General features: G+C 43.0%; 2 protein-coding genes across 2 annotated transcripts in view; both read left to right on the top strand.

The window, feature by feature from the left end:
* The window catches only part of ITGB6 (integrin subunit beta 6), a 59,674-nt gene extending 15,619 nt beyond the window's left edge, over positions 1-44,055 (top strand). Inside the window, exons 4-15 of the mRNA XM_084811585.1 lie at positions 2,149-2,395; positions 4,197-4,362; positions 6,145-6,306; positions 8,342-8,437; positions 10,755-10,844; positions 15,766-15,900; positions 19,508-19,928; positions 20,891-21,113; positions 26,747-26,844; positions 35,024-35,143; positions 36,599-36,765; positions 42,791-44,055. Coding sequence (XP_084667711.1) covers positions 2,149-2,395; positions 4,197-4,362; positions 6,145-6,306; positions 8,342-8,437; positions 10,755-10,844; positions 15,766-15,900; positions 19,508-19,928; positions 20,891-21,113; positions 26,747-26,844; positions 35,024-35,143; positions 36,599-36,765; positions 42,791-42,889 — 2,024 coding nt within the window. The 3' untranslated portion in view covers positions 42,890-44,055. The remainder of the gene's footprint in view (positions 1-2,148; positions 2,396-4,196; positions 4,363-6,144; positions 6,307-8,341; positions 8,438-10,754; positions 10,845-15,765; positions 15,901-19,507; positions 19,929-20,890; positions 21,114-26,746; positions 26,845-35,023; positions 35,144-36,598; positions 36,766-42,790) is intronic.
* Positions 44,056-64,006: 19,951 nt separating this feature from the next.
* Positions 64,007-141,664, top strand: PLA2R1 (phospholipase A2 receptor 1). Its single transcript, XM_084811573.1, has 30 exons — positions 64,007-64,321; positions 67,815-68,198; positions 71,923-72,096; positions 73,867-74,040; positions 75,700-75,813; positions 77,474-77,617; positions 78,756-78,944; positions 79,468-79,625; positions 80,586-80,693; positions 92,020-92,129; positions 96,561-96,730; positions 99,223-99,437; positions 100,501-100,646; positions 101,564-101,648; positions 102,719-102,851; positions 105,741-105,776; positions 107,619-107,776; positions 109,660-109,724; positions 110,536-110,639; positions 112,313-112,455; positions 117,128-117,245; positions 120,085-120,215; positions 121,857-122,001; positions 124,283-124,521; positions 127,151-127,319; positions 131,466-131,606; positions 134,479-134,595; positions 136,278-136,454; positions 138,848-138,880; positions 138,989-141,664. Exons 1-30 carry the CDS (start codon positions 64,141-64,143, stop codon positions 139,201-139,203), a joined length of 4,476 nt encoding a protein of 1,491 aa, XP_084667699.1. The 5' UTR covers positions 64,007-64,140; the 3' UTR covers positions 139,204-141,664.
* The last annotated feature ends 2,515 nt before the right edge of the window (positions 141,665-144,179 follow it).

Raw genomic sequence — 144,179 nt, 5'->3', positions numbered from 1 at the left:
TACATAAAAGCACACAGACAACATACACAAACAACATATAACTAAAAACATTTTTTTTAAAAATCCAGCAATAAAACAACACAGCTTAAAACAACACAGCTTAAAAACAGTATACAAAGGTCAGCAAAAGGAACAAGAGTTCTAAAAAGGGAAGGCCTGCCGGAATAATAGCATCTTTAACTCCTGCTTAAAAACCTTCAACGAGGTCAGCAGGCGCATTGCAACCGGCAGGTCGTTCCACAACTGAGGCTCGGCAAAGGAAGAGGTTCTCTTGTGTGTGGCTGCCAGTCTCACGTTAGGCAGCCGCAGCAGAGGGCCCTCAGAGGACCTTAGGTGGCGGACCGGGACGTACGGGAGAAGGTGCTCCCTAAGGTACCTTGGACCTAGACCATGTAAGGCTTTAAAGGTAAGAACCAGCACTTTATCTTTTGCCCAGAAACAAATTAGCAGCCAGTGTAAAGGTTTTAAAACTGGTGTAATATGGTCTCCACAGGATGTCCCAGAGACCAACCTGGCTGCCATATTTTGTACCAGTTGAAGTTTCAGAACTAAATACGTATAAAGGCAGCCCCAACTACAGTGCATTGCAGAAATCAAGCCTAGAGGTTACCAGGACATGCACCACCATTACCAGTTCCACACGTTCCAGGAATAGGCGTAGCTGACGTATCAGCCGAAGTTGATAATAGGCACTTCTCACCGTTGCCTCCACCTGGGGTGCCAGGAGCAGGGTCGGGTCAAGAAGCACCCCCAAGCTACGGACTTGCTTCAGGGGGAGCGCAACCCCATCCAGAACTGGTTGACATACCTCAATATCTGAATTTGGACCCTTCACAATGAGCACATCTGTCTTGCCTGGATTCACCTTCAGCTTGTTTGATCATAGTGTCTGTGTAGGGTCAGGTTGCAGAGGTGCTCCATCAGGTATTTAAATAAGGTATGCACTACACGTGTGCCTTGTTTTAAAGTAAAATAATTTTTCTCACTGCTGCCACTGTGGTACAGGTTTGGCTGTGGAGGAAGGCTGCAAAATGGCCAGGGAGAGTCACGTGCTATTTGTAGGCCACATGTAACTCACCCCTTCTCTAACCCTTCTAAAGCTAATCTTGTAAATGTCCTTTTACACTGTTAGCATTAACACCTGTTGGTGTTAACAGACAGTATCTTCTGGCTTAGTGTTGTATTCAGCACAACACTTTGGGCACAATATTAGCTGATATGGGTAGAAAAGAATAAGGAACTGAGGGTATGCAGCACACAATAAGCTTTGCCCATCCTCTAAATGCCTGAAAGTGTCTTGCACTCAAAACAAGCATTGGGCCAGATGCAATCCTACACCATCTCCTACAGGACTCTTTCCTGAAAGCGTGGATATATGATTTGGAGTGGCAAAAGCTTATTGTGGGGTGCACAACCCTTGTTCCCCGTTGCTGTTATTGGCATGGGGGCACTGTGCATGATAATATCTTGCACAAAAACAAAGCACTGGGATAGAAGCTATTCTATGCGATCTTGTGGAGGACACCTTCCTGGAGGTGTGGGTGTATGATCTGTGGTGGCTCAAAGCTTACTGTGAAGTGCACACCTTCAGTTCTTTGCTCATTTCTATCTACATTGGCTGTTCTTGGCATGGAGACGCCTTGCTTGACAGTGTTTTGTGCTATCGGTGGGTCACTTCCTGTTTGACTGGAGTAGAGTCCCTGACCTTCCTAGAGCCTGGGAAGAGGCCTCAACAACCACATGGGGCTTTTGAAGACCACACAGGAGGGTGGCCTATGGTGCCCAAAGTGGTTACCCTGTCTGCCCTGTAATAAGACTAGCCTGACAACTGAGGATTAAAACCCCCAATTTGCAATGAGCCAGACATTTCAACACTAAGTATGTTGTTTCTTATGCTAGTCTGTTGTCTCAAGCAAATTATTTTGCAATTATTTTAACTTTTGCATGTATTTTTCATTATCTTCACTGGACTATTAGTCTAGTATATTGAAAGGGCTGGTAATACAGCTGAGGTCTACTTTGATCTCAAAAATAATCTGGTGTAGCATCAGGAATAAACAGATTCAGTCAATAGTGCATTTCCATTGTTCATTCCCTAACCACAGCTGTTTGTTCATTTGTTTTCTATTTTCCCTACGGCTTCACAAGGAAATGAAGAAACAATACAGATCAATGTTCGTCAGACTGAAGATTATCCAGTTGACCTCTACTACCTCATGGATCTTTCCGCTTCCATGATTGACGATCTGAATACTATAAAGGAATTGGGTTCTACCCTGTCAAAAGAAATGTCTAAACTTACAAGTAACTTTCAGCTGGGTTTTGGCTCTTTTGTAGAAAAACCAGTTTCACCATTCGTCCATACTATGACAGAAGCAATAAAGAATCCTTGCCGGTTCGTAGCAAAAGCATCCAGTTGGGGTCAAATTTCTTCTTCCTTCTCTCTCGAAGCGTTTCCACTGAATATAAGTGGAATTTTCTACCTTAACATAGTTAGATAGGTTTGTTTCATTGCTTTAATGCAGGGGTGTGGAGCATTTCTCACCCAAGGGGCCTCACTGACTCTGGGAAAGCATGTGGGTAGGGCCATCTCTCTCTTAACACACATGCACACTGCCAGCGCAGCTCCCTCTTTGCCACTGTTCCAGTGGTGATGCTGCCATTTCAAGGCATTCCTGGCATCCTCAGGCAGTGATTCCTGATTGAGCCAGCTTTGTAGGAATGGTCAGGGGCACGTGGAGTCTTTGGGAACCACCATTTCAGTATGCTCCAGAGGCCTTGAGGTGGTGGCTCTTAACGCAGCTGCCGTCACTTGCTCCTTGCCTTTCCCAGTGGCAGGTCCCAGTGGAGACAGCTTCTCTCACCCTTCTCCAACGGTCAGGGGCTTCAGAGAGGTGCCGTGGCAAGGACCTCAGTGGGCCAGTTGGGGAGGCCTGGAGGGCTGAATGCTACCCATAGCCCGGAGGCTCCCCACCCCTGCTTTACCAGTTTGGGCCCTTTTCTACTGGCTACTTATAATCTCCTCTTGTCTGTATTTGATAGAATCTGGTTGAGGTCTCAAAGAACTATCATGGAAGCGCCAACTATCTCTGCGGGGATGGCATTAATTACCAAGGCATGAGTCATTAAGGGAACAATTCTGTTCTCCCTGGGAGGGTGGCTGGGGGGGCCATTGGATGTTGTGGCCCTGCATCTCTACAGGCAGAGGCCTTTCTGGTGAGGTGGTGGAAAGTTCCACCGCCTTCACAACTCTGATAGCGGCGGTGCCAGCGTTCTCAGCTTGTGTCAGGGGAGGCTATGGGTCCGCAGGGTCGGATATCCCATTGTTCCCATGACACAGCCAAAACCAGGGTCAGGAACTACAGCAGCCATGGAGCTGGGTTAGTTAATTTCCCTCCCATTGGTGTCAAGAGGAGGGAAACAAAGAAAAAACACCCTGTGTATGAACCTCTTCTTTGAGAGCTTTGAACCAATCCCTTGGAAGGGATTGGTTCAAATCCCACTTCAGCTGTGGAAAACTGAGTAGTCCTGAGCGGAGTCTGTAACAGTCTGTTAAAAAGGTAAAGGTGTCCCCAACCAGTCGTGTCCGACTCTAGGGTGTGGTGCTCATCTCCATTTCTAAGCTGAAGAGCCAGCGCTGTCCGAAGACGCTTCCGTGGTCATGTGGCCGGCATGACTGAACACCGAGGTGCACGGAATGCTGTTACCTTTCCCGCCGAAGCGGTACCTATTTATCTACTTGCAATTTCTTGCTTTCGAACTGCTAGGTTGGCAGAAGCTGGGACTGAAGACGGGAGCTCACTCCGTCACGCAGCACTCGGGTCTTGAACTGCTGTCCTGCCGACCTTCCGGTCTGCAGTTCAGCGTATTAACCACTAAGCCACCGCGTCTGTTACACCCTGCTTTATGCTGTCAATATGAATTTTCCTTGTGAGCAAATAGTCACCATAATAACATTTAGAATATTTCAGTCACATAGCTAGATTTTAGCAGCAGAAAACACCTCTAGACTATAAAGCTTCCCAGGGCTATGAATGGGCCTCTGCCAGTCTTTAAGCATTCAGAGGGAAATAAATATGCACTGGAAATAGTTAAGTGCCTGTGGTATGTATCTTTAATTCTGAAGCTTTTTCATGTGATCTGCACCATTATATATATATATATATATATATATATATGCGCAATTTGTTTTACAGAAGTGCCCTATACAATTGCTCACCAACATTTGGATACAAGCACATTCTATCATTGACAAATGATGCTGAAAGATTCAATGAAATCGTGAAAAAACAGAAAATTAGTGGTAATATAGATAATCCAGAAGGAGGATTTGATGCAATTATGCAGGCAGCTGTTTGTAAGGTAAGGAGATAATACGTACTTAATATCCTATCGCCAGCTTACAGAAGCTTATAGCACATTGCTTGTTGAGTTAATGAGATACCCACGAGCAGCAGATATCTGAGAAAATCATGTACTTCATGTTCATGTTCATCAACAGATCTAGGTCATAGTAAGTCTCAGCCTTCCAGAGTCTTCCAGATTTACTCTAAAACTATATTGCACAGCTCAGTGCACAGTTAGGTGGAGGACTCTAGAAATTCAGACCAACTAGCATTAAAACCTAATCAAGGAACATGTAGTATCAGCAATCAGAAAGGGGTGTATCATTAAGTTTAAGAATATAACAGAAAATAAGTTCTTACTTTGCAAATTGTTCTGGCTCTGATAATTACTTTAGCATAGAACATTATTATCATGAACAGTGCCAATTATAGATTTTCAAACAACATAACTAGGCTAATTTGGGACAGAAAGCAAGCTTCACTTCTGCCTCAAGGAGAGAGGCTAACAGTTTCTCATTGCAAGGCGCATCTATTCTGACCACTTCAGATACAAATTAAATCCCATCTCAAAAGAAGCCAATGGATCCAGCACCAACCTCTTTCTATAACAAGCTAATAATCAGAGAATTCTGACATCGTACATCCTGTTTACTCTCCATCACTGTTAATGTCCATGGATCTTAAAGGTGGTTCCATGCATTGCAGGATCCCTTCTGTCCCCAGAAGACTTCTTCTGTAAAGAGAACATTTAGATCCAACCTATACATTTTGATATAGCCAATGCCCAGTTCGCACACAACTGGCCCAATTCACATGCAACAATAACCCAGGATTTTTTATAGATCTGAGTTATCGGGAACAAGGCAGCTAAACAAATTCTGGACCTTCCATCCTTGGTTTGGGTAGTGTTACATGTGAACCAGGTACTCTAGCTTGTCTCTCCCCTGAGAAGACAGAGAAATAAGCTGCAGTTTGTTCTTGGGCTATTTCTTGAGGCACCAGCATGCTGCTTCATTCCCAATAACTCAGATCTATAAAAAAAAAATATGGGTTATTGTTGCATGTCGATCTCGCCAGTATCAACACACTGCTTTTTGGAATCATATGGGCTAAAGTTGATTAGGCATATGAATGCTTCTGGTGGTGCAATCCTATGCATGTTTAGACAGAAAAAGTCCTGTAACTCCCAGCATGCCCCTGCCAACATGGAATGCTGGGAGTTGTAGGACTTTTTCTGTCTAAACATGCATAGGATTGCACCCTAACTTAGTGAAACTACATAATATGTTTACATTTGGAGGCCTAGCAGTGATAGATTTTTCAAGAAGCAAAAAGCTGTTTATAACTTCTAGTCTTGCCCATGAAAAGCCATGTAATGCTTAGTACACAGAATGATGTGAAAGGAAAGAAAACAGTATAAAAGACCTAACAAAAGAATACTATTGATTTCAAATTCACATTCCTTCAGTGAAAAAGCACCTGCTTTGCAGGCAGAAGGTCCCAGGTTCAATCCCCACCATCTCCAGACAGGGCTAGAACAAACTCCTGCCTGAAACCTTGAAAAGCCTCTGCCAGTCAGCAATACTGAGCTAGTTGGACCAACAGAATTATTTTGTATAAGGCCATTACCTATGTTGCTATCTACTAGTAATTGTCTTCCTTTAAACTGAACTTGGGCACAGTAGAAGACGGTGTAGTTTTGCTCACATAAGCAAGACTAATAATATGTCTTAGAAATATTATATACCCAGGTTTGTGCCATACCCTTTATAATCATCCATTTACATTTTTATTTCAGGAAAAAATTGGTTGGAGGAATGATTCATTACATCTGTTGGTGTTTGTGAGTGATGATGAATCCCATTTTGGAATGGATAGTAAACTGGCAGGAATTGTTATTCCAAACGATGGAGAATGCCATTTGGATGATAATAATGAATACTCCATGTCAACTGTTTTGGTAATATGCTTCATATTTTACACAATTATTTCCATTATAGCCTTTTAAAGCGTTCTAACTGTAAGGATACACAATTTCTATGGGGCTGTTATCCACTAAATTAGAATAAAAGTGTTTGATTACTGGAGATATCTATGTCATAGTGGCCAAAAAAAAAATCCCATCTGCAAGCTGAATATCCCACTCTCCTTTTCAAGAGTGTGTGGAAGGCAACTGCCTCTCTTTCCATCACAGGGGCATTACGTTCCTGTTAACTATGTGGAATGCCAGACAACATTTCATTGTTTCCAATAGGGAAGCCCTGTAGCTCCACTCCTCGGATGTTAAGAAGCTCTACCTAAGGTTAGGGTTATCATGTGTTTTATTACCAGCCCTATTTGTGTGGCTTTATCTGTACTTCAACACAGAGACCCTTGCATCCATACCTTGTAAAGATACAAGGCTCATGTTTGCTGCGGTTTTAAAGAGCAATGATTTTATGTAAACTTAAGGGACCTGCAATGAGCAAATAGCCTAACATAAATAACTGCCCCCCTCCAGTGCAGATGCCCTATCAGGCTGTGATAGAGGTGCTTCCCTTCTTCTACCCTGATGTTTTTGGGCAAGCTCCGCAGGCTCAAGGCCAATGGCTTGCCTTCCACCTACTCAAGGCCTCTCACAACCCACCCCTTAAAATGTGGAAGAGGGCCTGCCTGCTCCACTCCAACCCCCCAGGCCTTGTGGCTTTGTGTGGCTGAATCAGGGACACCACAAGTGGCCCGGTGCTTCCCCCTCCTGGCACCTCAGTGTTGAACTGTGCAGATCTGAGGAAACCTCCCTTCATGTTAATAGCTGCCTCATGGTGTTCACTGAATGGTTAATTTAGGTGTTGCTTCCCTTAAAGGTGTTATGGCACCTGCCATAAGAGTGAACTAGCTTCTGTTTTGTCCTGGCGCCACCAACGTTTTCCTCCTGCTAAGCTGAAACGATGAAAGAGGAGGCATAAACTGCACTTTGAACTGTGCCGCACCACTCCCTCTGCGCCCGACACACTGGTCTTCACAGCTGGTCCTCTCCTAGCTCTCCCCAGGGGCTGGTGCAAAATGGAGGGCAAGACCGGATGCAGGGAAATCGGCGGCCTTAGCAGATGAAGCGTCTTAATGCATGGAGATCAGTGGTGGGGAAACTTCATCAGATAAATCAAGGTGGCAGCAGGGCTGGCTCAAGACATTTTGCTGCCTGAGGTAAAAGACAAGATAGTGCCCCCCATTCCATGTACCGATGCTGATCGGACTGGCAGTTGAATCTTAGTTTGTCACTAGTGCAGGCACAATCGTCTTCTGAGGGCAGCAGACTAACTTATGGGATATATAGGGCAGGTCACGTAGGTCATATTGCTTTGTCCTCCAACACCTTGCTGCCCTCTTCTGCTGCCTGAAGTGGCTACCTCATTCTGCCGAATTCAGGGGTTAGGTAACCTTTTGGAGCCCATGGGCACATTTGGCAAGTTGAGAAACTGTCTTGGGCACCACCACAAAATGGTTGCACTGCAGATGAAAGCTTTGGCCTGCAGCCACCCGCCATCTTCATTTCCTAAGAATGACCCTGAGCCACACGTGTGGCCCAGAGGCACTCAAGGGAGAAGAAGATGGGAGCTACTTTGCTTTAAGGCGATCCCAGCTCCAGTAAGAAATTGTGTTACTTCAAATAAATAAAAATAAGAAGTAGGAAGGGTAGGAGACCTCAGTGGGTGCCAAGAAAGATGTCCAAAAGATGTCATGTTGCCGACCTCTGGCCTAATGGTAAGGCCAGCTGTGGTGCTGAGCTGGTGTGAAATGGCCAGGAAAAGGGCCAGGAAAAAAAGCTTACAACTTTTCACCAGACCCAGATATAAAAGATATTCCAAGTAGTTCCAACCAACGCACACAAAGCTTTTATTTCCAGGTTTCTGTGTGTGGTGAGCTTGTCTTGACAAGTCAGAACACAATATGCACTATTTTTTATTGAAAGTTTTAACTGTCCCAATTTGAATTGATCGACTGATTTTTGTCTTCAGGAATATCCAACCTTGGGACAATTAATAGACAAGATTGTACAAAACAATATTTTATTAATTTTTGCAGTAACAGAGAAACAGTTTCATTTATATGAGGTAAGAGACATAAATCTTATTTGCTTTAATGTTCCTTCCTTTGAATGCTTATTAAGATGAGGTATCAGTATGAAAAGCACAGTAAATAGGATGCAGCATCCTCTAATTAAGAATCTTCATCTTTTTAAAGTGGGAGACATTCAGCACACGTAGGTACTCAGTCTAATTCAGCACTGCAAATATGGAACTAAAGAGTTATTTAGCAGAACAACTGCTTGCTGTACGAGACAGGCAAAAGTAGAGGCAGTGTTTTAGGCAAGAGTGGAACAAAAATGCCATAGAAGGTATAACAGAATGGGGGTTTTCTACATTATAAAACTTAGTATTATGTTCCTGGAGAACAAATGAAGTCACCTGAGAACTCTGATGGGAGGATAAAACTGACCAACAGATACTGAAACATAATGCTTTCTATAACAGTAGAATTCCAAAGGAAAGTGTGATTTTGCAGTCCTTGAGAGGTGAGTGTTTCAGGATGAATGATACTTCACAGACTGAACAGAAGCCAGAAACTCTTTATCTGAGAACTTATCCAGCGAAGATGTTGCTTTTTAGATTTTACTTTGTTCTATTTTATTACTATTTTATTGTGATTGATATATCATATTTTAAATTCACCTTACATGTACACCACCCAGAGAACTTTGGTTATTGGGCAGTCTAAAAGTGTAATTAACAAATAATGTCTGAACTGGGTAAATAATGACTTTCTTCTTCTGGTACTCTCAGTAACTTCCATTTGAAATTAACAGGACTTACTAACATGTAAGTCTGTTTAGAATGGGGATGTTTCTTTCTAATTTTAAAGCACATTCACTAGTAATTGTCAGGATGGACCCTGAGCCCATAGAATCCCAGAGTACTTCTGATTCTGAGGAAGAGCAGTCGCTCCTGGGAGAGGAGCGCACTCATCCTTCCCAGGGCCAACAGCTGGCAGAGATTCCTCTCACCGGCATTCCTGGCATAGATAGCAGTCCTGGGAGTGAGAGAGCGCGGGAAGAAGACTTGCTGGATGTGTGATGCCGATGCAGGGAGCGGCGCCAGATGGAGGGTGCGGAAAGGAGGCGTAGTGCCCGGTTGGCGCGCAAACAACAGTTGCGCCCAGAGGATCCAAGGGAAAAGGGGAGGGACTCTCCGTAGCCCATAACTTCAGGGTCTGCCAGTGATTCTCCTTCAAACAAGGACCAACTGTTCCCACTTAGGGCATAGCTAGTTGCTCATAGCTAGTTGCTAACAGAGTTGTTAAGCTGTAAAAGAGGAATAAAGCTTTGAAAAGAATCCCTTTGTCTGTGTCTGGACTTGGCTACTGGATTAGACTGAAAGAGGCCGCCAAGGAGCCCTTGATAGTAATTATGTTTTAATTTTTTTAAGTAAGGTCTGAAATTTAAATAATGATGTTTCTGTTTAGGAGGGTAAGTGTTTGTAAATGTTGAGGCACAAGGGTATTGAAGGGAATATGGAAAAAATGTACCAATAAGTAAAGGAGCATTTCTTCAGCTGTGAAGTTTGGGTGAGGAGGAGAGTTCAGAGTGTGCAGGAATAGAACAGGATGCACACAAGTTAATAAGAGGCTGAGCCAGGAGATGGAGAATAAGTGGTCTAGAGAAAGCCTTCAGAAGTACAAATGTGTTAGAGAGGTAAAACATCCCCTTCTAACATGCTCATAAGCACATTCTCTTTCCATGCATCTGACACAAATTAGTTCAGAGCTATAGGACAAGCTGAAAATAAGCTTCCCCATGATAATCATTTGAACCTAAACAAAAAGAGAGAGTGGCAGCTTGGAAACAGTAGTTTTATACCATCTCTCATTCTCCATTCCAACCACCATGTCTGATAATGTGGAGATTATTGGTTTATAGTCTGAGTTTGTTATAAAGATCTTAGAATCATAGAATAGTAGGGTTGGAAGGGGCCTACAAGACCATCAAATCCAACCCCCTGCTCAATGCAGGAATCCAAGTCAGAAACCAAACTCTGCTGAAGTCATCCCAGCTGTGTGGGAGGAGGAGAAGGAAGGGGGAGCACAGGAACCCAAGACCCATAGCAGTTCTTTCCTGCTCATTCTTGTAGCACTACATCATGGTTTAGTGTTGCATGAGAAAGCAGCCAATACGACTGCAGGAAATCAATATAGTTTCAGTGGTATTGTGTTGTGGGAATTACAGAACAATCTGAGAGAAGTGACTACTTATAGAATCGAATTATTCTATACAGCAATAGAATTATCTTTACTGGAGTTCAAGGAATATATTTATTTTTCTCCATTTTTAGTTCATTACCTGATAATTTTCTTTTATCATAATTGCATTTTCAGAAATATGCTGACCTTATTCCTGGAGCTACTGTTGGGCAAGTCCAGAAGGATTCTGGAAATATCCTCCAGTTGATTATTGATGCATATAAGGTTAATAATAATAATAATAATAATATATTGAGTTTTGTGATTTGGTTTAAAGGAATGAATTTAGTCATACTCTTTTTTGTATATGAAGTGTTTGTTGTGCACAGATGTCAAGTAAAGAAACCATGCAGAGAAAAGTTCAACAATGGAGGAAAAACTAATAGAAAAATTCAACGACTGTTGTTGATGAACAGTTTTCCCTGTTTTAGCTACATCATGACGATGCCCCAAAGAGAATATTATGTAGAGCAATAATCTTTGTTTGTTGAGAAGCCCAACTGAGCTCAATAGGAATTACTCCCAAGTATGAGTATATCGGTTGCAGCCTTAGATTGCAATCCTGTGCACACTTACTGAGAGTAGATGAACAGACTGGTGGTTACTTCTGAATAAACATACAGAGAGCTGCATTGCATATCTCTTTAATAAGCAGCATGTAGGCACACAATGAGGATTTTGACAGTATTTATTTGGATTATTCCAGAAAAAGATCAGAAGGCAACTGGAAATATGAAAATGGTACTACTTTTCAAGAATCTTTGCTTGTACTATACAGTTTATTTCACATGGTCTTTTAGAGCTTTTCTACATGAGGCATTTATTGTGTGATCATGATTCCTCACTCACAGTAGTTTGCTTTACAAGTCATTGTCATCCTCCTGGGCCTCTCCTGTTCTTTGCAACCATTTCTGCACTTTTTTTTTTAATCGACAAAAATCTGGTATTATCCGGAAATGGCGGGATGAAACTCTAGCGTAGTTGTGAAATTCTGCTATACCACAGCACCACCTAGTGGTTGTGTAATTGAACATATAGAAAGGCAGAGAAAGAAAAACCCCGGAAAAAAAATCTTAAAGGATAGAGTCCACGCTGGAGCCCCTTCTAGTTCTGAGGCACTGCTGTGGCAGTATTTTTTTTTCCTCACGCAATTGGTGCTCTAAGGTCACACATTCATAAATACAGCACGTATACAGGACAGCACAATAGGGAGGCATTTTTCTCCTTCTCTCATAATAGTAGAACCTGGGGTCATCCCATGACACTGATTGGGGGGAGATTCAGAACAAATAAAAGGAAATACTTGTTCACACAGCACATAGTTAAACTATGGAATTCACTTCCACAAGATGTAGTCATAGAATCATAGAATAGTAGGGTTGGAAGGGGCCTATAAGACCATCGAGTCCAACCCCCTGATCAATGCAGGAATACAAGTCAAAGCATCCCTGACAGATGGCTGTCATATCTCCCCTCAGTCTTCTCTTCTCAAGGCTAAACATGCCCAGTTCTTTCAGTCTGTCCTCACAGGGCTTTGTTTCCAGTCCCCTGATCATCTTCACTGCCCTCCTCTGAACCCTCTCCAGTTTGTCTGCATCCTTCTTATATACTCTTCTCTGGCCAAATTTTTTTAAAGGCTTCCCCTTGCCAGGTTGGTTTAGTCCTCCACAACTCCTGGCAAAATTGTGTGTGACACATCCCAGAGGCCTGGAGGTAAGTAGTGGTGACTTGATAAATGTGAGCACTAGGAATTATCGAGACACACCGACTTTTATATAAGATTATAGTTTGTAATGCTATTTAGGCAATGCTGTTCTGTATTCCAGATTTGTCTTATGACTGCTTCAGGTTAACCTTTTTTTTTTATAAGACATTTTTAGAAAAAAAATGCAACCAGGTTTGGGGTTGACTGTGGTTAGTGAAAATGCTGGTGCTGTAGGGTGGCCATTTATTCATCATCAAAAAAGAGGAAATGTATCACCAAAAAAAGAGAACAAAAGATGACCTGTATATGCAAATTTTTGTGTATGGGTGCAAATTTTGGAATAATAATTTAAAATAGGAATAAAGTGCATCTCACCATAGTGGAGAAGACTGACCAGGTGACCTGTGTGCCTGGTCAATCTGCTATCAAGGTGCCAACTGTGGATGAAGAGCTTCAAGGCCCATGTTCCCCCTCCTTATGGTTCTTTGACTTGCACTGGACACCTCTTCATAGAGGACTGTCTTCTACCACCTCTCCAAAATACAGGACTGTCCTCTAAAGTAGGCCATCCTATGGTGCTGACATAACACGAATCATAGTCAGCTCTGAACCTGAAAGGCGAGACAAAATGCCCACATGGAAAGAAAGACAAGGTGTAGCCTATGAGAAGCTCCTGGTTACCTTACTGTGGTTAGCAGGTTGGGCAGTGGTCCATTCACCACAGGCCAATATATTCCCATTCACTTCACCATGGTCCAAATTTAAATCCTGCTACAAAAATATTGTGGCTCTTCCCCATTCCCTACTACCCCACATTGCTGGCAGCACTGTGCAATTCAGTAATTCAGTCATTTGCCCTCAGAACAATAATCATGCTGAAGTTTCTTAAGTCCTCAGGGCTTTCACTTGAAAATTGTGGCGGAAATCCAAGTTGTTATTATTCACAGATGTGTTGGCTTTTAAATTCTTCAGAGGAAGGAAGCGTATGAGGGAACTCTGAGCTGTCAAAATATTTGTTGTAAGGTGTTCTTATATTCCCTTGCAACGTGAGTCACAGCCTTCAGCAAGCATGTCAGTACGTGCCTTGAGAGGTTAAAAACTGTAAAAACTCTAAACTAATGTTTTCTGTCTTCAAAGACTTCATTTTGGTCAAAGTCTATGCAAAATCAAGAATGGTAGAATGCAAATTTATTCAATAAGGGCAGGAGGAGATCCCTTCACAGGCAGTTAAGACCCTTCAACAGTTAACATGTACTGTATAAGACTGAGGGAGAATAAGTTAAAACACAAGTTTTGCATATTGTTTCATTCAGCAAACCATTCAGCTATAAATATGCCCACAGGAATGTTGTAAGGCTCACAATGCAAATATACAGGAAGCCAGAGGAATTCTGGCACTTGAGGGGAAGTCAATCCCCTAAGATCAATCAGGAACAACAGATTTAAATTCAAACTAAATTCAGTGTGGTGTTCTCTGGCCTTTCTCACAGTAAGGCCAATTAAATTACCTCCAGCGGTTGACTTTGCCCACCTCAAGCATTAGTAATGTGACCAGGGCTAGAAGGAAACTTAGTGGGTTGGATCCAAATTTAGACACATGCAACTGGGCTGGCAGAAATGGGCTTCATGCCCCTTTCCTCCCCATAGGAGCCCCTCCAGCCCCCATGAAACAAATGGTTCGGGGACCCTGTTGAATGAAGAGCTCTGGTTTGTGTGTGGGGAGGTAATGGAGGGATCCCCCAAATTGGTCAGCGATGCCTTCTATGAGCAGAGTGCTTCCACACACAGAAGGCAGATCCTGGGTTCAACCTTTTTATAAAGACAAAGGGAAAACAAAAAAACCCTAATAGATCAGGATGTAGTTAATATCAGCCATATTTCAGATACTGAAAAAAAAATACTGCCGGTGTTTGTTTCTCAAATGAAAGATGTCAGTGCTGATCTCTAGCCTTCCTCAAAGTCACATTACCCTAATTGAAAGAAAGCTCTTTATCCAAAGCTCTTTTCAGGCATTCATCCATACTGAATCACCATGTGGGGTGGCAACAGCATCGCCCCACCTTGCATGTACATTTGAACACCTGTAGGCAATCCCTGTGGGTACAGCTGTCCATGTTGGGGTTCCCTACAAATACTTAAATGAATGTACATATGTCAGGGCTGGAGCCTACCTACCACTGTAACCACACACACATACACACGCGCGTGCACATTCATTCATTCTACATGAATGAGCATCTGAAAAGGATGTTTCTAAGGTTTTGTAGAAATGAAATCAATCAATCAATCAATCAATTCTAATGGTTCTGAGTAGGGATGTTAGATGCAATGGATTCAAATGAGTTCAGATTTCTATGAACCTGACCTGCGGATTCTGTGGTGGACTGGCTTTTCTGAGTAATGCGAATTTCACAGACTTGCAGATCGATTTCTTTTACTTGGGGGGATTTGCGCAAATTCACACTATTTATTTATTCATTCATTCATTTCATTTCTACACTGCCCAATAGCTAAAGCTGTCTGGGCGGTTCACAAAAACTAGTGCCAGTGTGCATTTGCGCAAGTGTGAATTTGCGCTAATGCACATTTTGTGCAAGTGGAACAAAATTCTCGTAGATCCTTAAAAAAACACACCTGATTCTGGCAATGAGTGAACAATGGAACAAAACACGTCTGACAGTCTGTGAAACACAGACAGAATGGATTTAACTAAAAGGCATGATTGTAGTTTTACAGACTCCAGAATATATGAAGTATTAGCAGTGTTCTTCTCCAGTGCTCATATTCCATTGCAGGATAAATGGTGAAGAGGGTAGGTCTGTTTTATCATTTAAAAAAATAATGTTAACAGTATTTATAGGCTGCCCTATAACAAAGTTCTCAGGGCAGCTGTCAACAAGGAATAAAACCAGTTAAAATCCAATAAAAAAACAGTAAAACTATAATATGGTATAAAAACCCAAATTGCAGAATGTAAAAACAGCTTAAAGCTGACAAATCTAAAAGGCCTGGGAAAATCTAAAAGGCCTTTGCCTAGTGCTGAAGTGACACCAAACTTGGTGCCAAGTGAGGCTTTCTTGGGCAGGGATTCCACAGCCAGGCCACCACCACTGAAAAAGCTCTGTGTCTCATGGCCACTCCCCACACCTCACTCGGCAGGGGCACTCAGAGAAAGGCCTCTAAACAACATCTCCCGGTAGGTACATTATCTGTCACACAACTGTTAGTCATTACTTACCCAATGACATTGTGGCCAATAATATTGTTTACCAGTTGCTGGGAAACATGCGCAGGGGTGCTATTGTGCTCATGTCCTACTTGTAGGTTTCTCATGGGCAGCTGGTTGGCCACTGTGTAAACAGAATGCTGGACCAGATGGGCCCTTGTCCTGATCCAGCATGGCTCTTCTTATGTTCTTATGCCAACCATTTTGTATTTAAGGTGCTCCGGTCCGAAATTGAGCTGGAGGTGTTTGGAAACACGGATGGACTGAACCTTGCTTTCACTGCCATCTGTAACAACGGCACTGCCTTTCCACGCCAGAAGAAATGCTCTCACATTAAAGTGGGAGAAATGGTAAGTAGATTATGAATTCACAGTAAGTGAAATTTCTTACTGTGAAACTAATTACAGCCTGATGCTATAAATGTGTATCCTACAAATGCGAATAGTTAGGTGGACCGGTAGGGAAATGAGTCAAATGACTAAGAAAAAGCCAAGGTGTATAGCAGGGTTAGGGAAACTTTTTCCCATCTAGGCTGCAGTCCCTTGGGGTAATCTGTTAGTGGTTGCATTCAGGTGGGGCATGGCCAGTACCCCACTTTGCCCCTTCCACACACATGCAAACACATGCACTGAAAGTCCTTCTCTACACCCACTCAAACACACCCTCACTCCCCTCACTCTGTTACTCACTGACATATACACAACCCCCTCCACATACACTGCTCAGCTGATCAGCATGAAAAGAGGGCAGGATTGCAGATTCCCTACTGCTTAGCTTTTTCATGCCAGCCAGATGAGCAGCACTGGGAAGCCATTTTAATCAAGATCACAGTGAAAGGGGAGCCACAATCCTGATGAAAACCACTTCTCAGCTGATCAGCAGGGAACAGCAAAGCAGTAGAGAGAAGGGGGTGGGGCTGTAGATAAACTTTATCTGAAGCCCTGCCCCCTTTCCCCCTGCTGCTCAGCTGTTCCCCACTGATCACCTGATTGGCGGAACACCAAGGCCACATGGGATGAGGCCATGAGCTGCAGGTTCCCACCACTGGTGCGTAGGGTTGTACTGATCTGCCTCTTTCCATTGGTCTGAAAAGCATTTATGATGGCATATGAGTGCTGAACCAGGCTCTTGCTCCATCTCATCTCTTCTTCACACCCACAGTACTATGCAAGTGCTCTTTCATGGCACACCTGCCACGTATTATTATTCATTAATAATAATGAATAATAATACATCGCACCTCACCTTTTCACCCAGAAATGGCACTAACGAATGGTGGCTAACAATCATAGGAACTAAAACATTCAAATTAAATCTTGGTTAAAGCAATCATAAAACAAATACATTCAAAACACAAAGACACAACAGTAACAAAATAAAAAACAGCACCCCTACCCAACAGACCAGCTTACATGCCAAAGGCCTCCTTGAAGAAAAACGTCTTTGCCTGCTAGCGGAAGGACAACAGAGAAAGCACCAACCTAGCCTCCCTCGTAGGGATGGGTGGAACTCCTACCTTTTGTTCAGGGGGGGTTCAGCGGGGGGGAGGTGATCCGTCCCTCCCCCTGGAATCTTCTTAGGCTGGCACCGCTCCATGACGATTCCACAGAGCTGGCCACCAGCTCCATATCACCAGCGATATGGGCGGCCATCATTGCCGTGCCGTATCAGGCTGACTCCGGACGCAAATGGCGTGCATTTAAATGGCTGCATTTAGCTGAAATGGCTGAATTTAGCTAAAACTAAGGGCTTTACGGCTGCAAATGGCGTAGTGGACGCCATTTGTGTCTGTGGTTTTTCACGCGATAGGCTAGTGGACGCCATTTGCATCCAGAGTCAGCCTCAGCCAGTGATATGGCATGGCAATGGTGGCTGTATCCCTGGTGCTCCGGAGCCGCCAATGGGGAGGATCCAGTCAGGGAGGATTCCACGGGGAGGTGGAGGTAAGGGATCCTTTACACCACGGACTCCGGATTCTTTTGAATGCGGCCTCATTGGGGTCCGTGGCGGAATTCTCCGACATCCCAGTTCCCTCGGCAGGGAGTTCCACAGGTCAAAGCTGAATGAGGTGGTGCCTTGAGGGAGGGATATATGAACAAAGGAATTGGCGTCTGAATTATGCAGCTAGACTTTTTAAAGTGTTGTCCCTAGGCATGAGGAGGCACCTTTTGGGCTCCACTTCAGGCAACAAAATGTCTTGTGTTGGCACTGTTCTGGGACAAGAGAATGAAGCCATTTGTGGTGCAGGACCATCAACTAAGGGTTCTGAGAGAGCGCCTCCTTCCTTACCAATCTTCCCAGTCACTGAGGTCATCAGAAGGCATGTTCCTGGTGGCTCTACATGGACCCATGGCCCAGTTGGAGTCCACCAGGAAAAGGGCCTTCAGTGTGGTGGCCCCCTTCCTGTGGAATTCCCTGCCTTTAGAGGTCAGGCAGGCGCCAACATTGTGTTCCTTCCGGCACCTCCTGAAGATGTTGTTATTTCAAGAGGCCTTCCTTGCACGACCAGCTGTGGTTTGTTAAATTCCAGTTTGTTGGGGTTTGTCTTTTTTTAAAAATGTTTTAACTCTTTTAATCTGTTGTTTTATTCTTTTACCATGTTGTTCACTGCTCAGAAATCCTCTGATGCGGAGCGGGGTGTGTGTGTGTGTGTGTATGTATGTGTGTGTGTGTATATGTGTGTGTGTGTATATATATATATATATATATATATATATATATTTGTTTGCACCACTGCTCAGTCAGGGTGGAGGCTGAGGGCCAAGCTAGATGGGACAATGGAGAACCATGGGTGCTTCCAGGCAGAGGGGGGTCGTACTGCTAACCATTAGAAGGTATTGTGCAGCTTTTCTGTCTTTTCTTTCTTACTGGATTTTTCGTGATAAGAGAGAAGATGGAGGAAGTAGCAGGAAAACATGGGAGAATTACAAGTGGAAGATTATGGGCTTTTCTACATGAGGCATTTATCATGCACTTGTCATTTCCTGGTTGTTTACAGGTACAAAATTGGTGACCCTCCAATTTTGCTTCTGTGCCTAACCAGTACTGTCAGCAAGTTTTTTTAGAGCAAGGAAAATGCGGCATTTAATTGTGAAAGCGAAGGAAAGCGCAATATTCTCTTGTGTATTTGTGCTCTTCTACCACAGCACAGTGTCACCTAGAGTTTATGTAGCAGGAAAGCAGGAAAGGAACCGCTGCTCGTGTAGCGCTCAGATCTCAGTTCTGCAACAAAAACCAAATGTAGATACAGCGGATTGATAGCCTTGTGTAGAAAAGCTCAATATCTTCTGGACACCCCTGCCCCCGCCCCAGTAGAATGGCACCATAATAGCCTTGCCTGGAAGCACCACAGGTTTGTTGCAGGATGTAAGGATTGAGGATAACATTTGTCTCCTCCCTCCCAGCTGTGCTTTAAATCCTCTCCTGCACTGTACAGATTCAACACAATTTGCATAGGGTCTTGCCATGTCAAAACTAGTTTTCAGCCTAATACAGGCACAACAGGAAAAAGGAAAACCTATATAGATTTTCCTATATAGGTGATGATCACCGAATATACAACAAAAGGTATATAAAATATATCAGCCTATTACCAAAAAGTATGTAACACAAAAAGATAGAAATGTAAACCTAAGGGTAGTATCCAATGTTAGTCCTACGTAGAGTAGACCTACTGAAATGAATGAGGCTTAAGTTAGTCACAAGCAAAATTAAGTCTCATTCATTTCAATGGGTCTATTTTATGTAGGACTAACTTTGGATACTACCCTCACACTCCAATGCGCAAGGAGGCTCCCACTGTCACAAATCAAACATCTCAGTTCAATGTATGCTATTACTTTAAACTTATTACATGCAAAATAAATCAGTATTGTTCGTTTTTGTTTTCAAAATTTACTTCGTAATTTTGCATTTTGTAAGGAAAGCAAACTGTTATTCCCACCCACCCCTCCCTAGGTCACTTTCAATGTGACTTTAAGCCTATCTGCTTGTGAGAAGAGTGGAAGGAATATCATCATAAAGCCTTTGGGTTTGAATGAAGCTCTGGAAATTGATATCCAGCCAGAATGTAGCTGCAATTGTCAGAAGGAAGCAGAGGTGAACAGCTCCAAGTGCAACAACGGGAATGGTTCTTTCGAGTGTGGCGTGTGTGCTTGCAACCCTGGCTACATGGGTCCTCATTGTGAATGTGGTGAAAAAGACTCACTGAGTGCAGATTCCTGTAAAAGTTACCCGGAGTTATCTTCTTGCAGTGGAAGAGGTGACTGTTATTGTGGACAGTGTATTTGCCACCTGTCAGCTTATGGAAATATTTATGGGCCAAACTGTGAATGTGACAATTTCTCTTGTGTGAGATTTAGAGGACTGCTGTGTGGAGGTAGGTCCACCTTAAATTGTAATCTGTTGTTGTTGTTTTTAAAAATCACATAATAAAATTATAGAAAACAAACTGGGAATAGCATACCAAAGAATTATATGCTAGGGGTGCCATTTAAAAACTTAATTAAGGGCCAATCCTATGTATGTTTAGACAGAAAAAGCCCCCATGCTGGCTAAGGAATGCTGGGAGTTGTAGGACTTTTTCTATCTAAAGATGCATAGGACTGGCCCTAAGTCCTTTTCCTTTGCTGCCCCTCAGTTGTGGAATGATCTGCTGGTGGAAATATGCCTGCTGACCTCTTCGAAGGTTTTTAAGTGGGTATTAAAGACTCTATTATTCTAGCAGGCATTCCCTTTTTAGAATTCCCTCTTTGTTGACTCACTGTTTCTATGCTGTATTGTTTTCATTCTTGGGTGTTTTGTTAAATTGTTTTTAACTTTGTACACCACCTACAGTATTTTGTATATAGGCAGGTTATAAATTGAATAAATAATAAGAATTAATAATTTTAAAAGTCTGTGTAAAATTGTAATGCAAAAAAGAGGGAAAAAGCAAGTATTTCATTTTAATCTGTTATTCACCATCTTAACACTGATGTACATCCCAGATGGGGCTCCTGTCATGCTCTCTACCAATAATATTTTTTCTTTCTCAAATATTTTTTGTATAATATTGACCTGGGAGTTGTGTGAAACAACAAAAGCTAGTTCACTGCTTTGTGATTTTAGTTGGTCCTAAAAAGTACTGTGATTCTGTACCTGTCAATTTATTTAAATTATATAACCTCTTGAAAAAATAACTTTAAAACTTCATAGCTGATCACTGAGGCGTTACAGAGATTAGGAGAGAAAGGTAACGATAAAGATCTGAGGGTTGAATGAATTATTTTGGGCATTGAAATCTTGGAATGGTATCGGATAGAAATCAAAAGAATAACTAACTCCCATGATTTTTCTCAGGCAATGGAGACTGTGACTGTAGTCAATGCCTCTGCCACAATGGCTGGACAGGTGAATACTGTAACTGTAGCACTGAGACTGATAGTTGCATTTCTGAAGATGGCACAATCTGCAGTGGGAGAGGCAAATGCATTTGTGGGAAATGTGTGTGCGCAAATCCTGGGGTTTCAGGTAGCACCTGTGAAAAATACCTTACCTATAGTGATCCTTGCAGTTCTAAACGGTAAGTTAATATTCTTATGTATGCTTAGAAACGTCTGTTTCTGTCACATGTCTAAAAGTACAGTAATATTTCAGAGGTGAGTTTTGTTTGCCACACTTGCTGGTTTTTACGCACTTCTGATGCAGTTAAATTCTAAGATGTTTTTGTCACTTTCACGTGCTATCTGTATTAACGGTATATATCTTGTACCATTTCTTTTATGTCTCTGATCACTTCCTGGTGTGGGTCAGGCTAACAGAGACCTTTCTGCTCTACCGGGGTGGTGGATCTATGAGGCTGGTCTACCCCTGGGACGCTAATGAGATCTGAGCAAGTCCTGTAAGATTGGTCAGTGTTATTACCCTCATATTGCCGATGGCATGCTGAGGCTGAGAGAAAGTTGATATCCTAAAGGAAGGGCAGGCAGAGCACAGATTGGGATTGACTGGTAGATGTCTAGGTGGTTTGCAGGAGATCTCCAAGACTTTAAGCAGAGCAAGGGAATATTAATACAACAGCAGCAGCAGGAGCAACAAATCTTGGCCTTAGGATGACCTGGTCTCCTACTTTAAAGAGGACAGTCCTCTTTTTGAAGGGCTGTCAGAGGACAGTCCTCTGTTTGGTGAGCTGCCCAGTCCAAGTCTGGTTTAAAGTCAAAGAACCATAAGAAAGGAGAGCAGGTGCCTTAAAGTTGCCCATCAAGAGTTGACACCTGGACAGCAGATCGAGCAAGCACACAGGTCATCTGGTCAGCCTTCCTTACTATGGTAAGATGTATTGTCTTTCTATTTAAATTATAGTTCATTATTTCTAAATTTGCATGTGTTCATATAGATTGGCATATGCATATATTATGCATATTGGTATTCTCTTTTGTCCTCTTTTTGGGTGATATGCATTTCAAAAAAAGTGGAAATGTTAAGTGGCCACCCTACTTGTGCTAATTGCTTATCTCTCAGCCTTAGTGTTCCTCAACTGTAAAACAGGAGTACTAATTGGTTGCTTTTGACAGTTCTGCTGGCCAGTTTTAGAGTGATATGTTAGAATCCCTGTTTTATGGTAATTCACATATAGATAGGGTGGACACTTACTGCCGAAACAGAGGGCATGCATCATCAAAAAAGAGGACAAAGGAGGGCAATGATTTGTATAAAATGTGCATATATTAATTCATGCATATAGATGAAAATTTAAAAATTATTAATTCAATAGAAATAGAAATACAATTCATGTCACCGTGACCAGGTGACCTTTGTGCCTGCTCAGTGTGTTTTCCAAGTGCTATCTGTCAATGGGCAATGTCAAGGCACCCTGCTTTCCATCTTTATGGTTCTTTATCTTTAAACCCAATTTGGACTGGGCAGCCTTTCAAATAAAGCATGCCTTCAAATAGAGGACTGCCCTCTGTAAAGTAGGTCACAAGTCTGACATCTAGAGCATCTAGAGCCACGGCAGGGCTAAGGTTTAAATTGGGGGACTTCCTGATTCATAGTTCAGTCTCCTAACCAATTGCTACATCAGCTCTTAGAAAAAATCATATTTATTTATTTATTTACATCTGTATACCACTCCCCATCTAAACAGATTCTGGAGCAGTGAACAACAAGAGACAAAATGAACAAAAGATAAGAAGAGTGAAACATGATATTAAAATTATTCTTTAAAAAAACAGAATGCCAATAAAACCGAGGCTGATCAACCAAGGAAGGCTTCCTGGAAAAGAGCTGTTTTCAGGAGGCACCAAAAACAACCCAGTGTTGGCACCTGCCTGACTTCCAGAGACAGGGAGTTCCCTAGGAAGGGAGCCACCACACTGAAGGCTCTTCTCCGGGTGGACTCCAGTCGGGCCATAGGTTCATGCGGAACCACCAGGAGCAAGTCCACTTGCCAACAACAAAATAATCAAAAAAGGGCAGCTCACCATCTTAAAAGCATTTGCATTTCAAATTCTGAGTTAAAAATAACAAGATGCAAATGTTGCCTCAAATGTCTAATTTAAAAATCTGGACTGCGGAATTGGAAAATTTGCCAAATATATTTGCAGCTATTTGTTTCAGCTCTAGCTGCAAGGAAGGAGCTGATAACTGTCTGTGACAGAATGCAATTGTACATTCTTGTACATCAACTGTACATCTTGTACAACAATTGTACATCAGCAAATGTACATCAAGCAGACAAATGTAAATGAATGATTTTGGATATTTACAAAGGGCACAGTCTTATGAGTTGTGCTCTCGTGAGGTAGAAGCCTTGCAACTTGCGGGGTTGGTGAGCAACAGAGGTGATGTTTTGCATTATTCTTTAGACGGGCCTCTGAGCTGAGCCCATCTGGAGAGGGCATGTCGGTGGGGGCAGAACTGGGGATGGAAAGACCATAGGATTCCTCATATCCTGGCCTCACCTCCCCCTTCCTCACCCACTAGCATGCCCCCTTTCTGAGCTCTCCAAGGATGCTTTTACGACCTCAGAAAGTAGCGGCCATGTTTCTTTCTGTGGCAGCTCTGAGAGGGAGGGGGCTGGGGGGAGGGATTGGATGCCGGAGTCTCCTTTTCCAGGTCATGACAGCGTCTACAGCTTTGGAGAGGAGACTCCAAAGAATCCTGTGGTCCCTGGGACTCTCTCCCAGGTCCATAGGATTGCTCTCCCCATTGCTAAAAATTAGCCAATACTGCTGCAATGCCATGGTCTGGCTTGTCATGTCACAGATCGTGATGTTTTTCAGGCGAAGTAGTTCCTTGGGCCACAAATGAAATACACGTTTGCTGCACAATTGCTCATAGGACCAAGCTGCACTCCTTGTTAGTTAAAATTATTGTTAGATTAGTCATTTTTTTCTGGTAGGTTGCATGAAATTAACTTTTACATTAATGTCATTAATTATTTTCTTCAACCAGGAAGCTCAAACCTGGCTCCAATCTCAGTTGAATCATTAGTAACCTTTCTACAAACTTCTGTGGGTGTTAGATTGATTCAGAGATTCTTTTTTCTATTATTTGTGCTTAAAGGTTTTAGCCATTGTACAGTGAATTAATTTAAGCTATTTCTAAATCACTTAATCAACAAACCCAGTTTATTTTAACTAATATATACATGAGTGCCTCCTAAGATATGTGAGTAATATCCTAGCGACTTCTGTTAAGAGAACCAAACAAGACTTATTTTTCTTTCTTTTTAATTGAAATGTTATACTTGGGGAAAACACCTGTTAGGTATTCAGAAGGGTATCCAGTAGCAAAAGAGGACAAGGCTCCTGCACTTTTAATAGTTGTGTAGAGCCAGGGTGGACAGAAGGTAGATTGGAATCTACTAGTACAGTCTTCCCCAACTTGGTGCCCCGCAGATGTTTTGGACTACAACTGCCATCATTCCTGACCATTGGCCATGTAAGCTAGGCCTGATGGGAGTTGAAGTCCAAAACATCTGGAGGGTGCCAGATTGGGGAAGTCTGTCCTAGTAGATCTCTGGGTGATTTGCAGATGACTTTTCAATCTAACAATAGCAACAACCAAAAAGCTTTTTTCCTCCTAATTTAGATTGCTGAAAAAGAATGATTGGGGGGGAAACCAGGAGTGGATTTTTCTGTGAAGGGACTTGTGAACTTGGTTCTGGTATTAATCACAAATTTCTGGGCTGGGCATGTGCTCAAAGACATCCTGTCCCTTAATTCTTAGTGCATGTCCACCCACCTGAGCCACTATTTTGCATTTATTAACTTACTTACTTACAGCATTTCTATACCACTCCACATCTAAACAGATTCCAGAGCAATAAAAGATAAAAAGGATAACAGAAATAAAACACTGTATTAAAATTTTTTATTTTTAAAAACAGAGTACCGATAAAAAGCGTGGCTGGTCAGTCAAGGAAGGCTTCCTGGAATAAAGCTGTTTTCTGGAGGCCCTGGAAGCAGCACAGTGTTGGCGCCTGCCTAACTTCCAAGGGCAGGGAGTTCCAAAGAAAGGGGGCCACCACACTGAAGGTTCTTCCAGGTGAACTCCAATGAGGCCATAGGTCCATGCGGAACCACCAGGAGCATGCCTTCTGATGACCTCAGTGACTGGGCAGGTGGATAGGGGAGAAGGCGCTCTCTCAGGTATCCTGGTCCCAAGTTGTTTAGGGCTTTGTACACTAGTACCAAAACCTTAAACTTGGCCTAGTAGTGAATAGTCAGCCAGTGCAGTTCCCTCAGCAAAGGAGTTGCATGCTGAAAAGGGGCAGCTCCTAACAACAGCTGAGCTGCTGCATTCTGTACTAGCTCCAGCTTCCAAAGCAACCTTAAGGGCAGCCCCACATAGAGCGCATTGCAGTAATCCTGTCTTGAGGTTACTAGCGCCTCTACCACTGTGGCCAAGCTATCCCTCTCCAGGAGAGGCCGTAGCTGCCGAAACAGCCAAAGCTAGTAGAAGGCATATGGCTAGTTTTGTATGTGGTTCCGGTTGGTGGATCCAAGGGTTCCTTTTTTAAAAAAACAAGGCATATTCTACAAGCGTGAAGTCTGCACACCACTGGGGTAGAAGAGGGAATTTCAGCAGGTGTCACTTGTCACGCAAGCCGCACCTGCTGAAATTTCCTCTTCTACACAACTATTAAAGGTTCTGGAGCCCTGTCTTCTTTTGCATCTGGCCACCCTGGTACCCTGGTTTGATGCTGAATATAGTCTAAAGTCATAGGCCATGACCCCACGCAAAGTCAGGTGCACTTAAGTCCCTTTGATTTAATGGGGTTAAAGTGGGCGTAATTGTGAACTAGATTGTATCTACAGCCTTTATCTATATATAAAGTATATTGTGTTTGTTTTCTTATGGCCACTGGTTATATTTTAGTTATGTTGTATATTTATATTTTATATTATGGTTTTAATCTTGTACACTGCCTGGATGTTTTACATGACAGGTGGTATAAAATATTTTAAAATCAATAAAGTAAAATGAATCTATATACAAAGTAGATTTGGGGAGACGGATACCCTGCTTCCTCTATAATAACCTTCTGTTCTGTAACAGTCTGTATAAATATGGTAATAATGTAAAAACATAATGGCAATTAGTGTGTGTGTGTGTGTGTGTGTTAACTGAAGCTAGATATGCAGAACCACATGCATGAATAATGTTGTCCTGTTCTGTTTTATATCTTATTTATTTATTTATTTATTTATTGAGATTTATTAGCCGCTCATCTGGCCGGCTGCCAGCCACTCTAGGCAGCATACAATACAAGTAACAACAAATGTGCATAATCAACGGAACAAAACAACATTGCTAAAAAAAAACAAAACCCTAACCCACCCTAAACGCCCACCTGAACAGCCAGGTTTTCAAAGCCCGGTGGAAGCTCATCAAAGAGGGGGCATGGCAAGGTCACTAGGGAGGGAATTCCACAGAGTGGGGGCCACCACAGAAAGGACCCTCTCCCTAGTTCTCACCAGCCTAGCTGTCCTGAATGCTTGAAGGGAAAGAAAGTTGAGGGAGTACTTTAACCATGCAACATTTATTCTGTTTTTAAATGCAGTACATATAAAATTACTGAGAACTACTTATTGAGCCCCACAGACCTTTTGTAAGATACTTTTTCAGATGACTGCATATATATTTCCTTTTGTTCCTGATGCCTTGCAAGTGATAGAGACTGAGGAGTTGTTGAATCATTTTTCTCAGGAGCTGCGTGGAATGTTACTTAGCTTCTCATGATCAGTCACAGGAAGATTGCATTGAAAACTGTAAACTGGTTGGTGCAACTGTCAGTAGCGAAGAAGGTCTGTTCCTTTATTTAATTTCTTTCTTTGGCATTATTAGTTGTGGCATTAGGGCTAATTACGTGCTGTTGCTTGTATTATTCAAGTCATGTTATTGTTTGATAGCAGCCCTCACAACCTGGTGCCTTCCAGATGTGTTGACCACAACTCGTATTATCCCCAGCAAGCATGCTGTGGATGATAGGTATTGTAGTCACCACATCTGGAAATAACCTGGTTGAGGAAGGCTGTTTTATTGGGTTTTATGTTTTTAATTGTTAATCTGGATTTGACTGTTTTAGGCTGCAATCCTATACATACTTAACTGGGTGTAAATCACGGTGGCACTTACTTCTGAGTAGACATGAATAGCATTGCACTGCTGTTTTATTGTGCCTTGCTCTGAGCATTAGTTTTGGTCTAGATTAAATGACTCATACATCTTATAAACAAATAATAGAAATGTAATCTTTTGAACATTGGATAATTTGTTGTTCAGTCATTCAGTCGCGTCCGACTCTTCGTGACCCCATGGACCATAGCACGCCAGGCCTTCCTGTCCTGCGCTCTCTCCCAGAGTGTGCTCAAGTTCATATTCATTGCATCGGAGATGCTATCTAGCCATCTCATCCTCTGTCGTCCCCTTCTCCTTTTGCCTTCAGTCTTTCCCAGCATCAGGGTCGTTTCCAGAGAGTTTTCTCTTCGCATTAGGTGGCCAAAATATTTGAGCTTCAGCTTCAGTATCTGTCCTTCCAATAAGCAGTCAGGGTTGATTTCCATTAGGATGGACAGATTTGACCTCCTTGCAGTCCAGGGGACTCGTAAGAGTCTTCTCCAGCACCACAGTTCGAAAGCATCAATTCTTCGGCGCTCAGCCTTCCTTATAGTCCAGCTCTCACAGCCATACGTTGCTACTGGGAAAACCATAGCTTTGATTAGACGGACCTTTGTCAGCAAGGTGATGTCTCTGCTTCTTACTATGCTGTCTAGGTTGGCCATAGCTTTCCTCCCAAGGAGCAAGCGTCTTTTAATTTCATGACTACAGTCACTGTCTGCGGTGATCTTGGAGCCCAAGAAAGTAAAATCTGTTACTGCTTCCATTTCTTCCCCTTCTATATGCCAGGAAGTGATGGGGCCAGATGCCATGATCTTAGTTTTTTTAATGTTGAGTTTCAAACCAGCTTTTGCACTCTCCTCTTTCACCCTCAACAAGAGGCTCTTTAGATCCTCTTCGCTTTCTGCCATTAGGGTGGTATCATCTGCATATCGGAGGTTGTTGATAATTCTCCCAGCAATCTTAATTCCGACCTGTGATTCATCCAACCCGGCATTTCTCATGATGTACTCTGCATATAAATTAAATAAGTAGGGCGACAATACGCAGCCTTGTCGTACTCCTTTCCCAATTTTGAACCACTCGGTTGTTCCATGTCTGGTTCTTACTGTTGCTTCTTGACCCTCGTACAGGTTTCTCAGGAGACAGGTAAGATGGTCTGGTACTCCCATCACTTTCAGAATTTGCCACAGTTTGTTGTGATCCACACAATCAAAGGCTTTAGCGTAGTCAATGAAGCAGAAATAGACGTTTTTCTGGAATTCTCTTGCTTTCTCCATGATCCAGCGAATGTTGGCGATTTGATCTCTAGTTTCTCTGCCTCTTCTAAACCCAGCTTGTACTTCCGGTAGTTCTCGGTTCGCATACTGCTGAAGCCTAGCTTGTAGGATTTTGAGCATCACCTTGCTGGCATGTGAAATGAGCGCAATTGTGCGGTAGTTTGAACACTCTTTGGCGTTGCCCTTCTTTGGAATTGGAATGTAAACTGACCTTTTCCAGTCTTGCGGCCATTGTTGAGTGTTCCAAATTTGTTGGCATATTGAATGCAGCACTTTAACAGCATCATCTTTTAGGATTTTAAATAGCTCAGCTGGAATACTGTCATTTCTGCTAGCTTTGTTGTTACTAATGCTTCCTAAGGCCCACTTGACTTCACTCTCGAGGATGTCCGGCTCAAGTTCAGTGACTGCACTATCATGGCTATCAGGGACATTATGATCTTTCCTGTATAGTTCTTCAGTGTATTCTTTCCATCTCTTCTTAATCTCATCTGCTTCTGTTAGGTCCCTGCCTTCTTTGTCCTTTATCATGCCCATCTTTGCACAAAACGTTCCCTTGAGATCTCCAATTTTCTTGAAGAGATCTCTAGTCTTTCCCATTCTGTTGTTTTCCTCGATTTCTTTGCATTGTTCATTTAAGAAGGCCTTCTTGTCTCTCCTTGCTATTCTCTGGAACTCTGCATTCAGTTGGATATATCTTCCCATTTCTCCCTTGCTTTTCGCTTCCCTTCTTTCCTCAGCTATTTGTAAAGCCTCATCAGACAGCCACTTGGCTTTCTTGCATTTCTTTTTCTTTGGGATGGATTGAGTTGCTGCCTCCTGAACAATGTTACGGACCTTCGTCCATAGTTCCTCAGGCACTCTGTCTATCAGGTCTAATCCCTGAAATCTATTCCTCACCTCCACTGTATATTCATAAGGGATATGATTTAGGTCATACCTGAATGGTTTGGTGGTTTTCCCTACATTCTTCAATTTAAGCCGAAATTTTGCAAGAAGCAGCTCATGATCTGAGCCACAGTCAGCTCCAGGTCTTGTTTTTACTGACTGTATAGAGCTTCTCCATCTTTGACTGCAAAGGACATAATCAATCTGATTTCGATATTGACCATCTGGTGATGTCCATGTGTAGAGTTGTCTCTTGTGCTGTTGGAAAAGAGTGTTTGCTATGATCAGCATGTTCTCTTGGCAAAACTCTATTAGCTTTTGTCCTGCTTCATTTTGTACACCAAGGCCATGCCTGTCTGTTATCCCGGTGATTTCTTGACTTCTTACTTTAGCATTCCAATCCCCTATGATGAAGAGGACATCTTTTTTTGGTGTTAGTTCTAGAAGGTGTTGTAGGTCTTCATAGAACCGATCAACCTCAGCTTCTTCGGCCTCAGTGGTTGGGGCATAGACTTGAATTACTGTGAAGTTGAATGGTTTGCCTTGGGTTCGTACTGAGATCATTCTATCATTTTTAAGATTGTACCCCAGTACTGCTTTTCCCACCCTTTTGTTGACTATGAGTGCTACTCCATTTCTTCTAAGGGATTCTTGCCCACAATAGTAGATATGATGGTCACCTGAATTAAATTCGCCCATGCCTGTCCATTTTAGTTTGCTGATTCCCAAGATGTCAATGTTCAATCTTGCCATCTCATGTTTGACCACCACCAGCTTACCTTGATTCATTGATCTTACATTCCAGGTTCCTAAACAATACTGTTCTTTACAGCATCGGATTTTCTTTTCACCACCAGACACATCCACAGCTGAGTGTCCTTTCGGCTTTGGCCCAGCCGCTTCACTCTTTCTGGCGCTACTTGGAAATACCCTCTGCTCTTCCCCAGTAGTATGTTGGACCCCTTCCGTCCTGAGCGGCTAATCTTCCGGCGTCATCTCTTTTAGCCTTGTGATACATTCCATGGGGTTTTCTTGGCAAGAATACTGGAGTGGGTTGCCATTTCCTTCTCCAGTGGATAATACATTGGTCATATACGCGGTGTTCTAGCTAACTAGTTTACATGGCAATCCCTTACATGTCTACTATGATAGAGATCCCATTGACTTCAGTGGGGCTTACTCCCAGGAAAGTGGGTAAAGAGTTGTAGCCTTACTGAGCAATGTGTAATTCCCCGACTACCTTTATGCTATAAAATCCGTTATGCTGAAAACAGAACCAATTATCTCATTCTACAGCAATTTGAATGAATGTGAATGGTGAGGAAAAGAATAAATGTTTCAGGGCTTTGTTTAAAAATAAATAAATCTTAGAATACATGAGCATCCTAGGCTGATACTAGGTGCCACAGGCCTCACATCAACCCACAAGGCTTTATTTTCACATTTTAAACACTAAATGGTTTCCACAGGAGCATATGATTAGCCAGAGCCCCTCTGGATACAAAGTCACATAAATAAGAAATAAAAGAAAAAAAGAGCAATTTTTCATTCCTCTGGTTATCTTATTTTATTTTATGGTTTTATTTTATTTATTAACCACATTTCTATACTGCCCAATACCTCAAGCCCTCTGGATGGTTCACAAAATAGTTATTTCTTAGGGTGCAATCCTATGCATGTTTAGACAGAAAAAAGCCTACAACTTCCCATGCTGGCTGAGGAATGCTGAGAGTTTAGGACTGTTTCCTGTGTAAACATGCATAGTATTTGCACCCTTACTTATTTACTTACTTACTTGTACTTTGAAACTACCCAATAAGCAAAATATTCTGGGCAATGCACAATGCATTAAAAAAAAGATAAAATACAAACATTAAAACAAGTAATAAAAACAGTACAGAATAAAACCAAGAATAGAGGTTAGAACCATAAAATGCTAGAGTATAACAATAAAAGCTAAAACAAATTAAAATAGCCACAGAATACAATCAAAGTAAACCAACAGCAAAGGACAACAGCACTGCAACGATCTAAAAAGCACTAACACAGGGTTGCTGTTGTTTTTTAATGAAGGACTAAAAAGTCTGGGAGAATAAAAGGGTCTTCACCTGGTGCTGAACAGAATACACGTTCTGTATCACAATGATGGTGCGAGAAGAGTCACCCCGGCCCCGTCTACACAGAGATGCTTTCCAACGTGATTCAGTTTAAAACTGTGGTTTCATCAAAACGGATTTGCTCCTCCCATGGCACATGCAGCCAACTAAAGTGTTGTATACAAAAAAAAAAGAACCACTTTTGCGTGGCAGGCTGCATGAGAAAAGGCATTAGTTCAGGCATACGTGGGTGGAGTCTCACGGCATCAACAAGCTTCCTTTAAAAAAAAAAAGTCATTAAACATATGTGAAGGTCTGTTCTTCTGGAAAAGAGAGTAGACATGTTTAGTGGACTGTTTTCAGAACGGAAGTAGAGATTTCAAAAGAACAAAAGTCATCTCACAGCCACATGCTGACTTTAAGGCTCTTTGGGGGAAAAACAAAGCATGATCATGCACAGGTCTGTTCCTCCAGAGTTTCCCTTCCTCTTATCAGCTTTGCACTGCCCCGCTCCCCCCCCCCGCCCCAGTGCCGAGGCCAGTTCCGCTAGCTGAGGTCACACAGACTCCGAATCCTCACTGAAGCCGGCACAACAGGAAAATCCATCACAAAACGACTTTGCAAAATTACAAGTTCTACGGCATGAAAACCCACAGTTGCTGCGGAGAGGGGAGAATGACATGTGCCCTGACAGTGTGTGAGGTGCAGTAGCACCGGAGTAAATCCCCTATATAGATGGCGCCTAGGACACCACTACTGAAAAGGCCTTCTTCCTAGTGGCTACCCAACTGAACTCCCTAGCGGGTCAGCCAGGCAAGGGCCTCTGAAGATCTTAGGGTGTGGGAAAGTATATACAAGAGGAAGAGGCTGTCCCACTTCCATGCCCACAGCCTTCCTTAATTTCTCATGGACTCAAGGCTCTTCCAGATATCCCATGGTTCCAGTCTGGCGCTGTAGTGCCCAAGTGACAAGTGCCTTTTCCTTTTATGTCATGAAGCCACTGCATTTACCGGGAGGGTGCACGGAGATCCAAGTACTACTTCTGCTAAAGAGTAGCTTTGCTAAGGTGGCCCTATGGTATCTTCTTAGAAACTGCTCCCTCCATTGTACTTGCAATAGGTGGGTATACTGAGAAATGTTTAGTGGGTGCCTTCTAAATTAGACATTTTTCCCGCTATTGAGAATCTGTAACAACTCCCAAAGCATTTCATGTTCTACAGACTAAATTCTTCCCCCAAAAGCTAATGTAATAATATCACTGAAGTCAATAAGCACTCCCACTGGGAGAACTGGCTGACCAAGAAATGCACCTTCTCTAAATGGAGTAGGGAAAAGAAGGGTTTTTCTTTTCATCTACTATACAAAGTTATCTGTTAACAACTCTACTCCCAATGGCAACAGAGATGAAGACCAGACATAACTGTAGTTCTTGAAATCAAATAAGACCATCAAGGTTGCTATCAACACTCCACAGACATGACCTCACTTTTAGATCAGACAGATATAATAATTAAGTCAAAAACCCAAATTAGGTGTTTTTAGTTGATCCTCATCTTGAAGTCGGTTGCCCCAAATTGATGAGAGCATATCAAAGGCTTCACAAATGAAAACAATCCTGGGATGCTTATATTCTCTTCCAACAACAGAAAAGTATAAATAAAAAGTGAAGCAATGTATTTCTTGGGAGCCTGAGAATACTCAGGTGAAGGAGAGGAAAGCAACTCTCCCAAGTGTAAAATGATCCCTATGTATGTGGACGTTCATGCACAGGGGATTTCTTTTGTATACTTCTTTTTAAAAGCAGTATTTTGATAGGCTGATTCAAGTACATTAGTTTCTAATTCATAAATAGAAAAAACAAGTGGGAATCTGAATGCAGAGGGAGAAGAGAGCAGGTGGGCCAAAGAACTTAGTCTCTTCCCCCAGAGACTGCTGCAAGAAGGAAGGGAAGGCTTAGTGCAGGGGTATCAAACTTTTTTCAGATCAGGGTCCAAATTCAGTTTCAAAGAAGCTCTCAGGAGCCACATTCCACTTGTGGGTGGGGCTGAAGGCAAACTGTGTGGAGTTACCAACATATTTCGACTTAAAGTAACTTGTACTGCCAGTAACTAAGCCTTAGGAGAGGCATTTCAGTCTTTCAGGATGGAAGAAAACTGAGCAAAACCCTGGAAACCTCCAAACAATCAGTGGTAAAGGAGGCATGGCCATCTCAGGAATTCCAGAAGGCCATATTGAGACCCCAAGTGGGGCCAGATTTGGCCTGCACGTCTGAGGTTCAACACCCTGGCTTAGCGGATCACTGGGTGGGCAGGAGCCAGCAGGTACAATGGCTTGGGATCTGGCACTATGGCCCAAGTGCTTTCAGATAAGATGACAACCTCCCCAGAATCAACCTGCTTGTTCAGTGACCATTTTGGATCCACTAAAAAGGCTGATCTGGTTCAGCCCTTTTCCCAGAGAAATGTCATTTTCAAGAACCCATCTGGCAAAGTCCTCCAAAAATACACTGGGGCATTTAAGCTTTGAGAAATTATAATGTGAATAGCTTTGGTGAAATCTTGTCTAGTCAAAATATATAATACAAGGAATAAGAGCACTAACATACCTGAAAGACGATATTTTCTGAGGGCAAAGTGTTTGTATAATATTACAGTTCACAAACGCTTTACTTGGAATTACCCCAATGTGGTACTTTTTCCTAGGGTGGCTATAGATTTCAGAGGAACTTCAATAAGGGTTACTATTACTATTTTTAAAAAGCAGTTTGTCAATTGTAGACAAGACATTGTGCTTCTGGTATTGTTGGCATTAGAGCCTGCAGTTTGAGATTCCATTCTTCTTTCTTTTTGTAGTCTTGTCACATTTCCCAAACACATACTGCATTCCTTCTAGGGCCTCTTGAATGAGCATCAAAGGTTTCCCTATTTGAGAAAATTAAGGTGAAAACATTACTTGCAGAACTGGGAAGATCTTAGGTTCATCTTAGGGTTCTTTTTCATCCACATTTCACTGAATAGCATTAGACTTATCCAGCAGCTTCAAGTATTTTTCTTATGATTCCCATTTAATCGTTCTGACAATGCATGTCACGTTAATTTTTATAACAGCATTCTGGAAGCAATAAATGGCATCCCCTTTGAAAAGGATCAGTATCCTTTTGGTACGAGAATATGCTGCACATTGAAACACAGTCTAGACATAATAGCAGGAGCAAAAAGACAAAGAGAACATATTGTTTACTTTGTACTGTAAGCAGGGCTATTATATTCCCTTAGATAGCTATGGCAACTCCCTTGGAAGTATTTCCAATTCACTGAATTTCAAATTACAGCAGACTTGATGGGTGCTCTTGATGGTCAACACAGATTGACAACACCTGGACCTTCTCATCTGAAACCTAAGTGCAAAATGTAACAAAACCTACGAGGGTAAAAACCTTTTAGTGGTAGAAGTATTGTGTTAAATTCTTCTAGAAATTTTAGCTTTCTTCCTTCCTTTCGTGCATGTTGAACATGGCCTGATGTTATAAATCTTTCAGCCCTCATAGAAACCGCTTGATGAATTGGTCTTGACTTGAAAAATGGGTTTTCCCTCCTTCACAGATATCATGGAAGATAAATTTGTTCCTTGTTTGTTACGAGGAGAAAATGAATGCGTTATCACATTTCTCATGGCAACTGATGAACAGGGAAAAACAACCCTTCACAGCATAAAGCAAAAAGGTAAGGTGCTTGGGCTTGGTAAATCACTTATATACACTGCGAATATGTCCGCATTTTTAAAGAAGGCATTGGCTTGAATCCTGAGAAGAGGAAGGACCAGGGCTGGAGTCAAGGCTGGTTGGTTACCCGCCATGGGCCCACACCCCAGCAAGGACCCTCTGACAAGAGCCCCCTGGAGTCGCTCCTCTCTTCGTCATTACAACTTGCTTGTTCACCTGCCTCTCACTCTGGCCCAGACAACAGTGGTGAGGAGAAAAGAGGAGCAGTAGATGCCACTGCCTGCTTGCTCACTGGGTCTCTGCTTGTCAAGCAAGGAAATTATCGCAATGATGAGGAGCAATAGCAGCTGGTGACAATGGTGGTGAGAAGGTAGACTCACTGAGGGAGGGGGCCCATGGAGGTGTCCTTGCTCAAGGGCCCTCTAAACTCTGGAGTGGGCAGTGGAAAGGACACCCACAGAAGGAAACATCCCCATTCCCTCCTCTTCCCTGCAGTCCCCTACACCCTGTGAAAACCCTCTCCAGAGGGTGAGGAGACTCTCCTGAACAGCAGGGTGGGTGGGGGCTATAAAGGATGGAATTAGCCAAAATTGGATGGAGACACCTTGTGCGAACAGCACCACCCTTGATTTTGGATGGTTTCTCCATCCCACTGCAGCCCCGAATGCCCCATCCCACACAGCTTTTCAAAGGCACAGCAGGCTGCAGGGGGGAGAATGGCATAGGAAAGTGCCCTTCTGCAGACTGCCTTCCGCTTTTGATTCTAAGGGCATTTATACATGAGGCTTTTATTGCGCACTCGTGATTGGTCACTCATGGAAGTTTTCAGGTCTTTTACATGACGTCATCAACTGCCACGGCATCTCGTCTGCTTTCTGACTTTTATCATGGTTTTTAAAAGATCAGGGATAATGCGGTAATAAACATTTATCTGCTTTAATGGCCGTGTGTGATTGCTCAGTTTTGCTATACCATACCGCCATCTAGTGGCTGTATAATGAAACATGTAGAACTTGCAGACAAAGAAAGTCCCCAGAAAAAAAGCCTGTGTCAGTCCATGTAAGAAGCCAATCTTAATCTCACAAAGAATTCAGAAGCAGAAGCCCAGGTAAGTTGTGGGATAAAAAGCCTGGTGTGGAGAAGTCCTCAGCTCCAAGCCAATACGTTTTAGACACTATCCTGCAATGAGCTAGGCATGTGCTCCTAAAATATTTGTTCCTTGTGGTCATTCATAAAAAGCAGTATGGAAAAGAAATGCTGGAGATTATGACCCAGTAGACAATTTTGAGTTTATTTTCAGTTATTGCCATCGGATTCTAGTGATTTACTATAGGTGCTCCAAAAACCTGGCCCATTTATGGTATGGAAGGTGTATAGAACTAAACATTCTATAGCTTCTTTCAAAGTTGGAACTGCACCTGTAACCATTTTCACAGATTTTCCTTCCTTTCTACAGAATGTCCACAACCTGCAAAAATTACAATGATTGTGATGGGTGTTTCGATTGCAGTCGTCCTCACTGGGGTTGTCTTGCTTTGTATGTGGAAATTGTTCATTTCATTTCACGACCGGAAAGAAGTTGCGAAATTTGAAGCAGAGCGATCAAAGGCCAAATGGCAAACAGTATGTAAAAGTTCATAATGGAGGGTTTTTTAAATTATTCTATTGCAAGATGGCAACTGTTGCCATCTATATAGTGGAGATTTTATATTTCAGACAATATCTAAATTGCACAGTAATCCACACCCATGATAGTAGCATTATGGTGGCAATGTATGAGAAGGATCAGTCAGTTCTGGATTTCCAGCATTCAGTGTCAAAAAATAATAATATTAAAAACAGGCTAGGGAATGTTGAGTTCTTTCCTGAAAATGCCTAATGTATATATGAAAAAATATTAATAACTCTATCAATGTGCCCCAGACTGAGCATACAAATATATGTCAATATGGCAAACAGCTGATCCCTTGAAAAATATTTGGAATTTCCTTAAGCGACCACAGCTTGCAGTAATGTTGATGCTCACAGTAGTAAACGTATCTTAGGGCACAATCCTACGGGGATAGGTGGCGTCCTTCAAACTCGGAGGCGACTGCCTATCCAATGCAGGGCAGGAAAAGCATGGAGGGTATCGTCCCCTTTGCATTTCAACCACCCTGCATTCGCGGCTAGACAGCCCATTTTGGCTGTCTAGCCATGGGACCTCAGAGCATGGGAAGCGGCACCTGGGTGACACATACGATGTGTCGTACCGGCATTTCTGACTTCCCCACCCTGACACACCCCAAGGAACACCCCGTTTTTGCCGCTCCGCAATCCTCTTCGGCAGCGTGGGAGGGTGCAGAGGTCAGTTCTCAGGGAACCGGCCTCGGAGAGTGGGCTCTGAGGTTGGCTCCCAGGAACCAACCTATCCAATGGCAGGCTTAATTATTATTTTTTTCCTTTTAAAAAAAATTCTTGGCTGCCTTTCAGAGCAGAAGCCCTCCCAAGGCAGCTCACAGCAATAAAATAATAAAACCTTAAAGCAAGCATTTAATTACAGTCAGGTGTAAATCCTTGTAATATGTTCTTAAAATTTTGTTACAATAAATTGGGAAGTGAGATTAGATGGAGAAGAGTTCTTTGTTTTAAAAAACTTAAGCAGGCAAAGTATATTGCAACATTGTCGTCATTTTCAAAAGAATCTGCAAACATTGAGGCTTCTTTCAGACATCGTTTTCAAATTTTCAGATCGCCATCTTCCTCCAATGGCAGCTTGCTGCATTTTTGTGCTGAGCACTGAGACTGGGAAGCACCTTCCTCAGCACTTAGGACAGAAGCCAAGTGAGCTGCTGATGCAGAAAAGATCATGTGTTTTTTTCCTCCATCCGCAGCTCACTGGGCATTCTCCCACCAAAGTTTACCTTTCAGGTTTACCTTCTTAACTGCAGTTCAGCTTTCTAGCAAAGTTAAAAAAACAAAAAACAAACCCTGGGATGGAGAATAAACAATGGAAAACACAGAAATTAGGGTGGACAATATACTGCAACAGAAACGCAATGGAAACGTGGCCCAATCTCTTTTGTAAGGGGAATAAGAAAGGTATCTTTTGCTCCTTGCCCCCATCTAAGCATTGGCTGGGCTCAGGGTCCCAGGTCAAGGTAGTCAGAATGTGCAGTTGCTGTCATTGGTTGCCAAAGGACGTCTATTTACATTTCTGAATACATTCTTTTAATGTATGTCTATTTAATGTTTAAAACAACCAATCACACTATGGAGAGGACATTCAGCCCCCACAAGCAGCTTGGCCCAGGGCAATCTGATTCCCCAGGCTTACAAGTATGGGGTCTGCCTTACAGCGTCCTTCTCATGCAGGGTGTCCCAGGCTGCTTGTCGTGCTAACTTGCTTCTGGGTAGAAATCAAGGTTTAAAGCCAGCATTTATCAGCAGCACAACCAGGCTAGAGGGTTCAGTAGCCAGGCCACCAGGAACCAGCGGTATGGAAGAGGAATCTGAGATAGAGGTGGCACTTGGTCATCTAGGTCTTCCACCACCCCAAATCCCTGCTCCATCATACCATCCCATCTCTTACCTCTGAGCACCATTTTAGGGACATCCTCCCCTCTCTTTCACTCTCCCTCCCACCCAGAAACATCCTTGCTCATAAACATTCAACACTAAGCAGCACAATGCAACCCTCTTCTGCTATGAAACAGACAACATTAATTCAAAACAATGGCAGATGTAAATCAGGTCAGCCAAGATCCACTAATGAAGGCCAAGGTTGCAGGTTAGGGCAATAAAATAAAATGGGGTCAATAAAGATAAACACACCCTACCCCCTGCTAGTTACTGGTTTAACTATCCACTGAACTTCAGCCCCTGACTCTCACTCAGGGGGACGCCACTCACCACAGCTTCCCCCACCCAGGCTCTCACCCCAGGCCAGGATCACAGGCCTGTCTCTCACATAAGCCTGGCCACCCTTCCCAGATAACAGGAGGTGTGCTCCCATAACTCCTGCCTGCATCCCGGCCAATTCTTATCCGCCTCCTTCTGGTGATGTTCCAACCACAGACGAGGCTCCAGTCTGTTCCCAGCCACAACAATTAGTTCCCGGCTACAGGCAGTCATCAGGCTGTCCACAAAGTCAAAACAAAAAGAGACAACGAAGTGAAAATAAAAGTGGACTTGCTGGCAGACACTAATGAACCAAGTCGGGGCTAGATGTGTGCCTTCAGCCTGTCTCTGCCCTGTTGTTTCTTCTGCATTGCTCCCTCTAGAATCTAGAATGCCTGGGAGAAGAGGAATGCCTTTGGCTGGCTGGTGCCAAAATGATCTATGTCGTATGGTCTATGAGAGAGGTTATCTCTAGTGATGCTAAGCATGGCTTTTTTTAGTTCAAAGAAATAATGCACATATAGAACATATTGATGGGCATGTCAAAACGTGTTCCACCAGAAAGAAACATATTTGTATTCATCTCACATTAAATTGTCATTAATAGGCAGAGCATGTAATTAGTTTATTCTTTGAAGTTCTGGGAAACAGCAATTAGGTGCAGGAGAAATGAGCTACTGGACACCATGGTCCCTGTCAATGGAGTTATGTTGGTTTATAGAGGAGCAAATTTAGTTGCAGGTTATTCTTAACACAAACCAACTAATGCAGTGTACTACTAATGCTACATGAAATGGATCAATGTTTCAATTATGCTTCTGCAGAATAGAACATCTCCTATGCTATAAGAAATACCTGCCCAAACATAACATTTATTTTTACACACCTTTATTAAAGCAGCTTAAACTAAAGGGTCCAGTTTGCAGCTCAATATAAGAACCACTGTGAGTTAAACAACGTAACACACACGCGTACACACACCCCACCACCACCACCACCACCAGTAGAGTAAGTCATTGCTACAAATTGCCACAGGCAACCCAGGATGTGCTATGGCATTAGGATACAGGAACATCAAGGTCAAAAGAACTAATTTTTACATGCTTCCCTCATCAGCGTAGTTCAGCTGAAGATTGGCCTCAAGGTTCAAAATGTGACCCAGGTTCCTGTGTGGGTGGTAAAACTGTGGACAGTATCTAATGGGGATGCTCCACCTCTGGTGGTTCTGTTGCGCTTGCAGGACCCACCACTTGCACAACAGGGCCTTGGCGTCACTAAAAGAAACCCTGGAAACAAACAGAAACACTTGTTTACAGATTGGGACAGGTCAGTGGCACTCCCTTCTGCAAGCTTTGCTGACCTGCCCCATTCCAGAAACAAGCATTTGCACTCATTTCAGTTTATTTTTAGGAATGCAAAAGCCCTGTTGCGCAAGCAGTGGGTCCCACAAGCATATGGGCACGATAGGATATTATCCTACATGGTTTAAACAAAAATGCTACCTTATAGTCATTCATGAACTAGTTATCACTGAAGTAGTATACCTGTGTTTGGGCTGTAACCCCTTAGACTGCAGGTCGAGTTCACAGTACTCAATATTCTTCCATAAAAACAAACAAACAAACAAATAAATAACTTTTGTCATAGAGAACACCTGTTTGACAGAAGGGAAGCCTATCCTTCTAACATTTCTGGAGAGTAATTAATACCTGTAAGATACATTTTTCATTGGTCTTCTTTTACATACTTCTTCCCCAAATACATGAACACAATGCATACTTTACTTCAAATTTGAAGACACAAACTGGAAAAGAGTCAGTCAGTAGATGTGTCTGATCCAATGTTGGTTCCAGATCCCTGGAGATGAAATCAGATCAGTCACCTTTACCAGTTACATCTTCAGTTCCATGGATCAGCCTTGTGGCTTACCAAAGAAGACCAAGAAGTTGACAACCAAACCCAGATATATATTTTTCATATCTGGCAAAATGTGTAGCCAGGTCTGGACTGGGGCTTCAGATATTACCTGGAACAAGTGTGTGTGTGTGTGTGTATATACACACACACACATGCTGATCTTGTTTGCTCAAAACGAATTACTGGCCCCTCACCCTGAACACAAACAAGGCCAGCTCCAGATGTTTTGCTACATGAGGCAAAGGTCAAAATGATTCCTCCACCCCTTCACAATTCCAACTACAGAAGCAAACTGGACTGGCAGTTGAACTTTATGTCAACACTGGCAATGTACAGTTTCCTCCACCATATCTGAGGGCAACAGGCTAGTGTAGGGGTGCGAGGCAGGCCGTGAAGCACATACAGCTCCGTCCTTCACCAGAGGGGCATGGCCGGGGTGTTGCCACTGCTGCCTCCAACATCTGCCGTCTGAGGCAGTTAACTCATTCTCTGCCTGCTCGAACCTCCTAATGTGTTTTTCAACATGTGATTGGTCAAGGAGTCATGCTGACTTGGCACAGTGTGGAAGAACTCTACGCAAATACATAAGTATGCATGTACAGCTCCTGAACTCAGAGCTGGCGGGAGGCATGGCCAGTGTGTGTCTCTATGGCAGGCAGCCAGGATAGCCAATATGACTCCTTCACACTTTAAAATACCATGTGAGGGGGGTTTAAGTGAAGCCCCTAGTGTCCCTGACTGTCAGGCTGTAAGTGTTGAGGCATATGTTCCCCTGAAGACAGATGGTACAATGTCTCCAGCTGTGTCCAGGTAAACAGATGTAAGAATACACCGTGGCCATGTCCGAGGGACCTGCTAGCTGTTCACAGCTTTCCAGAGATTGTCGACAGTGACATTTTATATCAAGGGTGCAGAACCTCTTTCAGTTCGAGGGCCGCATTCCATTTCAGTGACGTTCTCAGGGGCTGCATTCCAGTGCTGTGTGGTGCCAAAGACAAAAGGGGTGGGGCCAAAAATCCCAGGATACTTAGCTTAAAGCTCTTACTGCCAATAGCTAATCCTTAGGAGAGGCATTCAACTTTTTAGAGTGGGGAGAGGGGAAAAATTCACAAAAGCCAGGAAACTACCAAATGATCGGTGATCAGAGGAAAGGGGGCGAGGCATGAGGGAGGGAGTGTGGGCATCTGAGGCACCCCAGAGGGAAGGATTGGGACCCCAGGACGGCTGGATTTGGCCCCTGGGTCTGAGATTCTACACCCCATCTTTATATCATATCTGCCATTTGCTTCAAAAAAACTTCAGTGTAGCTTATCATATTCATAATGGTAAAACTTATACACATGGCAAGAGTGAATAGGACCACAGTGATCCATCTATAGGACAAGTTATTTCTAGAGAAAATAACAATCCTTTGTTTTAGATGTTTAGGTTTTGTAAATTTGCAGACAGCTTCAATTTTTGCCTGTTTGTGTACTTGATCATCAAATAAAATAAGTTATTAATCATACATTGTATCAACTGAATAGTTAGGTTGCATCTGTGTCCATATTATAGTCCTGTTTTAATAAGTATTTTGGGGATTAATAGTATGTGTTTGTGATTATTGTGAAAGACTTCATTTTTAGTGGTTCTTGTTTTGCTGTTTTTCAAGGTCTTCGAATGTTTCTATGATCTTTCTCATTTGGAGACATTTATTCAACATTTATTCAACATATTATGAGTGGGTTTTGTTACAAAATAGTTACCAAAGGTAGAACAGTATTATGAAAACTACCGTGTTAAATACATCAACTTACACGACGGAATCAGATATGACATATTTATTTAATATTCCCCCCCCCCTCCTTTCTAGGGAACAAACCCTCTGTACAGAGGCTCAACAACAACATTCAAAAATGTGACGTACAAGCAAAAAGAAAGGCAACCAGGATCTGCTGCAGATATTTATTAGTCCTCCAAATATTATGGAACAGACGTTCGTTTTGGAAATACTAAAAAGCAACATTTACTACATTTGTTCTAAATTTATTCTTTAAATCGAAGCTTGTTAACATACTATAGTGCAGAGGTGGGGGATGTCTTTTAATCAGGCACCAGATTCAATATTGGAGAAGCTCCTGGGGGCTGCTTTCCAGAGGTGGGTGGGGTGAAAGGCCAAAGGGGTGGACCCAAAAATACAAAAGCACTAGCATATTGTACTTTAAAACTCTCACTGCCAGTAACTAATTTTTAGAAAAGGCATTTCAACCTTTAGAATTGGGAAAATTCCTGGGTAAAAGCCACTAAACCACCAAATGACTGGTGGCTGGGAGGAAAGGACATGGGGCAGGAGAAAGGGGTGTGCCCATCTGAGGAACCCAGGAGGACTGGATTGGGATCCTGGCCCTGAGGTTCCCCACCCCCGCTGTAGTGGTACAATAGTTTGGGTTGAGGGAATACATGTTTTTCATGATGGGAGGCTTTGGGGTTAATGAATTAATTTGCCAGGCTCTGGAGCATTAGAGGATGTCAAGTAATAACAGTGGAAAAGAGCATCTGAACATTTTACCCCTATGTTGCAGGCCAGCAGCAGCAGCACCTGGAAAGCTCAGGCAACTGTCAAGACCCCATAGGGAGGGGGAGCAGCACACAGGGACTCCTCCCCATGCCTTCTCCCCAAGGACGTAGTAGCCTCCAGGCAGGGGATGGGGCATAGGGAAAGGAAGGGGCCTGGGGAGTACAAGGCGGGGCCTGTGGAGGGAGCCCAAGTGTTTGCCCATAAACTGCAGGTTCTTCACTCCTACTCAAAACACTACTGTTTAGCTAGATTTCTGTGTGTGTCTGTGTGTGTGATTTACCATAAAGGTGTATTTTGGTGAGGGGGGTTCTGTCCAAACTGTCACTATAAATTACTCATACTATGAATGTACTGTGTATTTGACAGACACTGGAAATGTCTTAGCTACTTTTATTGAAATAGTTTTGACCCAAGGCTGGACCTTAAATAAGGCCAAAACATTATCAGTAAACATTATTACTCCTTGGAGGCTCTTGGGCATTTTGGGGTGTGTGGTTTTTTTCCTATGTGTAAATGTATGTGTGAACGCATGCATTAAATTTTTTAAAACCCTGAAATTTTAAGTAGTTTTCTTTTTGTTCAAAAAACGTTTATTTCTTTATGTATTTGATTTGTACCCCTGCTTTTCCACCAAGAAAATGGTGCCTAAGGCAGCTAACAATCACAGGAACTTTAAAAAACAAATAGATAAAACTTGGCTAAAAACAATAATAATACATTAAAAACATAGACAAAACACAACAGTTACAGAATAAAAATAGCCCCAACCCAACAGACCAGCTTACATGCCCAAAGCCTGGTTCAACAGAAACATCTTTGCCTGTCGGTACGAGGATAGCGGAGAGGGAGCCAACCTCAGCAGGGCGTTCCATAACCTGGGAGCACCCAGTAAGAAAGCCCTCTCTTGCGTCTCCACCAAACGCACCCCTGAAGGCCACTGTTCCAAGAGAAGCCCTCCCCCACACACCACCTGAAGAATTTAAAACCTGGGTAGGCTCATATGGGAAAAGGTGGTTTTTCAGGTAGCGTGGTCCCAAGCCATAAAGGTCTTTGAACAGCATAACCAGCACTTTAAATTGTGCCTGGAAATGGTCACATGTTCCCTGTAACCAATCAATAGTCTGGCCGCAGCATTCTGGACCAGCTGAGATTTCCAAACAGTTTTCAATGGCAGCCCCACATAAACTGTATTACAATAGTCCAAACGGGATGTACCTTAGGCATGCACGACTATGCCCTGATCAGAACAGGCACAGTTGGCACACTAGCCTCAGCTGCGAGAACTCCCACCGAGCCACTGCCAAAACCTAGGCATCCAGGTTCAGGGCCGAGTCCAGCAATACACCCAGACTGCAAGCCTGAGACACTAGGGGGAGTGTAAGCCCAAGCACAAGTTGAGTCCCTCCCTCCCTATTCCCTGATCTGCCTTTCAGCTAACTAGGAGGAGCACTTCTGTCTCCTGGACTAAGCTTCAATTTGTTCACCCTCATCCAGTCCCATTACTGACATTTAGAATTAGAACAGCTTCCTTGGATTTAGATGGAAAGGAAAGATAGAGTAGGGTGTCATCAGCGTACTGGTGGCACAGAACCCCAAAACTCTGGACAATCTCTCCCATTGGTTTCATGTATATTTTATTTGTTTGTTTGTTTATATGTTCAATTGCATGGGGGATAAGTTGGAACTCTGAGGGACACCACAAGCCAACGTCCATGGCATCAAACAGGAATCCCCCAGCACCCCCTTCTGAAATTGCTCCTTCAAGAAGGACCGGAGCCACTGTATAGCAGTGCTTCCCAGTCCCATCTCAGACAGTTGCCCCGGAAGAATACCATGGAACTAATTCCAACTCCCCTGCAAGGTTGTTGTTGTTCAGTCGTTCAGTCGTGTCCGACTCTTCGTGACCCCATGGACCATAGCACGCCAGGCCTTCCTGTCCTGCGCTCTCTCCCGGAGCATGCTCAAGTTCATATTCATTGCATCCGTGATGCTATCTAGCCATCTCATCCTCTGCCGTCCCCTTCTCCTTTTGCCTTCAGTCTTTCCCAGCATCAAGGTCTTTTCCAGGGAGTTTTCTCTTCGCATTAGGTGGCCAAAATACTGGAGCTTCAGCTTCATTATCTGTCCTTCCAATGAGCACTCAGGGTTGATTTCCTTTAGGATGGACTGATTTGACCTCCTTGCAGTCCAGGGGACTCGTAAGAGTCTTCTCCAGCACCACAGTTCGAAAGCATCAATTCTTCGGCGCTCAGCCTTCCTTATAGTCCAGCTCTCACAGCCATACATTACTACTGGGAAAACCATAGCTTTGATTAGACGGACCTTTGTCAGCAAGGTGATGTCTCTGCTTCTGACTATGCTGTCTAGGTTTGCCATAGCTTTCCTCCCAAGGAGCAAGCGTCTTTTAATTTCATGGCTACAGTCACCATCTGCGGTGATCTTGGAGCCCAAGAAAGTAAAATCTGTTACTGCTTCCATTTCTTCCCCTTCTCTATGCCAGGAAGTGATGGGGCCAGATGCCATGATCTTAGTTTTTTTAATGTTGAGTTTCAAACCAGCTTTTGCACTCTCCTCTTTCACCCTCAACAAGAGGCTCTTTAGATCCTCTTCGCTTTCTGCCATTAGGGTGGTATCATCTGCATATCTGAGGTCGTTGATAATTCTCCCAGCAATCTTAATTCCGATTTGTGATTCATCCAACCCGGACAGGCCAAACCTGGCCTCAGGTCCCCAAGAAATACCCAATATCCACCCTCACTGGCCAAGAGGCACTGAAATTAGCACTGAGGTTACACAGAAAAATCCACACCAACCTTACGTTGGGTAAATGTTTATTAAGGTAAAAGGGGGTAGAGGAAAAGGGAAGGATGGAGGGAGTAAATTGTACCAAGGGGTACAAAGCTGAAATACTAAAACAAAAGAATCAGGTTACATGGAGAGCCTTTTAACCACACACTCAAGCAAAAACAACAAAACTGGCTAGCCTGTCTTTGTACATATCAAAGGGAGGGCCTCCCGGGATAGGGTCCAGCCATCAAGCTAGGTCCAGGAACCACCATAACAAAGAGAGACAACCACACCTCGGCTTCAGCATCTTTTAAGGCCAGCCCTGGCAACCCAGGGCAGATTTTCCTTCAGCAGATCACCAGCTCTCCCCGGGGTGGACCACCCCCACCCCAAAAGAGGCACGATCTCCCCAGCTGGCCCAGCTGTTATCGCTTTTCAATTAACGAAAACAAAGCCTGGCCTTGAGCAGTAGTGCCAAGGAGCTTCCCTGATAACACACTCCCCAGTGGTTGCATCAGCTGTAAAAGCAGGGCCCCGCTTCCTGGTGGAAAAGCAGGCCACTATTCTTACCAGCCCCTTCATGGATCACTGCCTTGTTGTGGCGAAGGGGCTTGCGTAACTCAGTGAAGCCATAAGCTATGCCATGCAGGGCCACCCAAGACGGACAGGTCATGGCGGAGAGTTCTGACAAAATGTGGTCCACTGGAGAAGGAAAGGGCAACCCACTCCAGTCTTCTTGCCAAGAAAACCCCATGGAACGTATCACAAGGCTAAAAGATATGACGCCGGAAGATGAGCCCCTCAGGTCGGAAGGTGTCCAATATATTACTGGGGAAGAGCAGAGGGTATTTCCAATTAGCGCCAGAAAGAGTGAAGCGGCTGGGCCAAAGCCAAAAGGACACTCAGCTGTGGATGTGTCTGGTGGTGAAAAGAAAATCTGATGCTGTAAAGAACAATATTGTTTAGGAACCTGGAATGTAAGGTCAATGAATCAAGGTAAGCTGGAGGTGGTCAAACATGAGATGGCAAGATTGAACATCGACATCTTGGGAATCAGCGAACTAAAATGGACAGGCGTGGGCGAATTTAATTCAGGTGACCATCATATCTACTATTGTGGGCAAGAATCCCTTAGAAGAAATGGAGTAGCACTCATAGTCAACAAAAGGGTGGGAAAAGCAGTACTGGGGTACAATCTCTAAAACAATAGAATGATCTCAGTACAAATCCAAGGCAAACCATTCAACATCACAGTAATCCAACCACTGAGGGCAAAGAAGCTGAGGTTGATCAGTTCTATGAAGACCTACAACACCTTCTAGAACTAACACCAAAAAAAGATGTCCTTTTCATCATAGGGGATTGGAATGCCAAAGTAGGAAGTCAAGAAATCACCGGGATAACAGGCAGGCATGGCCTTGGTGTACAAAATGAAGCAGGACAAAGGCTAATAGAGTTTTGCCAAGAGAACACGCTGATCATAGCAAACACTCTTTTCCAACAGCACAAGAGGCAACTCTACACATGGACATCACCAGATGGTCAATATCGAAATCAGATTGATTATGTCCTTTGCAGCCAAAGATGGAGAAGCTCTATACAGTCAGTAAAAACAAGACCTGGAGCTGACTGTGGCTCAGATCATGAGCTGCTTCTTGCAAAATTTCGGCTTAAATTGAAGAACGTAAGGAAAACCACCAAACCATTCAGGTATGACCTAAATCATATCCCTTATGAATATACAGTGGAGGTGAGGAATAGATTTCAGGGATTAGACCTGATAGACAGAGTGCCTGAGGAACTACGGACGGAGGTCCGTAACATTGTTCAGGAGGCAGCAACTAAATTCATCCCAAAGAAAAAGAAATGCAAGAAAGCCAAGTGGCTGTCTGATGAGGCTTTACAAGTAGCTGAGGAAAGAAGGGAAGCAAAAAGCAAGGGAGAAAGGGGAAGATATATCCAACTGAATGCAGATTTCCAGAGAATAGCAAAGAGAGACACAAGGCCTTCTTAAATGAACAATGCAAAGAAATAGAGGAAAACAATACAATGGGAATGACTAGAGATCTCTTCAAGAAAACCAGAGATCTCAAGGGAACATTTTGTGCAAAGATGGGCATGATAAAGGACAAAGAAGGCAGGGACCTAACAGAAGCAGATGAGATTAAGAAGAGGTGGAAAGAATACACAGAAGAACTATACAGGAAAGATCTGACTATCCCTGATAGCCATGATAGTGCAGTCACTGAACTTGAGCCGGACATCCTAGTAGGGGTGCACGAAAGTCACTTACCTGGTCTCGCAGCTTGCTTCGCGGTGGAGGGGAGGCGCTTCGCTGCTCCCCCCGAAGTTCAGGCCGGGGTGGGAGGCTTCCCTCCTCGCCCGGCTGAAATTCAGGCCGGGGGGGAGGCTTTCCGCCTCGCCCGGCCGAAATTCAGGCTGGGGAGGAGGCGACTCGCCTCGCCCGGCCGCGAAATAAAAAGTTAAAAACAAAACAAAACACACCCCCGTGATAGGCTACGTGATGATTAACGTAGCCTATCACGGCTAGATTTGCAAAGTCAGCCGTGATAGGCTACGTTAATCGTCACGTAGCCTATCACGGGTGACTTAAAAAAAAAAAAAAGCGCGTACTCAAATGGCGGCCCCCATAGGGAGCCGCCATTCGCGTTCCTTATTTGGTCGCTGTAGGCTACGTAAATCTTTACGTAGACTACAGCGACCAAATAAGGAACGCGAATGGCGGCTCCCTATGGGGGCCGCCATTAGCCATACGCGTTGTTGTTGTTTTTTTTAAGTCACCCGTGATAGGCTATGTGACGATTTACGTAGCCTATCACGGCTGACTTTGCAAATCTAGCCGTGATAGGCTATGTTAATCATCACGTAGCCTATCACAGGGGCGTGGGGTTTTTTTTACTTTTCTTGGAATGGTGGCGGCGGCAGCCGGTCGAAAGACCGGCTGCCGCCCCTGCCCCTGTCGAAGCCCTGCCAAACCGCCGCTGCGACCTGTCACCGGGAGCGACATTCGGGAAAGGTAAGTCCCATCCCGGGGGGGGGCGGGGGGCAGGGGGTCGGAGAATTTCTCCCCGAAACTACTTCGGGGGGCCGAATACGTTGGCACTCAGCCCCCCGAAGTTTGGGGGAGAAATTATCCCCCATCCCTACATCCTAGAGAGTGAAGTCAAGTGGGCCTTAGGAAGCATTACTAACAACAAAGCTAGCAGAGATGACAGTATTCCAGCTGAGCTATTTAAAATCCTAAAAGATGATGCTGTTAAAGTGCTGCACTCAATATGTCAACAAATTTGGAACACTCAACAGTGGCCACAAGACTGGAAAAGGTCAGTTTACATTCCAATTCCAAAGAAGGGCAATGCCAAAGAGTGTTCAAACTACCGTACAATTGCTCTCATTTCACATGCCAGCAAGGTTATGCTCAAAATCCTACAAGCTAGGCTTCAGCAGTATGTGAACCGAGAACTACCGGAAGTACAAGCTGGGTTCCGAAGAGGGAGAGGAACTAGAGATCAAATCGCCAACATTCGCTGGATCATGGAGAAAGCAAGAGAATTCCAGAAAAACGTCTATTTCTGCTTCATTGACTATGCTAAAGCCTTTGATTGTGTGGATCACAACAAACTCTGGCAAATTCTTAAAGAGATGGGACTACCAGACCACCTTACCTGTCTCCTGAGAAACCTGTACGAGGGTCAGGAAGCAACAGTAAGAACCAGACATGGAACAACCGAGTGGTTCAAAATTGGGAAAGGAGTACGACAAGGCTGCATATTGTCGCCCTGCTTATTTAAGTTATATGCAAAGTACATCATGAGAAATGCCAGGTTGGATGAATCAGAGGTCGGAATTAAGATTGCTGGGAGAATTATCAACAACCTCAGATACGCAGATGATACCACCCTAATTGCAGAAAGTAAAGAGGATCTAAAGAGCTTCTTGTTGAGGGTGAAAGAGGAGAGTGCAAAAGCTGGTTTGAAACTCAACATTAAAAAATCTAAGATCATGGCATCTGGCCCCATCACTTTCTGGCATAGAGAAGGGGAAGAAATGGAAGCAGTGACAGATTATACTTTCTTGGGCTCCAAGATCACCGCAGACGGTGACTGTAGCCATGAAATTAAAAGACACTTGCTCCTTGGGAGGAAAGCTATGGCAAACCTAGACAGCATAGTCAGAAGCAGAGACATCACCTTGCTGACAAAGGTCCGTCTAATCAAAGCTATGGTTTTCCCAGTAGTAATGTATGGCTGTGAGAGCTGGACTATAAGGAAGGCTGAGTGCCAAAGAATTGATGCTTTCGAACTGTGGTGCTGGAGAAGACTTACGAGTCCCCTGGACTGCAAGGAGGTCAAATCAGTCAATCCTAAAGGAAATCAACCCTGAGTGCTCATCGGAAGGACAGATACTGAAGCTGAAGCTCAAATATTTTGGCTACCTAATGCGAAGAGAAAACTCTCTGGAAAAGACCCTGATGCTGGGAAAGATTGAAGGCAAAAGGAGAAGAGGGCAGCAGAGGATGAGATGGCTAGATAGCATCAGTGATGCCATGAATATGAACTTGAGCACGCTCCAGGAGAGAGCGGAGGACAGGAAGGCCTGGCGTGCTATGGTCCATGGGGTCATGAAGAGTCGGACACGACTCAACGACTGAACAACAACAAAAATTCTTACCAGCCTCTCTCTGTGAAACAGGGTGCTGGATTGGACAGCAGGAGATCCAGCAGGGCTCTTTTAACATTCTTATGCTTTATACCATGGGAAGTCTGTAACATGTACCCTGTCTTCCACTCCTTTGAATCTAAAGATTTGACATAGATCTGGTTCACGTGTGCAAACCAGCACACTTATTTTCTCTACATAATCCCTTCCATGTTGGAAACCACACAGAGAAAACTCTCAAGTAAAGAGGGCTGTACAGCTAACAGAGCCTGCAGCAATAATTTCCACAAATTGCAACTGTGGGAGAAGTGATGTTGCAATATCATGTACGTCACTGTTAACTACTGCAGGCTATGCAGTTCACACTAAAGGTTTCCCCATGCAAGCATACAGACAGGAAGATTCACATAAATAAGTAGCTGAAACGCTCCAAATGATTTCGGATACTTCCTGCGTGCCAACAGTCTGGGTGGAACAAAATGCCACGCCTACCATTAGGAAGAGTGAAGTAGCTTGCCTCAGATGACAAGATTTAAGGTTCCATGAAAGGGCCACAAGTTGTCAATTTATTTAATTCATGCTTTTATACTTGTGAGTTATGCTATTTGTTTTTTCCTCCCTTGGGAACATGGATCAAGATCTACGCTGGATAAATTGCACTGATGGACATGGCCATCCCTGCCCCCTCCTTCCCATGGCAGACCCTACAGCCCTCTGAAAATGCTACACAGAGTCCAGAGACCCTGGTGAATGGGGTGAGCTGTAGTGTGTGGGGAAAGGGCCCCTAAAAAGTCGGGCGGAGGGACCTTCCGTGAGTGGCACCTCTTGTCTCAGGGAAGATCCCTTCCTCTTGCAGAAGGCAGCTCCTGGATCCAACCCCTGGGTCATCTTTATGGAAGAGTGAGCATGTACCCCTTCACTCTGCAATGCATAGGATGAAGCTGTTCTGCCCAGAGCCCGGTACATGGAGCCAAGAGATTTGCATTATACTCACAATGGAGCAGGGGTGGAGGAAGATGACGCAAATCAGGCGTTCAGGCATATAGGTCCAGCAAGGAACGCCCATATCATGTGTTACATTGATGGGGTTTGCATGATCACAGAGGGAAAATAGGCCACTGTGGTTTATTTTCCCTCCCCATGCATGCTTGTTGAGAGCTGCCTAATTAGCATAATTATCTTTGTTGGGCGCAGGTTGTCATGATATCTGAACTTGGCAAGGGTCGGGGACTGGGGTGGTTTACAAACCACCCTGAAACCCACGGCTTGTTCTAGGGTTGATGGGTGGTTTGTAAACCACCCCAGCCCTCCACATGTGCGTGGCAAAGGTAATTATGCCAATTAGACGGCTCGCAACTGGCACACATGGGGACGGCAAATAAGCCACCATGGCTTATTTTCCCTCCATAATCGTGCCTTTGTGATGGTCGCATACCTGTTCCTCCATCACACAAAGAAGGTCACAGCCCAGTTTGTCTAGTCCAGAGCAGAATTTCTGCAACACAAGCATAACATCAAAAGTTTGCATTGGATTCCAGTTAGATCTCAACTCCCTTTCAGGATATAAGCCACTCCCTCTGGGTTGTAACCGATAGTGGCTTTGCACTAGTGGAAAGCACTTCCGTTTGCACAAGGCAAGGCAGTCAATTTTCACTGATCCCCCACCACTTGCTACTGCAGCTTGTTGCTCTATTGTCCCATACTGGTATAGAGGGGTAAAGATGGTTGCACTGTGCAGTTAGGTGGAGTTGGGTGCATCCCACCTTGTGCAAAGAAAGTGCTTTCCCTTAGCGCAAAGCCACCATTAGATACAACCCTCTGTATTTTCTTACCAGCAGGGAGTTATGTACCATTTTATGAAGACTGAAGCTTGTATTGTCTTACAATGCCTAGCCTTTCTACAGCAATATGCAGTGCTGGCCCAGCATTCGCACTAGTGACATTGTGCTAGCCTAAAGCAACTAGAGTGCTATGACATTAGCGCTTGCTAGGCAAAGGGAAAAAACAGTGATTTGCCAATGGATTGCGGCAATGCAGTATGCCACTGAATTTCAGGGGCAAGCTGCCTCTTTTTCCCTTTGCCTAGCAAGCGCTAATGATGTTGAATTAGCTCTGCTTTATGCTACCGCAATGTCATTAGCACTAGCAATGTGACAGTACTGGAAACTACCCATTGTCAATTTTGGCAGTCCTCAAATTGCTTCAAAGAGTTTCATTATTTCTAGCAATCCCTTCACGCTTCCACTGGTTGCTTTCCTACAATGTATTGCTTTCCTTTTCTCACTCCATCCCATCCATTTTGTACAACAGCTATTGATTACTTCGGGCAATATCAAAAGTAATATCTGTGTAAATCTAAACTCAACATTTGGGGCTGAGTCCCCAAATTCTCCAGAAGTGACAGAAGATCTAAACCAAAGGCCACTCAGAGAGACAAAGGGAAAAGTGCCAAGGTAAGATAATGAAGAAGGGTATGGTGGATTAATTTGTGGTTCAACTAGCCAAAACCCATGAAGTACATTGTCATAAGGGAGACAGGGGTGTCCCCTGTTTAATAACTCTACTATTGCTGCTCATTTTTATTGCTTTATGAAGGAATTTCAAATAAAGTGGGCTTTTGTAATCAACTTGCTTTTCCAAGTTATTAGACAATTATGTGTAATTGCTGGTTGGAGAAGACGATGGATTATAATTACCTTTTCTACACTGTTGTAAAATATTGGAGAAATTATGGAGTTTTTCCCCTCTCTATGTTGGTTCTCATTTTTCTTCTTTAATATAAATTCATATATATTGTTATCTTTCTTGCTAATATCTTGCTGTGATGAGGAGCACGTTCCTTCTCTGTCTTTGACAGGGGCTATATTGCCACTCGATCATACTTCTCAAGCACACCATGAGAATGTCTGCTTATATTTCACAGTGGGATACGAAAGCTGAAATTGATTTGGCTCTATAGTGGGTATCTGTAGTGTGTAATTTATAGCAGATCCTGCCTACAATCAACCTCTCTGTAAATCTTCATTTTCTGCGTTGCCAGAAAATGGTCCATACTTCGGAAACTCTTCACTGTCTTTACATTTTGTCACCAATGGGTAAAGATAGATAGATATCTACAAAAGAGCCATGATTATACACGTCAAGCATGATGAAAAAGCATAAGCTTGCCAAATACTTTCACAAATTTGGAACTTCTCAGCTGTAAAGTATACTCTGATACAAATTTTTGTCTGTAAAGATGAAACATAACCCACATAGATCAAGGATTCTTCCCTTCCTGCACAGTGTAGTCAGAGTTAGAAAAAGATTGCCTATAATCTTCCTTTCCCTCTCTCTTCTAATAGTCCCAGTGCCAACAGAATCTCACATCACCACTGATAGTAGTAGATCTTAAGAACAAGGTACACATAACACACAAACATGCAACTTTAAAAAAAAAATGAAAAGCAGCATTGGGAAGCTATGGTTTTGAGTGAAGAAGTGGTAGGAGAGTAGAGGTGCTCAGTCCTGTCTTGGTTAGTGTTTTTTCTGGTTTTCAAAATCACACACCCCCAGCTGTTTTCTCCCTTAAAGGGTTCCAGATGCAGGAAACATGTACAGGGAGTTTTTAATCAGGGAAATATTAAATCATTTGACTCATGCCATGCCCCACCTGTAGTCTAATGTGGTGCAATTCAGGAATTGTTTTATTATGTGATACGCCCTTTGTCTAGACAGCCTGTCAGATATTAGGCAGAGATTCCATTGTGGGAAATGACTTTCAACTTTTTTTTCCACAGGCAGCCTATAACACATGAACACTTACGGCCTGATCCAGCCTTCCCTAACCTGGTGTCCTCCAGATGTGTTGGATGGCATTAGGTTGGTGAAAGCTGGCTTCATCCTATAGAGTGGCAACCACGTGATTATCACGTGGGAAGGAAGCATGTCATTGGGTTGTAGCCAATGTTATTCCTACTTAGTGTAGAACCACTGAAATGAATGAGACTTAAGTTAGTCATGACTAACATAATTCCCATTTATTTCAATGGGTCTATTGTAAGTAGGAATAATATTGGATACAACCCAGTGCATGAACCTGTATAGATTATTCCTAAGAATTTCTAGAGGGGGACTCTTACACCACTGTATGCAAGTGTGAATCATCCCTAACTATTAACTGATACCACAATTTTGGCTCAATTGATCACCACATCACAGAGGACCGTAATAAATTCTGTAAATTATGTTTATTAATATTTTTAAAGAAATCAGGATCCACTAGTCCAGGAGTGCAGAACCTCTTGAAGCCCAAGGGCTGAATCCCATTTTGAAGAAGCTTTCAGGGGGCGCATTCCAGTGGCAGGTGGGGTTGAAGCCAAAAGGGAACAGAGCCAAAGGGAAAGGATGCAAAGCCCCAAATACCAGTATATTTTAGCCTAAAGTTCTTACTGCAAATAACTACGCCTTAGGGAAGGCACTTAAACCTTTTAGAGTGGACAGAAAACAGCACAAAATCCAGGAAACTACCAAATGATCAGTGCTTGGGAGAAGACTGGGGTGGGGTGGGGCTGGGACTGGGGGGGGGCATCTGGGGAACCCCAGAGGGCCGCATTTGGCTCCTGGACATGAGGTTCTACACCCCTGCACTAGTCAAATGACATTGGTAGTAATAAACTACTATTATTTATATTAAAGGCCCTTGCTACACTAAGTCATATTTAGAGCATCTATTCAATTTTTTAAAATAAACAATACTTTTTATGGTATTGCCACTATGTTTTTAAATGATATATGTGGACTGGTGCTAGTTCCTCACACTGCTCACAGTGACTTGTGGTCAGCAAATTCTACTAGCAGGAATATATCCAGTTTCCTTTCCAACAATGTGGTCCAATTTGCTAAGGAATACTCTTCTTCTCTTAAGTGTAAGGATCAATGTAAGCAGATGGGTCTGGTATATGAATCAAATGAAATCCATCCCAGTACAACCTGCCCAGTAAGGAATGCTGCTTTAACTGATGTGGCACAAACTACAGTATAGGTTGCCTGGCTGTGATTGATACCATACCAACAAGGAAAACTTAATACACACTTTATCATTTTTACTTTCCACTACCTAGCTCTCAAATATCATCTGGAGTGAAGACAGCAATAGATTTTTCTGTAATTTCTCTGGCTTCTTTGAATGTCCTGCTTATTTCTTGCTGCCCAGTCCTATGCGGGTTTCCTTAGAAGCTCTGTTAAAGTCAATGAACTAGCCCGTGTTACCGAAACCTGGCTGGATGAACAGGGAGGAGTCGATCTCTCCCCAGTGTATCCACCAGGGTTTCACATGCAGCACCAAGCTCGACTAGAGGGGCAGGGAGGGGGCGTAGCCTCGGTCAGATTCCCTAACAGTCAGCCAGTTTTGAGTGTCTGTATCTGGTGTTGGGCACCCGAGACAGGATAGGGATTCTGTTGGTGTACCGCCCACCCCACTACCCAACAGTCTCCCTGCCTGAGCTGGTCTAGAACGTGACGTTGAGGATCCCAAGGCTTCTATCCTTGGGGGACTTCAGTATTCATGCTGAGGGTAATTTGTCAGGAATGGCTCAAGATTTCATGGCTACCATGTCAAACGTGGGCCTGTCTCAAATAATATCTTGCCCAACACATGTGGCAGGACACACTTTGGCAGGACACAGCCATAGGATTGTTTGGTTTCCGGGAACTGGCTTCCGAACCCGTGCTCCGAGGTCAGTTCCCGGAAAACCGTCTCCCCCACCACCTCATAGATGGCGCAGATCATCCCTGAACTCTGTGCTTGGATGAGCAGCAGGGCAAAAGGGGGCATTTCCGGGGGCGTGGTGTGGAGATGCCAGTACAATGCTTCCTTTGCATCACCCGGCCTCCCCCAGACCCCACTTCAAAGTCCTGCACCTAGACAGCCAAAACTGGCCATCTAGCTGTGAATGTAGGGCAGCTGGAGTGCAGAGGAGAAGATCCCCTCCGCACTCCACCTGCCCTGCATTGGATAGGCGGTTGCCTCCAAGTTTGGAGGTGGCCACCTATCCCGATAGGATTGCTCCCTTTGGACCTGGTTTCTGTGCTGGATTGGGAGAAAATTATCTGAGGGTGGGGGAGCCAGTAGTGACTCCTTTGTCATGGAGAGCTCATTATCTGGTCAGTTTTGACCTTCAGGCCACCTGTAACTTCTGCAGGGGTGGGGAACCAAATTTGATGGTCCATCCCGGAGGTGGGTGAATCCGGATGGATTTTTTCAGTCTCTTGGGGATTTTCCTGCAGAAGTCCTGCCAGAAGTCCTGCCAAGGTCGTGGTCATTGCTTGGAATTAGATGATATGGGCTATGATTGCTCCCAAACGTTCTCAACCCAGTTGTAGAACCATGTCAGTGCCTTGGTATTCCAAGGAGGGCAATGAAATAACTGTGTCAACAATTAGAGCGCAAACGGCAGAAGACTCGAAACGAATATGATCAAACACGGGTAAGAATCCATTTGCGACCTTATTCTGTGGTAGTGATGGCAGCATATAAATCCTACTTCACCACCACCACTGCATCTGGTCAGTGTCGTCCAGCGGCACTCTTTCATGTGGTTACGAGAGTCTTGGGTGTAGGCCCTGGAACACAACAATTCAAACCCTCAAAGGCCCGCTGTGAACAATTTGCCAGATACTTTGCAGACAAAATCCCTCGTATTTATGCTGACTTGGATGCCATTGTTTTGACAGAGTCTGATATGGATGAGGCTGGGGCACCATCTAGTCATGTTATAGATACCTTTCAGCTTGTGCAACCTGAGGATGTGGACAAATTGCTTGGAGGACTGAAGCCTACTACTTGCCCTTCAGACCCTTGTCCATCCTGGCTTGTGAAATCTGCCAGAGCTGGGATGGATATCTGGACCTCCGAGAAAATGCCTCCTTGAGGGACAGCGAGGTCCCTGCAGCTTCAAAACAAGCTGTGGTGAGGCTCTTGTTGAAGAAACCAAATTTAGATCCTATGGTTTCAGATAACTACTGCCCTGCGTCAAATGTGCCATTCTTGGACAATGTGCTGGTGCGTGTGGTGGCCTCACAACTCCAAGTTGTTTTGGATGCAACTGATCACCTAGATCCATTCCAATCAGGTTTCAGGCCTGGTTATGGGACAGAAACAGCCTTGGTCACCCTGGTTGATAAGTTACGCCAGGGAATGGATGGGGGGAGTGCAACCGTTGGTTCTTCCAGACCTCTCAGTAGCTTTCGATACCATCGACCATGGTATCCTTCTGGATCGTTTATCTGGATTGGGCTTGGGAGGCACAGTTTTAAAGTGGTTCCAGTCATTTCTGGAGGAGCACTCTCAGAAGGTGGTGCTGGGGGACTTCTGTTCCACCCCACGTCTGTTAGTCTGTGGGGTGCCGCAAGGTTCTATCTTGTCGCCCATGCTTTTTAACATCTACATGAAACTGCTGGGGGAGTCAACTGCTGGGGTTTGGGCTGAAATGTAATCAGTACGCTCTACCTCTCATTTCCATCTGCACATCCCAGGGAGGCTGTGGAACTCTTGAACCAGTGTCTGGAGGCTGTTTTGGGATGGATGAGGGTGAACAAGCTGAAACGTAATCCAGACAAGACAGAGGTACTGTGGGTTGGGAAACCAAGTACTTCGGATGGAGGTTTACAACTGGTCTTAGATGGGGTTGCATTTCTCCTAAAAGACCAAGTGCCCAGTCTGGGAGTCCTCCTGGACTCTAAGCTAACTGGGGAAGCCCAGGTGGCTGCAGTGTCCAGGAGTACATTTTACCAGTTTAGGCTGGTACACCAGCTCCAGCCCTATCTGGAGAGGACGGACCTGCCTGTTGTCCACGCACTAGTCATGTCCAGGCTGCACTACTGTAATGCACTGTATGTGGGGCTGCCTTTGAAGATGGCTCAGAAACTTCAGCTGGTGCAGAATGCAGCTGCCCAGGTATTGGTGGGGGTGAAGCGATTTGATCACATAATGCCTATACTGCACCAGCTGCACTGATTACCAATATGTTTCCAAGCCCAATCTAAAGAGCTGGTTTTGACTTTTAAATCCTTAAATGGTTTGGAACCAAGTTACTTGAAGGACTGCCTTCACCCGTATCAGCCCACCCACACTTTAAGATCAGAAAAGAGGCTCTTCTCATTTGCCCACCCATGACAGTAGTTAGGTGGGTGACCACACATGAGAGGGCCTTCTCTGCAGTGGCCCCATACCTTTGGAACAAGTTGCCATCAGAGGTCTGCCCTGCTCTGTCATTGCAAGCTTTTAAGGTCTTGAAAACATATTATTTTACAGTGGCCTTCTCTTGATAGGACTGCTGTTGTTGCTGTGGTTGTTGGTTTTATTGTCGGCTTTTATTGTTGCTTTTATTGCTATTTTATTGTGTATGTTTTAATCGCTTTTACCACTAACTGTGTTTATGTATTTTATTGTTGTGAGCCACCTTGGGAGGGCTGCTACCCTGAAAGGCGGCCAGTATTTTTTAAAAATAAAAATTAAAAACTGAGACTTACAGTCAGGGCCAGAAATATTGGAACAAGGATAACTGTTTTGGCAGTTGGCCTCTGTACACCACCACATTGAAGTTGAAAGGAAACATCTAGATGGGAGCAAAGTCAGGTGTAATTCAAGGGGTTTGACAAAAGTGGGGCACTAACCATTCAGGAAGGACAGCCAGTGGCAGACACACACACCCATCGTTGGTGGCTCATAAGTAATTGAACAAATGGCTGACAAGCAGCTGCATGGCCAGGTGGGGCCTGTTTCCTGAGTACCCCATTCCAATCAAGCAGATAAAAGGCCTGGAGACAGTTCTGAGTGTTACATTTGCATTTGGTAGCTGTTCACTGGAACCCCCAAGATGAGGCCCAAAAATATGTCCATGTGAGTGAAGGAGGCCATCATTAGGCTGAGGAAACAAAATAAACCCATCAGAGAGATAGCAAAAACAGTGGGAGTGGCCAACACAACAGTTTGGAACATCCTGAAAAAGAAGGAATTAACTGGCAAGCTCAGCAACAGCAAAAGGCCTGGAAGACCATGGAAGACAACTCAAGCGGATGACCGCAGAATTCTGCTCATGGTGAAGAGCAACCCTTTCACAACATCTTGCCAGGTCAAGAATGCTCTTGAGGAGGTAGGCATGTCATTGTCAACATCTACAGTCAAGAGACGGCTTTATGAATGTAAATACAGAGGCTTCACAACAAAGTGCAAACCACTGGTAATGCTCAAGAACTGAAAGGCCAGATTAGCCTTTGCCAGCAAACACCTAAAAAAGCCTGCCCAGTTCTGGCATAAGATTCTTTGGACTGAGGAAACCAAGATTAACTTGTACCAGAATGATGGGAAGAGAAAAGTATGGAGAAGGAAAGGAACAGCTCATGATCCAAAGCATACCACATCATCTGTCAAACATGGTGGAGGCAGTGTTATGGCATGGGCATGTATGGCTGCCAATGGAGCCGGGTCACCGGTGTTTATTGATGACCTGACTGCTGATAAAAGCAGCAGGATGAATTCTGAAGTGTATAGGGCTATACTTTCTGCTCAGATTCCGCCGAATGCTGCCAAACTGATAGGACGCTGCTTCATATTGCAGATGGATAATGACCCAAAACATACAGCAAAAGCTTCCCAAGAGTTTCTCAAGGCAAAGAAGTGGGATGTTCTTCCATGGCCAAGTCAGTCACCTGATCTCAACCCAATAGAGCATGCTTGTCACTTACCGAAGACCAGACTGAAGGCAGAAAGACCCACAAACAAGCAGCAGCTGAAGGCAGCTGCAGTAAAGGCCTGGCAAAGCATCTCGAGGGAGGAAACTCAGCATTTGGTCATGTCCCTGGGTTCCAGACTTCAGGCATTTATTGACTGCAAAGGATTTTCATCCAGGTATTAAAGGCGATCCTCAAGACTGAAATGATGTTGGTTTGTTCCATTACTTATGAGCCACCAACGATGGGTGTGTGTGTATGCCACTGGCTGTCCTTCCTGAATGGTTAGTGCCCCACTTTTGTCAAACCCCTTGAATTACAGCTGGAAGTCCTGACTTCGCTCCCATCTGGGTGTGTTTCTTTTCAACTTCAATGTGGTGGTGTACAGAGGCCAACTGCCAAAACAGTTATCCTCGTTCCAATATTTCTGGCCTTGACTGTATTTCTCAAGTAACTGTGCATACAGCCCCATTGTCAGAGGTTTATTACGAATTGTTATTATAATAATATAATATGATAAACAACAATAGAATATGCTAGAATAATTAAAATCCTGCAGGAAAGGTCTCAATGAGATGCTGAACAATTGTCCATAATTTTCTGGGAGCCCCCTGGTAAAAAATAAATGGAACTACTGCCTCTAATACCTTGCATATCTATGTCTTGCCACTGTGTCTCTCCCACTTATGGTCAATGAAACAGCAAAGAGAAAACTGGCCATTTTTAGACATGAGATCAAAAATATAAAAAATATGTCCCTATGTAAATCAGTAGTGCATCATCCGTTTCTTGCATGATGCTCTGTTCACATAATCTATTCAAAAGGTACAGAATACAATTCATGGAGAAAACAGAGGTAAAAAATATGTAATATGTTCCCTATCTTGAGAGACACCCCCTGCCCCAGCTAAAACAGCATGTGGCTGATGCACATATATAATCATGACTACATTTGGAATTGCAGAAACGTGTTTACAGTTGCTTATCTGAAATTAATAAAACAGGATGGACTTGACCACTAGAAGTCTACCATTAAATAGTATAAAACTGCTCTAAAATCACAGTCAATTTGGCTTGGTAGTAAGAACATGGGTTGAACAATTTCGTGCAGAACTTGGATCTCTTCTCAGAACCACCTCTTCTTTCATAGCCACTGCAGGCATTTACTTCTAGGTGCTATGTATGTTACATGACAGCCAGAGCCACGCACAAACCTGTGCTTGTAACATGCTTAATGATTTTTAACCTTAAAAAATCTCTTGCAGAAACACTTGCAAAAAACAAATGTGAACAGCGGTTTGATATATTGACAATTCTATTCCCCTGGACACTCACCAAAACCAAAGCCATCATCTTCCAGAAGTGGTGCAAGATGTTTTTATTCAAATTAGGGTTTGATAGTCAGAAGGAGGGAGGGAAAGGATAAGAAATAAATAATTACCCACTCAGGCCCTTGAGATGGGGCAGGTAGTAAAATCTGCCAGATAAGTAAACAAATTCTGCTTCTCCATTTGGCACCAAAGGATAGAATTTAGCAGGAGCTGCAGCAATTACCAACCCAGAGAGAAGGTGCGGAGACAGAATACACCTTCAGGCCTGCAGCTGTCAAATACTAATTTCTCTCACTCAACCTGCATTCATTTAATCAGCCCGGAACTGCAGCAAGTGGGTCGAATAGCAATGCAATAGGTGGTCTTGAATTGTTAACACTGCCACTTTTGCTCCATACCAAACTGCAGATTCATGCGACCGGCATTCTCTCAGCATACCAGCAGTCAGTTGAGTTGCCGTTTGGTTTACTTCCTTGCCGAAGTAGCAAAGAATCCTGACGCGCAATTCATTGCTTTCAGGCAGCTTTGTGCGTGTATTTGATGCGAAACAATTAACTCAAGCCCCATTAATTTCAATGGGCCTACTCTATGTATCCAGTCCTTAGAGTCAAACTACACATTACGTCAATCGTGGCTGAGGCTTATCCTTTACTCTTGCGTAAGCATGCAGAGACCAAATTCGGTTCAGGAGCACCTCTCCCACACACATACCGTTTGCTTCCTGGACCCCCCCCCCCATTTAACAAAGGGGGGGCCATTGATAACAATGTTAACTCTCCCGCGCGCGCGCACCCCGCACACAGCGGGGGGGCGGGTTCGGGAAGCAAACGGTGTGGGGGCGGAATCCCGATCCGAACTGGGACGTATGTGCTTACACTACAGTAAATAAGATAAGCCTCAGCTTCTGCCTCGGCTCCTAAGGCTGCAATTCAATGCACTCTTGCCTAGGAGTAATTCCCATTGAGCTCAATAGGGCTTACTCCTGTACAGACATGTCTAGGATTGCACTGTTACTAGGTGAGTAAGCGCCTCTGAACTGGTTTTCTTCAGAGTAAGCATGCCTAGTTAGGATCGCACTGTATATTGCAATTGTGTTTTTTTATATATAACGGGAACTATAGGGCCCAAACAAACATTACTTGAAATGTGGCTAGCCGCTACGTCCCCCACGCTATCTTTAGAATGGGCGCAGGGCCCCTGATCCAGATCAGGACCCTAGCCTGGGAGGGTAAGGGGGTACTTTTAAGATCCGGATAAGCCCCCTTGCGCCTGCGCTGGAGTCACTATTTGAAGATGTAGTTGTTAGAAAAAGACTGTCCTCTTATTCTTTGGCTGTCAGCTCTTTGCTAGACCTTTGAGCTATTAGTCATAAGTATGAGCCCACCGGACACATGTCCAGTGGCAGTGTACATCTGTTAAAAAGGGGAAGTCTGGTGAGACAGTCACATAAGCATAATCAGAAATAAACATGTTGACACAGTCGTGCTCTAAGGAGTCAGCTAACGGCTCAGTCAGTTGACATGTCTTGTGGCTAACAGAAAATTGTAAAGGGGAGGGGGTATAAAAAGACTTATGCTTGCTTAGCTCGGGGTCCAGACTGCTGACTGCTCTGCACCCGTTTTGCAAAACGTTCAATAAAATAGTGTTGGATCCACTGCTGCCTGTCTGGCATCCTTTCTTTCAACCAGAAGCAAGAACTTTTTACCTAACATAGTTGCACAATTAGACACACATTTAGAGCCGTGGCTGTTTTGGCGATTGCCCTCTTCCCTAAATGGCACCCCTGATGCAGTCACACGGCGAGGGCGACCTGCCCCGCGTTTCTTTTCCACGTTCCAGCTGCCTGCGCAATGTTTGGCGTCAGGGGAGCTCTTCCCCCCCCCCCCCGCACCCGCTGGCTTCCCATCCTCCTCTCCTCCCAGCACCACGGTGGGATTGCTCCATTTCTCCCCCGCCGCCGCCGCCTTTTTCAGGCGAGGGATGGCGGGAAACGCCTCTCTCCTTCCGCAGATAGCAACAGAGGAGGGTTGCCTGTCTCCTCAAGCCTCTTTCCTTCCCTACCCGCCCAGCAGTCCCAGAGAAACAGCTGCTGCTTTTGCCCCCCCCCGTCACTTCGGATCAGTCATCCTCTCCCTGATGGGTGCTGTTATTCTTCTGCTGCCAGCTCTCCGGGAAGGTTTTCGGCTCAAGAGCGCTGCGGAAATGTTTCGTGTGAAGTTCCTCCAAGTCCTCGCTTGCTCCGTGCTGATAGTTTGTTCCAGCTTGGCTAAAGGGGAGCTCTCAGGTTTGACGAGGGACCAAGTGCCCTACTTTTTGAGTAAGTCCGTCAGCTGGACTGAGCAACCGTTTGGGTTTCCGAAAAGCGCAGCTGCTTTGGACCAGCTGAGTGGAATGTCGCGTCTTTCTTTCTTTCTTTCTTTCTTTCTTTCTTTCTTTCTTTCTTCCATCCTCTCTCTCTCCTCTCCTCCCCGTTCTTCTTGTGCTCTGATTTGGTTTCCTTTTCATTTCATGCCATTCCTGCTATTATGAGGTTATATAATATAATATAATCAGTCTCAGAGCCACCCATTGGGGTGGATGTTATACACACCAGCATGGCTTCTGCTCCAAAAATGACCTGGGCCGCACTCCTGAACACACTTAGGGTGCAGTCCTATGCATGTTTAGACAGAAAAAAAGTCCTACACCTCCCAGCATCCTCCAGCCAGCCATGTTGGCTGAGGAATGCTGAAAGTTGTAGGACTTTTTTCTGTCTAAACATGCATAGGACTGCACCTTTACAGTGCAAATCTGTGCATGTCTCCTGAAAAGTATTACTCCCAGGTAAGCATGTTTTGCAGCACTAAGTAAGCCCCATTGAGTGCAATGGGACTTCCTTCTGAGTAAACGTAGTTAGGACTGCAGTTAGGTACTCCTTGGAGGACCTTTCCAGTCAATCATTTTATTATGCAATAGATGCACAATTACCTCAACATCTTTGCCTTAGGATCTAAGGCTTAGGTAGTGTGCATGTTACAGCAAAATAGCATTTTCCTTGTATTACGCCACAGCGTTTGGAGACTAGGAGGGACAACCCAACCAACAACCCCTTGAAGTTTGAAGCTATGTGTGCTGTGGTTGTATGAGCGTCATGGGCACCTATTGGCTAGCACTTACGGCATTTGTGGTGATGCATGATGTTAATTCCCTAATACGTTGACAATTTGAAAACTCTTAAATTTTAAAATGTATTTATCTAATTCTTTCAGAGGCTGAGCGCTCTACCAGGAGTGTTTGTTTTGTAGCATTTAAAACAGGCAAACCTCAACATGCCTAAACTCCTCCCATATTGCGCATCTTTACAATCTTTTAAAATTATTTGCTGGTATTGAGCTACAAAACCCTTAAAGGTACCTCATGACCATACTTCTGTGCTGTAAGGGTTGTCTTCATTCTCTGTACTGCACTGCCATCAGTTCATAGGTGTTGAATTTAAAAAAAAAAAAAGCAAATAATAAACCACCAGCACATCTAGCTGCCCTCACACTGCATGGGCACTGGATATCGGGCTGGCTAGATTTTCACTCTAAGAAATAAAAGTTCAGGTTTTCCTGTTGCTTGGAAAAGCCACAACAAAATAAATCCCAACCATTGCATCCTGCTTTTTAGATTACAAAGACTATTTTTACTCATACAAAATCCTTACAGTACGTTGTCTGCTTTACTGATTAGAAATGGTGCAGCAGTAACCAGAGCCTCTTCGGTCATGGCACCCTGGTTGTAGAATGCCCTCCTCATAGAGGCTTGCCTAGCTCCTGCATTATGGTCTTTTCAGTACCAAGTGAAGACCTTTTTATTCTTCCAGATATTTTATTCCTTCTGTCTTTGTTGTTTTAAAATGTGAGATTATATTTTTAGCTCTTTACACTGCTGCTGACTTTGATTTTGGTTTTATATTGTAGTTTTAAACTTTTATGTTTTGCCATTTTTAATTTTTTTAATGATTTTAACTTTTGTGACCTTCCCAGACAGCTTTGGCTATTGGGCAATATAGAACTGATATAACAGATAAATTATTATTCTGCCCCTTGGCAGTTATGCTATGAGGTTCCTCAGGGCTCTGTTTATCCCTCTTGCTGTTTAACATCTATATGAAACCACTAGTAGAAGTCATCGGGAGATATGGATTGTGGTGTTATCAGAATGCAGATGATACCCAGCTCTCGCTCTCTCTTTTTCATTAATCCAGGTGAGGCAGTGGTAATAAACTGGGCATGGTAATAAACTGGATTAGAGCCAATAAACAGAGGGTTAAGCCATTCATGCAGTAAGGGAGCAATTCTATGGCCCCTAGACATTGTCTGAGGGCCGTAGGATACTGGGAATCCCCACCTCTGAGATTGGAGACTGCACTCCAGCCTCAGAAGGGGAAGTCGGTGATCTATCCCCTACCACCTAGCAGCCACTGTGGAAAGTACTGTGCTGGCTGCCCTCCGAGGTCAGAAAATTGGCCTCAGAGGGGGGAAAGGGGGGGTGTTCCAGTGGGTGGGAAGGAGAAGAGACCGGAGAGGCCAGGATATGAGTTATCCTGAGTCTCTCCCGGCCTCCTTCCCTCCTCCTCTGAAGCACCCTTGCTAGACAGGCTGAAAAGTCCATCTAGCAAAATATGAAGGGTGAGAGGACAGGGAAGCGATTATTGCCACCACCGTTCTCCTGCCCTGCATTGAATAATCGGAAGCCCCCAAGTTCGGGGGCTTCCAATTACTGAGAGTGCACTGGATAGGATTGTGCCCTAAGGGCGCAATACTATCCAGATAGGCGGCTGCCTCCGAACTCTGAGGCGGCCGCCTATCCAAAGCAGGGCAGGAGCTCCCTGCGCGCTTCTCCTGCCCGGCATTTTTGACTAGACAGCCGATTGTGGCTGTCTGGCCATGGGAACAAGGAACAGGGAAGGAGGCTGCTGTACGTCACATAGGATGTGTTGTACAGGCATTTCCACCCACCCCAGAACGCCCCCAGCCATGCCCCTTTTTGGCTGCTCCACACTCTTCTTGCAAATGCGGAGGATGGGACTGTTCCGTGCTGCCTCCGAGGCAGCACAGAAGTGTGGGAGGTCAGTTTTCCGGGAACCGACTTTGGAGCACGGCTGCCGAGGTCAGTACCCAGATAACACCATATCCTATGGCTGTCTAGCGTCCATAGGATTGCTCCCTCCGGGTAATATCCAACTTTAGGCCTATGTAGAGTAGACCTATTGAAATGAATGGGAGTTAAGTTAAGCATGACTAACTTAAGTTTCATTCATTTCATTGGGTCTACTCTACGTAGAACTAACATTAGATAGTACCCTATATGTCCTACGTATATTGGCTGGTAAACTACATGCTATATTAAATGGATAGCGTGTAGCTGATTATAACTTTTTTTTACCTTAGTGTAAGTGTTCAGGGGCCCAATCTGGACTGAGACCACCATACGTGGGTAGGAGGTTAAATTCCCCCCCCCCCAGCTGCTTTTCCTCCCTAAACTTGTCTCTCCACATGGGGACTGAAGAAAGAACAAACTGCATTGGTTTTTCCCCTTTCTTTAGCCCCCACATGAGTGGAGAGAGAATTTGGGGAGGGTGGGCTTGGGTAGGAAGGTTTAACCCCCCGCCCCCGACCCATGCACAGTGGTCCTGATCTGGATCAGGGCACTGTGAGCTTACACTAAAAGAAAAATATTAGGATCAGCTACACGCTACGCAGTTAATGTAGCATGTTGTTTAGCCTTATGATTGACAATAATCCAGTAATACGAATGAACTGATATGGAAGTTTTTTTTGTTCTAGAAAAGGGGATCTTTATTATCCAAAGTGACTACCTCAGCACATGCATTAAAGCTGACACATCCAAGCTCATCCTTGAAGACTGCACTCAGTTTTCCAAATACATGTTATGGAAATGGGGTTCTAAGCAGCAGCTTTTCAACATAGGCAGAAGTGCTTGCCTAGGACTGAACATCAGCAACAAAGAGCAGCCATTAATCTTGTCTCAATGCGATTCAATTCAACATTCACTATGGTGGAACTGCCACGGAAAGGGATTGATTGGAGAATCACAATATAAATTAGCAGTTGAAAGTGGAAAATTTATTGTGGCAAATAGAACTACCAACTATGGATGGAAACCATTCATGTCACATGATGAAGATCTTTGCGAACATGCATTTGAAGGTAAAATAAATACGTTTTCTGTCCATTGTTCCATTAATATTACCTCCGTGTGTGTTAGTTAATTCAGTATTGTATGGCAAACATTTAAACAGATGTCTTTTGCTACTGTAGCTGACTGCTCATTTTGATAAGGGCACATATTTTGACCATCACAGATTAGAAAGTGTTACAGCGAAGAAGTAATGTTAGCTTTCTTTAGAAGTAATCCCAATTTTCAGATAGGTTCCTGTATTTATAGCCATCTGCCAGTTAGCAAAAAAATTACTAACCAAAAAGTCACAATTTTGTAATGATATTTGCAAGATGAATGTTTCAAACATGGTTAAAGAATGGTGACTATTTTGTTGGGATTGTTTTTGTTTTTCTAACTGGTGGATAGCTAGAAATATAGGAACCTATCTATTATCTTAATACCTTGGTAGTTAAGAACACAAGAAGAGCCATGCTGGATCAGACAAAGGTTCCATCTAGTCCAGCATTCTGTTCACACAGTGGCCAACCAGCTCTCGACCAGGAACCCACAAGTAGGGCATGAGTGTGACAGTGCCCTCCCACCCATGTTCCCCAGCAACTGGTGTACATAGGCTCATTGCCTCTGGTACTGGAGGTAGCATCAAGACAAGTAGCCATTGATAGCCTTTTCCTCCAGGAATTTGTCCAACTCCCTTTTAAAGCCATCCAAATTGGTGGCCATTGCTACATCCTGTGTTAGAGATTCCATAGTTTAACTATGCGCTGTGTGAAGAAGTCCTTCCTTTTATCTGACCTGAATCCCCCACCGATCAGCTTCCTAGGATGACCCCGGGTTCTAGTATTTTGAGAGAGGGAGAAAAATGTCTCCCTATCCACATTCTCCACACTATGTGTAATTTTGTAGACCTCTGTGATGTCTCTGCTTACCTGCTTTTTTCCAAGCTAAACAATCCTAGCTGTTGTAACCTTCTCTCATAGGGGAGATGCTCCAGCCCCTTGATCATTTTAGTTGCCCATAGTATAAACATGTAAAGTCAAATCCACAAATGTTCTGCACTTCACTGTTACATGGATGGAGACATCAGCACAGGTATCCAGGGCCTAGAGAACCTAGTGCAAACCCATAGAGCCATGTACCACAGACAGACTATACCTGCCTGAGAGACATTGGCCACATTCACATGTAACACTAAACCCTGCTTAGCACTATGTGCATGAGCAGAAAGGAGCCCACGCAAAGTCTTGGGCTTCTACAGTCCTCCCTCCTCTCCCTTCCCCTCTTCTCCTGCATGACTTGGGAGGAGCAATAAACCAGAATTCAGTTTCATTTTAACAGGTTCCAGGCCTGTCATTAAGTGCACTGTAAACTAGGAATTGTGGCTGAAAATAAATTCTACTCAATTGCTAAACAAGCCAGCAACAAAGCCTGGATTGTTTTGCTGGCTTGTTTAACAAGCTAGGGTTTATTTTAAACCACAATTCCTGGTTTGCGTGTAATGACAAATAAGGAATCTGCTAAAGCAAAACTGAATGTTGGCATATTCCTCCTCCTGGGCATGTGGAAGGATGTGAGGGGAAGATGTGAGCCCTGGCCCTTTACCCAGACTACTTTCTGCTTGTGTTGTAGTGCTAAATTAGCACTACACCTGAATGCTACTATTGTGTCTGGTCAGAGCAGTTTCGTAATTTCCTGACTGGTAATATGAAAGGGACAGCCGTTGTTCCCTGGTGGCGGCATCTGGCATCTCAGTTTTTCTGGGTTTGTGTGCATTGACGTTTGGGGAGGGGAAGAGAGACATACCAGTGAAGGACTTCTGTGGATGAGGCCCTCTGTCCTTGCATTTTCAGTCTCTTTGTGGATTAAGCCTGTAATCAAGGGTGGTGAACCTCAGGCCCAGGGTTAAATCCAGCGCTCCAAGGATCCACAGATGGTCATGCCCCCCTTTCTCCCAACTGCTGTTTATCTGGTAGTTTTCTCACTTTTGTGCAGTTTTTTCCCTATTCTAAAAGGCTGAAATGCCCCTCCTGAGGCTTAGCTACTGGCAGTAAGAGCTTTAAGTTAAAATAGGGGGGTATTTTTGCCCCACCCTTTTTGCCATTGACTCCCTCTACCACTCCAATGTGGCCCCCAAGAGCTTCTCTGAAATGGAATTTGGCCTGCAGGCTGAAAGAGGTTCAGCACCCCTGATATAAAGAGTGGAAATGAATATATGTCGACACATGGGGATGCACTGTAGACAACTGCTGGGAAGCTGTGAATGGCTAGCGGGTCCCTGGGCCTGATACATGACTGCAGCGTATTCTTAAATCTGTTCACCTGGAGCCAACTATAGGCATTCCACCACCTGTCTCCAGGCTGATATTGTTGGTATTTTGGCCATGACCTCTTTGCCGTTGGCCCCACCTACTTTTGCCTTCAGCCCCACCTAACAGTGGAGTGCAGCCCCATGAGAGCATGTGCGTCTGGCTGTAAGTCAAAATTCCAGAAATGGCTCAGCATACCACTTTCTAGCTTGCAAGAAAACATGTATATACATTTTCTATATGTTCTTCTCAAGAGTTAGGTTCAGGAAGGCTCAAGTTGTTACTATCATATTAAAAGGTTAGGCAGGGTGGGTGAGTGGGAAGAAGGACAAAGCTGATACGGAAACAATGTGAAAGTGCAGTCCTGTGCATGTTTAGATAGAAAGAAGTCCTACAATTCCCTGGGGAATGCTGGGAGTTGTACGACTTCTTTCTGTCTAAACATGCATAGGATTGCACCCTTAAAGAGTTAAAATAAATTGGTTGAATTATAAGGTTGTAGTAATTTACATAAGACATCCTGGCACAAGAGCAAAGGTTGAGGAGTTGTTTCTAACCTTTAACATTTCTATGATAATTAGTGGTGTATCGGAAACGTATAGATAGAACTGCTCTGCAGATATTTGGTTGTGTTGTTATTAAGAATAGATACAGCACAGATGTTTGGAAAACCTTGGAACTGGAATGATAACAACATTTAAAACAATAAATGGGTACCCTTTTTAAACAATAATGTTCTTGTAAGGTCACTATTTATGTTATGTCATTTGATGGGATTGAGTAGTGTAAAATTAACTATTATAACTGAATATATAGTTGTATTTATCTCACTATGCGAGCTATCGTGTGGCCCCTAGACAGTGTCTGGGGGACATAGGTTTCTTTGGTTTTCTGGCTCCGAGTTCGTAGGAGGGGAAGGGGGGTGTTCCCAGGGGCAGGGAGGGCAGGAGACTGGGGACATGGGAATACAGCCCTCTCCAGCCTCCTGCCCTCCCCAAAGCCTCCACTAGACGGACGAAATTGCCCTGCCCGTCTACCTAAAATGCAGAGTGGGATGCCCTAGGAGCCTCCTGCTCCGCATAGGATACTTGTAAGCCTCCAAGTTCAGGGGCTTACGAGTAGCGAGCAGCATCTTGCAGGACTGTGCTCTGCAATATAAGAAAAAAGAACTGAAACCCGAAAGTAGTTACATTAACTAACAGCCCAGATACTGAAAATTCTGCATTGTTGACATTACACCATACTCCTTAACACATTTATTTTGATGTAACTACCACTGGTTTCAGAGGAATGTCCTTCCATGTAAGTGTGCTAACTGCGTACTATTGGAAATCATAGGACTGTTGTGATATCAGATTCTGAGAGGGAGGAATACATATTAGAGGGTTTTATGTTGTTTTCTGTTTTCTTTCCAAGGGATTTATCTTCAGTGTTTTATTTCCTTCAGAAACGTATACCCTGTTGGGAAATTCCCTTGGTTTGCCTTGTGTTTTTCCATTTAAATTCAACAACAAATGGCACTATGAATGTATCAGAGATTCCAGAGAAGATGGTTATCCCTGGTGTGCCACAACGAATCAGTATGAGCGAGATCAAAAATGGGGACTTTGTCCAAATTCTGGTATGTGGTGGTGTTCAATAGAGTTATCAAATGACAAGGTATTATTCCAGATAGCCAAGTCTTAAATCCTATCTTCAGCATGGCCCTTTCCTCAAACTGTCATTAGCTCATACTGAGCAATTGTACAAGAAGATTTTCATGGATTACAGAAATGGGAAGAACATGATTATATATTATAGTATTGTATTTTTGAATGAATTTGTAAAATTACGTTAGAAGCCCATCTCTCTTGTTATGATGATAATATAAATTACTGTAATCAGTAGAAGTGAAAGAGCATAGTCCAACCGATGCAAATCCTAATAATTTCAGTGGAGGACAGTGTGCACTTAGCTTTCTTCTACTGAAGTCAATGGGGTGAGCAAGTCCTTCGCTTCGGCTGGATCACATGCAAATGTTATTCATATAAGAAGAGTGTAATCTTCTTATGATACGCTCACTTCGAAAGTGGCCTACCAGAGAGAGAGAGAGAGAGAGAGAGAGAAATAGAGGAACACTGGCAAAATGTGTTATTTTCCAAATTGCTTCCATCAATCCACAATTATAATGAACATTATTCACATCTTAGTTTCAAATATTTAGTACCATAACAATCTGATAAGGACTGCCTGTACCCATATGAACCTGTTTGAGCTTTGCAATCAGTATCTGAGGCCCTGCTTTTCGGTCCTCCAGTGGATGCTGTAAGGTTGGTGAGTACCAGGGAAAGAGCCTTTTCTGTGCTGGCTCCACATCTCTGTAGTACCCTCTCCAGGGAAATACATTTGACCCCTTCTTTAGGAGAGCCGTAATACTTTCTTGCTCCAATCCGTATTTGAGTATTTTTTAATTATTACCTGCTGCTTCTAATTTTAATGTTGTTCAATTGTTACTGTTGTTTTTCAGGTTTAATAGTATATTCTTATTTATTGCGAAGCATGCAGTGAGGGTAGATGCCCTGAAAGCTAGGATTTAAAAAATATATTAAATAAATAAATATAATAGAGATGAGACTTTTGAGGGGGAATTCCCAGTTCTCCTTTAAAATAAGACAACTTACGGCAATGTTTTGTTTGTAACGTGTAAAACATCAGAAATCCTACCTCTTTCCAGGCCAGATGTAGAAGATAGAAGGTTGAAGAAATTTCTGGTGATTGGGAAAGCCTTGAAATGCACCTTGGATAAAGATACCCTAGGAAAACCACCATGATTTTTCAGTAGTCTTCCTGGCTGCTTGCAGTTTTGACAACTTCCTCAAATTGTCATAGTTACTTGGTAATCTCAGGGTTTGAAATTATCGTTGCTGTAGTTGCCACAGCACATAGTAACTCACTTATCAAGAAAAAAGCAATCTCTTGTTTGATATGCAACTTCATCTGTTTGCTCTGCTTACATTTCTGTTGATCTGTGGACATCAGACTAATAACTGGACAAATAGAGAAGAAGAGATGAGGAGTAAGTGTTTAGGTTTAGCTGCATCCTGTTCACTGATTCTAATCACTGCTTGTTTTGTTGTTAAACTTGTATTACTCATTGACATTATCAAGACATGAGTAGTTCAATCCTACGTGAAGTTGGTTTTTCTTTTTGTTTTGAATTTCAGAGTGCACTCTACTTCCTCATATAGTTTTGACAGCAGAACTCTGAAAGTTAATTCATAATAATATCATTGTAGCATTTCCATTTCTTCATTTGGTGTTAATTAAGATAGATTGTTATGTTACTGTGTTATCTTCCTTAATTGCTTTGTAACATCATGCTGCTTTTAACTGATTTTTTTTTTTCACACAGAGACTGGCTGTGACATTTTTTGGAAGATGAATGCAGACACTCAGATTTGCTACCAATTCAATCTTCTTTCTGCTCTCTCTTGGAATGAGGCACGTGTTGCATGTCAGGGACAAGGAGCAGATTTGCTAAGCATCACAGATATGACAGAACAGAAGTATATTGGTGGTCTAAGTGGTATGTTTAAAGCCACAGTGTTAAGTGGAACCTTCCATTTGATTTTGCCATAGGCTGGAATTGGAAAACTATGAATTGCAGCAAAATCCCAGTTATTCTCCCAGTTATGCAAAACTCATTGGCCTGATTCACACGTAACGGTAAACCTTAACACTATGTGAATGAGCGGCAGAGAGCCTAGGACTCCTATGTTCCCACCTACCCCCTCTTTCAGAATGACTATGAACAGGAGCCTCCACTTCCTCTTTTCAACTTATTGGAGTTTGTCAGTATGTATGAACTCAGAACTCTGGTTAGTTTAGTTTGATGAAACAAGCCAAAACCATAAACCATGGCTTGATTCTGGCTTGTTTCAACAAACTTGTGAATTAAACTAATGATAGTTTGTCCTTCTTGGACAATGACAAACCACAGTTAGTTTAAAACAGAAAGCAGATGCTTCCAGTCTCCTCCTCTTAGCCCCACTGGAGGAGAAGGGAGTGGGGAGCCCACAAGCCCAAGGATTGCTGCTGCCCACTCACATAGTGCTAAACTGTGGTTTGGCGTTATATGTGAATGGGATGGCTGAAATCCTAATTGATGATAGATGCACAAGAAGGCAGTGTATCTGCTTTTCCTCAGTTTTTTTTCAACCAGCCTGCCTCCCACCCTGCTTCTAAACTTACTCTGCCTTCCAGACTTCCCCTCCAACCTTGGGTGAAATTCAGCATCACACTAGCAAATCTCTGCTAGTGCAACAGGACTTTTTCCCTCTCTCCTCCCTACTGCATCTGTCCCTGCCACCCTAAAATCTGCTCCGAAGGGTTTCCCAGTTCTCCAGAGCAGATTTTGAGGGCATGCAGTGCAGGAGGCAGGGAAATGCATCCTGTCCTGGTTCCGCTGACTGAACTGCTTCCGTCCGCGGAATGACAGCATTAGATCCAAACTCTTGTTTGGAAGGTAAATTCATAAAAGCTTTGTGCACAGCCAGTCCATTAGTATGCAGGAGAATCTGTAGTTTGTGATGAAAGAAGATTAATGATTTTGTTGTATGTCACCTTGAGTCTCTTTTGAGAAAGACATCTAAAAAATCCAATTAATAATAATTTTAGTAGCAGTGCCCCCATTTTCCCTTACACTATCACCCTACCTTTTGGCCTCGGTTCTGTTCATTCATACACTCATCCATGGAATCCAGCTTGGGATGAATTAGGGGAAAAGGCTGGCTACAGTGACACTGGTACCAAGGAGAATCTAGCAGTGCATAGTCAGCTGGAGAGGAGGAACTACCCAGGCCAGGTAGACAAGGAAACACTGTCTAAGTGGTTGCCCTTTAGTCCTGAAGGGCACGAACTGAATAGTTTTTCTGCCCAATGTTTGGTGAGTTCCCGTGGGTTCATTGCCATTACCCCACTCCACATCTAGGAGGACTGGGGTACTTCCGGCATGGTAGAAAGAGAGAAATTATACCTCTCTCTTCTGGCAGTAATAGATCACTTGTGCTTGCACCCCCTGGAGATGTATCATGGTAGCAGTTACAGATTGCTTGCACTAGTGTCCCTTGTAGATGTCTCGTGCTCCCTGCAGAGGTGGGGGGAATGCAGTTTGAGAACTGAAAATTTTAATGATTTGAACTGGTACCTGGATGTCGGACTGTTCATCTAACTTTTTATATTGCAGAACAGCTGAACACAAACAAAGTCCTGCTGTGGACAGGCTTAAATCAACTGGATGCTGCTGCTGGCTGGCAGTGGTCAGATGGAGCACCTTTGGCACTGGTGAACTGGAGATCCGGTACCAGATCCTCCACTTGGACATATTACAGCACTGTAATCCAATGGCCTTTACAAATGAAGTTATAACATAAACAGAGCTGACAATAGAGCTGGCCAGTTTAGACAGCAGAAAGACCTTGATCCTGAGTCTTCTGTTCTCAGATCGGAGTTACTGTAGATGCAGCAAGTTAATTAGTGCTAGACTGAATATTCCCTCTACTTTGATGAGACCACTTGTCCCCAGCTAAAGTGTGTGGTAGGGGGCAGCGGGGAGACTCAGTTGCTTTCGGGGTGGATAGGCAAATTTCTCAGAAATTTTCATGGTGGTTGACTTACCTTACTTTAGCTGACTAAGGCTGTCCCCCTCCCACACTTTTTTTTAGAATTTTTTTTAAAAAAGTGTTGCCTCAGTTCACAGCAGTGGTGAGGCTGTCAACAGCCCAAACTGGTGACCTCTAGATGTGTTGTACTACAGTCCCATCATCAATGGATGGGGATGATGGGAGTTGTTGCCCAACTTATTTGGAGGGCACTAGGCTGGGAAGGCTGTTCCTGGCCACGTTTCCTGTGTCAGAATGCCCATGAGAAGTGTGCTACTAGCTTTTTGGACTCGATGGGGGTTGGACTCGATGGTCTTATAGGCCCCTTTCAACCCTACTATTCTGTGATTCTTTATGATTATAGGACTAAACAGGGCTCAGGTCTGAAAGCTTCTTTCCATGAATGGAAATTCCTAGAACATTTGAAATGGTATATTAGTGTATTTGCATATCTTATCTCATGCTAAAGAGGAGCCGTCTTGCTGGCCCTGAAAGCATCCTAACCAGACATTGCTATATATATTCTTCATAGAGACATGTTATGAATTATTCAGTGTTACTCAATAGTTAAGACCATATGCAGTGTTTGTTGAATTCTAAGAAATAAACATGAGCTGTGAGAGAGTTGGGAATGCAAAGCTTGGTGTTGCTAGATTTCCTTGCAGTGCCCAGTACCAATTTTATGCTGAAATGTTTGTCATTGTATGGGTGACATCAAACTGTTTGTCTGCCAACCCCCTCCTCTCTGCAGCCCCCTGCACACCCACAAAACCTGCTGCGGCAGATTGGGGGACTCTCCAGAACAGATCTGTAAGGGAGGAGAGGAAGGGGAAGCCCTGTTGCATGAGTGGAAGCCTGGATGCATGACCCACTGTACCCTTATAACAATAGTATTTTTTCCTGTATGGGTGAATGGAAACAATTTTCTTACAAACAGATGCACTTATGGACACTATTGTTAAGGAGGAAAGGGTAGTTCAGAGGTGGAGCATCTGCTTTGCATGCAGAAGGTCCCAAATTTGATCACCAGATAGGGCATTAAATCTCCTGCCTGAAACCCTGGAGAGCCATTGCTGCCAGTCAGTTTCGACAATACTGGGCTAGATGGACCAATGGCCTGACTCAGTATAAGGCATCTTCCTATGTTCCTATTGGGATGGAGACTAAACTTGCATCCTGTCTCTGTAAATCCCCTGCATTGAGAATGAAGCCTGGTCCTATGTGCTGTTTCTTGACCATGCTAGACTAAGGTGGGGTAGGGCAGAATGTCAGGAGCTGCCTTTTAGATATAGAGATGAAAGATGCATTGCTTAGAAATTCTTTTGGTGCTCATGTGTTACTGTAATAACATATTTACAGATCCCACCAACCGTTCTCGTGGGCGACATCATTGTAAAGCATTTAACTCAAAAGTACAGCAAGACTGGCAAAGTTACTCATGTGAATCTGGACTACCATATGTATGCAAAAAATATTTAAATGCTACTAAACACGAAGCATTTGGTGAGTCTCTACCCAGCAATATATCTGTGGGGCTTTTATTATATCTTTTCATTTTCAATAAGGAGACCATATGTATTTTGCATCTTCGGTTTTAGGCGTTTAAGTACTTGGGATTTACAGGATATGCTGAAGATGCCAATTGAATGTTGGAGAAGGGTAGTTATAAGTATAAACCATAGTTCAGGCTCCATTTGCTTTTCTGGGTGCTTCCAGATAAGGCTTTTACGCACCATCGCCCTGCCTCATGCATGGCGTCTTAGTGGGTTGGATCAAAATTTAGCCATACTTGGAGTAGACCATTGAAACCAATGGGAGCTAGCTTAGTTATGACTAACTTAAGTTCCATTGATTGCAATTGATCTACTCTAAGTATGACTAAATCTGGATCTAACCCAGTGTCTTTTACTTGTAACCCTCCCATGACTTCTACTACTACTTCCGTCTTTTTCCTTACTGCAGAAAATGCATTAGGAAAGAAAAGATGGAATGCCAGCACAATGCCTTCTCTTTGGTAATGCTAGAAACCTCTGTCTGGAAGCACCCTAAATTAATAGGTAAGCTTTGAAGGCAATGGAACACCCAAGCATCCCTATTTTGAGGGCAAGAAGCATGCTCATTTTTAAAGATGAGAAAGTAGCTCTGCTTTTCCCATCATAGTACTATAGATTCTAGTCTATAGCCAGAATCTTAAGCAGACTTCTAAAGATTTTCAAGCTCATATGAAATCTACAGGCTTACTCCCACATAAGGGAAACATCCCAACGTTCTGCTGTGCTTCATGGAGATCACGAGGCTTGTCTGATGCCCTGTTCTTTTATGTCTGACTCAACAAAGTGGAAGTAACAATCACAACATGCCTGGAGCTCAGCCCTAGTTAAGGCAGTTTTACTTTCTTTCTCTGCGTGTGGGTGTGTTTATGCATGTGCATGAATACATATGTTTATGTAACACATTTTTGCACTTCAGTAAGTTTTTTGTTGACGAATATATTTTTCCTTTGTAAAAAGAAAAAACGAAAAGAACTAATATTCAGTGTGTGTGCATTTCTGTATGTGTGACATGAATAAATACACTGGAGGAATAGGAAACTATTCATTTTATTAATGTAGCCTTGTTTTTATTTGTTTTAATTGGAAAGATTCATGGAAATTTTATCCTACTGACTGTGACCATAATTGGCATCCATATAATCGCTACTGCTATAAACTTCATAAAGAAGAAAAGAACTGGAATGATGCTTTACTCTCCTGCCAGGATGATAATAGCACACTCATTAGCATAACCTCTTTGGCTGATACAGAGATGCTCATTAACCTCCTTGAATATGGTAAGTTCTCATAATTAGTTCATAGTGAACAGTGTCTTAAGGTAGAGGCAGCTTGCATTTCAAAGCAGCCACTATGGATTACTTTATATCAAGTGAAAGAATCTAGGTCAAGGTCTAAACTTTGACTGTCTCCCCCCTGCCCCCCCAGCCAGTGTCAAGGACAATGTGTAGGACAAGGAAGTGCTGCCAGAGGGATGGGGAGCCACCTGAGGACAGGATACGAAGGACCACAAGGCACTGATCTCTATGGCTAAGTTGTTGAGGGGTGACATCCATATGCCACCCAGAGCTCATGTAAGCTCCGACAGTTAAAAAGAGAATTCTAAATTGTCGAGAAGGCCAGAAAAAGAATAGCACACCTATATTTTGGACAGGGGCCCCAATTATGTGTCTGCCTAGGGTGCAAAAGAATGGCCAAGGCTGGCTGATATTCGGGGACTTTTTTAAAAATCAAAAGTTCTGCTAGTCAAAATGTCCTGGTTTGTCCAAATCACCTTAAAATGCATTTAATTTTATACTACAGAAAATGTGACAGAAACTTGGATTGGATTAAGCGGTAGTAAGACCCCAGTTGAATTTTCATGGTCTGATGGATCTTCAGTAACCTTCACTTACTGGCACAAACAAGAGCCAAATGTCCATCAGAGAAAAAGCCAGCTTTGTGTTTCAGCTCAGCAATGTGTATGTCTTCTTTCTTTTTCTTGTAAAAAAAAATGTGATATTTTGTCATTTTTTCTGCCTTAGATTTTGTCTGTGGGTTTTGGTGTGTGTGTTGCTGCATTATATGCGGTGCCTCAAAAGTAAAATATTCCGAGTTGACTTGATGCTACTTAGCTAACAAAATTATTGCTCTTGTGCATACAGCAAGTAATAATGGAACAATATTCCCCCACAACTACCTTGCCTGTCGAGTCCAGGCCTGTCAATAACACATAGCTGTCCAGTCCTTAGGCTGTTTTTTTTTTTTTTTTTTGCCCTGCAGGGCCATCAATTTCCTTGTTCCTTCCTTCCCAAATTATCTTAGGTCTTCGCTTGCTCCACCTATCCTTTCTTCAGGATCATCATTTCTACTTTTGACTGAGTTTCCTGACGTTTAGGTGGAAAGTGGGTCTAGAAGGGAGGAAACCTAGTCTGACAATCTTCCACTTGCCCAGGGAATTCTTTCCTGTCCTTTGCCATAGGTCAGATTTCCCACCCACCCTCCAAACTGTTAGCACAAATGCAGTTTGCCCAGTTAGAATGTTGGTGAAAGTTCTGTGATGTCACAGCAACTCAAATAATTGAGAAGCTACAGAGGCAGATGGGCAGCAAAAAGCAGCGTAAGGTCAAATATATGATGATGGTAGATTCATGTCCCAGTATTTAGTTCTATTATTACACACCTTTCTTGTAATAAATATAAAAATGCAGCCTAAGGTCATATCTAATGAACATTTACTTAATGAAGCAGAGACTTACACATGCACTAAACAGTATGAGACTCTGTGGGGGTTCTAAAAATGCTAGCATCACCCACAGTAGTCTAAAAAGCAAGACTTTTCCTTTTCATATTAATATGAGTAAGCCCATTAAAGCTAATAGGCTTTTCTGAAATAATGAGCTATTTAGGCTAATTGTTGTTTTTTGCTTGTTTTTAACTAGGAGGGACGCTGGAAAGTTAAAAATTGTACAGACAGATATTTTTATATTTGTAAAAGAGCAGGAACTATTGGAAATCTAATTTCTGAAAAAGAATCAGGCTGTCCAGAGGTAAATCTTAAACTACTGTGCTTCATTTAAAATCATAAATATTAGAATGCTTAAATATATCTGGATCGAGTTCAAGCATATTTAGAAATTCACACCTGGTCTATTTTCACAGCCTAATCCTATAGGTGTTTACTCAGATGTAAATCCCACTAAAATAATGGGATTAACTCTCAGATAAGGGTTGTATCTAATTGGTGGCCCTCAACTAATGGAATGGTCTTTGATCCAGTGAAGGATTCCATCAGTGGATTGGGGAGGGGGGTGATTTTTGGTGATTTCTCCTTCTTCCTGCTGTCCCTGTGCCATCTCCCACACTGTCCCAAAAGGGATCTCCAGCCCTCTGAGACAGATCTGGGTGGTGGGGAGGATGCACTGGAGAGGGGAAATAACTGAAAATAGTCTCCTTCCCCTTTCTATTGTCAGAAGCTTCCCCTGGATTAACAAACCTTCTACCAACAAATGCCAATTGCATGCAACTGTAAGTGTGCATAGGATTGCTGCCATAAATTAAAATGTCAGTTTCCTAAGCAGGTTTTGCTGCTATAGCTATGCACATTCCACGACCAAGATTTGTTACACAATTTATTTTATGTATTATTTATTATTACATATATATCCCACCTTTTTTCCTCTTGCAAGGAACCCAAGGTGGCAAACATGGTCCTCCTCCTTTCCATTTTATCCTCACAACAACCCTGTGAGGTATGTTAGACTGACAGTCAGTGACTGGCCCAAAGTCACCCAGTGAGATTCATGGCCGAGTGGGGACTAGAACCTGGATCTCCTGAATCCCTACAGGCTCCCCATTCACTATAATAGAAAGTGTAACTTTATTTTTCTGTTGAATAGAAAACCCCCTGTGTGGAAATTCTGTGGATCCACTGGATCACTTGAGGAGCTATGGATTGAGGCTGTAAAGTGGTTTCCTAGAACTCCTTCTGTGGGTCACTTGCTTTGCCAGCAGTTTCTATTGAAGTTCCTGTATCTTTCTACATCAAAAGACACAGAGCACTTTTGTAGACCATCTGTACAAATAACAACTGTTATGCAGTGCTTGGTTTCGCCCATGGCTTTTATAGTTTTTTTCTATAAAATGTCAGGGTAGAACAAATGCTGAATTTACATTTTTTTACACCCTTGCATTAACATTCCATCCATGAATGAAGAAGACTCAAACAATAATTGGCTATTAACTTTCATCTTTAGAATATTATTACTTTTGTTCACTTGCTTTCCCTCTTTGTCTGAAAAAAGAAATATAGCAGTGTTGTTCAAAGACAAAGCCTGCTTGTTAGTGGGATTTAATAATGTGAAGCCTGTTAAAATTCATGAGAATTGATGCCTTAAGTGCCTGGTGAGACATAGGTAGCAGCTCAAAGAGCCATTTTTGAATGAAATAGTAGACTGAAACCTGATGGCTAAGCTTCAGGTCTCAATATTACAATGTCACAAATGTTTCTCACCTGTCAAAGCATGTTCATATATGTTGGTATTCCCCCTCCTAGCCCACCCAGACTTTAGATTCAAATTTAATACAAATGGTTACATGTATTTTCCTGTGGGACAACAGTATTCAACATCCTGGAATTTAAATACATATTTTATCCTATGGTGCTTAACTCCATGAGATTGTTTGGCGCAACAGACCATTCCAGTACACATGGGGCTAAACTACACGATACGTTAAATAAATAGTGTGCAGTTTACCCTCCATCTTCTTTACTGACAAATATTCACTTGATCTCCTGATCCAGATTGAGACCACCACATGTGGGTACAGGAAGTTTAAACCTTCCCCTCCCAGCTGCTTGTTTTCCTAAAATGGCCCCCACCCCACCCCTTGCAGGGTCTAAAGAAAGAAAAAAGGCCTCCATTGGTGCCAATAGAGGCTTTTTTCCTTTTTTTTTTAGCCCCTGCATGAGGAAGACAAATGTAAGTAAAGAAGCAGCTAGGAAGGGAAGGTTTAAATGCCCCCTACCTGAGCACAGTGGTCCTGATCTGGATCAGGGCCCCATACACTTGTACGTAAAAGAGAAAGCAAGGCTAAGCTGCACAGTACACATTACATGTATCATGTTGTTGTTGTCGTTCAGTCGTGTCCGACTCTTCGTGACCCCATGGACCATAGCATGCCAGGCCTTCCTGTCCTGCGCTCTCTCCCAGAGCGTGCTCAAGTTCATATTCATTGCATCAGTGATGCTATCTAGCCATCTCATCCTCTGCCGTCCCCTTCTCCTTTTGCCTTCAGTCTTTCCCAGCATCAGGGTCTTTTCCAGGGAGGTTTCTCTTCGCATTAGGTGGCCAAAATATTGGAGCTTCAGCTTCAGGATCTGTCCTTCCAATGAGCACTCAGGGTTGATTTCCTTTAGGATGGACTGATTTGACCTCCTTGCAGTCCAGGGGACTCGTAAGAGTCTTCTCCAGCACCACAGTTCGAAAGCATCCATTCTTCGGCGCTCAGCCTTCCTGATAGTCCAGCTCTCACAGCCATACATTACTACTGGGAAAACCATAGCTTTGATTAGACGGACCTTTGTCGGCAAGGTGATGTCTCTGCTTCTGACTATGCTGTCTAGGTTTGCCATAGCTTTCCTCCCAAGGAGCAAGCGTCTTTTAATTTCATGGCTACAGTCACCGTCTGCGGTGATCTTGGAGCCCAAGAAAGTAAAATCTGTCACTGCTTCCATTTCTTCCCCTTCTATATGCCAGGAAGTGATGGGGCCAGATGCCATGATCTTAGTTTTTTTAATGTTGAGTTTCAAACCAGCTTTTGCACTCTCCTCTTTCACCCTCAACAAGAGGCTCTTTAGATCCTCTTCGCTTTCTGCCATTAGGGTGGTATCGTCTGCATATCTGAGGTTGTTGATAATTCTCCTAGCAATCTTAAATCCGACCTCTGATTCATCCAACCCGGCATTTCTCATGATGTACTCTGCATATAAGTTAAATAAGCAGGGTGACAATATGCAGCCTTGTCGTACTCCTTTCCCAATTTTGAACCACTCGGTTGTTCCATGTCCGGTTCTTACTGTTGCTTCTTGACCCTCGTACAGGTTTCTCAGGAGACAGGTAAGGTGGTCTGGTACTCCTATCACTTTAAGAATTTGCCACAGTTTGTTGTGATCCACACAATCAAAGGCTTTAGCGTAGTCAATGAAGCAGAAATAGACGTTTTTCTGGAATTCTCTTGCTTTCTCCATGATGCAGCGAATGTTGGCGATTTGATCTCTAGTTCCTCTGCCTCTTCGAAACCCAGCTTGTACTTCCGGTAGTTCTCGGTTCGCATACTGCTGAAGCCTAGCTTGTAGGATTTTGAGCATCACCTTGCTGGCATGTGAAATGAGCGCAATTGTGCGGTAGTTTGAACACTCTTTGGCGTTGCCCTTCTTTGGAATTGAAATGTAAACTGACCTTTTCCAGTCTTGCGGCCATTGTTGAGTGTTCCAAATTTGTTGGCATATTGAATGCAGCACTTTAACAGCATCATCTTTTAGGATTTTAAATAGCTCAGCTGGAATACTGTCATCTCCGCTAGCTTTGTTGTTACTAATGCTTCCTAAGGCCCACTTGACTTCACTCTCGAGGATGTCCGGCTCAAGTTCAGTGACCGCACTATCATGGCTATCAAGGACATTACTATCATGGCTATCAAGGACATTAAGATCTTTCCTGTATAGTTCTTCTGTGTATTCTTTCCACCTCTTCTTAATCTCATCTGCTTCTGTGAGGTCCCTGCCTTCTTTGACCTTTATCATGCCTGTCTTTGCACAAAATGTTCCCTTGAGATCTCCAATTTTCTTGAAGAGCTCTCTAGTCTTTCCCATTCTGTTGTTTTCCTCGATTTCCTTGCATTGTTCATTTAAGAAGGTCTTCTTGTCTCTCCTTGCTATTCTCTGGAACTCTGCATTCAGTTGGATATATCTTCCCCTTTCTCCCTTGCTTTTTGCTTCCCTTCTTTCCTCAGCTACTTGTAAAGCCTCATCAGACAGCCACTTTGCTTTCTTGCATTTCTTTTTCTTTGGGATGGATTTCGTTGCTGCCTCCTGAACAATGTTACGGACCTCCGTCCATAGTTCCTCAGGCATTCTGTCTATCAGGTCTAATCCCTGAAATCTATTCCTCACCTCCACTGTATATTCATAAGGGATATGATTTAGGTCATACCTGAATGGTTTGGTGGTTTTCCCTACATTCTTCAATTTAAGCCGAAATTTTGCAAGAAGCAGCTCATGATCTGAGCCACAGTCAGCTCCAGGTCTTGTTTTGACTGACTGTATGGAGCTTCTCCATCTTTGGCTGCAAAGGACATAATCAATCTGATTTCGATATTGACCATCTGGTGATGTCCATGTGTAGAGTCGTCTCTTGTGCTGTTGGAAAAGAGTGTTTGCTATGATCAGCGTGTTCTCTTGGCAAAACTCTATTAGTTTTTGTCCTGCTTCATTTTGTACACCAAGGCCATGCCTGCCTGTTATCCCGGTGATTTCTTGACTTCCTACTTTAGCATTCCAGTCCCCTATGATGAAGAGGACATCTTTTTTTGGTGTTAGTTCTAGAAGGTGTTGGAGGTCTTCATAGAACCGATCAACCTCAGCTTCTTCGGCCTCAGTGGTTGGGGCATAGACTTGAATTACTGTGATGTTGAATGGTTTGCCTTGGATTCGTACTGAGATCATTCTGTCATTTTTGAGATTGTACCCCAGTACTGCTTTTCCCACCCTTTTGTTGACTATGAGTGCTACTCCATTTCTTCTAAGGGATTCTTGCCCACAATAGTAGATATGATGGTCACCTGAATTAAATTCGCCCACGCCTGTCCATTTTAGTTCGCTGATTCCCAAGATGTCGATGTTCAATCTTGCCATCTCATGTTTGACCACCTCCAGCTTACCTTGATTCATTGATCTGACATTCCAGGTTCCTAAACAATATTGTTCTTTACAGCATCGGATTTTCTTTTCACCATCAGACACATCCGCAGCTGAGTGTCCTTTCGACTTTGGCCCAGCCGCTTCACTTTTTCTGGCGCTACTTGGAAATACCCTCTGCTCTTCCCCAGTAGTATATTGGACACCTTCCGACATGAGGGGCTCATCTTCCGGCATCATATCTTTTAGCCTTGTGATACGTTCCATGGGGTTTTCTTGGCAAGAAGACTGGAGTGGGTTGCCACTTCCTTCTCCAGTGGACCACATTTTGTCAGAACTCTCTGCCATGACCTGTCCGTCTTGGGTGGCCCTGCACAGCATAGCTTATGGCTTCACTGAGTTACGCAAGCCCCTTCGCCACAACAAGGCAGTGATCCATGAAGGGCTACATGTATCATGTAGTTTAGCTCATATCCAGCCAGTGGGCCTTCTAACTTCCCTCAATATTGGAACAGGTCCATCTATACAGTGGTGATGCAGACCTTACCTTGATGTTGCACTGAATGTGGAAGCCATTTATATGAGGGAACTTCAGGTGAGCATGAGAGTCCCTGGACTTATTGCCTTATTGAAAATGCCCCTCTGTACTTCATAATGTTAAGTGGATGCTGCCACACCAAACTGCAAGTGATTCTTATATGGAATGCACAGCTTTAATTTTTGGTTTCAAAGTCTGAGATTCAAATTTAGATCCTTTTTGTTTTCATTGGTGGCAATGAGAGGCACTCAAGACCTCTTCATTTGTAGCATGTGGAAGTTTTCATGTGTTCTTGGCTTCAGGGATATATGATTAGAAAACTCTCTTGCCTAATTTGTCTGTATTTTTTAATCATTCTGAAGTTTCTGACAAATTGATGATTCCATATCTTTCTTAGACATTGCAGTAAAGTGCTTATTGCTCTGTTGGCCATATGCCATGTGATTTTATTACTAATTCAACAACTGTGGGGTTTTTTTGCCTTCCTAATCTATAAACTGCTAACAGAGGGCAAATGTTTTGTTACTAAGGTCAAATTCCTTAAGCTAGCTGTCTAAACACTAAAGCAGTGATTATCTAAGCACTTTCCCTAAGCCAGCTTTTGGAATGGTATTATGGAGCTGTCAGATGCTTGATGAGGAAGAAGGAAAGAAATGTTGCTTATGAAGCTGACAACATTTAGGTTATACTAGGGTCACAGTGCTTATATAGCATCATTAGAAATATCAGCATTTTATACCAGTAGCCCAGTCTGTAGCCAATTAAGCCAGTTTAGTCTGACACCCAGGCAAAGAAATTATTCTATTGAATTGAGCTGATAAATGTCAAACTTGGTGGTGATTCACACGATCACTTGTTTTTCTGCAACTGGGGGTGCTTCCAGATGAGGCTTTTATAGTGCCATCACCCTTCCTTAGTCATGAAATTCTATGGGGGGTGGGTGTCCAGATGGTGATGTCTTCTAGTCACAGCCCTCTGCTGTTTTCTTACTGCTTCTTCTGTCTTCTTCCTTAATGCAGAAAATTTGCTAAGAAAAAGATGGAATAGCTGCACAATGCCTTCTAAGTGGTAGTAGTAGGACTCCTCTGTCTGGAAACACTCGTATTTGTCGCTACTCTGCACCCTGGAATATCCAGAAATATTGCTAGCTTTTAATCAGCTTGCAAATGTATGGTAGACCAGTGTTTCTTAAAAGAAACACTGGAGTCAGAACAATAGTCCCTCTAATCCAGTATTCTTTATCCTTTCTGGGCCTGGGCGTTTATCTTCTATCGCAGTTTGCCAGACCCTTTATTCAGTGCCTTCTCCAAGTTTGGGGAGGCCATCAAGCAAGAAGCCCTCAATGCTCGGCCTTGCTGCTAGGCTGGGCACAATTTTCTCTACCATACAGAGGAAGTGGGCAGGCAAATAAGCAGGTAATAGGGAATGCTCCTTCTTCTTGGCTTTCTTTGCTGGTCTTCTCTCCATTCCCTATCAACAGCATCTTCCTATTTCCGCTAGGATTCCTTCATGTCTCTTTGTTTTGGGTGAACTATCTTTCACTCTCAACCTTCACTTGTCTTCTGCTGACCTCCAACTACTGGCCTGGTCTTCTAGGCAACAGAAGGTTCGTCTTTGATCATCCACACCAGCTAAGAGGCTGGTCAGTTTCAAGTGTTTAAACCTCTCCTAACCTACTATCTATTTGAACATCTCAAACCTTAAATCAGGGGTGGAGGATATTTTTCACCCTCCAGGGCCAAACTGCAAAATGAGAAAGGTGTCGGGGCTGGGGGGACATTCCATATGTGGGTGAGGCCAAAGGCAGAGTGAATGGAGCCAAAAGTGATTATTACCATTTTCTTCCAACTCAGACGTAAGCAATACAAGTCTTCTGGATGTCTACTCGCAAGTAAGCAGAACTGAATCATTCTGCAGCACTTTCAAATAGCATTCCAAATACCAAGGATCTGCATGTCTGTTCACAAGTAAACAGGTCTCCTGCTTGCAAAATACACACAGCAAATTTATTTATTTTTTTAAAATTTATTAAATTTCTTAATCGTCCATCTGGCCAGTCACCTGGCCACTCTGGGTGATGTACAACAGTACAAACAGTTTAAAACAGTAAAATTACACATTAAAACATAATATTTCTAAAAATACCCTAACCCACCCCAAATGCCTGCCTAAACCACATTTTCAATGCATTGCGGAAGCTCATTAAAGAGGGAGCATGGCGGAGTTCCCTAGGGAGAGAGTTCCACAGGGTGGGGGCCACCACAGAGAATGCACCCTGAAAATACACAGCTGAATTTTATGCAACGGTTCTCCTCCCTGCAAATGCACACCTAAAAATCTTAGTAACAGTTTGATTCTTTGTAGGGTATTTAAAGGTTAATTGCCTTTAAATACCCTCATATCTCCAATCAGTAATCACAGATGAGAGCCAAAGAAAGTTAGGGATGTCAGAGAATTCCGCCACAGATCTCGGTGAGGCCGAATGCAAGTGCATTCGGCCCCCTGAAATCCATGGCGGAACGAAGCCCCCCGCCTCACCGCCCCCCGCCTCACCACCCCACAAAAGGCATGCGAAACAGGACACTTACCTGGTGCCGTTCACGCTGCTTTGCGAATGGTGGCTGCGTCTGCGGATGCCATTCGCTTCCCTTTTTTCGCCCTGATAGGCTACGTAAATACTTTACGTAGTCCCTGCGGAGGCCGTGATAGGCTACGTAAATATTTACGTAGCCTATCATGGCAAAAAAGGGGAACGCAAATGGTGGCAGCTACGGCGGCCGCCATTTGCGTTCCCTTTTTTTGTCATGATAGGCTACGTAAATACTTACGTAGCCTATCACGGCAATAAAACAGGAACGCAAATGGCAGCCGCCGTAGCCGCCGCCATTTGCGTCCGCAGGCTCCACTCGGTGCCTGCGAATGCACCCAGCCGGTGGCTCCGTGGAGTTGCCGCGGAGCAGAGCCGGCTGGGTTAGGATTTCGGGGGGGGGGGTGGAGCGCCTCCCCCCCACCGCAAATCACCCCGTTGAAAAGGTACATCCCTAGGCCAGATAGGGAACTTTTGTACATCCCTAGGCCAGATTGGGAACCTGTGGGGGGCCAGGCATCTGGCTTGCCAGTCAGAGGTTCCCCATCCCTGCTTTGAATGGTAGTCCCCAGTCGCAAAAGGTTCTAATCTACTCAGGAACTCTTAGCAAAAACACAGTTACAGACCTAGAGCATTTCTACACAAGCCTTTTATTGCACACTTGTGATTGGTCAGTAACAGACGTTTGCGGGTCCTTTACGCGATGTCATCAACTTCCAGGTTGTCTCCCATGCTTTCTGACCTTTATCCCTCTTTTTAAAAGATCATAAATAACCCAATAAGGAATATTAATCTGATATATTGGCTGTATGTAATTGTGCAGTTCCACTATAACCACAGCGTCATCTAGTGGCTGTAAAATGAAACATAAAGAATTTGCTGAGAAGGAATTCCCCAATTCAAAGCATGTGTCCGCCCATGTAAAGGAGCTCATCTTAATCCCACGAAGAGTCCGGAAGCAGAAGCCCTGGTAAGGATGCAGGATTTTGGTGTCATGCGGTGCAGCACCTAGCTAAAGTGTCTATGAGAAATAACAGTAGAAAGCAGCTCATACCTATAGCACAGAAAAATGCACACAAAACCAATGTCACAAATTAAGGTATATCATAAACAGCAAATATTACATCAAAGCCACAAACAATGCAAACTCTCCTGTTCCCAAACAATATGTAAAAACTGACATATGGGACATTTGAATGGGCCATTGCATGCAATTTAATATTCAGGTGTTACTGCACCTGAATAACATACAATTGTATTCTTTCTCCAACTCATGCCAGCTTTTAGCAACAAAATATTGCCCTTGGGAATGAAATGTGGGAAAAGAACAAACAAGCTTCATGGTTTAAAATGGCTTGCCAAGAACTAGCCCTACTAATTTCATTTACAAAGGAAGGGAGTATAATTTTTTAAAACCCCACTAGAAGTATCTAAGTAAGCCTCAGTGATTACACAAGTTCAGTGTCTGTGATCATGTGGAGCAGCACCCATATACTGGTTTATCTTTCTCTTTTATAAGGGGGAAACATTCAGTGCAATCAATGGAAATCAACCCCCTGTGCATTTAGTATTTCCCACTTACAGAAGAGACTGGGATATTTCTGCTCCTGTGGGAATCTAATCATGGCAGTACTCCTAGTACTGGGTAGCCAGCTAGACTCTAGTTATACTAATAATAGCCTGCCATAGGAGAAATGGGGTGCCTATTTGAACTTCAGTAAGAAAAGGAAAAGAATAATATAGAGAGCAAAGTATACTAAGTCCTTATCTGTACAAACTGCTGGAGAGAGGTAGGTTTTCAAAAACATTTAATGTAGTGTTTGGAGAAGGTTTTGACCTTTAAAACCCTATATGGTTCTGGCCCAGCCTATCGTAAGGAGCGCCTCCAGCAACACCAGACAGGCCGCTTAACAAGATCAGCCTCGGATGGCCTTCTCTCTGTCCCATCAGCCAGGACAGCTAGACTGGTGGGGACGAGGGAGAGGGCCTTTTCTGTGGTGGCCCCCACTCTGTGGAACTCCCTCCCTAGGGAACTCCCACCACGCCCCCTCTTTGATGAGCTTCTGCTGTACATTAAAAACATGGTTGTTCAGGCAAGCATTTGGGGTGGGTTAGGGTATTTTAGAAAATGTTTTTATTGTAGAATGTTATTGTTTTAAACTGTTTTATTATATGTCCAGAGTGGCTGGGTGACCAGCCAGATGGGCGATTAATAAAATAAATAAATAAATAAATAAATAAATAAATAAGTTTGGTTATATTAAACTGATATGGGACTACTCCATGAGGACCTATGATAAATGTGGACAATGAATAATAAGTTCAACTATATTACAAACTGAAATTAAAAATGACCTTTATCTGTAGAATTGACTCTGTTTAGAGAAAGGTACCAGCATTATTAGAAAAGTACTGTATTACTCTGACAATTCTCGTTCACTTTTGGCGTTCCATTCTGGACTTGCAACATTACAGTTCTCTATGGGCCCAAGATCTGATCAAAATTCAGCCAGATGTAAATTCCACCTTCATTAATTTAAATGGCATCTCTCTCAAAATATTCAAAGACTAGTTTTTAATTCTGTAACAGGCTTCTTATTATTACAATGTGAGTTTGACATTGTACCTACACAAAATCTAGCTTAATTCACTGGGCTCCAGTAAAATTTCAGTATGTATTTGATACAGTTAATTATGTTTAACTGTTTTGGTTGTGGACTGTTTCAGATTATAGGACTTCTTAGTAAATGAGGAGGTTAAGACATACCCCACAAAGGTATGCTGGGATAGCTGTCTTAAATTAAATTAACATCCAAGGATGTTAATTTAAACTTCTTTAAGTAGTTGCAGTTCTGTAAATATTTAACAAATTAACTCTTACGAGTGAATATCGGCGTGTATTATGTGCTTTTAAAAGAAATACAGCTCATCCTTACAATGTATCCAATCTTGACAGTCTCTCTCAATACTCCATCCACTCCTTAAGAGGTCTCTAGAGCCAGGTGTTCCAAACGTTCCAGGGGGGTGGGGTTCTGCTCATCCAGGCCTAGATGGTGAAATTCAGGCCGCTCGTTCCAGCTCTTTCTTTGCTGGACTGTGGCAGTCGTGGGAGAGTTGGGCAGGTAGAAGGAAAGTCTCTCCCAGCTCTCTTGATGATCCAGCCATGCCTCTGGTTTAATCTGCTGCTGCCACTGCTGTGCAAAGTATGTGCTCTACAGCTGAGCTATGTTCCCTCCCCCAACATCCTCTCTGGCACCTGTTTGGGTGACATCCAAGTATTATGTACAGATATGTGCATGTATACATAACAATAACTAATATTTATTTTTGAAGGGTTGGGAAAGGCACGGTGGATATTGTTACAATGTCGACATAACCCCTCGAAGCTTTGGACACTCATCTGGTGGTTATTACTGTCCTTCACTTGCAACAGTAATGAGCAGGTACCTAATTGCTAGACAATGTAAAATGAGTTTTTTCATTAAAAAAAACAAAAATAGTTTAACTTTCCTGTGGTACTGAAGAAGATGGAATAGCCAGTTACCTTATTAGATCAATGGCGAAGACTAACTGAAGTCAAATATTGAGTTTGTTATTAGTTGAGTAGAATCTGGATAGAATTAATCAGTTACCTACTAGCTGGATTGGAATGTTCAGTGACATGCAATTTATTCTTACGTCTAAGAATACTGACATTTTAATTCCTTCAGTGTTGATTTACAGAATCTTAATTACAAGAAGGAGTTAAATGCTTGCTAATAATCTTGACAAATATATCCACATTTTATCCACATGCAGTTACTTAATATAAACTGTTAAAATGTTTGGTTTACTTATTTTATTTATTTGTTACATTTCTATACTGCTCAGTAGCCAAAGTTATCTGGGCAGTTCACAAAAATTAAAACCATAAAATAGAACATGATAGAACATGATATAAAACATTAAAAGTTTAGAAAAAGAATAAACCCAGAGTAAAAAAAAAAAGAATAAAAGCCAGCAACAACTAAAAACACAACAACAAAATTTAAAAAATAACACTGAAGTTTTTGCTTTAACATCCACTTTTCAGCATATGGAAACAATAAGAACAAATAAAATGTACAACTTTGCTCTGGTGTGTTTGAATTACATCTGCAGTAAGAGGTGTTCTTAAGTTAGATTATTGGATTTTGTCTTGGTTCATTGCACTTTATTCTCCATTTGAATTCGTTACCTAAGGCTGCATTCCTAAACATATTTATCTGGGAGTAAGTTCCACTGAACTCAATGGGGCTTTTTTCTGAGTAGACTCGTGTAGGATTGCACTGTTGTCCAGGTTGTTGAAGTCCTGGTTATATCTGTGGTTTACAGTTTTATGGATGACAGGTCTATCAATTAATATTAGCCATGGTTTGTAGAATGCACTTCCCCCATAATTATGATTGGTCCCCACTCTCTTGGCTGGCCTTCCACAACTTGATGCCATCCAGATATTTTGGGCTTCAACTCCCATCAGCCCCAGCCAGCACGGCCATTGCTCAGGAATGCTGGGAGTTGTATGCCAAAATATCTGAAGGGCACCCGTTGGGAAAGTGTCAGGAGCGCCCTAGCGGCCTCTTTCAGTAGACTCCAATAGCCAACTCAAGACACAGACAAAAGGATTCTTTTCAAGGCTTTAATCCTTTTACAACTTAATGAGTCAGATGCTAATCACCAGCGACTAAGCAAGGATCAGCAGAGTGGCCTATGCGCCGAGTAGGCAGTTGATCCCCGTTTGAAGGAGAGTCACTTGAAGACCCTGAACTTATGGGCTAGGGAGAGATCCTCCCTCTTTCCCTTGGGTCCACGGGAGGCGGCCATTGCTTGCGCGCCAGACGGGCGCTACGCCTCCTTTCCGCGCCCTCCATCACTCGTCGCTCCCTGCGTCTGCACTGAGCGTCTAGAAAGCCCTGTTCCCCCACTTTCTCACTGCCCGGGTCACTATCTATCTCAGGAATGCCAGCAGGAGGAATCTCTGCCAGCTGCTGTGCCCGTGAGGGATGAGCTGGCTCCTCTCCCACGGATTGCTGATTCTCCTCAGAATCAGAACTGCTCTGGGGTTCTATCAGCTCAGTTTCCACCCTGACAGGAAGGCTGCTTTTTGCTTTCAGAAAAGGTGTTAAGACACACATTTTTTACTTAGCCTTTAAAAATTATTTTTCCATTTCTATTTTTAATGGTTTTATTAATTTTTTTGTTTTTATTGTTTTATTTTAGATTTCTTGTGCCTCGCCTTTGGTGGCTTTTTTGCAGAAAGGGCAGTATAGAAATATTAATAAGAAATAAAATAGCTAAATGGAACCGCCAAGATCAGTGCTGGGGGAACATCAGGGGAGGACTACTGACTTCAAGCTCTCCCTGAGGGCTTCTCAGGATCATCTGGATTTTCCTTGTTGGAAACAGGATGGCAGACTACATGGGTCTTTCCTTAGTCACATCCACCACTGTTATTCTTTATGTTGTAAGGTCTCTAAGAGAGAAGCTATTTTTGCACATATGAATCTACATTATGTTGATTATGGTAACTCATATTTATTCATTAGGAAGTGTGGGTGGCATATGTAATATCTATGTCCAAGACAAATAATTATCACAAAGGATCTGTTATTGTACACTTATAAGCAGAGTGCACTGGGCAACCCAAATCTAATGTATGACATTTTGTTTGGTCAGTGTTAAATTTCTACTTATTTATCTATTTTAAAATATATAAATATTCCATACTTACTTCAAGGGTTTTGGAGCTTATAACATCCTCATGAAAGTAATAATATTAGAATGTAAAATCAGTCAATTGTAATGCAGTAAATAAAATATAATAAGATTGATGCTTGAAGACTTAATTTTTTTTGTAGTGAATGTTTGCCACTAAAAAAATTAAGTATAAGCTGATTTATAGCATCTTTAGTCCTAAAAGGAGCCTTAAGAGTAGCTAATAAAACAGATATAAAAACAATTCATATAAAAACATTATAAAATAAAACTAATAGAGCATCAACAATACTAGATAGAAATCTTTAAACTGAGAGCACCCTTTTAAGTACTGTAGGCTGCAATCCAGTGGTCTCTGGGAGGGTATCCCATAGGATCATTTGGATCTCCCCTCTGAGGACAGACAGATATGTCCATTCTTGGAAGGGGGGATCTTGGACACCCCCTCCCACCTCCCATGGGAACTTCCACAACCCTTATCTCCCTGATGCTGGACCTTCCATGTCAGAAAAGGTAAAAGGGAAAATGGTGGAGGATTTGATTCATAGGATGCAAAGCCCTCCCAGCCCCCAACGTGCTGAGTCTTGGTGTAAATAATAGTTCAAACAAGGAAAAAAAGGGACAAAACAAAAACAAATGAAACACCTCTCTTTCTTCTGCCCTGATGGCATGAGCCTGGTAGGGATTTGGATGTAGTGGTTCATCCACCTTTGTAGCTGATGTCCATGCTTCCTTCGATTGTTCTACAAGATATTATACCTGGATGTTCACAAAGAGGTAGTCTGTTGATGTGTAACACCCAGTAGTGTAGTGGCAAATTCAGAAGTGCAGGGTCCCTTCGTGACAGCCACAGCCATGCCCCCTCAGAGCCATACCCCCTTCTAAGATTATACAACCCTGTAAAATATACAACCTTCAGCTGGGATCCAAAAATAGTGCAACTGAGAGTAAGGCAGTGGTATTTCAATTGGACGCCTGAGAAAAAATGCAGGGGTGTTGAAACCTTTTTCAACCAGCCAGCCACTCACTCACTCACTCAAACACAAACTTTAGGTTTTCAAAATATGATACTCTATGGAAGCTTCACCCTCTCAACTCAGCCCTCATGGACAGATCCCTTCTCATTTAAACAGCCCCCTTGCATACTCCCTTAGTGCCCCAACATTACCCATTAGCCTTCCCTAAGCTATTTCATTATATCTCCCCCTCCAACAGAAACATCCACACACCCAGCTGGATTGAACTAAACACGCACGCACGCACAGTGATGCCGTGGTAAATTTGGAAATGCAGGAGCTTGTTGTGACAGTCTCCAAGGGCAGTCCAAAAATTTCAGGCAGCTGTGTCGATCCATAACAACAAACCAGTTCTAGGAGTTTTCATCCCCACTAGGAGCACGTCTTTGGTAAAGTGAATAGGTCTTCACTGCCTACTCCAGACCAAGTCATTCCAAATACTTTGCATTCCAACATGGAACAATATATTGTTGCTTGGAAAATTCATTCCCCCCACAGCTACAGGATTGCAGCTAAACTCAGGGGGAACAGGGAATTCTGAGGGGGGTGGCAGATGACATCAGAGTCCCGGCTAATGAAAAAGTGCTGGGGCTGCGTCCCTGCGAGCCCAGCCTCCGCTACACCACTGGTAACACCCAAGTCATTTAGCGCCTTATTGCTCAAAAGCAACGTGTCATGTTCCATGGTATGAGTATGAGAGATGCCCTTGTACCAATTAGGATGAGAGAGGCAGTGCCTGGGCAAGCCACAGTATGTGCCATGTAAACAGCAGGGTTGACGTTATATTCCATGAGACATAAAGTCTGTGACATCAGGCACACAATTTTTAGTGTAGTAATAGATCAGATGGGTGATTTCCTCTAGAAGGCTTGCTTGGTGTACCTAGAAGCCTGCTTTAGCTTCAGCGACACAGACCTCCATTTGTACCACTGTGGTATTTAATCCAGGCTAAGATCAGACTGTTACATGCTTTATTGGTTTGCCTGTAGATTTCATTCAGTTTCAACAAGCTGGTTTTTTCATGTGCTTGTTTCCTGTATTGCTTTAGAAGAATAAGAAATGCCTCTTAAACTGTGATATAATGAATCTAATGACTTGATTTTGATTTTTTCAATCCTTTTAAAGGTTTGAACAAGGTTTTCTTAACAATATGATTCACCACACTGTGAAAACGGATAACCCTTATTTTTGGATAGCACTACAAGATCTGAACAATACAGGAGAATACACTTGGCTAACTGAAGATGGAAACCCACATCTTAAGGCCTATACCAACTGGGGAAAGTATCAGCCCAGTGAGTTGTATCCTACTGATGGCTCTTGTTAATTCTGTTGGTATTACCTGTTGGTGGCTCTTGGCAATATTTGATTTTTAAATAAAACATGCCACTTTTCTGCACTTTGTATGTATCGATGTTTTACCAGGCTGTCTTAGGGCATCTGTACACCAGCCTAAAATCCTGCATTTAAAACGGGGCTTTCTGCCTCCGTTTTAAAAGCAGGATCACAACAACTCCCTTTTTCATGGGCTTCCTTTCCCCCTCCCCTTTCCCCCTCCTTCCCCCAGGATCTGAGTCTTCCATTATCTTTCATTGATCTCACTCCTCTTCTTGCCACTTTTCCTCTTTTCACGGAGGGGACTCAAGCAGAACACAAGGGAGTAATTTGATAGCTCATTATCTGCGATCTATTTAAAAACGGAACAAAGGGCATTTAGTGCAGGAGACGCCTTGAATGATCACAGCATTATGTAAAGAGCTCGCAAACTTCCGTGGAGGAGCAATCTCAATCGCAGGATAAAAGCTCCGTGTGAAGGAGCCCTTAATTTGAGCAAGACTAATACATTAACATTTACAGACTGAAACACCTAAAGAACCCAGCCTTTCCTAATAACAGCCTGTTGAAATAGAATGTCTTCCATAAGTACAACAAATTAAATGTGTTTCACAGTATTATACCGTAAGGTAAGAAAGCATTGGGTGCGGGAAAGATCAGCTTTCTCCCAACAAATGCAGTCAGCCAAAAATAGCCAACTTCAGTAAAGAACAGCCCTTCCTCCCACCATCACTTCATTCCAGTTTTTGAGGGATTACTAACTACAATAGCTGTTAGATATAATAACATGTTCTGAGTAGATATATCTATATTTCACCATACCCCACACTTACAGTGCAATCTATATACGTTTACTCAGAAGAATTAAATCCCATTAACTTCAATGGTGCTTATTCCCTAGTGAGTGTGTTTAGGATCACGCCTCCAGTCACCTAATTACATGTTTACAGTTAGCAACTCATATACCTGCCTGAATAGCAATCCCTTCTGGACAAAGAGTTTACTAGTCTCACTATTAAAATTGCCTTGTAGGTATTTGCGCAGCTTCAAGCTTCATAACTGCCTTTTCATTGGTAAACTTTTGCACTTACCTGCAAAGTTACTGTTTATCTACTTGAGGCAGCAATGTGGCCATCTTTCTCTTTGTATTCAGCCTCCATTAGGTATTGCATGATCTTTTTAATGTTGTATCATTTTGTGGAATGATTTACTTATTCATTTTAAGGATAAGCATCCTTAGTTTATAAGGGAAAACTGTTTCTCTTGTCCTTCAACAGTGACCTCTACTGGTTGAGTGAGTACAAGGTATAGTTATTTGGTGTTTGATATTCTTTTCCTGCATAACTAGGGCTACTACATATATTATAATTTCTCAGCACAGGAATGCTTTGGATAAGTTATGTGACAATAGGGTTATATTGAGTTCCAGGTGCATGTTGGCAGCACCTTCAAACGATATTTCTATAGTACATTTTCAGACATCCTAGTTGAATCCAGTGGAAATGGTCATCAGGTCGATAGCAGGCAAGATGGCAGAGGTAAAGGCACTGGTGGACACAAGGGCATACCAGTTTGGTAATGGCCAATAAGAGAGTTATTTTGATTTCTTGGTGTATGCGTTTTTGTAGCATAATAACCTCAGCCAGATAAATGTATATTGGTTCTGTTTTTCAATGTAGACACTGAAGGTGAACTACTGACTAAGTTAGCTTGAACTCAGTACTATCCTATATGTGTTCACTCAAAAGTAAGTCCCATTGTATTTAGTGGGACTTGCTCCCAGATAAGTGTGCACAGGATTGCAGCCTTAGAATATAACTGTAATTCATACAAACCCTCAGATTCCAACTGGGCTAAGAAAAAGACTATTCCAACCAAATGAAAAAAGTAATGATACTTATCCCCTATGAATAAAATTCTTCTGTAAAACCATGGCCTTTGGATACTCTCTTGGAAATCATGAGGTAGCAGCTATAACGTTTTGCGTTAGCAGTTTTCTTTCCCTGCCAAACACATATTTTGGCTTTAGTTAATAGGCATTAGTGCTCATAATTCCTGAATATGTCATTATAAACCATTTTCTGTAGCAACATCAAAGGATCCTGTTCAGTTTTTTAACTTATTTTTGTTTTGGTAAAGGACAGTTCTATATTGTTTAGACAGCACTAAATGTCAGATGCAAAAGAAGAGGCCTTAAGTATCTTTCAGAATTGGGCTTACCAAAATGAAATACAACCTTTTAAAATGTATTTTAAAAGTGGTACTGCTGTGCAAACATCACAGTTGGAGTTAAGTGGTAAGACAAACCACAGGGCAGGCATGACATCTGCAGACTGTTTCCTTCTATTTCTATCCTCTAGAGGGGAAAAGCCTACCATCCAGCAGCTAACCAATTCCACACTTGAGAATAATTGTGCTTAATACTAAATGCCTTTCCCCACCTCTATCATAGGACATCCTGGAGGGTGTATTGTTATGCGACAGGAGAAGCCCATTGGTGTTTGGGAGGTGAAAAACTGTACAAGCTTCAAGGCTATGTCATTGTGTAAGCAAGAAGCTAAATTCCATGGAGAAAATGAGCCTAATGAAGAACCACATTTTGAAAAGCCTTTTCGTTCTTGCATGTTTGGATGGGAATCGGACCGTAATCTGCCCAACTGCTACAAGGTGAAAAGGAAGCAAAGATTTCATTGAAAACTCAACTGAAATCCATTGCCATTATACTGAAATACTGGAATCCATTGCTATTATACATGGCACAACTAATGATATAAGCCAGAGAGTGGCATATATTTCAACGGATCCTCTTTACCAGGGACAGTTCTGATTTTCTTACTAAATCAATATTCCTATTTTCTTCCTATTCTTGACTTTGGGAGATGCCTTGTTAACATTTTATTAGCGTGGGTTGCTCATGTTCCTATTCTTCCAGGTTAAGCTGCCTTCCCAGGGTCTCTAGAATTTCTGAGGGTGGTGGTAGTGGTGGATGTATCTTGTTTCTTATTGCACGTGCATGTAAATGCATGCGCATAAATAACTAAGGCACCATGCAGTGCGCAGCCTGCCGTTTCACACACTGCAGATGCTTAGATTTATATTTTGAACTATGAAAGAATATTGTCAATTATGTTCTCCCCCCTTCCCCATATATCTTTAATTAGAAGAACAAACAACATCTAGGCTTTTAAATAAAACTAGTGCCGACAGAGTAAATGAATACAGCATTCAGCAAGCCAAGTAGAGCTTTTAGCAATGTGTAATAGTTGGGGCCGGGGCCAGGCAGTGACCCTGATGTGGGGTTTTTATTTTATTATTTATTTGTTTGTTACATTTATATCCTGCCTTTCTTCCAAGGTGACGTCCATGATACTCCTCCATTTCATCCTCACCACAACCCTGTGAGGTAGGTTAGGCTGAGAACCAGTGACTGGCTCAAAGTCACCTAGTGAGTTTCATGGCCGAGTGGGGACTAGAACCCGGGTCTCCCGAGTTGCAGTCCAGCACTCTAATCACTACACTACATGGGCTCTCTACACATATCTCTATTTTCAGCTGTGATCTGTTGGAAGGTATGTAGTGATGTGGGTACAGAAAAAAAAGCAGCAAAATTCAGTTTTTCAGGATGGAACTTGCATTTATTTTAGCATATATTGTGTATTTCCCCCCCGGTTCACCTAATGCTCTGACAATGTGCAATTCAATTTTTTTCTCTCTTTTGCTGCTTACACAGGTATTTCACAGTGAAAAAATACTAGTGAAACGATCTTGGGATGAAGCAGAAGCACTGTGTCAAGATTTTGGAGCACATCTTGCCAGTTTTACACATGCCTCTGAGGAGGATTTCTTGAACAAACTTTTGAATACCATGTTTCATATGTAAGTCTAAATATAATATCAGAGAGGGTTTTTTCAGAAGAAGAAGAAATCTTTCTATTTGCTCCAGACAGCAGTTACTTCAGATTTCAGTCAGAAAGGCAGAAAGCACTGATATAATTGTTTTTTCTTTCTTTTAAATATGGAATTTAAGAAGAATAGGATATTTCTGTTGAAATGATATGGTGTGTAAATCAGGAAAATTAACATCGTTTGCATATAAATATCACATAAATATCTTTTGCATTCATAGTCTTTGGCCTCACTGTTTACAAGCTTATGCCACAATAAATCTTACAGCATAATCCTATGCATGCTTACTTAGAAGTAAAATCCACTAAGTGCAGTGAGCTTTACTCTCTAGTAATTGGATTTAGAATGGCAGCCTTAGGCTTTTAAGGTGATTCAAGATTCCAGTTGTTTTAGGATTCCTTTGGAATCCATAAATCTATGGAATATTGCAGATGGAAGCAATATAGGCTATGACCATCTGCCCAGTTATGCATGCGTGCTGTTGTAAACACACATCTGGAACTTTGCAGAGGGAAAAACAACACAGGGTGAGATTTTCAGTATAAAAATATCTGGAAGGGAAAGTGTTAAGTACTACCTTCCTTCTCTCACAACTCCTCTGATCAAAACTGCAACCTCTTGAGGCCGCTTTTCCCTAGAACTAATGGAAGTTCCATTACACACACTTGCATGTCACCTGTAGTTTGCGCCTTATTTTTAAGTATTGCCATTTTTTCAAAAGATCAGAAATTTGGTCACCCTTTCAGAAAAGCTCAGGAACAAATCAGACATATCAGTCATTTCTGCACAGCTCCAAGCATACATCCCATTCCGATGTATGCAAAGATTAAAGTGGCAGGGTGATCTTTTCGTCTATGTATTGGCATTTGTCTGTTTTTCAATCACAGTGATGAAGAAAGACAATTCTGGATTGGACTTAACAAAAGGAACCCATTATCTGGAGGATCCTGGGAATGGTCTGATGGCACCTCTGTAAATATTTATTTCTTTACCTTAGCAAAATAGGCTTAGCAAAATAGAAAACCATGGTGTTGTTGTATGGAAAACAGTGGTGTTGTATCCAATGGAGGCTTCACTTTAGCGGAAAGCACTTCTGCTCAGGCAAGGCAGGGCATCCAATTTTTTCTCATCCCTCCTATCTGCCCCCCAAAACTACTCATGAGGGTAGTGGGACCCTCTGGAACAGAATAGGATATGGCACGGAGCGCTGAGGTAGGTAGGTAGGAAGGATTGGTGAAAATTGGGTGCCCTGATGCAATGGTGGAAGTGGCAAAGCCACCATTGGGTAGAACCCATTGTTCCTGCAAACCCGCCTACTTCACAGATGATGAGCCTCCTGCCCATTCAAATCAAGATTCAGTCTGTATTTTTTAACACATCTTGAATGTTGACACACCTGTGCCATGGTGTATCAGATGTGTTAAGCAATGAGATTTTAAATAATGGCACTCAAAGGAAATTTAAAATGTCCAATTCAGAATGAGGCTTATGGGGGGGGGGGAGTAATTAAAATAACTAATAAATAACTAATCTCCAACCTGCAAAACACACGCAACAGCCCTGAATGTTGACTGCAATTATCAAACCATGTATTTCAGAATTCTTGCACTAATTACCACTAACACGAGAAGCACTTTTTCCAGGGCTGCTCTAAGGATGGTGGCCTGTTATAAATGCTTCAGACATCAGTCTGTGTACTAGCAACAAATTACAAACCATCCAATGTTTTGTTGTTGTTATTTAGCAAGTACCTATATATACACAGAATCAGGAGATCGATCTTTTCCCACTTACTGTTTTCGTGCCGTTTAAAAGGGAGAGTGGTGATTTACAGATATATACCTATCATACCTGCCATAGTACATGGGTATTTTGTAATTGGGTGTCTGTATCTGAGGATCTTCAGCATGCCTTTTAGAATAGCCATAAATAATCAAGCCCCAAAAAGAAGAGCATGTGCTATTTCGGAAGTCCTTTCCTTTCTGAGATATTAAAGTTTGTCTCTGAATTGTACTTCAGAATAACGCACTGCTCTGTGACAGGTTGCATCTGACTTTTTAGAGAACTCTTATATTGAAGATAATGTGAGGAACTGTGCTGCATATAAAATGAATGGAACAGTCTTGCCACTACGTTGCAGTTCAGAGCGTGAATGGATATGCAAAATCCCGAAAGGTAAAAACGTGTGTTCATTGCATTGTGCATATAGTTTCTGGCATGACCGTTATGATTTTATAAAGAAGGGGGCCGGTAGCTTAGTGGTAGAGCGTATCCCTTGTATGCAGCAGGTCCCAGGTTGAATCCCCAGCATCGCCTGGAAAAGACTGTCTGCATGACATCCTGGAGAGATGCCGGTCAGAGTAGATAATGGGCTGGTTTGCACAGTCAAGCCACCGTAGCTTGTTTAAACCAGCGGTGCATATTGGCGTGTGCCGGGTGCCATTAGCCTAATTACTCACCTGGGCACAGCTTGTCCTGTCATTCAAACCCAGGCAGCATGGCTTGTTTGAGGAAACAACCTTCAAATAACCCAACAACAGGCGTTGGGTTATTTGAGGGTTGTTTAATTCTCAAGCAGCCCCTGCTGCCCGAGTTCAGGCGATGCAGGAAGCTGTGGTTGGGTGGTTTATTAATTAATTATTTGATTTGATTTATTAGCCAGCCATCTGGCCGGCTGCCTGGCCACTCTAGGTGGCGTACAGTATTAATAACAAATTTACATAATAACTAAACAAAAAACCCAACACTGCTCTAAAAAACCCTAACCCACCCCAAATGCCTGCCTGAACAGCCAGGTTTTTAAGGCCTGGCAGAAGATCATCAAAGAGGGGGAATGGCGGAGGTCACTAGGGAGGGAATTCCACAGAGTTGGGGCCACCAGAGAAAAGGCCCTCTCCTGATGGGACAGACAGAAGGCCTACTGAGGCCGATCTCGTTCAGCGGCATCCCTAGTGTTGTTGGAGACGCTCCTTAAGATAGACTGGGCCGGAACCATATAGGGTTTTACAGGTCAAGGCCAATACCTTGAATTGGACCAGAAAAACAACTGGTAACCAGTGCAACTCCTTCAGCACTGGAGTGATGTGGTCTCTCTGACAGCTGCCTTTAATCAGGCAGGCCACTGCATTCTGCACCAGCTGCAACTTCCGAACCGTCTTCAAGGGTAATCCCACACAGAGCGCATTACAGTAGCCTAGGTGAGAGGAGACCCGGGCATGAACTACTGATAGGAGCAGATGGTTAGGGAGATAGGGGTGCAGCTGCCGTATCAGATGGAGTTGGTACAGTGCTGCCTGGCTCACAGCTGACACCTGAGCCCTCCATGGACAGCTCCAAGTCTAAAATGAGCCCCAGGCTGCAGACCTGGTCCTCTGGGGTAGCCACACCCCATTAAACACCAAGTCAGCATCACCCAACTTCCCCTTGTCTCCCACAAAAAGTACTTCGGTTTTGTCGGGGTTCAGTTTAAGCTTAGTCCTTTCCATCCAGCCACTCACCAACTCCAGACACTTGGACAGGGTTTCTACAGCCACCGTTGGCGAGGATTTAAATGAGAGGTAGAGTTGCATGTCATCCGCACGTTGGTGACACTGCACCCCAAACCTCCTGATGATAGCCCCCAGTGGGTTCATATAGATGTTATATAACACTGGGGAGAGAATAGAACCCTGTGGCACCCCGCAAGTGAGCAGCCAAGGGCCTGAAGTCTCCCCCAGAGCTACCTTCTGGTACCTGAAGGAATGGAACCACCGTAATACGGTGTCCCCTATGCCCAACCCCTCCAGGCGGTCCAGGAGGATACTGTGGTCAACGGTATCAAAAGCCACTGAGAGATCAAGGAGAACAAGGAAGGAGCATTCACCCCTATCCAGAGCTCTCCCCATATCATTGACCAAGGCCGTTTCTGTCCCATGTGCAGGCTGAAGCCCGATTGAAATGGATCCAGATAATTGGGTTCTTCCAAGTGTGCCTGCAACTGCAAAGCCACCACCCACTCAATCACCTTGCCCCAAAATGGCAGATTTGAGATGGGGTGAAAGTTTTTCAAGTCTTGTGGATCCAAGGAGGACTTCTTTAACAGTGATCTTATCACCACCTCCTTGAGGACTGATGGCATCACTCCCTCCACAAGGGAGGCATTTACCACCGCCTTGATCCCCTCCCTAAGTCTCTCCCTGCAGCTCATAATGAGCCAAATTGGGCAAGGATCGAGTAAGCAGGTGGTTGGCCTTAAAGATGGAAGCACCTAATTAGGCTTATTGTGCCTGGCATGCAACGCCGATTTAAACAAGCCACCGTGGCTTAAATAATCCACTGTGGCTTGCTTTGATCATTGGGCAAGCTGGGTCAATACTAGGCTACATGAGCCATTGGGCTAGTTTGCACAATCACTGCAGCCCACTGTGTCTTATTTAAGCCGTGGTGGGTTGTGGCATGGGCGGGCAACCATTTTAAATATTCAGCCTCCAGTGGGGGGCTGCCATGGTTTGTTGTGTCATCCAAACCTGGGCGGCAGGAGTTGTCTGAGGGTTAAACAGCCCTCAAATAACCCTACAACAGGCCATGGGTTATTTGAGGGTTGTTTAACCCTCAGACAACCACTGCTTCCCGAGTTTGGACTGCACAACAAGCTGCGGGCGGGGCTTGAATAGGAAACCTTGTGCCATGGCTTGTTGTGGCTTAAATAAACTACAGTGGGCTGAGGTGATCGTGCGAACCAGGTCACTGTTTTGATTGAGTTCATAAGCATGCAGGTTGAATAACGACTTCAGAGTGATCTTGTCTTAAGGCAGGATGCTTCTTTACTCCTAATTTCAGCAGAACATGTGTTTAGCTACCAAGATTTGAATGTTATGAGGCAGAATATGTATTCTGAACTTAGTCTCCATATATTTCATTCATTCATTTTGAATGTTCTGTGTTGATGAAAATTTAATAACAAATGTCTAGCAAATGACACACTAAAGGAAGGAATATAGTTAAATGATTTATGTTAAAGCCTATTGCATGGTTGGCATAGCATCTGCAGAATATTCTTCAAATTGTATGTTATTTCTATTGCAGGTGTGAAACCGAAGATTCCACAATGGTTCATCAATGGTATGGGGGGGAAACCAGGAGTTTTTGTTTTGTTTTAGGTATCCTAGAACGGTATCCTTAAATATACATATTAATGAAAGTAATCAAAACAGGGTTTTTTGTGTTTTCTTGAAGACGTGAATATAAACAGTCAGTTAAGGTAACTGGATCTTGGATTACCAAGATAATTTTTAGCTTCCCTTTGAAAATAAAATGTTTCTCATATTACAGAATAAATCCTGCAAATGTAATTGGAGCAGTATTTCCCAAACGGTATAGCATTAGCAACATATTACCACTAGGGGTGCATCTTTATCCACACATGCTGCTTCAAATCCAAATTGAAGTGCTAATTAACTGCTGTAGAAGTACACCTATAGGCATTCTTAAAACAAAAATACATGGTATGACTGTTCGGCAAGCAGTGATGGAATGACAAGAGCTCGGAAGGGGACGAGGTTATGGCAAGGTTCCCCAACCTTTTTGGGCCCGTGAGTACATTAGGAATTTTGAAAAAGTGCCCTGGACCCCACCACAAATTAGCTGGTTTAAGGGGGTGGAGGGCCAATCACAAAAATGTTGGGAGCGAGCCCCTTATCTGATTTCATGTGTGTGCATGAATCTGCTACCCTGTATGTGTGCTGCTCACTCTGGCTTCTCTCTCTCTCTCTCTCTCTCCCTCCCTCCCTCCTTCCGTCTCTCTGGCTCCTCTTTCTTTCTCTCTTTCTCTACCCTCTTCTCCCCCTTTCTCTGGCTCCTCTTTCTGTCCTGTCCTGTCCTTTCCTTTCCTTTCCCTTTCCAGCCCCAGGTACAATGATGTACTTCCTTCAATAATCAAAGTCAAAGGAAGTACATCCTAAGTGGTTTGAGGATTCTAGCCTTGACACTGTTCATATTATTATTTTTAAAATGTAGCATAGTCACTAACACAACAGAGCAACATAAGCAAAATAAAATAAGAGCAATACACCAAGCAGATCAACCATGGAGGAAGACAACAAATGGAGGGGAAGACTGGGAGACAAGGTTATCACAAGACAAATTGTGAGAAATTGCAGTTACACATATTTATGTTTCATTGGTTGGAAATGTAGATTACTAGAGATACCAGAATGCAACACCTGGGAAAATGTTCTAGAAGTGGTTGAACCAGAACTTTGTTAGGGTCATAATCTGAACATGTATCAAAGCATCTACAAGAATGGGCTCAGCATGTCAAAATCCACTGAAAGAAGTTGCATTGTCTTCAGCACATAATATATTTAGGGCATGATACAGCTAAGGTAAGCATTTTTAAGCTAAGCACATTACAACTAAACTAAGGACATTTAAGTCCTCTAATTTTAGTGGGAGAAAATTAAGCATATAAATAACTTCCCCATTGAAATTGGTAGGATGTAAGTGCATTTGACATTGTCTGGATCATGCCTTTATTGTGGTTCTCATTGCTCTTTACAATGAAAAACAAATACATTGGAGTCAATATGGGTAGTTATAAGGCATGGATGGGAAACCTGTGGTTCTCCATGGGTTGGACTGCAACTCCCATCAACCACAGCCAGCATAGCCAATGATTGGGGTGATGGGAGTTGTAGTCCAAACACATCTGGAGGGCCACAGGTTCCCCACCTCTGCTATAAGGAAACATATACTGTATGAAGCATTTATACAGTAGGGCCTTTTCAGTAAACATGTCCAGTACTGTAAACCCAAGAATTTCAAGGAGAAGCAGAACGTTGTTAAGTATCTACATAACATAAGTTTCATAACAGTTGTATCATTGTACAGCATCAATTCTGTGATACAGTTCAATAGCAGTAAAACTGTATTAACCATAGACATTATATTTAACTCTATTTTTAGAGCCATCATGGTTTTATTATAAGGGAGCAGAATACCTTTTTTATGACAGTGCCTCAGACTGGTCTGCTTTCCTCTTTGTTTGCGGTTGGCTCCGTGGTGATATAGCAACAATACATTCCTCTGAAGAACAAGAATTTATTCAGAACAGAATAAAAAAGGTAACACTTACACAGAGTCTTTTTCTACATTTTCAGGGAACAACAATTCTTTTTTTACCCTTTTATTTAAACCTTGGGAATCGTGCAACAACAACAAAAACCCTTTATGGGGGGGGGGGAATAAATTCACATCATCTCTGTCCCACTTCTTTAGCATGAAATTAGTGAAATACAGCTTCTTTGCTCCCCAAACACTGAGCCAAGTTAATTACTTGGCTCTGTCTTTACTACATGGCCAGTTTACTACTATGTTGGTTTTTGTATTGTGTGTTTTTAATTTGATATTAGTGTTTTTATTGTTTGAGATTAGTATTGCTTTTAATTTATTTTAACTTAATATTAGTATTTTTATTGTTGTTTTTATCATGCCCTAAGCCGGGGGGGGGGGATTTCCCCTCCCTGTGTAGCCTCCTTCTGGGCCATACTCCTCCTACGGCTGCACTGCTAAAATTCGACACTGCGACAATACCCCCCCACCCCCCAAGAAAACAGTGTTTGCTGCAGGATTCTGGTGGCACACTGCTACAGGGGCTTAGAAGTGACAAATTTAGCTTGAAAACAATCTACATTTGTTACTTCCAGCTCTCCATAGCAGTTTGCTTGACATTTGCTGGCAAACTGCCTATTTGCAGGGGTGCATAAGGATCTTACCAGAAGCCAGGGGGGCCGCATGCAGCACATGGACTGCGTGTTGGCCACCACTGCCTTAAGCCATCCTGAGAGACTAGCAGAGCATGTTTGGCAGAATATAACCTGCAAAATAAATAAATGATATCTTTTTAAAAGAACGCTGTTTGTTGCCATTGACCCAGCTCCCTCCCCAGTGACAGTTCTTCTGCAACTATTTTTCCCCATTATATTTTTAGAAATGCTTTCAAAGAAGATTCAACTCCTTGTCTGGCTTTCAGGTCACCTAGTAGTTTTTGCCATTCCAGTGTACCATATATCATCTTCACATTTTCAAAGGGCTAATCTTCTCGTGCAATTACTGTACTATAGAACAAATGTCATACCAAAATGAAATAGATTAGTATGGGGTTTGCATGAAATAAATTGCAAAGGCAGAATACTCATTGTCTTCTCAGTTGCAATAAACTTAAGTCTTATTTATTATATGGTGAATAAAATTTCTGCTTTGCAGACCTCATACTTTTAGGGAGCAATCCTAGGGCCCCTAGATAGCGTCTGCGGGGCCATGGGATACTTTGGATTCCTGGATCCGAGGACGGAGACAGCGCTCTGATCTCAGATCCATGAGTCCGTGCTCCACCCCGCCCTCCCTCAAAACTGGTGTGGAAAGAACTGTGCCAGCTGCCTCTCCAAGGTGAGGGATTCAGCCTTGGAGAGGAGGTAAAGGGGGCATTCCACTGGGTGGGGAGGGGAGGAGACTGGAGAGGCCAGGATACAAGTTATCCTGAGCTGCTGCCAGTCTCCTTCCCTCCCTGTCTGACGCACCCCAGCTAGATGGGCAAAAAAGCCCAACTAGTGAAAATGCAGAGCAGGAGGAGCAGGGAGGCGACAAGCCCCCTGCCGCTCCTCCTGCTCTGCACTGGATGCTTGTAAGCCTCCGAGTTCGGAGGCTTATGAGCATCGAGGGCATCAGTCATAGGATTGCCCCCTTAATGGCATAAGCAGTCACATGCAGGCTGCAATCCTATTCATACTTCCCTGAGCGTAAGTCCCATTGAATTCAGTGGAACTTGTATCAGAGTAGACATGCATATGATTGTGCTGTCAGTAATATATAATTTCTGCTGTTCTTTTTACTGTTTTGCTTATTCTTGCCTTAATGAGTCAGTCCATATAAACAACACAGGAACCATTTAAAGACAAATGCCAACGTGCAAGAAATCCACGTAATAGTTTTAAAAATTATTTTACAGGTATCAAAATCTTATAACAATTGGTGGATTGGATTGCATTCAAAAGTACCTAGTGAAGGATTTCGGTAAGACTATATTGCCATGAACTTTTGATTTTCCCAGGCCAGTCTTACAAATTACCTTTCAATTTGGCACAAATGGAGTGAGAACTAGAAATTATTCCAAGACATATCCCATACAGTAATACTTATAATTCAAATACTTATAATTATTACCGTAATATGTTTCTCTTACAAATTCTTTCTGGCAAAAAAGGGAATTCATCTGAACACCTAAATAGGTTCTTTGTTTCTTGTAATAGTGGCCTTTTAGTGAAAGATTTGTTCTGTCCTTTGTATTATTTATATACTTCTGAATTTACAGAAGAATTATAGTATGGTAGAAATATATTGGTAGTTCATTACAGCTTCATTAAATGTTAAGGTTGGCTCCTCTGGTCCTGTCCCTTATTTTTGCACTTTTATAGTGCAATCGTATCCAAGTTTATTCAGACATAAGTCCCACTGTATTCAATGGAGCTTACTCCCAGGAAGTGTGCATAGGACTGGAGACTTGATGGATGACCTTTCATTAATATTACTGTAATTTTTGAAAAGGGAATCATGATCTTAACAGTCCCAATGAAACCAAAGCAGTTGTGCTAGAATACTCATATTTATCATTTCCCATTTAATTATATTTACATTTTTCCATTTTCATTTTCCATCCCATTCATGGGGTTCTACAGGTGGTCTCCCATCCAGGCACTGACCTGATCCAGGTCTACATAGCTTCAGCAAGGTGGCTGCATTATGTGCCCTCAGATCTCTGCCATGGCCCTAGAATATAGAGTTTGGGGTGTCATTTCCAATAACTAAATACTTAGCTTCTTTGCAGATGGACAGATGGCTCACCATTATTATACCAGAACTGGGAAGGAGGTGAAGAAAGACCTATACACGCTGAAGGAGAAAAATGTGGTTTTATTTCTTCTAAAACAGGTGTATTTTATATTTTGTGTTACTTACGTTCTTCATTATTGTATGAACCTTTGGGTAAAAACAGCTTGCATTCTAGCCCCAAAACATCTCTGCCTATTTGGATCATTCTAACACCAATCATGGGTTGCAGTTACAGGTCATCAGGATAACTGTTGATATGCATATAGTCACCAGTATCAAAATAAGGAAACCTGTACATGGAAACAAGCTTCTGCGTGCATATCAGTGGCTGTTCAAGAACTGTAGGCATAAGTTGGGTGCACATCCCAATGTTGAAGTCATGTATCCTTGTTGCATTACCTTTATATTAGATGTGAATTTCCATCCATATTCTGGTGCGGTGACATGTAACTACACTCAAGCGTAATTGTCTGTGGGAGTTCAAGGCCACTGTCTAACATACAAAACTAAACTGAGTTGTATGTGGTTAGAGGAAGAAGATCTTGTACTTTTTCCCATTTTGTACAACACTCATTTTAATGTGACTTGCATTGAAAATGATTGGGGGGTTGGGGGAGTGTCTTCCAGCCACTTCAGTATTAAAACACATTATTTAGAAGAAAATCTGAAATCAGCAGGGCTTGCCTCCAGTCTCCAGTAAAATAAATGTTTAGGAAACTATTTCTACTATGTAATAAGCTATATGTGAACAAAGCAGTCACTGTCCAGAGAAATGATATTCACTGTAAAAATAATGGCTGGGATCCAGCCTAAGTTAGGTTGTAACCCTATACACACTTACTTGAACGTAAGCCCCAATGATTTCAGCAGGGTTTACTTCTGAGTAAACCTGTATAGGATTGCACTGTTAGTCTCACTTGTCCCATTGAAATCAGTGTGAAAAATTAGTCAGTTTTTTCAGATAGTGCAGTAGTAGTGCATTTCTGCCAGGTTCTTTTCTAAGAGACAAAGTGGCAAAGAAAGGACATTTAGGGTTCTCTCCTCCCCCTTACGCACCTTGCACTTCTAAATCTGCTCAGGAGGGTCCCCAGTCCTCGGAAGCAGATTTGGGGGGCTGTGTGGGGAACCTCAGGAGGGAAAGGTAATCCATTCTGCCAGTGGCATCCATTCCACTGGCCGAGAGACACAGTTGGATTTGGCGGCAGGGACAGGATTCGGCATGCACTATATGGAGCTGATATGATCCCCATACTGGTTACTGCTAGTCCACGCAGCACACTGAAGGAACCACAGAATTAATACAAGTTGCACTATCCATGCAGGCTAACATTGCAAAATATTTTGCGCAATATGAAATGTCCTTTTCCAGGTCTTTGCTTTTACTTCTCTACTTTGTTGAATCGAGTTCCCCCATAGTCATGGTGGAAATCCAGTCCTCACACTTGGAGAAGTTACACTTGTGTTTTTGTAATTACCAGCTGCAAGAAACAGAATTCTGGAACAAAGTCAAACTTGCTGTGCTTCTCACACTGAGTTTACAACAAATTCTTGGGTTATTAGCGTTGTATTGTATAACAGTTAAGTTGATTAAATAGGCTAGGACTCCACAGGTTGCTGCTCTTCTGACATGAACATATGCCTCAAAAATTATTACCCAGAAATTATAACATATTTAATAATATGTGAAATGTAAATTAATGGCCATTGTTGTTAGATCTATATTTACATAGCAACTTAAGTTTTATTAACAATTATGTAATTGTATTTCTTAGGGCTTTGGGGCTTTACAAATTGTACCGTTTCCCTGCCTTGTATCTGCAAACGTAAAAAGATATGGATTGTTGAAAGAAAAATACCAAAAGAGCAGAATCATCATGGAATATGTCCCAAAGGATGGCTGTACTTTGCATTCAAGGTACTTTCTTGCTTGTTTTGTTTTTAAATGATCTAGGGTATGTGAAAACACATATTAAAAAAACAAATATGCATTCAGATGTGCCAGCGTTAAAGAGGAAAGTTTCCCGTGTGCAATTTGTTCTGATGGATTTATAGGAAAATCTGACTTCGGTCAGAAGGAAGACCAATGTTGGGAATGTGTGAGGCAGTTGGAAACATAGGTGATGTTTGTGCATAACAGTAATCCAGGATTCTAGGCTTACTGTGAATAAGGAGCATGCTGGGGCAGCCCTTCAATAAAACCTTGAGTGACAGGAATTGCTCGCTTTGCACCCAATGGCTGTGTTCAGACAATCCTATTTCTTCTTAATAAACTGAGTTATTAACGAGTCTCATGCACCTGAATGCAGCCACTTTGCTCCTCTCTTTGTGCGAGCAGGGAAAGAAGCCATGAAGCTGCAATTAACTATAGTTTCCTAATTTATTTATTTCATTTCTATACTGCCCAATAGTCGAAGCTCTCTGGGTGGTTCACAAAAATTAAAACCACAAAGTACAGTATAAAACAATATAAAATATGAAAGCTTAAAACTACAATATAAAGTACAACCGGAATAAAACCTAGCAGCAATGCAGAGATTTAAAATACAGATTTAAAACAGCAGAGTTAAAAGACTAGAGTTCTAAAATGCTGGGAAAATTAAAAGGTCTTCACCTGGCACTGAAAGGACTACAACTTGGGTGCCAGGTGAACCTCTCTAGGGAGCTCATTTCACACCCAGGGTGCTACAGCAGAAAGGCCTTCTTCCTGGTAGCCACCTACCTCATTTCTTTTGGCAGGGGCTACAATAACACAACCTTCAAATATTTAAATATTACACTGCTAAAAATAAAGAAGTAAAACTAATAGCATAATAAAACCAACAACTGGAAAGGCCTTTTTTTAAAGGTAGGTCTTCATTAATCAGTGGAAGGCAAACAAAAATGTATTTTGGCAGATCTCCCTTTGCAAGGCATTTCATAAAGTGGTGCCACCACAGAAAAAGCCCTACAGTGATTCCTCATTAATCTAGTTAATGGCTTTCAAACAAGCCAGGGTACTAAGCCAACTTTAAACTATGGCATAATATCTGGTTTTGTTGGAAAACATTAACCATAGTTTCCAAATTTGGACATAATGAAAGACCAGTTAACTACAGTTTCATGCGCCGACTCCCTACTCATGTTAAGGCAGAAGTGAAGCAGCGGCATCTAGGTGCAAGAGACATATTAATCCAAGATATGATTGTTTGAGCTAATGAAATAATGGACTAGAAAAAGGGGGGAAAATAGAAACCTCTCAAGTTTTGATTAAATTTCTTTGTATTTGTGACTAAGAGTTCCCGGAGCTCTCTTTTCCCCCTGTCTCTTCTACTAGAAGTGTAACTATAATTGTATTTCTTCATCTCTGCCTCTTGGAGTAGATGGGATAGGTCTTTACCTTGTGACTCTTACAAAATATGTAAAAACAATAATGTAATTATAAAATACAGTCATGGCGATAAACATTGGAGGGCTGATTTCTTATTTGGAGTAAGGTCCTTACTGTCTGGAACAAGCCAGGATATAGGTAGCATAATTTGATATAGGGGAGCGCAAACAGCAAACATAGTGATGGGATACCAAAGAGGTATGAGTTCAGGGAAGGTCATAGCAAAGCAGGGCAGTGAGTAGCAGCAACTACAACAGGCTTTGAGAAGCACAAAGCATAACTTGTTAGGACTTGAGAATGTCTAACGAGGCCATTTAACTAGCCTGCCAGCAACCTCTTCCTGCTTCTTTTGAGAGTGGCTGTTGGGAAGCTGAAGCCAAGAAAGCTCAAATAATCTCAGGTGAACCTTTGCTCCAAGGTAAGTCAGGGCAAGGCTGAAGAATTATTCCTGGCTTTTACTCACTAACCCTGTTAAGACACACATTATTGTCAAGACACAATAATTCTATGCTAAACTGCTGCTGCTGCTGTTGTTGTTGTTATTATTATTACATTAAATTAGATCACATATTGCTGCATCAATTATGTTCAAAAGAGCAATACAGGCTTTAGAGCAGCCTTCCCCAACCTGGTGCCCTCCAGATGTTGTTGACATGACTCCCATCATGTCAACCAGCAGGGCCAGTGGTCAGGAATTCTTGGAGTCATAGTCCATAATATCTGTAAGGCACCAGGTTGGGGAAGGCTGCTTTAGAGTTCGTTGGTCCTTTTCACTTTATCCTATTGATAAATACATGTTATTCAGCATAACGAATGACTTTGAGGACAAATGTTTATACATGTTGATTTACATCTCTTTTGATAGTTCGAAATGTATCTTTACAGTAATACATTTTTCTGTTTAATGTAAACTGCCTGGAATCGGTTATATATGACCCCATTCTCCTTTGCCTCATGATCAACAGCAGACAGTGACCTGGTTTGCAAGACCCATCATGGCTGATCAGCCGTGGTGGGTTGCCATGTTCTGTGAATCCAGTGTGGTTTCCACAGGGTGGCGTATTTTTCATGAACAAGCCACCCTGAGAACCCATGCCACTCCTCGCGATCTCACTAGTGCTGCTGCATGCTCCCTCACCCCTTCTCAATGCCCTCTGCCCTGTGCTCCTAAAAACAGAGAAGAAAGGACATCGGAGAGTGTCCTGAATGGATTCTCAGTTTTTTCGATCCTGTGCAAGTGTGCAGGAGTGAATATCCACGAACAGGAAATTTGCCTTAATTTCCCCTCCGTTTTACTGACCTGCCTAGAAATTTGCACAATTTTCCTTTTTACTGCTCTGCCATGAGATTTGTGCAATTCCCCCGTTTTACTGCTCCCATGAGATGTGTGCAATTTCCCCCTCCATTTTACTGCTCTGCCTTGAAATCTGCATAATTTTTCCTTCCGTTTTACTGCTCTGCCTTGAAATTTGCACAATTTCCCCCTCTGTATTACTGCTTTGCCATGACATTTGGTGATTTTGCTCACCGTTCTGTAACCCATATGTATATGAGACAGTTAGCAATGGAGACCAGCGGAGGGAAGCAACAAGCACAAAGTGTGGGGGAGCTGAAAGCAGCTGGCAGCTGCCGGAGAGAAGGAGCTTTAGACATGGGTGTTCATACTTCACTGTAATGTGAAACAGCCTTTAAACAGAAAAGGTATTTACTAGCAAGGGAAGTGCTGAAGTGGAGGACATTGACAAGAGGGGGATACAGATGTGCTTGGCTAAAAATAAGACAGGCAGTCTTGCATTCTTGTGAAAGACCCACCCCACACCATTTTTTTGTTAAAGCTTGCGGACGTGTTCCTGCATTCATAAGGTCTCTGAACATTATTTCGTTTTTGCGATCTCATGTGGTAGAGAGGGGATCCAAAAGCATCTGGTAGCTGCAGGAGAGAAGGAGCTTTAGGGGCAGATGTTATTACTTCAGTGTAACTTGAATCAGTGTTTTTTTTTAAAGGTGCCTAAGTTGAGGGATGAAATTGACAAGGACATTGGCAAGAGGGGGATATTGGTATGCTGGGCTAAATAGTGGACAAGTGTTCTTGTGCATTTGTGCAAGATCCCGCCCCCCCAAAAGTTTGTGAATGTACTACCACGTTCCTAAAGGCTCAGAAAATTAATTCCATTTGGTGATCTGATACAGGGGTGGGCGGAATTTTCCTTGGGAGCCGGCAACCCCAGCAGACCAATAACACAAAGGGTGCCGATGCAGGGAGCGAAGAAACAAGGAGTTCTGTCTCAGAGGTGCCTGGGATACATGCCAGAGCCGGTGGGAGGACTGAGGGGGGAAACAAGCCAGAACAAGCCACAGAGCGCTCGATAGTCTGTTGGGTTAGTGAATGAACAACCAACCATGGTGGTTTATTCTCAGGATGTCTTAACATTATGTGCAGAGCTACCCAGTGAAGCATTCAGTAAGGGGATTAGAATCTTTCCCCCTTCCCTCATCCCCACCCTAATTCTGCTCCCCAGTTGATCTTGGCATAGCAGCTGCTGATAGTTTCTCCTGGCGAACCTTTCCTGGCCATTGCTATCATCACTTTACTTTCTTCCACTTTGTTACGGTTTTCTATTTCCATGCACAATCCTCACTTACATTTACAAAACTGTGGTTTCTCTTAATACCATCCTAGTCACCTCCCTGGGTCTTTTTCCAAGTAACATGCTTAAGTGAGTGACTTCTTGTCATGTCCTCCTTTAACTCACTTCTTAGTTCTTTCTAAACTTACTCTAGTCCAGTCATGCAACTAAAATCCTACAGACAAGTGAAGTTAAATGCATCTTCACATTTAATGTGCAGGGTTTTTTAATGCAAATTTCATCTGCCGAGGTGAGAGTGGGGGATTGCAGCAGGGGTGGAGCAATCCACTTCTGCTGCTGTGGTCCTGAGGAAAATCCCTCCTCTGAAGCAGGTATTTCTTATAGCAGAAAATCCCCATTAGCACCTGTACAGCATATTATTCTATGCTCATGAAAGATAAACTTGTAGCTCTCTCTTAACTTAGATTGTCAGTTCCTTTTAGATTTCAGGTCCATGGACAAACAATTTTCATTTGTCTACCTGTTATATAGGCAATGAAAATATTATACTGTGTCTTCAGTCGGTTTCTTTTTGTGATCACAAGTATCATCCTAAGATTTCCAGTTAAGTAACTAATTCCTTCTGTGAATAGTGCTTTCTAGTGCAGATTCCTAAGGATCCAAGACACCTGAAAAGCTGGCATTCTGCCCAAACATTCTGCAATAGCTACAATGGATCACTTGCTTCAATCGAAAATGAAATTGAACAAGGTGCAGTAGTTATACCATTATACAAGTTTGTAAATGTGCTGTAAGATGTTCTCTTTTGAATGCTTTATTTATGAATAGGATCACAGACATAATCAACAGCTGTCAGGCACTTTGAATATAACCAATGGTGAGGTTTAATAGTTTTGAAGGCTCAATAGCTATTTCAGAACATTGGGTCACAGCAAAAGTGCGAGGATCCTAAATAAGATTCCCTAAACTCTTAATATAACTCCAGAGAGTTTTCTATTATGCATCTCTGCACTGCAAAAGGGACCCACCGGCCTTGATCTGATCATATAGGACTGGAATTACATAGATGTAATTCTCAATCAGACAAAAAAATTATAGGTTCAAATGTTTGCTGCTTTCTACTATGGCTGTAAAATAATATTGTTCAGCATTTAGTAGAGCCAAAGACCTTACCTTCTAGCTGTACTTTGACTTCTACTGACAGAAGATAATGTATTTTCAATAAGGAAGCAAGTGTTGTTAAAAGAATTGTGTATTCTCATCTCACATACAGGAGGTCATTCAACACTACATAAGGTCCTATCCCTTGGAACCAGAAGGCAGGGCTAAAACCATTTCCTAGGTGGTGGGACCTTCCTTACTCACTTGGCTTCCTGCCTTGGACAATGGGGTTTCTGTTGATTTTATCTGTAAATCTTCAAGAGCATTGCAGATAAGTTTCAAACAACATCAAAGCAGAAAGACAAGCAGGAGGCACTTAACTCCTTCAACTCTCACTGAGCCAGATAGGAATAAAAGATCTGGGGGTATGTGTCTTACGTGATCACCTTTTCAGATTCTTCCACTAATATTACACAGAGTGGCAGACCTCTCACCCTTAGGTTCAGTCAGGAGCCAAGGAAATAAGCAGGCCACAAAGAAATAGGCCATGGCTCACAGCCTAGCATTTTGGAGGACAGCATGCTGAATACACTAGCCTCTTGCAGTTCCCACATGAGCTCCCCTATATGTCCCTGGGAGACCCACGCTATATCACATGTGGGCTCTGGGGCTTCAGACAGACTAGAAAGGAAATAGAGGAACAGATGAAGCACAGCCCTAAGCAACTATAGGTCATTTTTCTTTTCCACCAGAACATGTCCAAAAGTTGCTAGATAGGCTGCAGACATGCCCCAACTGAGCATATCTTCCCCACGGTCATGTCCCAGCACTGTTCTCCAAACCTTCCAAGCCCACAGGAGTAGACTTTACCTTCCCACCTCCTCACTCCATTGGCACTTTTGTTCCTTTCCCTGCATTTTTGAGGCCATGGTCAGAAAAGAGTTGGGGGAGCAGTTCATATCTAAATCTTGCCCCATTTACCTTCAAAAGGTTTTATTCTTTACCCAAAGACATAATGACTGACCTGAAATTGCCTAAGGTTGACCATCCCATAGCTCAGCCTTCACCAACGTGATGCCCTCTAGATGTTTTGGACTACAACTCTCATCATGCTCAAATATCAATACCAGTGGCCAGGGATTGTGGGAGTTGTAGTCTAATTCTCTTACATCAAAAGCTGTCCTGCCATGAGTTCTGACAAGATGCTGTCAGCCCAGAATGACTGCAGAGCTGAAATAGACCCCTGCAAAGATTCTAAGTACGCATCATCCATATTTGCGAGAGCCAGCTTCATCTGAGCAAATAAATTGTCCTGCACATCAGACTTCTTCAGATGGCTAAAACATGGCCATGTGACCTACTGTGGCCTTTGTCAATTTAGGGACCAAGGGCAGTTCCCACCTCCCACAGGAAAGGGCTTTAGCCTTGCTTTCCATTCTCAGCACGGAGGTCCTAACCTGATGTTGAATGACCTTAGAGTGGAAAATACACCAGGTAAGAATTAACGCATTTTCAAAATTCTGTGACAACCAATCCACTGCTTGCTAGGTACTGTGCCAGATCTGAATCCCATGGTTTTCAACCAAGGTGAAGTGTCCACACAAACAGAGCATTCTTGAGCCTGAAAGAAGGATCCCAGAGTGCACGAGAGAGAGATACAGAGTCTATGCGGTGTTACATCAGGGTGGGCAACTTGTGGTCTTCCAGATGCTTTGGCCTACAACTCCCATCATCTCTCAGCATTGGCCATACTGGCTAGGGCTGATGAGAGTTGTAGGCCAAAACATCTGGAGGGCCACAAGTTGCCCACTCCAGGGAAGCAAACCCCAGTGAGTTACTCCCATGTAACTATGTATAGAATCACAATCTTCACCCTGCTCACACTCTGTCTGGGAGGGAAAAGGAGGAGAAGCCACTGCTGTGCCCTTCTCCCATCAGTCCAGCGGGTCCTCAGCAGTTGCAGTTAGGCTTCACAAGGAAGCCATTTGTCATTTGGGTTGTTGCCAGAGCAAATGAGTTTGCAAAGATAGTTGTCAAGCAGAGGACCAAAGTGGAGTGGAAGACACAAAAGCAGCTTTTCTTTTTCTTTCCAAAGAAAGCAGGAGGTGAGTGGTCACAATTCTAGGAAAAGTTATATATGAGTCATGTCCAGTTAATTCAGTAGATCTTAGCATATGAACAAACATGCATAGATGAGGATGTGAGCCTCTGTTGTAGCATGGAGAAGAGGTGGATGACCCCAGAGAGTGAGTGCGGGAAGAGAAGACAGAATTTCCCAGCCAAAACACTGGCAGACAGGCCATAGTGGGATTTCTAAATGACTGCATCAAGCAGCCTTTCAGTTTTCACTTCTGTATCACTTTTTTGTTTTGTTTTTGTGTTTTTCATGAGTTAACAAACGCTATTGAATTCTTGAATTGTTTATACACACACACACACACACACACACACACATGATTTATTTCTGAATTGTGGTTTACTTTTCTAGCTTTCATCACAATGAACTTGTTTGGTCACAAGTCTAATGTGTGGATTGGTCTGCAGAGTAATGATGATGAGAAATGGGTTAATGGACAGGGAGTGGAATATTCCAACTGGTTTCCAGGAGAAGTGATGCAGGCAAGTCTTTAAGTAGTTTTATGACGAGTCTTGTTTGTCTGGTTTTTGTTTTGTTTTAGACATTGGCTCTTTTTGCTGTGGGGAGCATTGTTTGTCTTATAATTGGGGGAGTCAGGGGTGCGGCTTCTGAATTTCATGAACAGCCCTCTGTCTTTCCCCGATAATTTGCGCAGTGTGGAGTGTGAGCCCTCCAGCCTTCGAGTCATTTTGAAAACATCTTTTCATTAAACTTTTTAATTCTATATTTAAATACTGGAATATCTGCTGCTCTGCCCAAAAGGCCAGCATCTTCTCTTTCCTCTGTATTTGATGTTCAAGGCTGTTCCTTATGTAGCCAAAACAGTACCACCAATGCACAAAAGGGAGAAGGGATGTGGGTTTTCTTGAAAATTTTGAATTGAATTTTGAATTATGGTGATTTGCATAGGATCATTTGCATTGGAAAATTTTCAGTGTGCATTGGAAAATCATTAGAGGGTGTTCTAAATTGGCATGTTTATTTTACTTGTCTTTAGCAAACACAAAGCTAAAAAAGTATCTCATGTTAATGTTTTTGTCCTAATAATTTTATGTCCAAGTATTTGACTTGAAATACTTGAAGAAAAAAATTAAAGCACACTTAATGTGATTTAAATGTTACATTGTGTAGATTTTTTAGTGGAATATTTGTAAACATTTAAATACAATAGCATGTACTTCCTTACATTTTTTAAATGTAACAAAGACAAAAAAGTTACTGAAAACTGCTGACACACTAATTCAGAAACAAAGAAGGGGGAGGCAGGCTCCGGTGGTTGAAAAAGGAAAATTTATTGTGCTCTACACATTTCAGAAATGTATTTTATGTCCATGCTTCTTCCCTCTTCACTTCTCCCCAACCTGATGGCATCCAGATACATTGGACTGCAACTCCCAGCAGTTTCCAGTCAGCATGGCTCGCTGGGGATGCTGGGAGTTGTAGTCAAACACATCTGGAGGACACCAGAGTGGGGAAGAAGGCTATGCTAATTAATTTTAGCAACTCAAAGCACTGTGCATGATATGTTGACAGCTACTCATCTGTTTCAACAGAGTTCAGCTCTCTTCCACTGAGACTGTTGGGGCACCCCTAGTTTCACTGTCATGACTTTCACACTGAGTGACATATATGTATTTCAGTGACATCTATATATTCTTTCATATACTAGGGATAACCACCTGAAAAGCATTAACTACAACTTTGTATTAGCAATTGGCATCCATTCATTGTTTCTAATGAACTTACGAAATGGAAAAATAAAGCCTTGGAAAATTTTCCACCCCACCTCACTGAGGGCGGTATCAGGCCACTCAGAGAAATCCTGAGGTTTGCAGACATACAAAAGATTACAAAAAGGAAACCCTAAGGAGGAAAAAAAACCCAACTGCCCAATGAGGACTGAGCATGCTTAGTGACCACAGAATACTGACTGTTGTGGGGTGAAACAGAAAACCTGGAGGGAGTAGGAATGGAATGGAGCACTCCACACTGCAACATTTTGTTGCAAGTCCTATTTATTTTTTTATATATTTTATCTGATGACTATTGTTATTAATAATGGCTTTAAAAGAATCTGTATATTGCTTCTCATAGTGATTTCCACTATAATATATTAATTTCAGAATCACCATAATTACAGTGCTGACATAAAAGAAAAAGCTCCACTGTGTACTTTGATATTAAATAATCCTAGTTTCAGTTTAATGGGAAGATGGTACCTAGAAAACTGTGGAAAAAGTTATGGGTTTATCTGCCAGAAGGCTCAAGGTAAAGAACGTTTTGCTTTCCTCCACATATATAAACATATACACATGCCTTATCTTTCTGATGTATCAGTGCTGTATGAACCCATGTATGTAAATGACCCATTCAGCAAACTTTCCTAGACCCAAAACTGCAGGGTTCCAGTGCACAAAAGGAGCTCCACTTGACCAGGCTCTTCATTTTCATCTTGGAAGGCTTCACATGCACTACATATTGAATGCACAGAATCCTTCCTTACATATGGAGCAAATTAAATAGGTCCTGTTCATGGGGAAATCCCACATGCACACCGAAGCCTTCCTAGAGCGCCTGGCAAACTGTAACCCCACACCCCCTCAGGAGAAACATAATGGGCACATTTGAATCTAAAGTTCTAATCCCCGCTCCTGGTGCAATATATGTCAGCAAAATCACATGGAGATTATTTTTGTAAACTATATAAATACAAGCTTCTGTTGAAGAGTACTGCAGAGATAAGAGGGAATGGATGAACTATTGTCAGAGGTACTTTCCTAAACATTCCAAGCAGCATTTGAAGAAATATTCCATAAGGCGTGAAACATGTTTTTGTAAACAGTTATATTCCATTCCTTTTCCATGAAAGAATGGAATGAAGAAAGCATTTCAAAGTCATGTGTAGGCATGTTCATTGGTTTATTTGCACCAATGGTGTGCCCAGCGTTGCACAGAACACATAATTAACATGTTCTCCACCTATAGTGCTTATAGCCCCAGTTAGTTAGTAATTGAGGAAGGAGGAGGATGGAAGAGGATGGACTGGGGCTCCACCCATCCTACAAAGTAAACTGCTAGCCAGTCTCTTTGCCATAGCCTCTTTCCACTACTCCGCTCTGCTCTATATTGTCTACTGGGGTAGAGCTACTTTTCAAGGGAACATATTTAGCCCTGGGGCCTCCAGGTGCTGATCTGTAGCTTACAGCCAAGGTTGGATGCACAGGGCTTGATTTAAACAAATGGGGGTTAATAGGTCTACCAAAACTAGATCCTCTTCTTTTTCCTCATATGCCTTTTTTACCTTAGTTTTTTCTGCTGTGTTCGCAATGTTTTATTGTAAAGAAAAGACAAGCAAATTCTGTTTCGAGATACCATCTGAGTCATAAGTTGCTGTGAGTTAATCTTAGTAAAGCAATTTAGGTCATTTAACAAATAACAATTGCAACTAGTATTGCAAGGCAAACATGGCCTACATTCATGTATCTCTCAGGTCTCTTCCTTTGAAATGAAACGTGACTTACCTCACTTCTACTAGGAGCTCTACCAGCTAAGGCTGGTGATTAAGCTTCTCGTGCTTTCCATCTCCTGAGACTGCCTCAAGCTTTGTCATACGAGCTTTTTCTTTCTCATTGTTCTTTGTACAGTAGCTGGCAACCTAGACTAAAGCTAACTCTAAAAATAAAGCATAAGATTATCTTTTGGACCCAGGTTCTCAAGAGTATATACAGCCTGGTCTGTGATGTGCTATTCTGGAGCTGGAGTGTATAGAGTGCTTAAGAATGCTACTGTCAGTGCAAGAGCATAAGTCAGGGGTGGGGAACATGTGGCCCTCCAGATGTTGGACTACAGCTCCCATCACCCCGACTTGGCCATGCTAGCTGGGGAAGATGGGAGCTGGAATCAAAAAAGATCTAGAGGGCCACAGGTTCTCCACCCCTGCAATAACTGACTTCTTTGTGCTACAGTCCGGTTCTGGTCGAAATCTATGTATGCAGCCATTGATCAGCAATGCCACATAAGGGCACTTAAAGGGAGGGGCAAAAATGGAGCCTCTTGCAGCCTGATGGCATTTGTGCCATTAGAATAAAAGGAAAGCCTGTGTACTTCTGGATGGGTTTTTTTAGCACTAAATGCACAGGAATAGCGTTGCCACTTTCCAAGAACAGAATTAGAAGTTTAATGTTTGAACAGATGCTATCTGTACTGTTTTCAAGGTTTTCCAGATCCTAATGCTGAATCAATGCAAAGTATAGTAGTAATAACAATAATAATAACAATAGGCCTTTACCATTCCCATTTAGTTCTTTATTTGGCTGAACTTCAAACCAGTAGTGGTAATAGCTTTACTTTACAGCAATATCCCTCAACCTGTGTTTTTTCCTGCTTTTAATAGACTAATGTAGCAGTTCCCACTTATATTGCTTTCAGAAATGGCTGTACTCTGTTTGAGAAGTTCTAATTTCTGAACAGTATATGCTAAACTGGACATATTTTTAAATGATTTTTCAAGTGACTTTCGATTTTTTCTAAAATTTTCTTCTTGCCACAGATACATCCAGACGTGTAATAGACCCTTCGGTGATGTTCCCGGTACCAGATATTTTAGAATATGCAAACAGGACATATACATTAATCAGTGGCAATATGACTTGGTACATGGCTTTAAAAACCTGTAAGAAAAAAGGGGCCGAATTGGTCAGCATTGCAGACCACTATCACCAAGCCTTCCTCACTGTAATTATAAATCGACTGGGCTATGCTCACTGGATTGGATTGTTCACTTCAGATGTAGGTATTTAAAATATTTGTCTATTTGGTATGATTTAGTAAGTGCGCTTCAATACAACCTACCAAGAACTCAAGTGGAGATGTACAGTCGGTCTGAGTTGAACCCTTTCTGAATTCAAGCCATTAAAATGAATGTCAAGACAGAGGAGGGCAGAATGTAGAAGTAAATCCAAGCAATATAGCAATGTCACACAGCTAGTAGGAATACAAAATTATGGGTTGGATCCAAAGTTTTTATTCCAGCCGTGGGAACATCTCCAAGCTGAGTTCTGCTCAGAACACTCCCGCTGTCAGAAAGGGTGGAAGAAGGCAATGTTTGCCAATATTCCTCTCCCTCTGCAGTCCCCAATGCCACCCCCCACCCCATTCCTCTCTCTCTGCTCTCCAGAGAAGGTTTTCAGGGGACATCGGGAACTGCAGGGGGATGGAGGAACTGACAGAGATCACCTCCTCCCCCATTCAGGCAGTGGAAATGCTCTGCAGGTTAAAAAGCCTGCTGCTCATGGAAGTAGCTCTTCCGTCCGTGGGAGGCCTTTACTGGATCCAACCCTATATCTATATCCTCAGGCCTCACTTACTTACAAGGCTACTGAAGTTAGAGCATTTCTCATGAGCTAGAACAATGAAATGTGGTACATGTTTAAGCCAAGACATACCCAGATCACCAGAAAAATCTGAAATGGGACATTTCTATGCCTCACCCTCAGATTTGGGGACTCAAAAGTATTCTCCCAAATGGCAAAGGCACTTCTTGGACACCTAGGAAGTTGTATTAGGCATGCATCAGAAAAGGCTTCTCCCTAGCGATGGGTGGGCACAAGGTGCATTCCCCAAATGCTTAAAGTATTCCAGGCCACCTGGAAAGCTGACATTTGGTACCCATGTATCCCAAGGCACACTGATTACTAGACAAGCCTGAAAACAGGAAGTTTTTGCACCTAGCAGTCAAAACCTGGGACACAAAGTTTACCTCAGCAGAGGATGGTATTCTAGCACAGAGCAAGCGAAACTGGACATCGGATGGAATGTTTGGCTGTGAGAATTCTATATGCTGACATTGCAGGAGAGGGGGAAAGGATGTCCAATAACATCCAGAAATGTAGATCAAACAGTTCCAAGTGTTCTTAAACCAAGCTGTATTGGAGCTTTACACTGTGATGCTTGGATCTCTGCTATGTGCAGAAAACGTATGAGGGAAGAGCTGCCTTTTCAGTTACCTTGAAGATGGGCACAGACAAGGAGGTACAGTTGAACCAAATCAGGGAGCCCAGATTTCAGAAGGGCTGTCACAGGGTCAGGGTTTCGATACGCAAAAAGGTGGGAGCTGACTACCAGGCTGAAAAGATCTTGTTGGCGGCCCTGCTTAACTCTTCAGTCATGATCTCTTGCTCTTGATTCAGCACTTCCTGCATTCTTGGGTGACATTATTTTGTGAGTTTGTCCACCACTACCAGCCTGTGTCATGGAGCAGGGCCAGGGAGACCCAACATACGGTGCTCTGTTACAGGGTGACTGCTCTGAGATATTACAGCAAGGACGAGGACAATGTTTCACAGGGATATCATTTTGGGCAGCATCCCTGTGGTGGATGTAACATGTAGCCCAGCTCTAAATAAGTGTAGGAAGTGTTCTTGGAAAATGTGGGTACCTTCCATAACATAAGGATGCTGCTCTGATTTTGTGCCCCTGAGTCATACAGATTTTACAGCTTCCATTTTTTTTTTTACTTAGAAGAGTTTGTATCCTGCCCTTCCACTGCAATTGCAGCACTTAGGGCAGCTTACAGTATTTTAACACTAAAAATAGCATTAAAAAATCAACAGTATAGTTAAACAGCAACAAAAACATAAATAAAACAGAAACACATACAGCAGATAAAAACCATTTGAAAAAACAGGGAGCAAAACCACTAAAAGTCCTCAACTTGGCAGGTTAACTGTCAGCCAGAATGGAAATGTCTTGGCTGGATGGTGGAAGGCAAGAAAAGACAGGTCCGTGCAGACTCCCTGAGGCAGTGAATTCCATAATCTAGATGCAGCCATAGAGAAGGCTTCTTCCATGTCCCAGCTGTGCCTTGGCCACTGCTGGAACACCAAGAAGACCCTTATCAGCCTATCTGAGGAAGTGGACAGACAAATGACCAATATAAGCTGAAGGCACATACGGATTGAAAAAGTGTGAATACTTGCCTGACGTCCTTCAGAATTCCATGCAGATGAGCCCTTAAAATTGATTGTTACCTCTAAAAGCATTTCATAGGGCTGTAGCTCACTGGTAGGCCACATGCTTTGCATGCAAAAGGTCTCAGGTTCTATCCCTGGCATTTCTAGTGAGGGCTGGATAAGACTCCTGTCTGAAACCTAGCTGAGTAGCTGCTACTCAGCTAGATGGACCAATGGTTGATTTGATGTAAGGCATCTTCCTATGTTCCTAATAGTGATGTGACTTATTTTCTGTAAGTATTAAAGGGTTAAGGACAATAACTTAAGGGGGATTTCATCACTATTGATTTAGGATCCAGCCATGGAAGAGAGAGGATGTATGTGGATCTCTGTAAGAAAGGTTAACAATCGCAAATAAAACATTACTTAATGAACTGCAATTGCTAATCAAACACTTCTTTTGATAGAATGGTCTTAACTTTGAGTGGTCTGATGGTACCAAGCCTTTTCTTACATTCTGGAGAGATGAGGAATCGCAAACTTCAGGAAATTGTGTTTACGTTGATATTAATGGACGCTGGAGAAGTACTGGCTGTGAGACACTTTTGAATGGAGCAGTTTGCTACATCTCACCCGGTAAATCAGGTGTTAGTGTAAACACTGACACCCTCCTAGCAAATAGTCCATTCTGACCTTTGAGTGTCTTTTTAAAAGCAGTTGAAAAGATGAAAATGCCTTGTCTAAACACTCCATGTTATGATATATTTCACCTATGTTGCAAATACTCCAAATTTGTAATAACATGTTTGCCTAAGGAAAGAAGACAACTATCCCCAAAGACAAATGTGAAGCAGTATTCTCCAAATGCAAATGATGTAGTGTTGGCCACCAAATAAGATAACTTTAAAAGGGCATTAGACAAATTAATAGAGGATAATGCTACTAGTCATGATGACTATACATTACCTCCAGTATCAGAGGCACCATCCCTCTGTATACCAGTTGATGGGGAACATGAGCGGGAGGGTGCTATTGCACTCATGTCCTACTTGTAGATTTCCCACAGGCAGCTGATTGGCCACGGTGTGAACAGTATGCTAGACTAGATGGACCCTTGGTCTGATCCAGTGTGGCTCTTGTTATGTTCTTATGTTACGTGCAAGTAGTTTGCTTAGTAGCACTGACTGTTTTTTGGCCTGGAGATGAACAAGTAAAAAGAAAGTGGTGCAGTGAAGAATAGCAAGTGTTCTGATGTGGAACCCCAGCATGCTATAAGGTTCTTGGGGGAGGTTACATAAGAAAGTAAAGCATTAGTTTAATGAGAATTGCCCCATCTCCTCCCAGATTTTGTTAATCTGTCCATGAAATAGGACACACAAAGTTCTTTTCTACGAACATGGGATTGACATGCATATGATGAACTTGTCTCAATAAACTAATGTAACATTTGTGGAACTGCTAGAGTATAAATTCTGGGTTTGGGTTTTTGTTGTTTTTTGTTGTTGTTGTTGTTGTTTATTCAGTCAGTCACTTTCGACTCTTCGTGACTTCATGGACCAGCCCACGCCAGAGCTTCCTGTCGGCTGTCGCCACCCCCAGCTCCCCCAAGGTCGAGTCCATCACCTCCAGAATATCATCCATCCATCTTGCCCTTGGTCGGCCCCTCTTCCTTTTGCCTTCCACTTTCCCTAGCATCAGCATCTTCTCCAGGGTATCCTGTCTTCTCATTATGTGGCCAAAGGACTTCAGTTTTGCCTTTAATATCATTCCCTCAAGTGAGCAGTCTGGCTTGATTTCCTGGAGTATGTACTGGTTTGATCTTCTTGCAGTCCAAGGCACTCTCAGAATTTTCCTCCAGCACCACAGTTCAAAAGCATCTATCTTCCTTCGCTCAGCCTTCTTTATGGTCCAGCTCTCACAGCCATAGGTTACTATGGGGAATACCATTGCTTGAACTATGCGGACCTTTGTTGTCAGTGTGATGTCTCTGCTCTTCACTATTTTATCAAGATTTGTCATTGCTGTCCTCCCAAGAAGTAAACGTCTTTTGATTTCCTGGCTGCAGTCAGCGTCTGCAGTAATCTTTGCACCTAGAAAGACAAAGTCTGTCACTGCCTCCACGTTTTCTCCCTCTATTTGCCAGTTATCAATCAAGCTGGTTGCCATAATCTTGGGGTTTTTGAGGTTTAACTGCAACCCAGCTTTTGCACTTTCTTCTTTCACCTTTGTGATAGGGTTCCTCAGCTCCTCCTCGCTTTCAGCCATCAAAGTGGTATCATCTGCATATCGGAGATTGTTAATGTTTCTTCCAGCGATTTTAACTCCAGCCTTGGATTCATCAAGCCCAGCACGCTGCATGATGTGTTCTGCATACAGGTTGAATAGGTAGGGTGAGAGTATACAACCCTGCCGTACTCCTTTCCCAATCTTAAACCAGTCTGTTGTTCCGTGGTCTGTTCTTACCGTTGCTACTTGGCCGTTATACAGATTCCTCAGGAGGCAGATAAGATGACTTGGTATCCCCATCCCACCAAGAACTTGCCACAATTTGTGATGATCCACACAGTCAAAGGCTTTAGAATAGTCCATAAAACAGAAATAGATGTTTTTCTGAAACTCCCTGGCTTTCTCCATTATCCAGCGGATATTAGCAATTTGGTCTCTAGTTCCTCTGCGTTTTCTAAACCCAGCTTGTACATCTGGCAGTTCTCGTTCCATGAATTGCTGGAGTCTACCTTGCAAGATCTTGAGCATTACTTTACTGGCATGTGAAATAAGTGCCACTGTTTGATAGTTTGAACATTCTTTGGTGCTTCCCTTTTTTGGTATGGGGATATAAGTTGATTTTTTCCAATCTGTTGGCCATTCTTATGTTTTCCAAATTTGCTAGCATATGGCATGCATCACCTTGACAGCATCATCTTGCAAGATTTTAAACAGTTCAGCTGGGATACCGTCACCTCCTGCTGCCTTGTTATTAGCAATGCTTCTTAAGGCCTATTCAACCTCACTCTTCAGGATGTCTGGCTCTAGCTCACTGACCACACCGTCAAATCTATCCCCGATATTATTATACAGATCTTCCTATACAGATCTTCCGTATATTCTTGCCAGCTTTCTTGATCTCTTCTGCTTCTGTTAGGTCCTTGCCATCTTTGTTTTTGATCATACCCATTTTTGCCTGGAATTTACCTCCAATGTTTCTAATTTTCTGGAAGAGGTCTCTTGTCCTTCCTATTCTATTATCTTCTTCCGTGCATTGCTTGTTTAAAAATAATTCCTGATCTCTTCTGGCTAACCTCTAGAATTTTGCATTTAATTGGACATATCTCCCCCTATCACTGTTGCCTTTGGCTTTCCTTCTTTCTTGGGCTGCTTCCAGTGTCTCAGCAGACAGCCACCTTGCTTTCTTGGTTTTTTCTTTGGGACGTTTTTTGTTGCCGCCTCCTGAACAATGTTGCGATCTTCTGTCCGTAGTTCTTCCGGGACCCTATCTACTAAATCTAGTCCCTTAAATCTATTCTTCACCTCCACTGCATATTCATGAGGAATATTAGTGAGCTCATATCTAACTGCTCTGTGGGTCTTCCCTATTCTCTTTAGTCTGATTCTAAATTGTGCAATAAGAAGTTCGTGATCTGAACTACAATCAGCTCCAGGTCTTGTTTTTACTGACTGCATAGATGTCTGCCACCTTTGGCTACAAAGGATGTAGTCAGTCTGATTTCGGTGTCGACCGTCTGGTGAAGTCCATGTATAAAGTCGTCTCTTAGGTTGTTGGAAGAGAGTGTTTGTTATGCACAGGGAGTTGTCTTGGCAAAATTCTATCAGCCTATGTCCTGCTTCATTTTGTTCTCCCAGACGATGCTTGCCTGTAATTCCAGGTGTCGTTTGACTACCCACCTTAGCATTCCAGTCTCCTGTAATGAAAACAACATCTTTGTTTGGCGTACTATCCAGTAGGTGCTGCAGATCCTCATACAACTGATCTACTTCTGCGTCTTCAGCATCTGTGGTTGGGGTATATATTTGGATCACTGTGATGTTAAATGGCTTACCCTGAATTCGAATTGAGATCATTCTGTCATTTTTTGGATTGTATCCAAGCGCTGCTTTAGCCACTTTATTATTAATTATGAAGGCTACTCCATTTCTTCTGTGGTCCTCTTGTCCACAGTAGTAGATCTGGTGGTCATTTGATGTGAAGTGGCCCATTCCAGTCCATTTCAGTTCACTGACACCCCAAATGTCTCTATTTAATCTTGACATCTCCCCAATAACCACATCCAATTTGCCCTGGCTCATAGATCTTACGTTCCAGGCTCCTCTGGTGGGTTGATCTTTAGAACATCGGATTCGTCGTTCACCACCAGCACCATCGGCTGCTAGCTGTCCTTTCGGCTTTGAGCTAGCTGCATCATCACATCTGGGGCTAGTTGAACTTATCCTCTGTTCCTCCCCAGTAGCATTTCGACCATCTTCTGACCTGGGAGTCCCATCTTCCGATGGTATACTGACATATCTCTGGTTGCACTGATCCATTTAGTTTCCATGGCAAGAATACTGGGGTGGGTTGCTGTTTCCTTCCCCAGGGATCGTATTTAGTCTGACCTCTCTGCCATGACCTTCCCGTCTTGGGTGTCCCTTCACGGTTTAGCTCATGACGTCATTGAGGTGCTCAAGCTCCAGCACCACGACAAGGTAACGATCTCCTTTGCTGGAGATCTCCTTTGCTGGAGATCTTTGTTTTTTGTTACTGCTAAACTATTCCTTCTGTTACAGAGAGGAAACCAATGGAATATAAAGGATCGTGCGATGAAAAAACAGTCCCTTGGATAAAATTTGAAAGCAACTGCTACAGCTTTTCCACAGTTTTAGAGAACTTGAACTTTGATGAAGCATTTGAATTTTGCAAAAAGGAAGGTAAACGGTTGAGAATTGCACAGTGGGAAAATTGGCTAAGGCCGTACTTTGCCAATTAAACAATGTTCTTTTCAAAATTTAAGACTAGTTATTAGAAAAAAATGGATCTATTTTTGATGTTGAATGTAATGGATGCAATACAGACAAAACTATATATATCAGGTACTGTGGGCATGTCACACATTAATATACGTAGTTAATTTACAGTACCCTGAAGATTTTTTTAAAAATCAAAATGCACTGGCAAATTTGCATGTAACAGTAAATTATCGTTTCTGGGTACCAGTTTGAGGCTTTTCCCCTCCTCTTACCTTTTTGCTCTCTGATGCTGCCCTTCCTTCCACTTCCATCTTTTCTTCTGTACATAAATAGTCTTCCTAAAGGAAAATGTGTGCACTATCACTTTGATCAGTGCAGCACAGGTGTTTATTTTGCTTCAAGAGCATTAGCTGGGAAACTGCTGTGCTCCTTCCCAACAAACCAAAGTTAGAACAGATGGGGCAGCACTCTGCAGTTTCCCCTGATATGTTGCTCCAGGAATTATGTTCCAGGAATAATTTTAGAGTTATTTGGATAGGCTCTGAGCTCTAGGGATGGAAATTGATAACAGCTCCTGTTTGGGTTACTACTGGCTCTTTCCCTGTGGCAGGTCAAAATTGGTAGTCTGAGACCGGGATTTCCAATACTTGAGCAAGACATAGCAGTAGGCAACCTGGTGCCCTCCAGATATTTTGGACTACAAGTCCTGTTGGTCTCAGCCAGAATGGCCAGTGGTCAGGGATTAAGGGAGGTCCAGTCCAAAACGTATGGAGGGCACCAGGTTCCCTACCCCATTTGTTTTATTCCATCTTTATTCCAAGGATCTCAGGGTAGCATAGTTCTCCGCCCACCCCAACTCACAACATTTTATCCTCGCAACAACCCTGTGTGGAAAATTAGACTGAGAGTTATTGACCAGCCCAGGGTCACATAGTACATTTCATGACCAATGTGGAAATCTGGTATCTGTTATCTTACTCCAACATGCTATCTGCTACATCACGTTGACTCTCTTGAACAGATATAAACGCATGCTTTCTCTTCAGATTTCCTTATAGCCTTGCTCATCTAAACCCTATAAATATGTAGCTAGGGTTTATATGACATTGTTCATTGATCCAAGGATGTGCCTGTGATGCTGAGTAATGATACTCAACATCATGGGGTCTGACTCAGGATTTATTTCTTTGGATATTTATAGACTGCCCTTCAATGAATTATCAGGGCGGCTTGCATAGCCAAGAAATACAAAAGTAGTTAAAATATGTAAAATAGAGGAATTTATTTATCTGTTATATATTCAATATATGGCCAGGGCAGTTCACAGAAAACAATAAAAAGGTAAATACAAAAAAGGTAATCTAAAAGCCACAATGTTATGAAAACATCACAAATCAGTCAGCAGGATGAAAAATGCGTCTAAAAAGTGTTTTGCCTGGTGCCAAAAGGACAATGAAGTAGGCACAAGGCAAACTTTGATGTGGGGTGCATTCCACAACAGAGATGCCATGACTGAAGCATCTTTCTCATAGCCACCTGCTTTGCTTCAGATGGGGGAAGCACCCTCAGGAAGCCCTCCACTGAAGATGTTAACGTGTGGGTAGGTACACATGGAGACAGGATGTTCTCCAAATACTTTGGTCTTAAGCCATGGAGGACATTAAAGGTCAAAAACAACACTTTGAATTGGGCCTGAAAACTGGATGGAGGCAAGCGCAGTTGTCAAACTACAGAAAAGATATGATCATAACGCCCAGTCCCAGTTAATAATCTAGCAGCTATCTATTAACAACACGGTGTAGAAAAGCAGGGTAAAATCAATCACACAGCAGAATTAAAATCAGTTTTGAAGCTAAAACAAGTTAAAGGGCCTGGGGAAATGAAGAGGGCTTTGCCTGGTGTTGGAATGACATTAAAGTCGGCTCTGGACAAGCCTTTCTGGGGAGAGCATTCCAGAGCTGAGGCTCCACCACTGAAGGGCATTTTCCCAGTAACAACCCACTGCAACTCACCTGTCAGAGGAACTTGGGAGAGGGGATGTGGACGATCTAGGGTCCAGCTAGGTACATGTGAAGACAGGCAATCCTTTAGATTTCCTGTGGCTAAGCTGTGAAGAGTTTTAGAAGTAAAAACTAGCACTTTGAATTGAACCGGGAACCCTTGTAATTGACAAAGCACTGGCATAATATTCTCGTTGACTACTAGAGGGAGGGCCTTTTCAGTGATTATGGAATGCCATTCCCAGGCAGGCTCGCTGGTGTCTACATTGTGGTCTTTTCAGCACCAGGTGAACAACCTTTTATCCTCTTTGGCTTTTTAGTCTTTCCATCTTAAAAATATGTTTTTAGATCCCTGCACAGTTGTCCTCTACTGTTGGTTTTATTATGTGTCTGTTTTTACATTATGTTTTGTTATGTTATGGTCTTAACTTTACTTTGTGACCTACTGAGAGAGCTTTGGCTATTGGCTGGTGTGGGTGGGTGGGTGCGTGGGACAGATAGAATACGAGAGCAATGTGTAGGGCTCAGGTGGAGTTGAGACAGATAGACTTTCCCCCCTTAAAGCAAATCAGTAAACCTAACTATAAAACCGTGAATAAAATGTACCTTATAATCTGAATCACAGAATCACAGGGTTGGAAGGGGCCTACAAGACCACCAAGTCCAACCCCTGCTTAATGCAGGAAGCCTGATTCCCAGGCGGTCTCCCATCCAAGAACTAACCAGGGCTGACCCTGCTTAGCTTCCGAGATCAGACGAGATCACGCACATCCAGCCATAACCAGCCTATACATAATCAAACAATGACAGATCTGGTGTGTATTCATCTTCAGGTTCTAATCTTTTGACTATTAAAGATGAAGATGAAAATGCCTTTCTTCTGGAAGAGCTAACTTCTTTTGGGTCCTTGGTTGAAATGATTTGGCTGAATATCCAGCTTCTTGCTGATAGTAAGTGAATTGATCTATCACATCTGTCCATCCAGCCTAAAGGGAATATGCATGTACCTTGTGGTTCTCCAGATGTTTTGGCCGACAACTCTTATTGGTCCTCACCATTGGCTGTGCTGGCTAGGGCTGATGGCAGTTGTCCACCCCAGTATACTTCATTTTAAGGACAAGTTGGCTGGCCCACTGGTTAACATATATGTTGCAATCAATAATATATCTCACTTAGGGATGGTGCAGAAGTCTGAAAAGGGGGTGGAGTCCGATGGACCCCCCCCCCAGCCTCCCAGACCCTGGGGTGCTGACGGACCCAGCTGCTGAGTGCCCTGGAGGAGGCCAGGGCGAGAGCGCTGGGGGCTGTCCATGACGGGACCTGTCCTACCTCCGCCAGCTGTCAAGGAAACCCTTGACAACCAGCGTGGGGAGGAAGGGTCTTGGTAGTACCCCAGCACTCTCGCCCTGGCCTCCTCGAGAGGAGGCAGGTTGAGACCACTGAGGGCTGGCCATGTTGGGACCCGTCTCCCTCCGCCGGGTGCCAAGGGCTTCCTTAACAGCTGGAGTGGGGAGAAAGGGCCTCAGCACACCCCAGCACTCTTGCCCTGGCCTCCTCCTGAGGAGGTCAGGGCGAGAGCGCTGTGGGCTGGCCACACTGAGGACTCAGCACAAGGGCTTGACTGCTGAAGTCCTTGGCGCAAAGGAGAGGGGCGGGGCGAGCAGGGAAGCTTGCCAAGCAGGTCTGGGCTGCGTGAGCTGGGGGGGGAGCGTATCATCGAGCTCCCCCCTGCCCCAGATGGAGATGGGTCCATCAATCCCTAATCTCACTCTACCACAGCGTTGGGAAACTTGTATGGCCCTGAGGGCCACATGAGGGGTGGGGTGGGCAGCTGGGGGCTGCTCATACATGTGCACACATGCGCACACCCTGCTAGGGTGAGGACAAGATTCAAGCCCCTCACACGAATGTACACACAGACAAACAGCCTTCCCCAGCCCCAACTCACTGTCTCCCCCTTGCACACAGACGCATACTCCCCGCACAGTCACATACTCCCTACGCAGTTACACACTCTCTCACACACATACACACAGTCACACTCTCTTTCACATACACACACCCACTCCCCACACAGTCTCTTTCTCATGTACACACACATGCGCGTGCACACCAACACACTCTCCCTTTACCTCCCCTCGATGGGGGGGATCAGGTTCTTAAAAACATTGTTATTCAGTTTATATCCCACTGTATCCCAAAGGCTCTGGGTGGCTTACACAGGATATACAATTTTACATTGAAAAAAAGAAAAGTGCGGAGAAATTCTCCCCCAAATGTAATTTTCATAAATATTCCATGAACCGCTCTAAAATACCCACAGACAACTGCCCTGCCCCCTGTGGCAGGGACACAGCTTGCAGTTATCATGCATGGTCATGCTTGGAGGTGACTGGAGCTAGATGAATGGTCCTCTCACCACTGTTGCCCCAGGACCACTCCATTGATGAACATGTGCCATTCGAAATCTAGCATTCTGCTCATAGATGTTTCCTGAAAATCCAACATGGATTTTCAGTGCTGACACATAAGCAAATGCCGGGGAGACAAATGGCAACTAGAATTGTGTGATCCTATTGATACGTTCTAGATTGAACAGGCTCTATAGTGATTTCCGTACTTTTGCCCACAGATAATACAGTAGTATGGTTTGATGGCTCTCCCATTCATTATTCGAACTGGGACGTTAAGGAAACCGAACCGGGTCAGATGAAAGGAAATGTCTGCATTGCTTTGAGGACCATAGATGGAGTCTGGCAATTATCACCCTGCCAAGAAAGAAAAGGATTTGTATGTAAAAACAAAATAGGTATGAATCCTCCTTATCCTTCTGTAATCATATCCAGTTAATTACTTTTAAACTTTTCCTTGTTATTGGTCTCAGTGATGTTGATCACTGCTTTCTCTTTAAATATTTAACCCATAGCAGGGAGGTTCCCTTGGAGCACCAGTAGTAGTATTGCAGATTTTGCAGTCCAGAATCAGACTTTTGTTTGTAGAAAACTCATAGCAAAAAACCTACTACTTTGTTATTGTTCTTTTAGAAAATGAAAGCAAATTTTCAGTTTAAGGGTAACTCTCTATCTCTTTCTATAACATATTCTCCTCAAAAGGAATAAACTTTAATATACTTTCTAGGGCAGGGGTAGGCAACCTGGTACCCACCAGATGTTTTGGACTGCCATTCCCATAAACCCCAGCCAGCATGGCCAGTGGTTGGACATTATATGGATAGGGGCGCCCTTGGATAGGGGCGAATGCGCCTTCCTTGTTCTCCTCGATCTCTCAGCAGCTTTTGATACCGTTGACCACAGTGTCCTCCTGGACCGCCTGGAGGGGTTGGGCATTGGAGACACTGTATTACAGTGCTTCCGGTCCTTCCTCTCCAGCAGGTACCAGAGGGTAGCACTGGGAGAGGAGGTTTCGGACCCATGGCCACTCACTTGTGGGGTGCCACAGGGTTCTATCCTCCCCCCCAATCCTATTTAACATCTATGTGAAGCCACTGGCAGCTATCATCAGGAGGTTTGGGGTGCGGTGTCAGCAATATGCGGATGACACGCAGCTCTACCTCTCATTCAAATCTTCACCAGGATTAGCCGTGGAATCCCTGTCTTAATATCTGGAGATGGTGAGTGGCTGGATGGGAAGGAATAAGCTGAACCCTGACAAGACCGAGGTACTTCTGGTGGGAGACAAGAGGAGGTTGGGGGATGTTGACCTGGTGTTGAATGGGGTACGGCTACCCTTGAAAGACCAGGTCTGCAGCCTAGGGGTCATTTTAGACTCCGAGCTGTCCATGGAGGCTCAGGTGTCAGCTGTGAGCCGGACAGCGCTGTACCAACTCCATCTGATACCGTGGCTGCACCCCTACCTTCCCGACCACCTGCTCCCATAGGTAGTGCATGCCCTGGTCTCCTCCTGACTAGACTACTGTAATGTGCTCTACATGGGGTTACCCTTGAAGATGGTTCGGAAGCCGCAGCTGGTGCAGAACGCGGCGGCTCACCTGATTAAAGGCAGCCACTGGTGTGATCACATCACTCCAGTGCTGAAGGAGTTGCACTGGTTACCAGCTGTTTTCTGGGCCAAATTCAAGGTGTTGGTTTTGACCTTTAAAACCCTATATGGTTCCGGCCCAGCCTATCTTAAGGAGCACCTCCTTAAGATGGGCGATTAAGAAATTCAGTAAATAAAAAAAAAAAAATATGCAAATGGTAGTCCAAAACATTGGGAGGGCATTAGGTTGTCAGCCTCTGTTCTAGGGGGATGGTATTTATGAGTTTGTGCTTTCTTGTCATGTGTCATTTTCCCGATCCATTGCCTTAGGATGTAACTCCTTCACAGCTTCCTTATAGAGATCCTTTGCATTAAAACAGGGGCTGGTTTTGGTCTCTTTCCCACACAAAAAAACCATTAGTGTCTCCTCAGAAGTACTCCCATTGCAGTCAGTGAGGCTTGACTTTGAATCCCCACATTAGAACTTACAGAGATTCCCTCTCAATTGAAATGGCACACTTAAAGCCCAATTCCGTAAGTACGATTAAGCAATCAAGGGCGATCTCGAGGCTCTAATCCATTTCCTTAGGACGTAACTCCTTCACAACTTCCTTAGAGAGATCCTGAAAATGTGTGGTGATGCAGTCTTTTCATTGCTCTGTCATTCACCTGGCTGAATGGATGAAATGGCGGGGGAAGGTGGGTCATCTGTTCCCTTACTGAATACTGAAAAGTTATTGAATACTGTAAAGTGATCTGATGATGTGACCAAGGAGGAAAACTACTATTTCTAGTGAGATTCCCATTCAAATACTTCCTTGAATATGAGTTCTACTGAAATCAGAAGGAATTACTTCTCTTCCAAGTAATGTGTTTAGGACTGGAGTGCCAATTGTTACATTTTATATACACAGAACCCTGCACAATAAGGTGAATACAAATCAAAAGCATTTTTATTGATAGTAGAGGAGACATTAACTGCAAAACCTCCTTAAACTGGACCATTTTTTAGTTAAGGCATTGATATTCCTGCCTAGCCAAATCTGTCTGGTTCTTCTGAAAAGATACATTTAGTAAATGTAGAACATGTCTTGTTGGTTACCATCTTCTCTGTATTTAAGCAATTATTTACAATAGGTAGACAAATTCTTGCAAACTGTTCTCGATCATTTTAGAGTTGTTCATTCTGGATTCTTTTTTCAGATTATAATGAGATTACAATACAGCCAGTGAAAGGTATGTTTCATAATAGGTTTGCTATATTTTAATTAAATAAATTGAAGCTAAAATGTGTGGTGTTATTTAAGGTACTATCAAGGGTTGTTGTTTTTTCCCCTTTTCTAGTATCATCCCGAAGAATTGTATTACTGGTGGTATTATCAACATTGGTGATAGCTGCCAGTGCTATATCTGCTTGTTTGTGGTGCTTGCACAGACCCAGTCATCTCTTTAGAAGACCACTGTGGTTCAGAAATGACTGTTTTGAATCGAACTCTGAAGTTTCTGCCATTGAAGAAAGCATCCTTATTTCTAATCTGGAGAGGGATAATGACCTTTAACAGTGCAGTAGTAAGGCTCAAGAACAAATTCATTTCATACACCTGTTCTCATTTTTAAAATAAAAACTCTTCAGCCATTTATTTAATTGCATGAACTGATTACATCTTAGGATCAGCTCATCATGTGCTTCGTTCATCCAATTTTACAGCAAAAACAAATGTTGATTTAGAATGGAATAATCCTGTAATAATGCATGGCAACAAACATAATTTGTTTTATAATCCTGTAGCCTCACCATGTTATGTTTGTTGCCATGCATGAACTGAAAGGTTTGGGAGCAATTATATGTTTAGAAGCAGATTGGATACTATCAGTATTTACTGTCCAGTGAATCTACTGGAAGAAGCAAAATCAAGCACAAGATTTCATTAGGAAGCTACATTTTAAGAATGGTGTCTCAGGGAAGATGGCTGACTATACAAAAGCAGTTTTCTAACCCTCCCCCTTTTTTTAAACAAGTGAAGAAGTTTCTGCCAAGAAAGAAAGAAAAATTTCTTAGAGGACAAACTCAGCTCATTGTTCTTAGTATCCTGTGATGCAACAGAAATGGTAAAACTGATTAATTCTGAAACTTCAAAGCCATTACTGTAAGAATAGAATTGGGTTAAGAGTCTTGTAGTATAATACTCTCCTTTCTCCACCCCACGCAATACCACCACTGAGGTTAAAAGAGATCCTTTCTCACTTGGTTCCTGTGTTAAGGAAGATATGTGGCAGACATATCTTTGCAACTCAGAAGAATAATTGGTCTAGCCAAATGGTAAATAAAAACACTTCAGCAGACTGTCACATGAAAATAAAGTTTTGTGCTTTCAGTTTCAGTCCTAGTGGTAAAGCCTTCTAGGCAAGAAAGTTTGCATCAGAGAGACAGGATGGGGAAAAAAGAAGTAGGGAATCCTCGCAGACCAAGCTGTTCTTCTTATCCAACTTATTTTATTAGATCAGTGCTGTAACCACAATTGAATAAGCTACTAAGTCTACAAGCTCATTCACACTTGCCTAGGAATAAGCTCCACCGAACACAGCAGAACTTACTTCTGAGTAAACATGTTTAGGATTGTGCTGTAAGCCTGCAATCTAATACCCATGTACCGCAATGGGATTTACTTCTGACTAGACACATACAGGATTGCACTGCCAGGCATGTTGTTTGGCTACTTCTGCCTTGCTGTTAGACAACTATATCTGGCAGGGGGAGAGGAATGTCAGAATTACACTGATTACATATGGAATCAATTTGGCCGGTGCTAAAACATCAGGACCCAACAATAAGAAACAAAATATCAATTAAGATCCACTGAAAAGTATAATGTAGGGTTTTAAGAGAAGCAGATGTTATTTTTATGAACTGTGTGTTAGTGTAAAATGAGGTTGTGTATGCTTCTGTGTTTATAGTCAAAATCATTTAGCGTCAGAACTATTATTAAAAAGTCACAGTGGCCCAGTTGGGACTCAACGAGCACCCATGGGTGGTTGGGGCCGTGTGGGAATGAGCATGCACACTGCCTCCCGCCTGCTCACTGGTTTCACTTTGTTTTCGGATTACAAAACAATCCAAGCATTCCTAGGTTGTGCTCTATAACATGCAAACCCAGAATTCTGGGTTGTTGAGGGGGAAAGAGCCCAGAATTTTAAGCCATAGTTTATTGGTAGGTTAAAATCCTGGGGGTTTTCTCCCTCGAGAGTTCTGTGCTCTCGTGTTATGGAGCACAATCCAGGAACGTTCCTGGGTAAACTGGAAACAAAGCGCAGGCGGAAAGCAGTCAGGAGTCAGCATTCTCACTCACTCCCACATGGCCCCAACTAACCATGGGCAGGATCCAGTCGTGCCCTTGCGAGGGTGGCCAGGCCCACCAGGCCTGGTATGTGTGTGTCCAGCCCTGGCGTGTATATGGCCCCTACTGCTGTTGGCCACGATGTAGCTCTTGTAGGGGCAAGCTCCCAAACGAGCAGAAACGCTTGTTTCTGGAAGGAGCAGGTCATGCCCCTTCCAGGAACAAGTGTTTTCACTTGTTTCGGGGCTTGGCCCCGGAAGCGCTACATGGCGGCCATCTGTGGTAGGGACCCCACACGCACCAGGGCCGGTGGGGCAGGCCACATATGCACCAGGATCAGTGGGCCTAGCCATCCACACAAGGGCATGGCCTTAGAGTTAAACAATTCATGGTTGATCGCTAACTGTGAACCATGTCAATGGCATTTCATGCATGCACAAATCTTTTAACATCTGCTGCTGGTTCTCTGCATGCAGAATTTAAAATTCATTGTAAAGCTAGGTATTTACTCTTGCACATTATCATTAATCTTCCCTTCACCTTGCTTTCATCTGGTTTACACAGTAGCACCTTTACTTCTATTTGTAGATTTTAAAATCATTCTTGTACCACTAACGATATTGTATGCAAGTTGTTTGACTCTATTGTTTTAAGTTTAAAAATAAATAATATGCAGAGTCTTATCAAGAAAGACTGCTTTCTTATTCTACACTTCTATAAGCTTTCAGTTCCAATCTTGTTTGTTCATTTTATATTTATTGTGTATTTTATTGAGGTGAAGCTCCACCAGTTTGGGGCATTCTACAAGGAGTTGTGCATTATGCCTTTTCAGACTGCACTGTCTCTTTTGGCATTGACCTTTCATAGAAAGGTTTCAGGGCTCCCCCCACCACGCCCCTCCGAATGGCAGTGCAGATACCTTGAATTATGTCCAGTCCTTTCAGTCCACTGAACCAGAAGAATCTACTGATTTTCGGGGGTAGAGGAGGGTCTCAGCCTGTGGGGAGGGGAGGGTTAACCCTCCCCTCCCCAACTGTAATCTCCACAAAGATCTCTCTCTCTTTCTCTTACACACACACACACACACACACACACACACAGAGCAATTAGGCTTGGGGGCTGTGGGGGGAGGCTATTTTCAAAACTAATAGCTGTATGTTAGATGATTTTCAGACGATCACAACTTGCAGGGAGGGAGAAGGTTAATCTTTCCCTCCCCAACTGAGACCCCCCCCTCCAAAAAAATACCCCCTCCAGCATGGTAGGTAGGCTTTTAAAATAGTGCTTGAATGGAAGCCTTTTTAGAACAAGTCTAATTGTTGCACAGGGGCCGGGGCATGGAAAGGAGGCCTCATGGACCACATCCGGCGTGTTGGCCAGCCCTTTGCAGTAGATACTTTAGCCACATACCATATTACAGATAATTAGTCATCGACATACTGGGGTGTGTGGGCGGAGAACAGAGGAAGACTACATAGCAAGGAGTGACAATTGTGCTTGTCTTTAGAACTTCATGTACTTTGTTAAAAATGCTTCTTCAGAAGGTTTATTTTTCTTAAAGCTTTTTTTTTCTTAGAACAAAGATTAAATAAGGCTGTAAAATTTTACTGAGTGATTCACCCAGATAGTCTACATCAGAAGCTACTTTTGGATGTTCCAAATGTATGTTTCATTCACCAGCCATAAATAAAGCTTATGTTAGTCACTTCCAACTCCTAGCAATCTAATGCTTGCAACATCCTCTCAATAAGGATACTTGGTATATTGATGGCATATCGATCTTGGTTAATAGGAACCAATAGGAATCAATATTTACCTAGTCTGCTTTTGAATCCAGTAATCGTTTGGTGACAGCAACTATTGAATATTTAAGGCCAGAAAAACTGTGTCGATTTCCAAAAATAAATACACAATGCTTTTTAGACTAACCTAGAACTAAAACTATAGATGATAAAGGGCTAGAAATTTTACTGTTGCTGTAAGAACGTTTTATGAAACCAATTTTAAATAATAGTTTATTAATTGTTGATTTTGTAGGTAGGTTGATTGTTTTATTATTGTGTTTATATCAAGTTTTGGAAGCCACCTTGAAAGTGTTTTTGACCTTAAAGGCAACATACAAATATCTTAAATAAATAAATAAAATAAGTAGAAACTGGTTGTTTTCTCTAGGGGCATCTAGAGAAAAGATGCTCCCTGCCCCCTCCCCACTCTTGCGTTCAATTTAAAACAGGCATTCTCCTGACCCCTCTGCTCCTGTACTCAGCAAAGCGCAATTGAAGGAAATGAGTTACTTCTGGGTAGAGACGTTTAGCCCTCCGCCCTCCCCACACAACTTTCCCTTTCACCAATCAGCACTGCCACCCCCCCCCCCCCAGGCCGCACCGAAGCCAGCTGAGGTCACACGGACTCCAAAACTGCACTGAAGCCGCTGTGACTGGAAAATCCTTCACAAAATGAGTTTGCAAAACCCCCGACGGCATGAAAAGCCATGCTAGCAATGGAGAAGGGCGTGCGTCGTGTGCCCTGATCATCCAGGAGATGTAGTAAAACCTGAGTAAATGCCCTGTGCAGATGGGCCATCTGTGACAATGTCATTTGAAATGTAACTCTCTGCCTGAGCTTCCTGTTTTTGAAAGTGGTTCAAACAATTTCTAAACTGTGGCTAACTTCACTTTAGCTGACATGAGCAGCAGCAAAATCAGCTCCCTGTGCAATGGATAAAATGGGTGCTTGTTAAGTTCATAAAGCAAAGTGAATTAAGAGAAGCTCTTTAGGTGCAGTCATTTGAAAAAATGCCACCTAAAACCTCCAATACAAGGCCTGAAAATGTAGGGATGTACGAAAATCACTTACCTGTTCGCAGATTATGCTGATGGTGGTGGGGGGAGGCTTTCCGTCCCTCCCCCCAGAATCCTGGACGGGGGGGGAGGCGCTCCATTCCTCCCCCCCCGGAATCCTTTTTGGCCGGCTGTGCTCCTCAGCGGCTCTGCAGAGCAGCCGGCCAGGCCCAGCCAGGCCAGAGCCGTCCGCAGCCAGATTTCCGGCCGTGGAGGGCTCTGGGGAAGGAAAAAAAAAACCGCGTACGCAAATGGCGGTGGCTACGGCTACCACCATTTGCATTCCTTATTTTTGATGTCTTAATCTACGGAAATATTTACGTAGACTAAGATGGCCCAAAATAAGGAACGCAAATGGCG

Source organism: Heloderma suspectum, chromosome 1 (assembly GCF_057233095.1).
Source record: "Heloderma suspectum isolate Gila_16-S chromosome 1, 16-S_ref, whole genome shotgun sequence".
Taxonomy (NCBI): Eukaryota; Metazoa; Chordata; class Lepidosauria; order Squamata; family Helodermatidae; genus Heloderma; species Heloderma suspectum.
Note: the sequence above shows the minus strand (reverse complement) of the source record. Positions and strands in the feature narration are given on the sequence as shown.

What these genes read in the sequence shown, in the direction of transcription:
- PLA2R1 (XM_084811573.1), top strand. Translation starts at nt 64,141, where the DNA reads ATGGGTGCTGTTATTCTTCTGCTGCCAGCTCTCCGGGAAGGTTTTCGG. An exon ending in TTGCGAACATGCATTTGAAG is followed by an intron (nt 68,199 to 71,922) that starts GTAAAATAAATA and finishes TATTTCCTTCAG; the next exon opens with AAACGTATACCCTGTTGGGA. An exon ending in GGGACTTTGTCCAAATTCTG is followed by an intron (nt 72,097 to 73,866) that starts GTATGTGGTGGT and finishes TTTTTCACACAG; the next exon opens with AGACTGGCTGTGACATTTTT.